The sequence below is a fragment of the Ostrea edulis genome, chromosome 4, assembly GCF_947568905.1.
Source record: "Ostrea edulis chromosome 4, xbOstEdul1.1, whole genome shotgun sequence".
NCBI lineage: Eukaryota > Metazoa > Mollusca > Bivalvia > Ostreida > Ostreidae > Ostrea > Ostrea edulis.
The window spans coordinates 60,796,830-60,941,008 of record NC_079167.1 but is presented as its reverse complement, the minus strand read 5'-3'; the positions used below and the strand labels follow the sequence as shown (position 1 = coordinate 60,941,008).

Here is a 144,179-nt window from a genome sequence, read left to right as displayed (position 1 = left end):
AACTTGAGTAATATTCCGGCTTCGAGATATATCCGAGTTATTTTCCTTTGTAGAACTCTTGTACATAGTAAGGCGCGAAACAACTTGTTTACACGCGGGAGTGGGACAAATATTCATCACTGCATAAGTGAATGTATTCAGTAAGTTTATCATACGCAGTTTCATCACCCGATTTCGATTGATACACAAATGAAGTAAATAAGCATTCGAGGAGTAATTAAATACTTCGAATTATTATTATATCACGTTATTTCGTTGCTCCTACCTATCATCTCTATGCACCCCCTACACAGAAGAGCTCTCATCTCGAAACTGGCGTAATGATAGGTGAGACATCATATTGATTCAGCGATGAAGTAAAATTCTCATGAGAATTCAATGATATAAACAAGATGAGTCCATGTTTGTTGTGAGCACTTAATTCAATACTAACTCGAATTTTAATCTTTTTGATTCAAATGTTTTGATTGTTCTCTCAGTTTCTGTTCACGACATTTGGATTATTTGTTTACTTTTGAAAAACTCCGGTAATAGGAAAACAATAAAGTCAACACAACTCGTAGACCTACATATACTCATGGATACACGTGTACAGTGCACATGTAGACACATTCTTGATATGCTCGTATCAGGGCGATAGCTAGTTAGCTTACGCAAATGCACCGGTAAGTACCACAGTCACCTGAAGTGTGGATAGCGTGTACATAGATCTTGTTTACATACCCCACCCCCCTTCAACCCAATGAAAAAACAAAATATAAAACAAATAATTTATCCAAAATATGTTATTCTCCCCATTAATCATTCTGTATAGTCAGTTTCTAGTTTATAAACTTTTGAGATGACTACTTGCGAGATAATATTATAAATGCATGTACATATACATTCTATTCTATATATTAGCATCTCACATTTGTCAATTTAATTGATAAATTGTCATCTCAAAAGTTTATAGAAAGTAAAAACTGACTAAATCGATGTATGAAGATGATAACATATTTTGGATAAATTATTGGTTCTATATGCAAATATTTTTATTGGGTAATGGGGGTGTGTACAGTGCACATACATCCAAGATCTATATAGATGATATCCACACTTAAGACGCCTGTGATTAAAAAAAAACCATGATAGTTTGTATTGATCAATAGGCTCAAAGCAATACTAGCTGTCATTTTGCTATCGAAATGAAACAAAAATATAAGGTTTATAAACTTTTGTTTTTAATATTTGTCAACTAATCTAGAGGCTCTGAATGAAGCAAAGTTTCAATATTTCATTCCAGTACAAAAATCATTTCTATATAAACTTATATTCAATAGGACCGAAATTTTTATTTTGAAAAAATCTTTAAATTTTATCAATGACTATCATATTAAAGTTACACAATCTGATTAAAACCAGATCCTGAGATCCGCTCACTTAGATCGCTACACTATTGTAGCGATTGTGAGCGTATTCTAGGATCTGATTTTAATCAGATTGAAAGTTACACACACACACCTATCATAATAGCACATTTTTACAACGAAATGAAATTTTCAGATTTAGAGCTAATATTATTTCAAATTATCCGGTACGGTAGAGAAAGGGTTAAGTAGTCAACTTTTGACTTATAAATACTCGTATTTTTCGGAGTTGGTATCCTCTACAACCTGTGTGGCCATCCCAGGTTTCAGCAGTGAAGCAAAATGCAGATTGCTTATTATGCCCAAAATTACAAGGTGATTTTCAAAATAAATATACTTAATAATCTTGATTAACATTTGCAATTATTTTCGGAAGCTAAATCTAGCTAATCCTAGCGACATTGTACTATGCTTTCCCCATTTTAAAGTCTGGTTATGGACTAAATACATATTAAATTTTGTTCATCCTCAAGGAGCAAGTGACAGGTTATTTCATATACAGACTTTCTGGGGACAATGCTATCTCCAATGACATTAAGGCTCTCGCCAAAGGAAAGAAGATGATGGAAACAAGAATATTTGCTTGTAGTTCCCTTCAGAATAAAGACTATATTTTTCACTGGAATTCTTGGGGCTGCAATGAAAAACAAGGTATGAAGATCTGATTCACAATTTGTTGAAATGTTTTCAAAAGAAACGAATTTTTCGGAATTCTTATCTCTGGTGTCTTTTTTTAAAAAGACTTTTAATGTTACACCTTACACGATGCTATGTTTATAGTATAGATATTGTTTTTTTGTTGTTTTTTTTTAAAGACCAAATGTTCAATGTGGATTACACATATGAAAAACAAGTTAAATAACAGAGATTAGATGTAGTGCAACAACAATATCCCTATAACACCTTATATATACTGATGTACATGTACATTGTGAAATGCGGGTGCTGTAGTACATTTGGATAGCTTTATTTTAATTTGACTATATATATATAAATCATCCAAAAACTTACTTTGTTAAACACCACTCTGATTCGTAGTCTTTGGTGATCAGGTCTTCCAACAGTCTGTTGAAATTCCCATGGACACGAATTGTGTTCCATTGTTAGCTGACCTGTATTTATATTCATATGAAACAGAATTTATTCAAAAACTTCTACGTGAGAAGAAAAAATTTCTTGTTGTGGCCTTCAATCTGAGATTTAGATATATCAACGACGTATTATCTATTAACAATAACAATTTTCATTCATATGTTGATTCGATATATGAAATAAAGAACATCACAGAGTCGTCCATTTCTTCTTCATACTTAGATATTTTATTGGAAATAGATTTTAACGGCAAACTAATAACTCCACTTTAAGACAAATGGATTGATTTCAGCTCCTCCATTGTCAACTTCCCATATTTAAGAAACAATATTCCATTATCACCTGCATATGGTGTTTGTCTCTCCACAGATTCGATACACAAGAGCTTGTTCTCTGTATTGTCAGTGTTTAAATCTAGGCAGGCTACTGACAAACAAGTTGATGGTGCAGGGGTTTCAACAGTCTCATTTAAAGTCATTTTGCAAATTATATGGTCGTTATATCGATCTAGTTTGCCAATACAACCTATCATTCGCTCAAATGCTGTCTGACTTGTTTCATACCGATTGTTAGGACGGTCTTGGCAAACTGATTTTGACTACGGATAACTCCATTTACCTGATCAAGACATACATGTAGGGCTCATGGCAGGTGTGACCGGTCGACAGGGGATGCTTACTCCTCCTAGGCACCTAATCCCACCTCTGGTGTATCTAGGGCTCCGTGTTTGCCAAACTTTCTATTTTGTATTGCTTATAGGAGCTATGAGATTGATCACTGTTCCTTATCTTCACCTTTCATCAAATTAATATATTGTAATCAAAAATTTATATAACTTGTGGATTTCATCTAATCAAACAAGGACTTCAGATAGTACTGTATAAATCAACAGACACACAATTCTAATCATAATGATACATCTACTTTTATTGTGAAGAATAGAAAAGCTTTATTTTTATGTACATATGAATCTCACAATTGATACCAACATCCTAAACTTATCAACTGAGACAGAGAGAACATGTTTTGCATCCAGCAGGAAGACAAGAATGCACAAGTATAAACAAGAAATTCTGTTTAATCTGAAACTTGTCACAGTTACACAAAAAACTGGTATATATTCACATCCATGCTGAAAAACTAAATGTACAAATACACAATACAAATAAGTCTGAGAAATTGGATTCTATGAAATTATCAAAGGCCAAAATTTGGCTGCAAATAAGTCAATTGGAATGAAACTTACATTTGATCTGTAACTCACCAATATACAGGAGAATGAGGTCTAGTAAACAAATAGGACAAAGTGACAGACAGAGGAATGTGCCAGGGAACTCAGTATGCCCATGTCATTTCATGGTAACACAAATGTATTGCACAATTCGAAATATCCAATCTATACATGAAGCACCGAATTATCAAAACATTCCATTACAATGGCCCAGTCTGGTATGCCAGTCTGCTACATAACAAAGTGACCAGGTGAACAGAGGAATGAAGGTCAAGGTGACAGTTATCAGCAGGAGAGCATTCATCATCTGCTTGTTACTTGCATGAACTGGTCTAAAATTAGAAAATTGGACAAACTTTGAAGGTAAAAATTAATAAAAGTCTTCTAAACTTAAAAAAGAAAAATAATAATTGTGATCGTTTGTTTGATTGATTGTTTGTTTTACGGGACGTCAACAATTTCTCACTCATATTGAAACGTTACCACAAATTTAGACCCTTACTTAGTATTCAGGACCGTAGCAGTGAGGGTTCTTTATTGTACCAACACTTGCCATGACATGGGACCTTCGTAAATAAGGTAAAATCTTTAAGACCTGTGATTCTCACTTGTAAATGCTGAGCGTTTGGTGAAGGAGCAATCACTACCTACAAGTATGTTTATGTCTTAGGTGTGACGCACCAATGGTACAAGCAAGGTTTGAACTCACAACCTCACGGTTATAAAGCGAACACTCTACCAGTGAGCTTCATGTACCACGACCGGTATAATAATTGTGATAACAAGAGAATTGAGCACACTGCAAAATGTGGCAATCCAATTATTTTCAGTAATGCAGAAGTAATCAAAGAAAGGAAACCATTCTTTGGTCATACAATGGCTTTGATGTTGTTCTCTCTATGCTTTCTCTTGATAACACGTTTAGTTCTAAGAAATATCTATATGGACATGTAACATGTACACAAAGCTTGATGATCCTGGCCCATGGAAGTATAACCGTTGACCTTGAGAAATATCATGCATCTTCCTCTCACATACAGGTTTGATTACCCTAGCCATATCAATACTCTTTGTCCTTCCCACAGTGTTATGATGGATAAACAGGCAGACAACGGACTCACAAAACTACTGCATCACACTAATATACATCTTTTCTATTGTGACAGTTTTGATTTTTATTGCATTCTTTTAAACTCAATATAATTCATAGCCCTTAAATATTAAATTACTTTTACCTTCATTCCATTAAAGTCTACTGCATTTCTCTATAATGATAAGTCTTAATTCACCCTATTTGGTAAACACATGCTTTACACATGTGTGTTGTTTTGAAATCACCCATTTTAGCCATGTTTCCTAAAGTATGTTTGTTTTTGTAATTTCTATTGGTTAAAGTTATTTTTGTTAGCAAACCACAATCTGTTTTATAAATTTACATGGTCACTTTCACTGGTCATAGGTACTATAAAAGCCCATTCAGTGGTAAATTCAGATCACTTTGGCAAGGGACAAAGAACCTAAAGGTTCGCTCTCTCTCTTTCTCTGATCTCTCTCTTTTTCTGAATAAGGCTTCAATAATCTGAGCACTTTTCACTAACTAATCACTGTTTTGGATCCCTTTACTCTTTATTTTTTGAGACTCATTTACACTTGTATTTCATAGTAAGTTTCAAACTATTTATCTAAGTCACATTTTTGATATTTACATTTACAGCTTCAAATTCATTTATTTAGTTCTTTTTAATATTTATTTGTTGTCTGTTATCATTTACATTCTTGGCCAAAATACAGCAATGAATTCTTTAAATCAATAAATTTATAAAACTTAACCTTTGTCTTTATTGAGGTGTTGAACATAATCAAGGAATCATAATATCAAACCTGGGATAACTGGACCAGATGCATTTAATCTGGTTCCCGTTACACTAGCATGGTTAAATATGTGACACGTTTTTGTTATCTAGCCTTATTAGTACTATCTATATCTTGTTTTATGCTTGTAAAATTATCAATGTAAGTTTGACCCTGACCTTTGACCTGGAAAAATAAATAGGCTTCTTCTGTTCCAAGTCTGATGATTCTTGCCTAATATGTTCTATTTTTATCTGACACAAGACAGACACACCAAGTCCTACCATAATAAAACCTGACTATGATAATAATTAGGACAATGATGATATTAATTGAAGAATAATGTAATAAACTCACTAAATAGAAAATGGTACTGGAAATAATAAAACACATCTACTGGCAAAGATAAAATTCATTTAATTCCTTAATTTCACACCAGATAACATAAAAATTTAAATGAAATCTCTTAGATACAAATTTAGTAAATGCAATCAGTCAATTACTATGTGAAAGGTGGTTATAGAAAGGGCTTTTGAAAGGTGGGGTTTTTTTCAGTGCGTACCTTCCAATAGTTGTGAATCTGGCAACTGATGTCCAAGCAATAATGATCAACAATCCTCCCATTTCTCTGTCAAAAAAAACAACAACAAAATATCAAAATTCAAAACTTTCTCCCTTTTCTACTTGTTTAGAATAATAAAAATATATCTCATTACAAGTGTCTTTTAGTTGCCAAAACCACCTGCAGAGCTGTAAAACCTGGTCTAAAATATACATAGATAATGCATGGATAACTAAACATGCCAAACTAGTGAGATGGGAGACATGAAACATCTACTACTAGAGACCTAGAGAAAATTGGCAACAGAGCAGTTAAGGCAGGTGCTGGAAAAGGCATTAACAACTACACTGGGTAGAAGACCAAATCAAAATGGCTTAGGCCCCAGCACTTGACCAAAACAGATGTCATAAACACCAACAGTTCCCAGAATTACATGGATAAAAGATTCAGTGCAGGGCTTTACCTGCTTCAGCTGCCATTACTAGGGGAATCCTAGTTAGTTTTTTTTATACCATCGTCGGAAAGCCATGGTTGATTACGCTTCGTTCCTCTCTCCATCATCTGTGGGTCCATTCATTCCTACTCGCTCGTTCTCGTGAATAAACATTTAAAAATATTGTCAAATCAAAGTAATGGAACTCATCTGTTTTTAAAGGTAGCATTAACTTCATTTGCTATCACAACAGTTGTATACCGAAATTGGGCTGAAAGAATCTTGTTGATAGGACAAATTCACTCAGGGTATACCGATGAGCGCCTAATCAAATTGCCTAATTAATTACTCATGAGAATGAGCGAGTAGGAATGAATGGACCCACGGGTGATGGAGAGATGAACGAAGCGTAATCAACCATGGGTTTCCGACGATGCTTTTAAACCTGCCCTTAGAAACTTGTCTATACTTCTATATTGGCAATAGATGGATCTCACTCCAATTACATTTGTATGTCATAAAAATGCAATGGGTGCCTGTGTTTGACTTCTGCGGCTTTACCCTGCCCCTTCCCACCTAACTAACACATAACTGCCTTCCAGGGCTGAAGTACATGAAAAGCCAAACTATTTTATCAAAACATTTAAGGGACTACATGTATATACTTTCACCCTTAACTTAATTACATTATATATTACATATGTACATTCCATACAGTCTGCTACATGGGGACTAAAACTGAACAACTATGTTAATTGGATGTACACTTTTGTTGTGGAATTTCGTAATCTGAATACTTTCTTCTTTACCTGCCTTCTTCTTTCTCCAGTGGGTTCTGCATTTCCCCTTTAATGGCCTCAAACAACAGCACAACTTGATAAACAGCATAGGTCAGGCACAATGTGAAGAGAATGGTGACAACTGTGTTCCATATTTTACTAACTGTAAGTAGAGAGTGTATACTTATAAAACATACAGTGACATGACTATATGCATCATCATATTTTTACCACATAGATACTGTATTAAATAGAAAACCTGAAAATTCTTGGAGGGGGAGTAATCAATCAATCATTTTTATCATACAGTAAACAAACAAGAGGCCCATGGGCAACAATGCTCACCTGAGTCACCTTAGGTGGCCCTGCTGTTGTTCAAGGTCACAAGGTCAAACACCAATGTATAACAATGTCTTTCAATAAAGAACCTATATACAAAATATGAAAACCCTACCTTGAATAGTTCAGGAGATATCAAAATAGGTCAGGGTTTTTTTTTAAGTAGGACAAACTCCAAGGTCAAAAGATCAAACATCCTTGTGTCACCAGATCTTGCCATAAAGAATCTATATACAAAATATGAAAGCCCAACCTAAAATAGTACCGGATATACTTAATACCAAAAATAATGTAGGTTATGTTTTCTTAAAAGTAGGTCATACCCCCAAGTTCAAGGTCAAAGTACATGATATGAAATGAAAGGTCTTGCCATAAGATATTTATATGAAAGATATAGTTCTTGACAAGTTGAATAGGTCAGATTTTTATTAAAAGTAGACCAAACTAACAAGTCAAGTTCACTAGATCACACATCGTTGGATCACATGAAAGGTCTTGCTATAAAGAATGTATATACAAAATATGAAAGCTATGGTTCAAAGATATTTTTTCTATATATACATGCATACATGTATCAGCATATAAAACTTTGATCCCCCCGTTGTGGCCCCACCCTACCCCTTGGGACCATGATTTGTACAAACTTGAATCTACTGACTACTCTATATCAGGAAGCTCTCATATAAATTTCCACTTCTCTAGTCATTTTGGAGAAGAAGATTTTAAATATTTTTCCCTAAATATTCGCATGCAAAACTTTGATCCCCTATTGTGGCCCCACCCCACAGATAAGGGAAATTTCATCCTCAAAAGGCTTTGTTTCTGACATCTAATGAGATTCCCCTAATCCAACCTAAAAACTCTTGATGAGTGGATTCTTATAATCTCAAAATAGTAAAAGGTTATTCAGAAAAAAAATTCAGTTATAACCATATTACAAAATGTCATAAAATACAGCCCCCACTGAAAATAAACAATAATTATTCTTTACCAGCTCAAAACCATAATAATGTACTTAATTATTCTCAGAAATGTTGCAAAAGACTAAACTTTATCTGAAAGAATATCTAATAGACATTAAAATCATAAAGTTTAAGAGCTTTAAATGTTTTAAGACATCACAATCCCTCCATCCCCCTCCCTATCTTTCTCTAAGTTATATATACATACCAGACCACTGGGGTTTCAACACTAATGGCAGACACAACAGAGCAGACACTCCATAAACTGGCTGAAAGATAAAAATAGTGAATGTCTGCAAGTCCTTGAATCCTCATTCAACTGTTCATATACTCCACACAAAGTAAGTTGAATACTTCAGCAGTGGTGAAAAAAAAATTGATAAATGAATACCAAAAATTTTGGAAGAGGTGGGGGTGGTAAATACTAATAAAATAGTGTGTGCATTCTTTTCTACCTACATATCAGTAATATCAGATATCATAAAACCTTTGCTTTAATTGCTGTTGTAACCTTTATTTGTTAAAAGATTACCTACAATTTTCTTACATATAATTTGTACTTATTCAAAGATCAAAATCATTCTTGATAAAACTATTTCAATTTTGTTTCACAGTATTTTGATATAGAAAGTACTGAGTATGAAGAAATCAACAAATCTCTAAAATCAAGGGGGAATCTCTGTTTGTTGCCATATCTATCCTTTACAGCATATGAATAAAATGAAAATGGATACTTACCACCCAAAGATACCAATCACCATCATTTAACTAAGAAAGGAAAAAAAATAAAAGTCATTGGACAATTAAAATTATTAGTTTTTATAATTTTGAACAAATAGCAAATTCTGATATTTTTAGATTTCTATTTCTTAGTTAAAACTAATGCATACTGTAAAATCACTACACAAGGGGCATCTTTATTTTCACAGAACTTTTCATAGCATTGATGCATCGACCAATTATAATTCAATCTTCCTTGCAGAGTTTCTGAAATCTGTTTCTTACGTAACAGTCTTTTTCATGATTTCACCAGTCTAAACAAGAAATTTATGACTACTTTTTAACTGGACCAAAAGAATGCATTTGGTGGTGGAAATCTTCAGATTTCAGAAACTCTGCTTCAAATACCATGGAATCAAAACCAATTAAATGAACACCTGGAAAATTTGAGGGACCCAAGAAGTGATTCTGCAGTAAAAGAATTTCAAATCATATATATTTATACATTTTTTCTATGGGTAAAACTTGCATCTTTAAATACTGGTTTCTAAACTTTGAATACATAATTTTATGTTGGCAGTACCATTTTTAATCTTTAACATAGTATACTGTAAACCAACTTTTATTCGAGATGACTTTATTTATTTCGCAATTTACCAATAATGAACTGGTTCACGGTGACTAATTTTTGCGACCAATAAAAGAGTCATTAAACGACTGGTTTGGGGTGAGAAAGGTTAATGATGGTGAGGTTCTCGCAAACCTCAGGAAAATTTCTCGCACATGAAAGAAAGTTGATTTACAGAATGCAATCTCTCTCATGCTTTCTCTTAAGAATTTAATCTTACATTGACAAGACCAGCTAAGGTGAAGAATACTCCCAGAACCAGGTTGATAATCCGCCATACTTTCCAGCCTCCTCCTGATTTCAATACTGATTCCTGGGGTTCCATTTCTGATTTCAAATCAAAATAAGAAATTATAGGCAAAACAAAATTTCTAATGCAAATACATGTATCAAGTAATTCTGGGATTAATCTGAGTCTATAGGAAGAATTTATGACATGTACATTCACGTGTATAACTTGATGGGTTGTTTTTCTTGAATAATTGGAGGGGGAATGTTAGTTTAACATGCAACATGTGTCTGCTTTAAAATCCATGTATAATGTTAATATTCAGAAGGTGGGAAAAAATGCCTGTTTATGATTTTTATCAAGGATTTTCTTCGTTTCAATAAATATGTATTTTCACATGAAAGATTCATGTGAATGTACATGTAACTCAAAATGTGAAAACAATCCAAAGTAGCATATAAATGAGGAAATTCATTAATGATATAATGAACAGGTACAATGTCTAATCATAAAATTGTAACAGGAAGGGAGAAAATGCAACAGACTTTACAGTCCAGACCGGGATTCAAACACGGGCCGAATCTCTAGTCAGTTGCTCTACCAACTGAGCTATCTAGCCACCAGCAATCAAACCCAGCTGACCGCTACACTCCTCCCTCCTTAAATGTCTTCACATCTTGAAGACAATAACCCAGGATCTTAATCCCCTGGCAGACATTTTCACCTGTCAGTTCCAGGGACTGATCTATGGCACCAAATGTAACACAAGAGGCCCATGGGCCTAGAATCGCTCTTCTGATACATTGTAGAACAGGCAAAAATTCTCACTAACCAAGATTCATCAATCAACAAAGTTTGATGATGTTAAGTCAAATAGTACCTGAAAATTTAAATGTAACTGTCCAAAAATAGGTCACAATGACCTACTTTTGGTCGACACACTGAAGACTCAAGATGCATCAACTGACAAGTCAAATAGTATTCAAATATAGCCGTCAAATTCCAAAAGAAGGCCCAATGACCTACTTTTTGGTCGACACACTCCAAAGACTCAAGATGCATCAACTGACAAAGTTTGATAATTGAAGTCAAATAGAATCCGAAATATTCAGATATAAACGACAAATTCCAAAAGTAGGTCACAGTGACCTACTTATTGGTTGACACACTCTGAAGACTCAAGACCCATCAACTGACAAAGTTCGATGATTGTAAGTCAAATATTATCTGAAATATTAAAATATAGCAGTCAAATTCCAAAAGTATGTCATGGTGACCTACTTTTTGGTCAACAAACTATGAAGACTCAAGATGCATCCACTGACAAAGTTTGATGATCCTAGCTTTCACAATGTCCAAAATATGCATCTAAAATTGAAAATGTGAAATTTGAATGTCTGCAAAATTCAAAAAGTAGGTCACTGTGACCTACTTTTTTTTATAAAGATGTTTCGAGGCCTCTGGATGCATTAACTTACAAGGTTTGATGATTCTAAACCTCTCGGTATCTGAAATAACAACCTAAAATGTATTCAGAAATGATTAGCCATAAAATTCAAAAAGTAGGTCATGGTGACATACTTTTCACATGACGCAGTTTAAGGTCCCATGATCCATCAACTGACAACTTTTGATGATCATCGGCTCAAAAGTGTCCAAGATATGCATCAAAATCCATTTAATAATAATTACCTGCGAAATTAAAAAAAGTAGGTCACCATGACCTACTTTTGAGACAACATGATATTAGGCCTTAAGATGCATCAACTGACAAAATTTTATGATCCTAGTCCTTATACTAAGCAAATATCAAAGTTTTAACAAAACAAAATTTAAGGTCAACTTTGAAGTGACCTTGAGACCACACTCTTTGCCCCAGGATGATGCCTTGAACAATTTTTTATCCACAACCTATCCTCATCCTTATGCATGTTTGGTGATAATTTGCCCAGTGGTTCTTGAGAAGAAGATTTTTTAGTAACCACTACTTTTGTTTGCATTTTCCTGAACTAAAACTAGGGTTGCGACCCTTGTTTTAGTAAAAATGAAAGCCCTTGGGCCAAGGATACCCTGTGACAAATTTGACAAAAATTGACCAAGGGGTTCTTAAAATATCTAAAAAGTTGACGCACACCACACACCAGACATATGGCCATATGATTAGCTCTTTGAGCCTTCGGCTCAGAAGAGCTAATAATGGGAGAAAATGCAATGGACCAGGCCTGGAGGTTATAAAACTTATACCATACTCATACTCAAACTGAGACATGTTTGTTTTGAGTACAACTCAGAGTAAGCTCCGAAGCATACTCGAAAAATCTTGAGAATATACTCCATTTGAATATGAAAATGATTTTATCAAAGTTTTATAACTTCCCTTTTAAATATGAGTACGATTTAGAGCACGGAGTTAAAGTTTGAGTATGAAAACGTGCTCAAGAAAATTTTATAACCTCCAGGCCAGATCACGATTCAAAACCATTCTCCCTGAATCTCTAGTTAGGTGCTCTACCAATTGAGCTAACTAGCCACCGGTGATCAAACCCGACTGACCGCTACATCCCTCTCTCTATAAATGTCTTCACCCTCGAAGATGCACAACCCATATTTACTTTGCCCCTGGCAAGACTTTCACCTGCAAGTCCAGGGGTGGTCAACAGCACCAAATGTAACAAGGAGAAAATGCACCAAACCAGACTGAGATTCAAACCCGGGCCTCCTGAATCTCTAGTCAGGTGCTTTATCAATTGAGCTATCTGGCCACTGGTGATCGAACCCGGCTGACCACTACAAAATCATTTGATTAAAATTCCATACTGCTACATTTTATGACATAAATGTTAGAAATAAAATGTAAAATGTTAACAAAGAAGGGCTATTATGAATATACAAAAGTATGATAACCATTGTTTACAAACAAGAAGTATTACAGACAATGTAAATATGGCTTCTTCCAAGACAACAAGTGTGTGCAAACTTACAACTGTGATCGATATAGAATTCTACACAAGGACTAGAAGAGATCAAACATACTCTCATGAGTTCTCATGATAGTTGCCTCATTTGCATACTGTTCAAACCTCACTCACAGTTGAATCACATTTGATTCAAATGTGACGAGGTTACGAAATTCTGTATGGGCTAGAAAAAAGATACAAATTACATGAGTGAATTTGGAATACACAAGGCTAAAGCAGACCCAGACACATCTGACTGCAGAGAGTAGACCCAGCCACATATCTAATTGTACGAAGTAGATATAGGAAGTGGGCGCTGGGTCTGAGAAGCTGCTAAGAATAGGAAGTGTCTAACTGTAATCTATTGAGCAAAATATTCTTCAACGTGACTACATCTGCTAGTTAGATCGACGGTATATAACGACTAAGTACTTAGGATGACAGGAATTTGAAATACCCCATTAATTTATGTGTACATACACTTAAATATTTTTACCTTAGATCTCAAATCAAACACTTACCTAACTGCATATCGATCGAATTATATTTTCACCAATAAGTATGCGTCATCTAAACACTTCGAATCTAATGACTTATCAGATGTCACATAAAACCTTATCGGAACTGATAATTTTACAACCATTTAGAAACAGCTGTTGTTGGTTTCACTTTGTCGCTAAAAATGAAAGTACAACAGGTACCTACATATGTCACACGGAGAAAACATAATAAAATCTATAGGTGTGAACAGATAAAAGAACATGCTTGTTAGGTTATATTCACCTAATAAAAAGGTATCCTTCTCATACAATTTCTTTACATTCTTTGCAAGAATTTTTTCAATATAACCTATTAGGCCTATATGCAATAAGGTGCGCGCTTCTTACGGATTTAGTAAACCGGTGTAGGCAGGATTCGTCCCCTGCTTGAATATATCCAGGTCTAGTCGCGATTGATATTTCTTCACCTGTGATGATTGACAGTGGCGTAGCCTGAGTTAATTAATGTGTACGCCTATTGTACGGCGAGGGGTCTGGGGGCCGCTCAAGGCCCCCAACGGGTCCAGGGCAGGGCCCTGGTAGGGGGTTCGGGGGAGACTAATGTACCGCAGATACTGCAGACACTTATTTTTCACCTATGTTTGTAGCATTTAATAGGTTTTTTGTTGGGGTTTTTTTTTTGGGGGGGGGGGGGGTTCTATGTGTACGCTCGGGCGTTTTGACGTAAACGTAGCTACGCGCCTGATTGATGCCTTCATATTTCTTAATTAGACATTCAAATATTATCCTATTTATTTGATGCTTCTTTGTACACTGATGCATTTTGATTTGATTTAGTGTCATACCTGTACATACAATATTTTGACATAAGGTAAAGGTTATATCATACTTGTATATCCACGGTAAAGTTTTAAAACAAAATAAGGATGGGGCTTATATAGATTTCATTCTCTTTAAGTTATTTGGAACAATGTAGGACAAAGACATACATAGTCATTTCTAGATAATTTAAACATTTTATATGAAACTATATGATGTTACACGGCGAAGGAACAGCCCCGCTGCGGCTTTCCGACAGTCCATCCAAGACAATAACAAACTCTGGTCAAGCCCCCGAATAGAGCATTCTTGAAGGACGGTAAGTACCTGGTATAGTTCATGTTTAGCAGTATTCATCCCCGACGAAAGCAGAACGTAACACAATTGATGTCATGGAGTCTAATTTATTCACTCGAAGTAATATGACAACATATTCAACTCAGCAACGCTTCCCCATGCAACAAAAATTATGGGCTACGTCCTATGACAGCGTAAGTGTATGGTGATTCATGCAATGTATTGAAATTGTCAATAATTCACAGGTTCGTGTAATGAATTATTTTGGTGTTTTTACACAGCATTTGTGTAATGACAAATATCAGATTTTAACCATCGGGCATTGGTGTGGGGAAAACTTTACAATGTTTTTCATTGGTAAATATTTATGGATTTTAGCAATGTTTTGTCAGTAATAAAGATGAAAAGGTGAAGATAAGGAACAGTGATCAATCTCGTAACTCCTATAAGGAATACAAAATTAAGAGTTGGGCAAATACACGCACCCCTGGACATACCAGAGGTGGGATTAGGAGCCTGGGGGAATAAGTATCTCTTGTTGACCGGTCACACCTACCTCGATCAGGTAAATGGAGTAATGCGCAGTCAACATCAGTGTGTAAAGAACGGCCTAATAATTGGTATGAAACACATCAGACAGCATTTGACCTAATGACAGGTTGTATTGGCAAATTAGACCGTTATAACGACCATAGAATTGGCGAAATGCTGACTTGAAACGAGACTATTGAAACCCCTTTAACGTCAACTTGTTTGTCAGTAGCCTGCCTCGATTTAAAAACTGATCATACGCAGAACAACCCCTTGCGTACCACATCATTTGAGATACATAAACAACACATATGCAGGTTATAATGGAATATTGCTACATAAATATGGGAAGTTGACGATGGAGAAGCTGAAGTCATCCTGTTTGCCATAAAGTTGAGTTGTTAGTTTGCCATTACATCTATGTTTAAAAACTTTTAAGTACGAAGCAGATGTCATTTTTTATTTTTTCATTTGATTGATTGTTTTCCGTCTCGTCGAGAATTTTTCACTCATATTCAGACGTCACCAGCAGTAGGTGAAGTACCACAATTTAGACCTATGCTTAGTGCTCAGGAGTGAGGGTTCTTTAGTGTGCGAACGCCTGTCGCGACACGGGACCTTCATTTTTAGGTCATATCCGAAAGACTGGTAATTCTCACTTCTATAAATGCTGGGCGTTTGGCATGAGAGCAATCACTACCTATTTTAACGTCTTAAGTTTGACACGGTCATGGCACGAGCGGAGCCGAACTCACGACCTCCCGGTTACGAAATGAACGCTCTACCACTGAGTTATACCGCGACCAAACAAAAAATAAAAACACCCATTGTGACATACAAGGGACCTATTAACTTGACAAATGTATATTCCATATATGAAAACGAGTTTTATCACAAAATATATAAATGTATAGAATAAACATCTAGTTTGATTTTATTATTATAATAATAATAAAGCCTTTATTTATCCAAGATTACATATTTAGCGATAACGCTAGTTTTCAATATGGTCCTGCATATAACATACATACAGACAGATATTAGTAAAATAAACACAGATTAAAAGAAGTAGAATACATATAAACTTAAAAAATAATTATGAATGTAAGATAAGAATGGTTCAGAACCAACTGGCATTGTGGGCAAAATGTGAAATATGACATGCAAATTTGAGTATCAAACAACCTTAAAGTCAGGAGTCAGCAAGTTTTCACAAAATTCCATCTTCACTGTTTCTCGGTTAAACCCCTCCACTGTCTGGCAAATTATTCTGAAATATTTTTCTAATATCTGCTAACTCCTCTGTTGTAAGATTGCCCATTTGCTTATAGGCAGAAAGTTAAGGACTAGGATATCAATACCGTCAACAACGGCTGCGCTGTTGACCGTATGCATCGCTTAAAAACCTCATCAGATCGCTAACTGCAATAACGTGCTTGTAAGTTTGAGTGTCAACATATGCTTTGTATACAACACATTGTGAACCCTGGAGAGCCAAAGTTAATGGCTTCATATTGCTCGGAATGTGGTGTACTGCTTTCGAGCGACGATAAAATTGCTGAATATGTTCCAATGATAACTGAGGCCATCTTGTTTCATAAAACTTGGGCAAGAGGTTTGGTGAAAACGATTTTTCTTTGTGTTTATTACTTTCGGCGAACTCACTTTCGGTATTTTGATCTAAAAATTCAATTCCTTTCAAAATTGAAACCCCTTTTTGGACTGCCTCCCATGTTTTCTAACCAGAGAGATGTTTTTGAATGAAGAACAAATAATCGAATTCAGTGCTGGTGCTCGACAAAGGTGGTACGTGGCAAGCAATTTGACCTTTCGTATAAGAGAACAGACACAGAACAGACAAGAGAACAGACACAGCTTTTGATTCCGACAATAAGCTTGCCCTCATTATAACCCTATGCTTTAGGGTACTGTGTACTTTGTATCTAAGTTACAGTTCTCAAACTTCTTTAAAATTGCAGTAGCTATCGTTGTGCAAGTCAAGAAGTACACTGGGACACAATGCATAATGAATCAACATATGAATGAAAATGAATGTTATTTGATAAAAATTAAAATATCTAATTAGTCTGCAATCTATGGTATGTATATATATGTCGAGTTGAAGGCCAAATCCAAGATATCTTCTTATCATGTAGAATGTTTTTATAGATTAAGAATACAAAAAATAGGCCACGTAATAAAGGAACACAACCTGTGCCCATGGATATTCCAACAGAATGTTGGAAGATGCGATCTCCAAAACTACATAGATATTGTCAAGTTATTCTATCAATTATAAATGTCAAAAATAAATTGAAATACAAAAAATATATTTATTTTGTTTATCATTCTGTGAATGGTAAGTAAAATTGAATAATTTGCCATGGAAATAAATTTTACATTGATTTGCAGAAAGATGACAAAATCATGTATATAAGATCTCATGCGTGTTAATAACATAGAAATGGTAGTACCTGGACTGATCATGTGATGCATTAAACCCACTAATGACTACTTAGGTGGGTACTATGCGTTCATGGTGTTGCTTTGGAAAGCGAAATGATATTGCTTTCCAAAGCAACACCGTGAAAACATACTACCGACCTAAACAGTCAGTAATAGGTAATTAGTATAATTTTAAATATTTATATTCACCAATGATTTGTCAATCCATAATCACTGACTAGTTCAATATCTTATACATCCTCGTATTGGAATCCATTCTTACTTCACGAAGAAACTAGGTACTAAACTATGTGTGTTACTATTTTGTATGGTTTATCTGTACATAATTATCTTACGTCACAAAGAGATTATAGTTAAGTGTTACTATTGTGTGTGGTTTATCTGTACATAATGATCTTACGTCACAAAGAGATTATAGTTAAGTGTTACTATTTTGTATGGTTTATCTGTACATAATGATCTTACGTCACGGAGAGACTACCTATGTGAGCTACTTATCTGTACATAAATTATCTTACGTCACGAAGAAACTAGTTATGTGCTTTACTTTTTGTAGGGTTTAAATATCTTTGATATTATTATCTTTTATTTTTATTTATTTATTTTTCTTTTTACAAAATATAACTGTAAAAGAACAAATGTCTACGTTGTCTGTGTCATGGTGGATACGTATCCATAACTTACATATTCCCCATAATATAATAACATCCTAAAATTCATTCCTTTTATAAACACACACACAGATGGTTAATAATATAATAAAATATATTTGTATAGCGTTTTATCTAAAAAGTACTCTAACGCGCTTTAAATACAGTGTACTAAAATACAAACATCAAACCCTCCAAATAATAAATATAAATAAAAATACTTAATTTCTAAAACAGCGTCACAAAAAAAGCTAAAACACTATTGGCATTAATGTTCTAGGGGGAAAATAATGAATACGCCTAAAAAAGAAGATCCTTGATCCCACAATGAAAGTCTGACGAAAGAGGTGGGTCTCCAAAAATATTTTAAAACAGTCAAGCTTCTGTTATCTAGAGGCTATGTAGCGTGGTTGCTACGAGGCTATCATGGAGAATATTACTATAACGAAAGATATAGCGACTCTGTGGACCCTTTTTCTGCTTTCATTGCATATTTGCATAAAGGGAGTGCCCAAAATACACGTATATAGAATTAAAACTTCCGATCAGCCGAGTACAATCTGTGAAAGTGCATGAAATGGTTATATCGAGTAAGTAATCTTGTTAAAACGACGATCAGACTGAATTTCCTACTATCGAAAACAACAAAGTAGATATGTTGTTTATGGTTGTTTATTCAACATACATTTCATATATAACGGTAAAATAGGTTTTGCCGTTATTCAATACAAGTACGCCAATTGGGTAGGTGGGTGTGAAACAGTTAACTTGTTTGTTCAGTGGATCTCATGCGTATGTCATGAATCTAAAACAAAGACAACGAATCATTATTGCATTAAATTATCAATATTGAAAAAAATTTGAAAATGAAACAATATTTGTTTATTCAAAACTACTATATCGTAACTGTGACCAGTCCAACTATGGCAAATTTGACCCTTCACCTTGACCAAGGACCTGTTATCTGTCGTGTATAGCTCTAGCCTTGAACTTTTAGTTCATCAAAAATACAGTATTTACTGTATAAACTGATATTTCAAACTTATCATCAAGGTGGAAAACGTACACCACATTTCATTGACATCAGATCCATTAAAAAAGTCAATCCTATTCTAAAGAATGATAATTGTTCTATTTCAGAACAACTACATCTTTACCAGTGAATTGAGTTGTTTTTCATATTACTGAAATTTCAAAACAGTTATATCAAATTATATCACCTGAAGAGAACTATCATTATAAGTGGTATTCAAATACCTGTACATGTGGTGGTGCACTCAGTGCATAGACAACTGCGTCAGCCAAGTCCTCTGCTTCTAAACACTGCATGCAGAAAACCAGTTTTTATTTAGGATGACAAATATTTAAAAGGCATAATTAATGTAGCAAAGACGTCTTCCATCGAAGGTTTTGTATAGACAAAAACGGAGTCAAAAGCCATGAATTACATTTTGAATATGCAAGTTCTAAACCCAGTTAAGACTGAAACACGGGGTAGCAACATCATAGTAAAACAATGAAGAACAATAAAATATCTCTCTAGATCGTTCGAGATTTTGAATATGATCTAATCATGATATGAAAGGTGAAGATAAGGAACAGTGATCAATCTCATAACTCCTATAAGCAATACAAAATAGATAGTTGGACAAACATGGAGCCCTGGACACACCAGAGGTGGAATCAGGTGCTAAGGAGGAGTATGTATCCCCTGTCGACCGGTCACACCCGCCGTGAGCCCTATATCTTGATCAGATAAACGAAGTTATCCGTAGTCAAAATCAGTGTGTCAAGACGGCCTAACAATCGGTATGAAACATGTCAGACAGCATTTGACCTAATGATAGGTTGTATTGGCAAACTAGATCATTATAACGACCATAGCATTTTGCGAAATGCTGACTTTAAACGAGACTGTTGAAACCCCTGCACCATCAACTTGTTTGTCAGTAGCCTGCCTCGATTTAAAAACTGATCATACGCAAAACAATCTTTTGCGTAACGAATCAGTTGGGAAACATAAACATCATATGCAGGTGATAATGGAATATTGCTACATAAATATGGTAGGTTGACAATGGAGAAGCTTAAATCATCCCGTTTGTCATAAAATTGAGTTGTTAGATTGCAGTTAATATCTACTTTCAATGAAATATCTAAGTATGAAGCACAAATGGACGACTCTGTGGTGTCTTTTATTTCGAGTTCACAGGGATATATCGAATCGACATATGAATGAAAATTATTGTCAATAGATAAAACGTCGTCGATATATCTAAATGTCGAATTGAAGGCCACAGCAAGAAATATTTTCTTCTCACATAGAAGTTTTTGAATAAATTCTGCTTCATATAAATATAAAAACAGATCAGCTAACAAAGGAGCACAATTTGTGCCTATGGGAATTCCAACAGACTGTTGGAATACCTGCACACCAAAGACCACGAAGATATTGTCAATGAGGAGCTCCAGTATATCTTTTATTTCAACTTCGGAGTCATTGTGCGTGGAATCAGAGTGGTATTTAACAAGGTAGTTTTTTTGGATGACTGATCAGTAGATATACATATTTCCGTTTTCCATTTTTGTTGAAGAAACAACCGTCTATGGTGTCAAAAGCCTAGTTTTTAATTCATCGTGAGGAATGGGCGTGTAAAATATTGAAAAGTCACGTTTTGATATTGTTGATTTTAGAGAAATTTTGCGATTTCAAGTTTACTAAAAGTTCTTTAGAATTTTTTAGAATCCACGTTTGGTTTACACCACTTCTGGCATATGTAGTCGCGCAATACGTTTGAAGTTTTTCCTTCACAGCTGTTAACATTTTCATGAGGTGCAAATATAGGGGCTTGGTAGAACACTTATTGGATCCAGCAATGCATCTGTGTTTGTAAGGGTTTTTATGAAGTTTAGGAATCCAGTATAGATACGGTAACTCATATTCATCCGACCCATTGACTGAGATATAGAATGTATATATAAATATATAATCAAAGACGAATATTTGATGACATCAATAATTTGTATTAAGATATATCATACAGACGCTGTTCGACAATAAGAAGGTGAGATTTATTACCAGTTCTTTGCTTTTGTACAACGGGACATTGAATTCATTTCAGATGAATCTTGGATCCATTTCAAGCATCTAGGTGCATCCGAAATATAACGATTATACTGACCTTAAAGACGCTATAGATAGCTTTTGCCTTTTCTTCACTGTTATACATTCTTTTGGGGAATTCTGTGTATACTAAACCAGGGCTTACAGACTGTTAAAAAAAAGAAAACATCAAGAATTATGTACTTTGCATCCTAGATAAATTTTCTCCCCTTCTTCACTTTTTGGGGATCTTGTATCAAACGGCTAACCGCCAGCATATGTATTAACCATGCATAAATACCGGTAATTATTTTGTCACATAGTTCCTACCGTGTTAGACTTGCTAACATTCCAATTTTATGCGTATCTTGTTTGAGTAAAATCATACACTAATATCTAGAATATCCAATGTTTTGTCCGTAATCCATTGCATGTCAAACTTTGCAGTATTAATTGTATAGTTTCAATTGTCTTGTATAATTTTTCATTTGTACTGTATAATATTCCATTTGTATTGTATCTGGGGGATTGTTTATTTTAGTTTGTTATGAAGGATTTCATTGGTCAATTTTAGCCTGTGTCGTATATTGGCACGAGCGAGATGTTCTGGTGATCAACCATAACGTAAGCTGGTCCCCATTTCCATACAGGGTTAGATAAACAAAAGGGAAAGCTCAGTAAAATCTACTTAAGAATTCTGAAAATACACAAGGACATGGACTGCGACGCTTCATGCCGGTGCGAATTGTTGCATCTCATGTATATTTTCGAAAATGAAATTCACTTCTTCTTTCATGTTCGTCCAAATCCCCTGCCGTTAAAATAGACGTACTATATATTTAACCAGATTCATACGCACAGTGTTCAGATCTGCAGCACATTCGTGAGGACATGGCAATCATTACAATTTGAAAAGATATCGGAGGTTAAAAACACCGGAAATGTCAATATTTTAGGTAAACAATACTCATGAAAAAGATATATGACATACAGATTGATATTCCAATCGTGGTTGAAACCATTATTTAAAACAAACCAAAACAAACAATTCCTCAGATACAATGCAATTAAAAAATTATACAATACAAATGGAAATGTCATGTCATAGAAATATAACTTTGCTGTTTCATTGCATTTTATTACTTTTTTCTTAAGTCGACATAAAAAAAAACTTTTATCGTCTTTATCAAACATGATCTATCAAGGGTGTGTTGGATCACAAAGCTTCTGGAATTGATATTCTCCATGCTTCCATTGTTTAAGAAACAAACAACCGTAACATGTTTTGTTTGATAATTTGTATATTGATGGTAAATGACTTCACCGTAACACGGATGTGGGATTTCATCTCTCGTAGCTCGTTCCTGATTCCCTCCAATAACCCAGACACTGCGTGTTTTGTCGCCGAGTAAAAGTGCCCTTCCGGAATAGAGACCACACGATGTCCAGACATGCTGGAGAACAAATGGATTGATTGATTGTATATTGTTTAACGTCCCTCTCGAGAATCTTTTACTCATATGGAGACGTCACCATTGGCGGTAAAGGGCTGCAAAATTTAGGCCATTAACATGGTGGGGATCTTTATTGTGCCCAAAAATCAGTATGAAACACGTAAGACAACATTCGACCTAATGATAGGTTGTATTTGTAAATTAGATCGTTATAACGTGAATGTTACGAAATTGTAACTTTAAACGACACTGTTGAAACCCCTGTGACATCAATGTATTGGACAGTAGGCTGCATCCATTCAAAAACTTATCTTACGTGGAGCATGCTCTTACGTATCGAATCATTTGAGAGACATATACATCATATGCAGGTGATAATGGAATATTGCTACATAGATATAGGAAGTTGACGATGGGGTTTTAGACTAACTGATTAATGATAATCAATTGTTTATAGCTCAGCATTACTGGGGGTTTTACATCTGTCTATGCAATTAAGATTTAAAGACATTTCACGAAAATTTAGTTGAAAACTTTCGACTTGATTTAGTTGTACCCTATTACATGTATTTAAATATCTTCACTTTACAAGTAGTTGATATTCTTACCTATTAATAAGAAAAATATGGCCATCCTCTACTCCATTTCTCTGCATTTGTTGGAAAGCTTCTCTGGTACAAATACACAGGCCTAAAACATTCACCTGTTCGAAATGTGATTACAATGTATTTGCTCTAGAACTGAAATTTATTATCCATCCTATTCCTTAAATATCACAATGACTATATATATAATGTAATGTAGTAATCAATGTGACAAATCGATTTGACTAGCTTACTTTTAAGTTAAATTTTGTGAAAGATTCAGTCATTTTTCAAAAATTGTGAATTCGTAGATACCAAATTTACTCCTGTCTAACAATGAGGTCACACATCATCTTAAGGCGTCATTTTTATTTTCAAATGTAACGTTCAAGGATATGTGATTTGTTTTACTTTTGTTGCAAAATGTACACAACAGCATCGATCATTATTGTAAATTTTATAAATTATCTAATCCCTATAATTATATGACATTGTGTTTTAAATCCTGATCACATTGTTAGAAATATTTTAAATAGTTCTTATTGTTATGGGTCAGGACAAACCCTTAATAGCGCAGCAGAATTACCAACAAAGTCAAACAATTAATATTGATTGATTGAATATTGTTTTACGTCCCTCTCGAGAATATTTCACTCATATAGAGACGTCACCACTATTTACAATTGATAATTGAAAGAAAATTGTAACAATAGCAAAATACTAACTTACAGTAGTTGAACAATAAATATGAAAAATCCGTGCCGAACTTAATTTACACACACAAAATAGTTAATTCCAAAATCCTAGTTCCCAGTTATAAAAATCCAAAAATGTTCAGAGCTTTTCTACCGTAACCAGAGTTTTTTAAGCATCAAAATTCACAGTGTATTCATAATAAGAATGAATTTTCTTGTACAATCTTAAAAGACAATGAAGCAACCATTGCGTCATCTTTCTACTAAAGAAGTAAACATCGAGCTCTAGAACAATCTAGTTCACAGGTGTTAATTGAGTGCAAATAGTACACAACATTATGTACTTTCAGATATTTTTTCTCATCAACTTACCTGGATTAGAATGTTTTCTACTTTACTAAAGTATTGTATATAGTATTACACTGAAGCATTATAAAGCGTAAAAATCCCACTTACCTCTAACATATGTCTCCAGTCAGCAGTGTTACCAGATAATAGAGGTGCGCAATGCGCTAGTCCAGCGTTATTAATGAAGATATCTACGCCTCCTAATTCCGTTTGGATCCGCTCAAACATCGCCAAAATTTCGTCCTCTTTTGTGACATCACATTTCATTGGAATATATTGGCCTTTTTCGGATTTCAATTCATTTTGAATTTCCTGAAATAAAATGAATTTTCATTTCATCCATCTCTGAATAAATGAAATATTTATTGTACTCTCTCTCTCTCTCTCTCTCTCTCTCTCTGCGCAGTCTCGCGCCAGACTAGGCTATTTATCTTCATGTCCGTCAGAAATTTGAATTACTGGATCTCATTTTACATCAACACCGAATATTCTATATTTTACAAAGAGTAAGATCAACAATAGCCAAAAATAATCATTACTGCACTTCCATATAAGTCAAAGCATGGCGGAGCGTGATAACGGTACATATATAATGCAAGATGTATTTTACCTCGATTTGTTTGACGTTTTCTGCACAGCCTACAACTTTCATTCCGTGCTTAACAAGAGCTCGTGTAATTCCAGCCCCAATTCCGACCGAGGACCCTGTCACAAGCGCTACCCGACCAACCCAACGCTCCATATTGAACAACTACCTAGGAGGTTCACGTGTTATCTAGGTCTATGCTGTTGCAGTTTTATGATTGTGTTGTTTTATAGGTCATATTTCATAAAGAGCATACCATAAAACATATCCATACAACTGATACTAAAGTTCAAAACCAGTTGTAACGGATTACATGCATCACAAATCCGAATGGGAGATACCATCTATTCAGTTTGAATTGGTGATACCACCTACTCGAATAAGTGACATTAACAATTCACCGATTCGAAAAACTGATATCACCAATCCAAACTTAATACCAGATACTTGTAGGTGAATTGCATGTACCTATTCGTTTCGAATAGATTATATCACTTATTCGAATTGGTGATACCGCCTACTCAAGATATACTTGAAATAACTACTGTCCCCATGACTCTATGATGTACCCAGGGTTGTTGGCCATTGATTCCGACTATCAAGGTGCTTTGAACCTGTGATTGTTGGAGACAGTCCAGAGAGTCTTTAATCAGATTCAGCGATCGCACTTCATTTCTTAAATTTTGTAAAATGGTTACGAAACCAACATTGTTTAAGCAACTCTGAGAAGATAGAATTTTTCTTTGGTTAGTGGTTAACATTCCATCCTTTGACTTGGTAGCCGCCATATTTGTTTTTCAGCAACATTGTCTTGAAAGACGGACCATTTTTCTTTCCGTCTATCAAAAACCGGCTAAGAAATTCTATTACATGTATATACAATCATACTTGAGTAAAATTGCATTTCTGGATTAATACTGAGGGACGATATCCAGTGGTTGGATGGCAAGTTTGAAGCTGTCTAAAGGTAATGATGTCCTTGCTTTGGGTGGTATCTTGATGGTTGAAGGGAAGAAAAAGTACTTGCACGTCAGGTGTTGATCTACCCGATGTTGTTGGCACTGAAACTACGCGTGCGTTCTGCCGTTTGTAAAGTGGAGTATGTTTTGGGCAGGGATCTCATCTAACGAATGTGTGATTGTGTAGAGCATGATGACTCTGTCCGCAGTTCTCTTCTGCAAGGTGGTTCCCATCCCAAATGGCGGAGCATGTTGTTCACACAACGGGTTTCTCTGAAGCGGAAGTCGTAGATGGCAAATACGGTAGCTTGGCTTTGACGTGTTCGATCTCGTACTGGTGTCAAGGGTCCCAAACGGTAGAGCATACTCGAGTACTGGGCGGACGAGAATTGAACAGGTCTTTCACGTCTTGTGGGCATGTCCTTAGCTTCCGTCTAAGAAATCTAAAAGAACAATGTGCCTTATCTGCAATTTAGTTTTTCACGCCACGATAGGTCCTTACTGATATACACCCCAAGGTATTTTCCACTTAAAACACTCACTAGGGTGTAACCATGATGTTGGTACGTTGCATAAACAGCCGTACTCTTGTTGGCTATGTGCACTGTCGTGCACTTTTCAGGGTGGAATGTCATTTGCCATTCTTGATCTCATTTCTGTAGAGCTGATAGGTCTGTTTATAATAGGATGGATTCTCTGTGTATGATGACAGTTATGTAAATGAAGTAGTCATCTGCAAAACGTTCTATTGAGCAGTTGATAACTTTAGGGAGTCAATGATGAAAGCTAAAAATAGCAATGGACCTAGTAAGGTCCCCTGAGGTACGCCAAAATAACGATATGGATTACTCTGTGAGAACGCAGTTTTCGTCCACTTAGAAAGCTCCTGATCTAGTTAAGTGTTTATCCTTTAATGCCCCATTGTAGCTGAGTTTTAGCTCACCTGAACCGAAGGCTCAAGTGAGCTTTTCTGATCAAAATCTGTCCGTTGTCTGTCGTCGGCATAAACTTTTCACATTTTCTTCTTTTCTCCAGAACAGCTGAGTCAATTTCAACCAAACTTGGCACAAAGCATTCCTTTGTGAAGGGCTTTCAAGCTTTTTTCAAATGAAAAGCTATGTTCCCTTCAAAGGGGAGATAATCACATAAATGCAAAAATAGGGTGGGTCATTTAAAAATCTTCTCAAGAACTACTGGGCCAGAGGAGCTGAAATTTACATGAAAGCTACCTAAGATAGTGCAGATTCGTGTTTGTTCAAATCATGGCCCCCGGGGGTAAGTTGGGGCCACGATAGGGGATCAAAGTTTTACATACAAATATATAGGGAAAATCTTTAAAAATCTTCTTCCCAAGAACCACTGAGCCAGCAAAGTAGAAATTTATAAGAAAGCGTCCTGGCATTGTGCAGATTCAAGATTGTTCAAATAATGGTCTCCGGGGGTAGGTTGGGGTCACAATTGAGGATCAAAGTTTAACATGGGAATAAATAGGGAAAATCTTTAAATATCTTTTCAAAAACCACTGGGCCAGAAGAGCTGAGATTTACATAAAAGCGTCCTGACATAAAGCAGATTCAAGTTTGTTGAAATCATGGCCCACGGGGGTAGGTTGGGGCCATAATATGGGATCAAAGTTTTACATGCAAATATATATGAAAAATCTTTAAAAATCTTCTCAAGAACCACTGGGCCATGAGAGTAGAAATTTACATGAAAGCGTCCTGACATATTCAAAAGACATATTTCCTAAAAAGACAAGATGTGTTTGTGAAACACAAATGCCCCCGATAATGGCCAATTCCGAAGATGGCCAAGGTCACAAGGGCAAATATCTTGGCATCAGTAGAAAGATCTTGTCAAAAGAAATGCTCATGTACAATATGAAACCTCTAATATTTACCATTTAGAAGTTATGACCAATGTATAAAAAAAATTAAAAGTAAGTTAAATGTCAAGGTCAAAAGGTTTAATACCAACGGAAAGGTCTTGTTACAAGGAACACTCATGTGAAATATCAAAGCTCTATCTCTTACTGTTCAAAAGTTATTAGCAAGGTTAAAGTTTTCAAAAAGTAGGTCAAACTCCAAGGTCAAGGGGTCAAAAATGTTGGTACCCACGGAAAGGTCTTGTCACAAGAAATACTCATGTGAAATATCAAAGCTCTATCACTTACTGTTCAAAAGTTATTAGCAAGGTTAAAGTTTCAGACAGAATTACAAAATGACAGAATGACAGACAGGACAAAAACAACATGCCCCCCGATCTTCGATCTCGGGGGAATACAAATGTCTTATCCCACTGATTCATGCTATATGGGATCGATTGTTAATATTGACGCCATGAAATTATCTGTCGTTTACTGTCCTTCGATTTTTTATCGGTCTTTATTATGGAATAGAGGAACTAAATCTACACATCGATTTAATGATCAGGTCTAATGTCCATGTCATTTAAAGTATCTTATCCCGAACTTGCCCTAAATCAATTGCAAACAAATTCAATTACTTTTCCTCTAGTATTGGACACAAATTTGCAAGTAAATTTGACAACTCTTTATCCACAATAAATCAACAAATGCCTTTGATCAGCGAATTTTTCGTCACTCATGAAATCTTATCTATATGTCTAACTCGAAATCCTAAACTGACACATATCGTGAATTGCTCGTTTTAAGTCTATTGATTAATGAAAACATTACACTTGTTATTCCAAATGATTAAAACTGATGAGAATTTTTTGTCAAAAAATACCGTCCAGTTTATGGCTTTGGGTATACTTAGCAAAATTATTGAAATTATTTTCTCAATTCTTTTTATGAATACCCCAGGCCTTACAATTTCATTAATGAAAACAAATTCTTTTTTAAACCCAAGCATTCATACAAAACCGCAACTCATAGTATAATTGCAAAATGGTTACGAAACATTGACAGTGGAAAAGTCACTGGAATATTTTTTTTTAATAATTAAAACTCTTGATAAGGTAAATAACCGTGTATTACTCCACAAACTACATCTTTATTTTTGGAATATGTAAAGACTCATAAAACTGGTTTAAATCTTACTTGACAAATATATCACAATCTGTTATGTGGAATGAAATTAGGTCAGACACGTTTGGTATTATTAAAGGCCTACCTCAAGGTTCACCACTTCGGCCCTATTTCTATTCTTTGTTAATAACTACCTAGAATGTTTACAACACTCACCAGCTCACATGTATGCGGATGATACAACTCAGGATGTCTCATATAAAATTATACATATTATTGAAAACAAGGATTGGATGGATAAAAACAAGCGTAAAATATTTTTTTTTTAAAAACTCGTAATTGGTACAGAACAAAGGGAATAAATTGTAGAAATCTTTCTAAACAAAACGGTAGTATTTGTTACTGAAAATGTATCGTGTACAAAAATACTGGTGTTTAGATTGACTGGTGTCTAACGTCGTCTGAACATGTTGAAAATACTTGCAAGCAAAATAAATGTATCGTATTACATTCAATCATCATTTCCACTACTGCTATACTGTACAAACTGTGCAATGTGAAATAAAGGAAACTCACATGATATAAGTTCATGAATAAATTTTCAACTCAATAGCTGCAGAGATAACCAAAAAAATTTCGAAAAATCTGTCAAATCCCTGAAAGTTCAAGATCAATAAATCTTCCAAAAATAAGTCAACAAAGCTAAAACTTCATCTGTGAACCATGAATAATAGATATTTTATTCAGTAACTGCAGAAATAGCCAAAACAATTCCGGAAAACGTCAAAACACGGACGCACGCACTATAGGGGACCCGCCTATAGACCAGTCCTAATCATTCCATCCTTTCCATTGCAGATATTTGCATGAAATGATTTTCCAAAATATATGAATACGTTTCAAAGGTTTATTCAGGCAGCTGAAACTTCCTATCTGTTGAGGACAACCACTGGCAGTGCATAGAATTGCCACATTATGTCAAGCGAGAAGTTTACTTACAGAGACAACTAAATTTACTATACTAACGAAAACAACAAGACAAGATGTATATGTCTGTTTATTAAGTATACATTTTTGTATATAGCAGTAAGATAAACTTACATCCATACACTAAATTGCCATTGGTGTATATGAAGCAGTTAGCTTGTTTGTTCAGTGGGCCTCAGTAATATATCATGAATCTGAAACAAAGACAACGTATCGTTAATCACTTTATGACTGTCAACATTGAAAAGATGCAGAAAATGAAACAATACTAGTTTGTGAAACATTATGCCCTCACTGAGGCCAGTCCAACTATGGCAAATCTGGCCCTTTACCTTAACTAAGGACCTGTAATCCGTCATGTATAGCTTTAACCCTGTACTTTCTGTTCATCAAGATTAAAGTGTTTATTATGTAAACCGCTACTTATGATCAAGGTTGAAGTTGCATATAGCCAAACGGTTAGGAAGACTAAATACAATACGCCTTAAAATTTACTCCAACTGTGAGCCTAATATATTGTTCTGTCTGAAAACTCTTGGTTAAATCTATTCTTAAAAAACAAAACAAATTATTCCAGTAGATTGAGTCCTGTGTGGATCCGGGTTACAATAGGTCTTCAGTACCCCCTTGCTTGTCGTAAGAGTCAACTTAATGGGGCGGTCCTTCGGATGAGACCGTAAAAACCGAGGTCCCATGTCACAGCAGGTGTGGCACGATGAAGATCACACCCTGCTCAAAGGCCGTAAGCACCGAGCATAGGCCTAACTTTTGCAGCCCTTCACTGGCAACACCACCATATATTTACAAAATTGGAAGTTTAGTTCTTACATTGTACATTCTACTTTCATTTCTAATGGAATTTCCAACCGTTAAAATAGACGTACTATATTTATCTATATTCATAAACGCATTCTTTACAACTATAACACATTCATGAGGAAATGGCTATCATGAAGAAATCAAATTAAAGCAAAATCATTGAAAATGTTAATATATCAAATTATATCACATGAAGACGACTCTCATTATAAGTGGTATTCAAATACCTGTACATGTGGTGGTGCACTCAGTGCATAGACAACTGCGTCAGCCAAGTCCTCTGCTTCTAAACACTGCATGCAGAAAACCAGTTTTAGGATTTTATGTTTTCAGAATTTATCAATTTATAACTGTTTATGTCTCACGTATAATAACTTTGAACTAGTGAATTGAGTGCTGGAACACCATTTATCATTATATATTTGACAACACATACAATCCTTGATGCACTAGTATGGGGGGCAGTTCAAAATTTCATTTCTCATTACAAATTATCATTTTGAAAATAAATAAAGTTAATGATTTGAAAGCGAACAGCTATAATTGTTTCCCAGTGTGTCCTTTGGCGTATAATCAAATATACTATTGATGTTTAAATTACAATTATTGATTTAAACAGCGGTGTGAACTGTCGGGACATTATAAAAAATTACATGGTGAGAAATAATCGAAATATATTACTTATTCTATGTAAACTAGATCAGATATGCTTTCGAACTACTACTTAAAAAACATGATCACCACTTCATACAAAATACAAGGTGATATTTTTCAGCGCTTCTATGCGTACACTCTCCGTAACAAGTGAAAGATACATATTTCAATAAATTTACTAAAGATGTCAATGAATCGCTATTAATATTCAATGAATCTTGGGTTCATTTTAAGGATATATATGCATCCAAGATAAAACAAATAAACTGAATTCTACTGACCTTAAAGAAGCTGCAAATAGCCTTCCCCTTTTCTTCACTGTTATGCATTCTTTGTTGAAATTCTGTGGCCACTAAACCAGGGCTTACAGACTGTTAAGGTAAAGAAAACATCAAGATTTATGTACCTTGTATTCTGAATAAATTCTCTCCCCTTCTTCTCTACTTTTAGTGCGCCTTATTTCAAACTCCGTTCTCACCATTCCTGGGCTAACCGCCTGCACATGAATATTGTAATTCTATAATATAGCCATGCATACATAGTTATGCTGTCTCCGTAATCCTTTTATATCTCATTACAACATTACAACTGCTTAAATCTTCTTTTTAACATCTCCATTGTCAGGGGCGTAGCTAGCTAGGACTGTTTCAATGTGTAGGCACGTGTGATGAAACTGAAGGTTTCACCGATGCGCGAAGCGCTGAGGGGGTAGGTACAGGAGGGGGTGGCCCCCTCTCGCTGGGGGTGGGGGTCGCGGGTTACCCCCGATTGATTAAATATTGTTTAACATCCCTCTCGAGAATATTTCACTCATATGGAGAAGTCATCACTGCCGGTGAAGGGCTGCAAAATCTTGGCCTATGCTCGGCGCTTATGGCCATTGAGCAGGGAGGGATCTTTATCGTGCCACACCTACTGTGACACGGTACCTATAGTTTTTGCAGTCTCATCCTAAGGACCACCCCATTAGTCGCCTCTTACGACAAGCAAGGGGTATTGAGGACCTATTCTAAACCGGATCCTCACGGGATACCCCAAGAAAAAGTTAGAAATATTAGGACTCGTTTGCACTACTCTGAGCATCAAAATGATTGCAATAGACATTAAATATTGCACAACATTTGGAAAATTTAAACTGTTAAGTGCAAGAGCGAGTCATTGTGATCACCAAAGTTTAGAAAAAATATATATAAACATTATGTAGAATACATTATAAAAAGAAAAGGTCCGGCAGAATAATTTTATATCCGATTTCAAATACTAGAAATATATATGTTTACTTTGCAAACATTTATGGACAAAAATGTGTTTTGAAAATAAAGGGAAAAAATGTGTAGGCACGTGCCTACTTGAGCATAACGAAGCTACGCCCCTGATTGTCACAACAAAAACAGCGAATTAAAATGTTAATATATATATATATATATATATATATATATATATATATATATATACAGTCAATCAATTGATAAAAATTATCAAGGAATAGGTGTTTAAGGTTGTTTGCATTATGGTGGTTAGGTATAAAACAATGGAAACAGGTTTTATTTCGTATTCAGAAATCACTATGCCTTCGTTGTTTTTATACCCTCATAATCAACTAACGGAGACACTTATAATTATGTTTGTAAAATATGTTTCTTTCTTTAATACTTGTATATAGGTTTGTATGTTAAGTTGACAAGTAAGTGAGATTACTTTCATCAAGTAGAAGTGTAGGTATAATGTTGACAAACCATTGGGTAATGTTTATATATATATATATATATATATATATATATATATATATATATATAATACTTATTACTTACTCTCCAAATTGTTTGAGGAATATCGTACATAAAAACACTAATAAGTAGAGACGTTTTCTATAGTCATCTGGCCCAGAAAATAGATGATTTCAGTAGGAGTCCAAAAATCTGGCATTCAAATAAGGAATATATAAGCAAATCCAAACTACATTTAATTTGATCCAAAATTGCTTTGTGTTGTATGACAGGAGCGTGAAGTTGGCATAAAATTGCCAAAAAATGCAAAATTCGATGAAAATTTTCATAAATTCAGGGGGGTTTCCTTTCAGAAAACATACAGCCCATGCATCGAGCAAATTTATATTCAAACACATTTTTCATCTTCTCTTAATACACAATATATATTAATTTCATTTTGCTCGACGGATGGGCACACCTTTTCCTAAGCAATAATCTGTTATCAAGCTCTTTTTGAAAAAAGGCGGGAAGAACTCTTATTCGTGACGTAATAATGCTATAAAATAAGAAATAACTTTGATTTAAGTTGAGATAGTATACTTGGCATGTATTTAACTTATTCAAAACACAGATCAAGCTTGATTCAAGACACATTTAAATCGGAGAATTTTTTGGGGCCTTTTTATGTACACAATTGTACGTTATAGAATTAATGTGAAATTCAGGTGAATTTTATGTGAAATTCACATAAATTTTACGTGAAACTTATGTGAATTTCACGTGAAATTTTTTCGTGTGAATTTCCATTTGATGCTCCTTTCGCGTGAATTTCATGTTAGCATTTTCACGTAAAATTTCTATGAATTATATGAATTTCACGTGAGGCATATTTGCCTGTATACATGTATATGCTTAGTTCAAAAAGACTCTCGGCTATCTCCGTACATGTCCGTCAAGCTTGATTTACGGAGATAGCCGAGCGTCTGGTTGCTTGCAGCCTTTGAGTAGGGAGGGATATTTGCGGTCTCATCCGAAGGACCGCCTCATTTAAGTTGTCTCTTACGACAACCAAGGGGTATCAGGGACCTATTCTAACCCGGATCCCCACGGGAATTGATAATTTGTATATTGATCACTGTTGATGGTAAATGACTTCACCGTAACACGGATGTGGGATTTCATCTCTCGTAGCTCGTTCCTGATTCCCTCCAATAACCCAGACACTGCATATTTTGTCGCCGAGTAAAAGTGTCCATTGGTGTTAGGAATCACACGATGTCCAGACATGCTACAGAACAAGGATGTAAAGTGTCATAAGTAATAAGAATAGCCCTGTTTGCTTATTTCAAAACTTGTAAGAAGAGTGTATATGAGCCGATATTGAGTACAGTCACATAATTTTGTATACGAGTATATCATGGCTAGAGGAAGACCCCCATACTGAGGTCAATTAGTTTAATGTCAAGGTCATCATATCACATAAAAAAGCACCAGTTTCGAGTTGTCGTTTAATTTAGCAAAGAAATTGTACTAACTGGCTGATAGCCCCCCTCCCCCTTTGTGATGTGTAAGTATGAATAAATAAAAATATAAAATGACAGAATTAAAACAATTTTTCATTGTAGAATAGAACTAACAACCCCCCCAACCGCACTTTCCGTTTGAAAAATAAATTACTATACCACATATGAAATAGCTTTCGGGCGCCAAATGTAACAGAGACAAGTATATTTATTATATGATGAATAATTCCTAGCTCTCTAATTGGCTGAGATCCAACAATGTAGAAATCATACTAAGTTATGATTACCTGCACGTGACCTTCCAGGTGAACATAAGGAATTATTTTTTCCACATAGGACCAAAAATAGACCTTCCAGGTGAACATAAGGAATTATTTTTTTCCACATAGGACCAAAAAATAGGTCATTGAAACTTACAATCAAAGCAAAGAACAATCTTGAAGGGTTTTTAATCATTTAATCATATATTAAAACAATTATTGCTGTTTTTGAGGTCAATACGATGATTTAGCCACCTTCGAAGTACGATATTCACCTCGCCCTTCGGGCTCGGTGAATATTGTACTCCTCAGGTGTCTAAATCATCGTATTGACCTCAAAAACAGCAATAATTGTATAATGTCTCCGCTGGCGATAGTACTCGGTACCTCTAGCTCAACAGTCCGGACTGTAGGTGGCGTGCCCTAGCGATCGAACTAAAGGATTAACCACCAACCAGGTCAGGTATCTAACACTTCCACGTATAAAACAAACCAAAAATATGTACATAGTGATTACGCTGCAAATCAAGACAAACTTTGTGATGAATTACACAAAGTATGTACAATTGTTTGCTAGGATGGAATTTGAAGGACCTTGGTGCGGAAAGAGTATGACCTTAGAAAACCTTGACACAAAAACAACAACCATGACACCCATTTTCTGTGTGTAAGGAATCCATAGATCCATTAGCTGTTGTAAAGAAAATGTCACATCTAAACGGAACCAACGAAAAAGATAAAAAGCTGTCCTTAAGCTGGCAAAAGGCAGGGGAAAATTTTAAGGTGGAAATTTTTAAAGATATAACCTTTTTTTAAGGATTTCTGGCGAGTTTTCGTCTGTCTGCACTATGCAAAACTTACATACATGACAATGTATGACCTGATATAGATCCACATATACCTTATTGAATGTGCATGTATTTAAATATCTACACTTTACAAGTATACTATATACAACTATAATTGATATTCTTACCTATTAATAAGAAAAATATGACCATCGTCTACTCCATTTTTCTTCATTTGTTGGAAAGCTTCTCTGGTACAAATACACAGGCCTAAAACATTCACCTGTTCAAAGTATGATGACATTGTATTTGTTGTAAAACTCACAGTCTGGTTATATTTTGGTGACCATATTGATGCTCTTTTCTCAAGTATCAAAATAAAGTATGTGACGTAGTAATTGTTGACAAATGAACTTTATTACTTTAATTTAATGGTTAAATTTTGCTAATCAAGGTTACAAATCTGAATTTGGCAGATTCGCAATTTGCTTTAGTTTACATATTAAGGAGGATGGAGTTGGCGCCATTTTGATTTTTAAAAGTTTCTGGATATGACTATCTTAATCTTAAAATACCGAGCAAGTTTCTAGAAATATCTTCGATAATGCTTATAAATATGTTTTCAAGATTATGAAAATGAAGATATTTTTTGTCAGCTGTCCGAAGTTCCACTATTTAACAGTGTTTAAAGCTTTTACTTGATCATTTCCAGGTCATTTAGCATCAAACAAACCACTTACCTCTAACATATTTCTCCAGTCAGCAGTGTTACCAGACAATAGAGGAGCGCAATGCGCTAGTCCAGCATTGTTAATGCAGACATCTACGCCTCCTAATTCCGTTTGGATCCGCCTGAACATCGCCAAAATTTCGTCCTCTTTCGTAAGATCACATTTCATTGGAATCAACTGGCCTTTTTCGGATTTCAACTCATTTTGAATTTCCTAAAATAGCATTCAGGATTTTTTAAAATTCTAATTTTTTATACTACATGGCTAACAACACTCACAGGTGCTTTAATTAAGTGCATTTGAGTTTAAATTGATAATTCTTCGTTCTTCTCTCTGTAGGAGTTATGTCGCTTTGCACAGCTATGTCATATGATGTTATTTATAGCCATGTCAGATGACCATGAAAAGCTAAAATTGCTGAATTTCTACTAACACCGACTACTTCATATTTTACAAGGAGAGGAATCACGCATTTACCCAAGATATTAGCCTAGTGGCCTATATGGCATGCTTTATCTAGGTCAAAGCATGGCGGCATGGAACATTGCACAATGTAAATATGCATTTTAAATTTACCTCGATTTGTTTAACGTTTCTTGCACAGCCGACAACCTTCATTCCATGCTTAACAAGAGCTCGTGTAATTCCAGCCCCAATTCCAACCGAGGACCCTGTCACAAGCGCTACCCGACCAACCCAACGCTCCATATTCAACAACTAGTCCTACCTACGTTCACTCGTGTTATCAAGGCCTACCCCGTCGTGGTCTCAGAGGTCAAGTGAGCACCTTCCTTAGTCCTATGAGCTAGACTTCATACAGTATAACCATTAAAAAAAACATATGCATAGATCTACAAGTAATATTAAAGTTCAACGCCAGTTGTAACATCCATTAAAAGTGAGAAACTCGGAAGATGTGTGTCTAAATTTAAGGTGGCTCATCACACCAACATTTTATTAATGGCTCGTGATTTTAAGTATTTAGTATAAAGTGTAATTTCATGAAAGATAGTTTGATATAATCTCTCACTTATCTTATATGATTTTTTTTATGAGAAAAAAAATGTTTGCAAATATGATATTTCCGACTCCAAATTTTGCTGTTATTTGATGCATGATATGAATATATCTTAAACAAATCATTCCTAAAAGAATCAGATAGACGTTTTAATTTTATTTTAAATAAAAAAGATGTATATGTGAAAATTGATAACAATATTTGTCAATGAAAAGGTGAAGATAATGAACAGTGGTCAATCTTATAACTTTAATAAACCCACGGTTAAAATGCTCAAGATCGGGATCGGTACTTTTTTCTCATTATAAAAATTTGTCATTTATGTTCTCTTTAAAATATATTTGTCTAAGATTTTTTTTTCAAACGACACTGTTCTTGAAGATTTTCGCCGTAGATTAAAACCTATTAACAAATAACAATTAAACAATAAAATGCTTTCTTTGTTGTTTCATCGGGTGATGAAAGCAGCTAGCATTGTAGAAAAATTACGTGGGTTATGTAATTTTCGCCTGCAATGATTGCTACCTCCATCACCGATGAAACAACAAAGAAGGACATTTTATTATTTATATTCATGCATTGTTGTGAAATATAAACTAGATTTAAATGCTAAAATATCATATGGTTGACCTATTTAATACGTTAAGCGGAACAGCCAATGCACCCTTTGACCTTGATGACGCTCTATATTTGGTAATGATTACACAGACAGGTGGTACTAAAAAGCCGGATCGAACTGGTTTGCAAGATATATTTTTTTCTTATGTAGAAGCTTCTGAATAAATTTAGCCTGCTACGAAGATAGAAATAGGTCAGTTAATAAAGGAGCACAATGCGTGCCCATGGGAATTCCCACACTGTTGGGCGACCTTATCACCAAAGACAGTTGAATTGATACGCGCATTCATTCAATTGTTTTCTGCAATATTTTTTTAAAACTTCATAGTTATTTCGGATTTCAAAGATTTCGGTTGAGCATCACTGAAGATACATTATTTGTCGAAATGAGCATCTGGTGCATCAAAATTGGTACCGTATAAGTTTTACATTTGATGCATGCATCAGTTCAATTGTTTTGCCCAATAATCGATGATATTTTCAAATAATTAAAAATAAAATTAAATATTAAAAATGTTCCCAATTATATGACTGTATATTAATTGTGCGCTCTGCAAGTAAGTGGGGGGAATGCAATGGACCAGACCGGGATTCTGCGATCTCAGGGCTGTCATTTAAGCCTAGTATTGAATTTCCTTAAGGAGGAACGCACCAGAGAAATCTGATATGGATGGAAAGTGAATTATATGTACAATAATATATTGAAAATTTCAAACTTGCCTTATTAAGTTAAAAATGCAGTTTAGTAGAAAGTAATCTGATTAAAAAAAAAAAAAAAAAGCAAGACTCGAACACATAAACTACAGATCAGTAGTCGACACTGAGCCACCAAGCTAGAAAATCATATCTAAACGTAATATACAAGTATTGTTGGGCATGGAGAGGCATGGGTTCCGCCATGCGTCACTTGCCCTTGATACTCCACATGAAGATAACAAGCAGCGCAGTTTACTTCAACAACAGCAATGGGGCCTGGTTCGGTACCACAGTAGGAGTGAGGCAAGGATGCATACTTTCCTCTACCTTATTCGACATCTTTTTTGGAGAGGATCATGTTTGACGCACTAGAATACCACAATGGAACAGTCAGCATTGACGGCAGAACAATCACTAACTTGCCTTTCTCCGATGACATAGACGGCCTTGCAGGTGGAGAAGAAGAACTTGCAATAATTATAGAACTCTTGGATAAAACACCTACAGTGTACGGGATGCAGATCAGTACAGAAAACACCAAACTGATGACAAACAACACCAAAGGCTTCACCACTGACATGAAAATGAGTTGTGAGGAGCTGGCCACTGTCAACAGCTTCAAATATCCCGGAACCATTGTCAGCGACAAAGGGTCCAAACCTGGGATACCCACCAGAGTTTCCCAAACAACCACAGCGCTGATTAAACTCAAGACCATTTGGAAGGACATGAATATTACGCTCAGCTCAAAGGTCAGATTGATGCGCTCCTTGGTTATATCTTGTACGCCTGTGAATCATGAACCCGAACAGCAGACACTGAAAGAAGGATACAGGCCTTTGTGATGAGATGCTTTCGCAGACTTCCCTGCATCTCCTACAAAGATCACATCACAAATGAAGAAGTCAGGAATATGATCAGACAAGCTAATGGGCTCTATGAAGACCCTGACCACAGTTTAAAAAAAAACCGCAAACTGAAGTGGTACGGGAACTTCTTACGATCATCAGGACTTGCCAAGACGATCCTGCAAGGCATAGTACAGGGGGAAGCGAGGAAGAGATGGGAGGACAACATCCCTCAGTGGACAGGCCTAAAACTGAGCAACACCCTCAGAATAGCAGACAACAGACGGGAGTGGAGAGAGCTGGTTAGGAAGTCTTCGGTTACACCTCCTCCCCCCCCCTCCCCCCGGTCATCCAGACTATACGGGAGAGATGAAAATGAAGTTGGTACAAGTATTGCTGATATCAACATTTTCATTCAGGTTTCAAAAAGGAAGTCAGCCATAACAACGATAATGCTCTCGACGCATGGAGTGTATTCCTATCCACTGTAGTAAACAGCTATCCCCAACGATACGTTTTCTTCGCAATAATTATAATTTTTTAAGAATGATTTCTCTTGACCAGAGCTTTATGGAGCGCCAAATTAACATAAACTTAAATAATTGAAGATATCTTCAATTATTTGAAGATATCATCAATTCATTTGATGCGCGCAACAATTGAATTAAAGATCTCTTCAAATAATTAATGATATCTTCAATTCTGAATTATTGCGCACATTAATTGAATTGATGAGAGCATTAATTCTTCAGCTGATTTGATGCGCGCTTTAATTGAATTAATGATCTCTTCAAATGAATTAATGATATCAACAATTGAATTGACGCGCGCTACAATTCAATTGAAGAGAGCAATAATTGATATAATGCGCACATTAAATCAATTGATGAGAGCAATAATTGAATTGATGCATGCATTAATTCATTTGATGAGAGCAATAATTGATTTAATGCGCGCATTAATTCAATTATTGCTCTCTTCAATTGAATTAATGATATCTTTAATTCATTTGAAGAGAGCAATAATTCTTTTAGAGAGAGCAACTATATAATTAAAGATATCTTCAATTCAACATGTCCACAATTGAATTAATGATATCTTTAATTGAATTGTTGCTCTCTTTAAAAGAATTGATGCGCGCATTAATTCCTTATACAAAAGCATTGTAAATAATTAAAGATATCTTCAATTGAATTAAAGAGATCATCAAATTATTTATACCGAGCTCTAAATTAATTATTGCGAGCAATATTTCTACTAAATTGATACTCTCATCAAATGAATTGAAGAGAGCAATAATTGAATTAATGCGTGCATCAAATCTATTATTGCTCTCATTAATTGAATTAATGTGCGCATCAATTGAATTGAAGAGAGCAATAATTGAATTAATGCGCGCATTAAATCAATTATTGCTCTCATTAATTCAATTGATGCGCGCATTAATTCATTTGATGAGAGCAATAATTGAATTGAAGCGCGCATTAATTCATTTGATGAGAGCAATAATTGATTTAATGCGCGCATTAATTCAATTAAAGAGAGCAATAATTGAATTGATGATATCTTCAAATAATTGAAGATATCTTCAATTATTTGAGTTTATGTTAATTTGGCGCTCCATAGAGCTTGAGGTAGTACACTAATGAGTGTCGTGAGTTAGAACCCCGCCCGTGCCATGTCTGCATTGTACCTAAGACATAGATATGATTAGGTAGTGATTGTTGCTTTGCCAAACGCTCGGCATTTAGAAGTCTTTCTGATGTAGCGGTCGTATGGAACGCCATAACTGCCTCGTGGAAATGTTTCATGATGGGGTGGTGCTTTTTTATTATATTCTGTGGGGTTTTTTTAAGGATAAGATGGTGTTTTATAATTTTATGACGTGATACTTCCATGATAAGGTGGTGCTTTTCAATCATATACTGTGGTTCTTTCATATGAAGGTGGTGCTTTTTCGTTAAATGCTGTGGGTTTGCTGTTGTTGTTTTTTCATGATACGGTGGTGCTTTTTAAATCTGTGTTTTCATTATATATGCTTTCATGCTGGTGGGTTGTTGTTTTTTCACCAGATGGAGCGTTTTCAATAAACGCTGGTGCTATTTCTGTATGATATGGTAGTTTTATAATGAATGGAGATTTTTCATATTGTGCTGTGATATTTCATTATGATGAGGTGTTAATTCGGAATCCGTCGTATGTCGAAGTAATATGGCGGACTCAAGCAAGAAATGCATGTTAGATATTTCAGAAAATTTAACCGTGCACCATTTAATCCCCGAAACTAAAGCAGAAGAAAAATATGAAGTAATTTGTAAAATCGCTGACCGTACTTCTTCGTATTCTATTTTTACAAACAACCTAGTCTAGGCAATAATTCCTTATATGATTAATGCATGTCAAGATATGTATGCATATGTGATATTCCTGTGTTATGTAAACATAGGAAAGCATTTCACTGGACTTGGAGGGGGGGGGCAAAGTTCTGGGGGGTTCCAAGCAATTAATCAAATATATCGATTAATCCTGAAAATCATACTGAAAGGGTTCCACAATATGTTAGACAGGAAAGGTAACTCAATAAATTACAATTACAATTTAATCCACAGCAATGCGGTTAGCTACTGAGCTCATACAAACATATTACCCCCCACCCCCCACCCCTTGAATCCTGTTTATTGTTCCCATCAGAGACCATAACTCTCCGCAATGGTTCCCTATGTTTCAAAAGTAGATTAGTCTCTCTTTGGTCGTGTTTGAGTATATTAAACCAAATAAAAAGAAGAATGATCACGTTTCTCCAAAAAATTTATCACTTGGCGATTATTTTGACTCTTAGATTTTACCACTGACATATAGATAAAGTGTCTGATTTTTTTGTACTTGTTTATCGATACTTTAATTACTGAATGAGGACAGAACCAAGTCACAAAACCATCCTGAAATAATTAAAGGTTCTCAAAGGAATTCCCTGGGGCAATGTCTTTGATATCCTTCTTTCATTTACAAAATTATTGGTGACAGATGCACAAATTTTATTCATGCTCGATGCTTAATCATGGGTTGGTATTTAACGTATTAATATTTACACCTTTCACTATTCTGCCAACAACAAACTCTGGACAATGTGACCCTTTGACTACCGGTATTGTATACTGTATTGTCTTCAAGTCATTGACTTTGGTGTATATATATATACATGTGTGTGTGTATATATATATATATATATATATATATATATATATATATATATATATATATAGGCCTACATTAAACTTGTTTGTGTAAATTATTCATAATACAAGCTGACATTCAACTTGCATATGTATTTATTTCTTGGAATTGCAACTTTTGGTACGAGGTGGTACAATTAGTACTATTATAGTATTATATTAAGGTACCGCGCCCCCTCTAAATCCGCCACTGTAATAGTCTTGGGAATCAACATATGGTCAGACGTTCTTGCTTTTTTTTTTGGTAAAACCTATCTGACATTCATTAATCATACGATGTTTAGAAGAAATTTGGCTGAGCGAATATAATATTTTATTAAACAATTTCCCAACCGCATTTCTAAGCGTTATTCCTCTTTAGTTACTAGGATCGTAAATATCATTACTTTTATGGATATGAGTAATGTAACCTGAATTTCATGGTTTAGGATAATGGCCAAAAGTTAGACAACTGTTAAAGATGTTGTAAAAGCACAGCAATAGAAGGGTGTGACCATATCTAATCATGTAGTTTGAAATTTTGTCTAAGCCTGGAGTTTCCCCTACTTTTATTTTTGAAATAGCATTTGATATTTCTGATATGGATATATGTTTGTCCAAGTCATTAAAGTATTTCTTTTTCCAACTCATAAAGAATATTGTCTATATGTGTCAGACGGTGATTCTCTATATAATTTGTAGTAGGCCTGGTGGTTTTTAATAATTGGATCTTTAGGAAATTTGAAGTATATTTTACCATAATTAAACAGATTTCTCAGCATGGATTTTAAGTATACATCAAACCACTTACAAGTGCATTTCATTATTTGTCTTGTGTTTATTTATTTTTTAAAATTTTCGTAGAGATTTGTCTGCTGCTTTAAATAATAAGTATAATTGATAATTCTGTAGAGGTGTTGTCAATCAGTTCATGAGAATCAAGATTCTTACAACTTGAAAGATTTTGTAATCTCCCTTCAATGTTTGTAGAATTGAGAGCTGCCTAAAAAGAACACTTTGATTCATCTGACCATATGTAGTTTGGTGATATTGGATGAAAGAGCGGATCTAGGAATTTTGAAAGGGGAGGGGTTCTACCATTAATTTTGGTTTTTAAAAAAAGGGGGGGGGTCCATCCTCAAAATGCGTTATTCTTCCCTTTTTAAAGCAACATTTTCAGACGAAGGGGGAGGTTCCGATCCCCGGAACCCCCTTTGGATACTATGTATTGCACATGCAAACCATCAACACAAATGCATTTGACATGAATTTACTCCGCTGCAATTTCACTGACAATTAAACTTATGTACTTGTGGTTCAGCAGAGGTTTATCAAATCAAAAAAAAGATTGAGACAGAGAGAAGGAAGTAGGAAGAAAATGGGAAAGATGGATAGATAGGTTACTAGGTAGACACCCTCAGTATCAACTAATAAAGACCAAATGACACCTTCAACTTGTTTTTATTTATTCATTTTTATTTATTAATTCTTTTTAATTTCATTGAAATTCATTTATTTCTCTCTTTGTTTATTTTGGAAAAATTCGCCTAAAATGCCCTCTAAAATTATCTAAAAGCGACACCAGACAATCGTCTCCATTTCGTTTGTTCGTAACAGGGTTTAAAAGTATTTTGTCGCTTCTTGTTGTCAAGAACAGCCAATTCACGATATAGTGGAAAATATTGCGCGTAAATAATAGTGCAATTGCAAACATCGAACAGACCATTAAACAAATCTGATTTGTTCGATGACAAATTACATATGATAATATAAATTTTATTAATTAACAACTTATATAGAATCCTTAGTTTCTTTATTTGTAAAAGTACTTTTAGAGAGAGAACCGGAAGTACCGGCGCATGAATATTTGTGAATGTTATTGAATGAGAACTCAACATGATCATGGTCGTGGAGTGCGCAGAGTTGAATATATTTTTGTGTTAATCCTTTATTTTCGTGAATGTCAGTCGGAAATCTAAAATTCGCAAAGATGCCGACTCAAGTGAAGCTATCACAAATGGTTGACCTGGCCCTAGGGACTCCAGAAGTTGGTGCTGTTAATTTTAATGTTCTGCACAGTTTGTTGCATGCAATGCTGAAAAGGTTAAATATTTTGGATGTTCAAGCCGACATAAATGAATTTGATCGCGATTTCCTTTCATCCTCAAAACAGAGGCAAATATCAAGCTTGAGTGATATAGATAGTGGTAGAGGTGAAGATTCTGAGGATGCCTTGAGTGAAAAATCAACCTCTATTAAAAGTCGCAAAACACCGTATCATCATTTAGAAGTTAAAGTTGCAAAAATGTCAGAACAGTTAGAAAAATTTGGAGATGAATTGCCAACTTACAAGGAGTTATTTGAAAGAGGAAATATGGATCCAACTTCAAATACCCCAGTGGCTGATGTCTGGAAATACATAAAGATTCAAAAGAAAGTAGATGCTAATTCTGACGGATTGGACGAGGTAAGGGTGTGCACCTAAACCATTGGCTTTGGGTTAAGTTATCTCAATTTTCCAAACAAAAAAATAATAACAATATTCAAGATTGCAATGAAATTAGGAATAAGAAAGTGGACGTTTAAAACAACATATGCTTAAAAATTGTTCTATATATGTAGAAAAGTAGTTGAATTATATTTTTCAATTGTAGAGTTTAATACAATATAGTATCCTAGTTTCATTTTAGATTTGTTACATGTATATATATAAAAGCATATTTTTGCTTTGCTAATAACGTTTGAAAATTATCAGTGTCATATACAGTTAAAATTAATATATATTTTTTAATTTTCAGTTGCACAACCTTGTTGATGGATTAATGAAAAGTATAAAGAAACTAGAACAGGAAAATAAAAGATTAAATGACAAGATTAGTGGGGTATGTATATTTCAGTAATTGTGTTAACAAATATGCTTATTGCTTACACACCCACAATACACTTAGATTCTCTCTTTGTATAACGCTTCGAACGAGATTCAACGAATTTCTGATTGCTGGTTGTTTTATTCATGCAGATCTAGTAATACTGGTACGAAGTCATATTTCATGAAACATAACAGCACTATTGCTGAAAAGTAGTAGATGATACAATTACAGTGGTTATCCAGAAATTTCTGAGGGGGGGGGGGGCAGGATTGACAGGAAACAGCTAGGTATCTGGGGACTGTCTTGAGGCTCCCAGTGGGACAGGGAGGTCGCATAGGGTTTTGCCCCCTGAGGCTACTAACTTTTAAAAAGATAAGATGCATGTATTTTAGTGCGGTGGGTGTTTTTTTTTTTTAAATAATATATTTCTTTAAAAATTTGATTGTATTTGTGAAGGAGGGAGATGCACCTGGTGTGCCAGTGCTTAAATTTACCACTGAACTGACCAACAAATTAACATAGTTCATTTAAGGATTTATGTTATTGATTTTTGATATAAATATTATGGTGATCTTCACAAAAGAGTTTGAAAATTCAATATGTAACAAAATACCACAAAACTAAAAATCAATGCATTACCAAACATTGTAAATATAGATATTGACCATTTCCACAGATTTATAGAATTACACAATGCTATATCCTCTCGGATTTTATTATATTTTATTGCATGATATGTATATGTGTAATGAGAGTTGCACAAGTTCTAGTAAACTTTATACACCCTTAAATGTTGAACAAAACTATACATATAATCATGATAATCATTATTTTGTAAGGTTTACAGTTGTGATGTACTGTGAAATGTATGGTGTGTTAAAATCATTATCTTATTAAAAGTTCACTAATAATCAGTCTTTTGATTGGTGGGCAAATGTAAAGCATATGTAGATGTAGAACATTTTAAAAACATTTTGACAAGTTTCCTAGCGTAGTTGTAATTCTTGATAAGAATTCTATTTCTAAAACTGCACTTTATTTTGCTTGATTCATGAGTTCTTCAAAAATGTGTTACATCCCTATGTGAGTGTTACAGTCAGAGAACTACAACAATAAGTTACTCATCATCCTTTTCTATTAATTGATTGTGTATACTTTGATTTTGCAATACATCTTAAAAGTGAACCCTAATATTGTTGAATATTATGTAGCTTTGATAGTCAGATGTACGAAATGTATTTCGTTCATTGCATGTATGGACTATTCAAGTCTTAGGTAAATACATATATTGACCCTTTATACTGATCAAAGTCTCGAACAGATTTTTAAATCCCCCTTTTTTAAAAGTGCTGGCACAAATTAAACTGGATATAATGTTACAATTGAAAGTCAAGGTCAATACCAATCGTAGATGAGTTGTATATACACAGTCTTCTTCTATATTACTATACAATTGGACCTATAACCTTCAAATATTCAATATATCAGGGGCAAAAATATATCATACAATCATGAAAATACAGAAATTGTTAGATTTTATAGAAGTCCTCGGGCCAATCACCAATGTGGGCATCAACATTTCTATAAGACAAGCTGTCTGGGTTGTGAATTGTTCTACTTTAATTTAAATTTAGGTACATGTATTATAAATGTAACTATTAAAATTTTAATTTAGTAAAAAGGAATAATTTTGAGGTTATTAAAAGACTTATATATAATATTATAAAATGAAATGAGATTTTCCAGTTACACCCTCTTTTCTGCACCATCAAATTCCTATCAATTACAATAATGGTATAGAGAAAAACTAATACTCAATTAACCTTCTTTTTATTGTTTCAGCTGAATATTGATGACCTCATGAAAAGAATGGCTGAGTTAGAAAAGAAAACAGTAAGTTAAACTGGGGGGGGGGGGGGGGGGGGAGAGATAATTTGAAAAGTACGGGATGATTCCTGAAAGAAATCAATATGATCTCAAAAAAATTTCCGAGATCTATACAAAAAATATGTTATTTAATTGTTGAAGAGCAAATTATTGAAATTACTTAAAACCACTTATATTTTGTGAGACCTTTATTTCTGTAATCCTGTCTGCATGGTCAGACTTATCAACAAGGCATAATTTTTGTGAACATCCTACTTGTTCTGCAACACTTTGCACAAACGGACTTTTAATGTAGCCGAGACATCTAGACAGTTTTTCTGGAGAACCAAATTTTTGCATCATATTTATTTCTTTGATAGAAGTGATTTAATATATAATTGTACTCAAGGCCAAAGTGTGAGGATTAACAATGCTCAACAATATAAAAATTCTTGAGAATTTACTGTAAATGTATTATATTTCGTGTGTACAATATTTAGTGGAAAAAGTTTTTGCTTATCTTGCTTGGATTTGTACACCACAAAAACACCAATATGTTTACAATATTTTCACTTGGAGGTAACTGAGAAACTGAAAATTAAGTTTTCTGTTACAGTAAACTTTATTTTCCCTTACTTTTACTATCATTGACTGATATTTTATTCTGGCATGGTCTTTTTTCATCAATGATCTTTTAAAATCTGGCATTTGTTTCATTTCTCTATCTGTTGGTAATTATAATTTGACAGGATGAAATGAACGAGAAGTTTTCCCTTCTTCCTACCCCCGAGGAGCTGGCCCAGTTTGTGACCTGGCCTGTCCTTGAGGATGCTCTACTGGGTATCAAAAGAGACTGGGAGAACATACAACCCCAGGAACGGGTCGTCGTGGAGATATCCAGTCAGACAGATCCAGTAAGTACCACTTTCTCATTTCATTCTGCTTCAAAAAGACATAAATTTTCTGTTATTGCTTCATTTACTTTATAATGAGAAAATTTTGCCACGAGTAAGTTACCTTAACCCCTGATGCAAAGAAGTACAATCCTAATTCGTCCTTTGTCATTTTGCCATAGAAAAGTTTGATACCCAGTTCTGATTATGCCCATTTTGGACAAAAATAAGATGAGGATGAAAATATCTCGGGATACACATATAAATATCTGCTTTGTTGTACAAGGCAGTCTTGCATACGAAAGCCTCAGTCATCCTCACCCTCTATGGAACCTCTGGATCAGCCCTGTTGATTTTTCAAATTGACTATGTGCAGTAGATAGAAACCGCTGGGCCAATTCAATAAGTGAACATTAAAAAATTCACTAAATCAAGTGCCATGTCAATTACATTATTTTAGTAACTTTTAGGCTAACTGAAAATGAAAACTAAATGTAGAAAAGGTGTATTTGGTTAATAAATCTTGATAATTTTACAATATTAAAGAAATTGTTCTTGAGGAGAAAATGGAATCTACATAAAACATTGCTTTATCGTTTTCCTTATGATATGAATCTGCTTATCATATGCTATGACAACATATTAAATACATCAGTTTTTTTCTGTGAAAGCCTAACATGTAAATAGCACAATAATTGTGATTAGTTTGTAAGGTTGTTGATTGGTTGATTTTCACTGGATCTGGCAAGGGTAAATGTAGACTGCAGACTGAGATTTTGGGAATGTGTACATGTATTATATATTTAAGATACTTTGGAATTTTTATTCTTCTCATATCATCAGCAATGAATGTTAACTACAGTACATGCCAGAAGGGTTTTGGAAACTAGAATTTGTGATTAATAATTTCACAGATGATTAATTAATAATTCCGGTTAATTCACTGTTCAATTTCATGAATGAATGAAGTTCCATTCTCAGTGCCTTTTCATGTCAGAGTGTTAAATGCTGATAGATTCAGAATGAAATTATAGACAATGGGAGTCTAGGTGTATCTTGTTCTGGTCATTTAACTATTCATTGTCTATTACGACTGAACAGGAAGGTTCGCAAGATAAAGGTATCTTATTACACGTCTAATGAATGTAGATCAATGCTCCAATCAATATATATCTGACTTTGTCAAGTCGGAGTATGCTGATAAGATTAGCAGTGTTAAATATTTGCCCAGTGTCTATATTTGAAAATCTCAAGTATCAGAGGAGTTTCCTGACTGGCTACCCCAGTCTTCTCTACTGATTAGTGAATCGCTGTGATAGAGATCCCTATACCCTCATTAAGTATTCTCCATTGTTTTTCAATGGAGTGTTTTAGATAATAGTAAGTGCTTTTAAGTACTTTTTGTACTAAGTCCTCATGCAATCTGTTTTATTCACCACATTGACAAACATGTCGGTATATGCTTATAGATGCATGTTATTTTTAGATAAATTTTATTTATTATGGTTTTTTTCTTGGAAACATTGATATGTACATTAAGTCCATGTGCAGCTTTATTAAAAGGGTATTTCTAAAGTTTTTAAAGTAGAATTATCAAGAATCCACCATGCACAAATTGGAAAAACATTATAGATATTTTTCTTTTGTTTAATTTGTTTTTTGTTGATATATATTTTATGTTTTTATATTTTTGACTGAGTTTATATTTGTATATGTATATTGGCAGTGGACTCTATTGGTGGTTGAGGGCAATTAATTTAACAATATTTATAGGTTATAGACATTGTATGGGAAAATGGGACGACCAAGTTTTTTTGGCGCGTAGATGGACTGAGCTTTTTATTATATACTTTCAATTTCATTTAGAAACTAACAATAATTTTATTTTTAACAATTTCTTTATTGGTTTAACTGAGTAAAAGATGAAATTTTTTAGAATTAATGGTGTAGTTCCGGCTTGTGTATTGATTGTGACGTAATGTTTGCGGGCAGGAATGTTTCCGGGCATATATCATGCGATATATGCCCACAAACATTAAAGAAAAAAGAAGAGTTGGAATTGAAAGTATATGATAAAGGCCCCTACTGTGGTTTCATCAATTTTGTTAACAAAAAAAGAAAGAAAAAAAGAAAAATAGTTTCATCGTTATATTATTTTGGGGAAAGATGTTCAGTAATTTTCCCTCTGAGCAAAAATTGTATTTCAGTGATTGCTTGATTTCATGGCCTGATACAACCTTTAAGGAGAGGAATATGGAAATAGCGTGAATGAATGAAATATTGGTTATATCAAAGGAAAACAGCAAAAATCGGTTTTCTGTGGAAAATGATCAAAGCACAGTATAAAGATTTAGTGTGATGATTTTGTTTTTATTTTAAGTTTATAGTTCTTACAAGTTTCTGTTATTTTCTTTATTCTTTTTTTAAAGAATAGATTAAAGGTTTGTATAACGTCTTCTGTAAATTGTGTACATGTAAAATGTGGAGTGCTCCATGCAGTGCATTGTGGATCTCTGAAGCATATGTGTGTGTGATGTAGGCAAGTTATGTTTTCGAAGGAACATGAAAATCATACCCATAGTAAAATCAATTTACATGTAATTGGTACTGCTTTGGAGAAGTAGATGTTTTGAACAGTTATAAAATACAATTGGAATGCAAGAAAAATTATCATCAAATCTGCATTTTTAGAACATAGACAGGAAAAAAACTTTTTAAGATATGATTAATACAGCCATAGTTAACTGCTAGCATGATATTTATTATTATATGTGTATCTTGTAATTAATGCTTGATCATTCATAGAGTTTACCTATCTAGAAAGTTTGTGTTGTCTGTAATATTTGCATAAATGTGTGTAAAGAGTTGTTTAATGTGCAAATTAAGCTATATTGTTTGCTTGCATTCTGTTTTGTGACTGGGTGTTGGGGCCTTTATAAATTCTCAGACAAAGAAACATTAGATGTTTGTAAGCATGGTACAAAAGTTGCTGATAACCTGAGGGTGTACCCGCATGGACCTGACACAAGGTCATTTGGATATATGATTAAACTTACAGAAAGGAAATCTTTTAAAATTCTTGTAGAGCTGTTATTGATGAAACATTTTATATTGACATAATGATTCATAAAAGATATTGATAATATTCTTATAACGTCCCCCAAAAAATCTTCCAAAATTTAAGATACAACAATAATAATCCATTAGTGTTACTATAGTAAAGTATACGTACTTTTTAAAAATTTGTTGTTTTTCCACTCAAAAACTTATTAAATACGGTATCAGCAAAAACTGTACAAGAAACAGTTCATCTGAACAAGTTCAACAATAACTAAAGATGTAAAAAAAAAAAAAAAAAAAAAAAAAAAAAAAAAAAAATGAAAGAGAAAATTTAAAAAGATGGTTAATGTTTGAAGGTATGTTTTACACAAGTGAAGTGAGAAAATATGTTTGGAATTTTTCTATATTAAAATTTCAATGTGGCAGTGTAAGAATACCACAATTAATATAAAACCTCAATTGTGTCCAGAAAAAGTTGCACTGTAAATATACAGGTGGATGTGTAGCTCACCAAGTCCATCCCAATTTTCTCCCGGAGAGCTCTGTATATATACAGTTCTACAGCTACATGTAGGTTGTATGGTGGTCTTTTACGATCATAATTTGATACAAAAGGTTATTTGTGATTTATGCATGTGTCAAGACAATAATTTCAAGGTCACTTGGAGAAAATGTAAAATTCTTGTCATATCTTTGTACCCTGGAAACATTATACATTCCTACTTGACCGAATTCTGACTTTTTAAAAAAATATTTGTTTTAATCCTCCATTATATAAAATGCTAAAGTCACAGGAAAGAAGAAAGAGAATGATTCATGTGGCCTTCAAATTTACAGTGTGGATGAGCCAGGTGTAAGGGGTAGGAATCCCTTTAGGGATCTTTTGTTTATCATAGTCTGTATTTATCCTGGGTATACATGCTGTTTTGTACTTTTACTCTTTCAAGTTCGCAGATTCTTTCTTGAAGCCCGATTCTCTACCGCAGTCTCTCCCTGTAAGTACATTTATGAGGTCTGGCACAGATATTAAGAAATAAATCTTTAGTTATTCTTTCCATTCAAAGTTGTTGAAACTAAAATGTCCAGATTTTCTCTAACTACAAATAACAACAAATGGCCCAAACCTCGACCTCGATTAATTTTTCTTGTTCCAGGGTTTTCCCAGGTGTGGGATGATTTAAAACTATTTCTTCACAGGCTAATTTTATAATGTTTATGAATGTTGTACCCAGTATTTATGTGTCTTATGTACATGTATCTTGGCAGTCTCACTTTGTCCATAATTGTGCTAGTGTTTAATATCTACTTATCTTTTGGTTTGCGACTAAAATTAATAATGTAAGTGAATGTTGCCATGGTTAACTTCAACTGGCAACGATTTAAAACTATAATATCACATATTTGTGTTAATATCTATATATGTTTGATAACGTTTGTGTTTTCCAATCATTTTATAGCCCAAAATCAGGGTTTAATTGTATTGTGATTTCAACCATATTTTGCATGGTAAAGGAAAATGTATTTTATAAACAATGATTACCTACGCCCATTATCCAGTTCACCAAAACGAAAGGCACGTACACTACAGTGCATGTTTCTTTCAGTGTGTATCAATACATCTCTTCCATTATACAGAGAGTTATGTTAATACCCCTCCTTTTGTTTGTGTAAATGCTTTGAAAATGTCCTAATAAAATTGGCAGTGTATTGATCACTTTTGTATAATTCTTGTTGCAAGTCGGAATATTGCTGTTATCATATGATGCATGACTTTAATATTACAACTCTTTGAATCACCTTTCTCAATATTAGGGCATAATATATTACTCTACACATAAAGGCATGCAGCTGTTCGTTTAATTAAAAAAATAATATCAGCCTTATGAAATAAATATCACTAATCCTTACAGGTGTATAAATATACTCCTTTAGAATTCTTGTGTTACATGCAAAAGGTACAAATATTTGATCAAACTTTATTAATAATTTTTAGCAGAATTGAAAGTCTTAAATTTATTAATTACATTGCAAAATCTTATGAGTCAGACATAGATTTTCAAGAATTGTCATACCCTTAAAATCTGTACTGAAAATAATGTTTCCTTGGTGTGTTTCATTTTTGTATTAAATGATTCATTTTCATTCAGTTTCATTGTGTTAATGAAGGGCAGAGCTTTTCATTTCACTGGAATTTCCCCATAGGCTCATTGCGTATATACATGTGTCTCTATGTGTAAAAATGCATTGTTCTTGTAGCCCTCTAGGCCTGTTTCTTCCCGTCCTCTGTCTCGTGTTAGTACAGCCAGCTCTGGTCCCTCTGCTGAGGTTCTGGATGTCTTGGAGAAACTTGGCAAACTGAGTGAAAGTCATGATGCTCTGACCAAAAGGGTGGAGGTTCTGGAGGTGAGTGGTTATACAAATATCCATGGAAGCTTGTGAATTTGAAATGTGAACATTTTCGAGAAATAGTATACTAAATGGTCATTTCATCTATGGCATGTTCTTTCTGTTTTTAGGCAGAGATCAAGAACAAATTGGACAAAGATGCTTTGGAAAATCTCAGTAAGATTATTTAAAATTGTGTGTACATCTACAATAATGTAAAAGCACAGCATTTGGATAAAAAAAAAACCCTCATCAAATTCAAATCTATTAGTTTTAGCTTAAAATACTATGATACATGTATATGAAAATACTTTTACAATTGCTCGGTGTTCATTTGAAACTGTATTCTAGATTTGTCTGGAGACCTGATGGAGCGTCTGTCCAAACTTAAGGAAGATCTAGATGCCCTCGCCCAGGCCAGAGAGAAGGTATTGTAACAATGTATTAAACTGTAATTATTGATCTATTGTGCCGTGTGATCAGTGTGTAATCCTCTTTACTACATATGTAGTGATATTAATCCAATAACAATTTGCTTGTGATAGTGCTGAAACTTTCAATAATACGCTTAAATGCTAGACCTTCCACCTGCTATAATTAACTGGGTGGCTATTTCCGTGGCTGTGCATATTTTGTCCAGCAGACGTCTCATAAATTTATAGCTTATAACCTCTGGTTACCTTGCAAGGTTTTAAATCTTACACGGATCTTGACCAGCAGAAGTGTTTTATTTTAGTAGAGTCATACTATTATGGCTGATTTTAGACTAATTTTACCAGCATCTATTAAATGTCTTGTAGGAGATGTTTCACTGCTAATGCTATATAGCACGCATTGTCAATGTATTTGCATAAACTAATTGTTGTGTCTTTTTATACTTTTCTCTCTTCTCTTTTAATCTGTCTTTACATTCTGTCTTTCCTCTTTGTGAACCTCATCCTCTGTCTCCTCTGGATGAAGAAATCCCTTCTTGATCTTCAAAAAAGGAAGTCCAGTGGCTCCTTCACAAAACTCGATGCACATGAACTACAGAACATTGCCATTGATTCCATATCTCATAGAGTGTCAAGTCTTGAGGACAAGCTCAACATGTTCCAGCATATGGTAATGGATAACAGTTCCTATCCGAGCAATGCCTCTGATTTCACTGAACGGGTGGAGCAGCCAAAAAATCTCCCACATTCTTTGGCTGATTTGTATGACATGTCAGACAGTTTCCAGAAAGTGGATAGTGAAGGGAGCAGTGCAGATGATGAAGAAGGCAATGCTGGTGACATAGCCAGACAGGCTGACAGTAGTGATAAAGGAAAACACATGGGCAGTTCTGAGAAAGATAAATCCTGGAAAGATTCTGGAAAAGAGCAGAATTCTAAATCTCCTAAGAAGGAAAGGGCTGGAGACAGCAAGGCAAGATCTCCAAAGAAGGAAAGGCCTGAAAGCAGCAAGGAAAGGTCTCCAAAGAAGGAAAGGCCTGAGGACAGCAAGGAAAGGTCTCCAAAGAAAGAAAGGCATGGGGAAAGCAAGGAAAGGTCTCCTAAGAAAGAAAGGTCTGAGGACAGCAAGGAAAGGTCTCCTAAGAAAGAAAGGTCTGAGGACAGCAAGGAAAGGTCTCCAAAGAAAGAAAGGTCTGAGGACAGCAAGGAAAGGTCTCCTAAGAAAGAAAGGCCTGAGGACAGCAAGGCAAGATCTCCTAAAAAGGAAAGGCCTGAGGACAGCAAGGAAAGAAACTTGGAGTTTGAACAAGACGTAATGGCCGTCTTTGAAGGGGAGCATACTGAGAATGTGTCAATGGATGGACTTCCAGAGGAGCAAGCTCTAACAAATGTAGATCTGCAAATTGCCAATAGCATGCTGAAAAATTTAGCCATGGTTCTGAATAATCAGCTGGGTCAAGTCAGAAGCAAAATTTTCTCCTTGGATAATGAATTAAAAAGAACGGCTAAAGGTGTTGAATTTGCTATGTTGAAAGCCAAAGTGACAGGTGTGAATGAATTGGTTAGTACCTTTTCCTTTCTTAAGATAATTTTTTAAATTGTGAATTAATGTAAATTTGCATCATTGTTTTAAGGGCAGAACAAAGAGACATTTGGATGAGAAAGAGAGCATAGTACATAATATTCCCATGTCAGTCCTCAAGTCAAATTCTGACATAAATGCTTCTAAAACCCCTCCTGTTGCCATAAAGTCAAAATCAGCCATACAATCAGAGTCTACAGACACTCAAGTCTCGCAGAATACAGCTAGTGTCAGCTTGCCTGAGTGCATTGGCAGCGTAAGGTTTTAAATTCAACTTAGCAGTTTTCTTTGTTTTCACAACAGTATATATTGCATGCCCGTTTCCCAACCAATGTAGGTTTCAGATCAGATTGAGCATGAATATTGCATGAGATCATGAATATACATTGACACAAATGTTGCTCATCTCTCACTCACAGTATTTTGTTCCAATCAATATTTCTATACATTTAATTGGTTTACTATTCATTTGAATGATTACAATTTAAAATTCACTTTCCTTTGAAGTTAGGGAACATCGATTTTACAAACTTTAAATGTTCATTTGTATTCTTGTTTTGTTTTCCTGTATCATTCTACCATTTATGTTGCTAAGAGAGGTACATTAGACACAGGAATTTGATTGCATTAAACATGTATGGAAATTGTGTTGCTTTCAGAACAAATCCATGAAACGCATGATAAAAAGCCAGTTTTTGTAGGCGTTGTTTACTAAGCATATACAAAACCTCCAGTGGGACCAACCCTGTATAAATATGTGCCTCTTTGTTTACTTTTAATAACGTACATATTCTTTGGTCTAAGTGATTGCTTAAACCTGTTCGTCTTTACTTTTTTATCGCTTTGAATGTGGCTATGCACCAAGTGTTAGACACAGTGTATCAATTTGTTTTTCACCAAGTATTACTAACATGAATTAACAATTTAGATTTCACCTATAAGCATTCTTTCATCACCGAAGTATTTCACCCGTTCACATAAATCAATCTTTGTATGCACTGTTGCCCAGCAAATCAAAATAACGTTCAAATAGAAAATTAATAATTGAAGTAAAGTTTACTAAGTACGTATGATGTTTTTTTCTTCTTTACTCTTAATCCTTTTAATTATTAACTTACTAAATTTATTTCATACTTTTTAAAAAACATTTCAATGTTATGAGAAAGTATATTATACGTGCTCATTATCTTTCTTTATGTGTAAATAATGAATTAAGCTCTTAATTAATGTGATAATGTATGTAAAAGTGCAAGAATCTTTTTTGAGAAAAGTTAAAGAAAAGAATATGAAGAACTTAAATTGTGGTGCATCAGTCAGATGGAACACCATTGGCAAGTTTTGCTATGATTTTGTTAATACAGTGATGTTTGTGCCCATAGGACAGTGATGCCCTCAGCAGAGCCCAACAGGCTATTCTGCAGCTTCAGGCAGAGGTGGAGAAACTACATGGCACCACTAAGGACATTATTGAGGAGAACAACAACCAGGCCCAACAGATCCAGGTATGGGGGGTCAGGGGTTTATTACAACATTAAAAGTCTATGTAATAGTAGGTGAAAGTATAAATTATAGGGGAAAAGCTAGCCAGCTTACAAATTGTCCATGCCGTAACACATTCCTAGATTGCTGTTCTCCACCAGATTTCCCAAATTTAGATTGGAATACAAAAATCCAATCCCTGTGCAATGCTACCTGAATCGATCACAGATTGTTCAGCATTCCTGTATGTGTATCCAGAAGCATCTCAAATGTCTGATCGATTCTCTCTTGATCTCAATTAAAATCTAACTTTCCTGGACTAAATGGTACCTTTCCATAAAATTTTACTGATCTTTGCCAAACTTTGAGATTTCACAAATGGTTGTGTATACATAACCACCTGGCAGAAGTACTTAACAGTGGTACAGTGAGACTAGCTTACTACAAAAGCAGTAAGGGCAAATTGTTGGTTACAGCGAAGTCATGTCCAAAGAATTCTAAAGTTGATGTATACAGTAGGTTGTTTTTGAGATCGATACCAAGATATTTTCTGCATTCCAAGTTTACAGTTTCACTGTCAGAATACTGTCAATACTGCAAGAAAAAAAGGTGTTGTTTTGGTTTTTTTTGAGTAAAATGTGCATATTTGTTTTTCTTCTCATATATAAGCCAGAGCCGTTTTACCTTGCAAATAATATTCATTGCAGAATACTGTGTTAAATATGTATCAAATATTTTTTGCTTGCTGAATCATGAAAAAAATTGTAATTAAGATGTCAAAATATTAAAGTTTATGAAGTGTTTTATGAAAAGCAATGTTTAAAAATTCATCACAGTCAATTCTTATTCTTTATCCAATATGTTATGGATATTTTATATCGTTTGTTGAAATGAACAATTTTTTAAGAATTGACTGGGTTGAATGGATGCCATTCAAGAGAGCTGAACTGTAACCCATCATGATAAAAATTCACAATATCTTTTAATGCTTCCTCCATTTCTGCATGAAAAGCAGTATCAATAGAGCAATAACTCTTGACAGCTATTGAACGGTCACTCGTCTCGTGGGGTTAGGTAAAATTCACAGGTGTTTTCCTTAATCATTGTTAAGAAGACCTGATTATCTTCTGCTTTCATAAAAAGGTCTAAGCTGATATTAGTGTCTTGAAAAAAAAAGTCCACAGTTGTAGTTCAGAAGTAAAAGAATTGATCACAATATATCTTGAAGAGGTGTGAGGAATGGCAGAGAATTCTTGGCAAATGGAGTGACTGCCATGATTATGGTTTGACAGAATGTGGCCAGGTAATGCCACTTCACCAGAGTTTAACTGATGTTGTTCACATTTCAAGACATATGAATTTCATTCCCAGATTTCAATAACAATTTTGAACCAGATCCTAAAAATAACTGTGAACAATTTTTTGAAAAGTTACAAGATAAGCAGTAAGCCATTAAAATTCTTCAATGGAGTAATTTGGATTTTCAATTAAACGTAATTGTTAGTTTGGCTTTTGGTGTACATGATTAATGGAAGTAAACGTGAAATATTTCTGCCCACACATTTAAATGGCGCAGACATTGACTGCTATTGACACAATGGATATTTGGCCAGACTGGGGTATATATAAGTGGAGAGATTTAGGACTGTATATGTATCTCAACCACTTCAATCCTTTCTGTATAATTGTTTTCATAAAATCGGACAGGTACTCATTTACATAGAAAAAAATTCCACTTCATTGAGTTCATGCAATAGTTACACCTAGATATTCAATAACAAGAAGAAGAAAAAGCATTACTGCATGGTTAACTTCAGCAATTGATGTAGGGACAACATTAGATCCTCTCTGTTGTAAATACAGTGTATGTATTACTAAATATTTAATCATCATAATCCTTTAACAGCCTGAAGACCTCTTTACACTACAATGATTTCAATCTGTTATGAATTGACTGCCACACAACAACATCTTTATTTTCATATAATGGCATATTCACAAAATTTTCAAAAGTGTTGTGACCCAAATTTGTACCTTTTCTGCCCAAGAAAGGGAAAGGGGGTGAAGACCCGAAAAGACTAAAAATGTCAAAAATGACCTTTAATTGCAGCCCCTATAACATCTCCTCCCTCCTTTAGATGTGCCATTGTTTCATAGGATGTATTTTAAGACCTGTATGAAGCCCCATCTCATAGACTAAGTTCCTAATATTGTATATCACACAATGAGATATCACACAATTAATGTATACAAAATTTTGTGGACAAAATTTACTGTATCAAATCTCATTGTCAATGCAATATTCATATGTGAATTTCAATGAAACAGAGTATGATCATTCAACATATATATTTCGTGTAAGGGCACAAGTTCACTAAGCATTATTTCCCCTGTATTTTGCTTTCAGGGTCTAGTCCAGCACTGTGACAAACTGCAGGAAACTAAGGCAGACAAAGAATATGTACAAATGGAGGTTGATGTTGTAAGTATATTCTTTGGGTCAAAGGTCAATGAAACACAGCTGTAGGGATCAAAGGTCATATTAAAGGTGAAATTATTGGAGTATATGTGCACCAAGAGTGTAGATGTTTCCTTTTGGTGTAGTGTTAGTTGTAAATGACTGGGATTTGTCTTCCATTAGTGGGATAATTTAGAAATGATTTTAAAATGGACAGTAATATACAGCTTGAAATAAAGCCATTTTATTTATATTAAAGATATTAATCATATTTGGGAGATGTACTATTGTCCCAAGTTTTGCTGAATATTGGATAATTTTGATGAACCATTAACTGTGATAAAGGCTCTTGCTGAAGGCTCTATAAACAACTCATGTACTAATGGTTGTTGGAATTGATTCTGTAAATCATATCTAACGAACTGTTAATGTATAAATTTATTGAGAAATCTAGATAATGGCCAGGTAACTTGGGTTCAACTGAAAAATTATACTGCTTTTTTTTTATTGCTCTATAGAAAGCTGACAAGAAGTCATTGGACAACAAAGTCAACCATAGTCTGTTTGATTCCACGACCAATGAAATCAACAAGCTGATTAAAGATATCCTTGACAAGTTGGCAGGTCATGTAAGTACACGATTACCATGTACTTACGTATATACAACAATTTGCACCATTGATATTGGGAAAATCACATCATTCGATATGGTTACTTGAGCATGGGTTTATGATAACTTGGTCTCTAATTGTAAAAGTGTCATTGATTATATCTAAATGCAACACACCTAGAAATTTAATGAAATAATATGATTTAAAAGTCTTGGATGTGTGATTTATGCAGAGATAAATATTGGATAAATTAAAGTACACACAATCCATCTTGAGAACCAGTGGTATAGCATTTTAAAAAAAAAAAAAATTAAATCATGGAAATTGCTATTGAAAAGAATTTATTGACTGGATTATGTGTATATAAAGATAACTCTTGATCTGTGTTGACATGGTTAAACCAGATTGTAATGGACCATAGAATGATCGGTGTATGAATATTTGAAATGTAGGTTGAACAATAAATGTCAAAGTAAACTCTTCACAGGACATAAGAATTTTCACTACATAAAATGGCAAAATGCCACTGATAGAAATTTAACAAAGAAAGATATCACCTATCAATTTTCAAAACAGCAATTTTTTAAAATCAAAAGTGGCTAAATTTTGTTTTCAGGAAGAATCATGGAACAGTGCCATTAAGAAGTTTGCAGATGACCTTGATGGCAAGCTCGATAGACTGGAGTTGGATCCCCTAAAGGAATGGCTAGAGAGCAGACTAAAAGCATTGAATGACAAACTGCGTCGACAGCAGACTCAGGTGGAATGGACGGAGGATGATGCTGCAGGCATTAGGAAGTATGCAATCACAACAATTTATGCAATAATGATTTGATGTACCTGATAATATTTATTGAGTGCAAAATACGTAAATGCATGATGGGGTCATTCCCATTTTGTAAACAAGTCATGCCGTGTGTCTTTTGACTTATATAAAACATTTGTTTTATGGTCTCTTTTTACACACATGTTGATTGTTTCAGTAAAAATCAGAAAGAAGTTATGTTTTAATGAATATATACAGAAATTGCATCATGATATATCATAAACATATTCTTGACTCAGGCTTGAGTCCTAAAGATAGATATTAGATAGGCAACTAAGAAACACAAGTTTAACTTTAAACAAGAAAAGTGTACATTGTAGTAGAATGACGAGACCAACAGGGAGTAGTGATCTATTTCTAGTTTGCCTTAGCCAAATAATATCTACATGTAACATACATGTATCCAACCCAAGTTTGTCCAAGTTTTTTCTTTTCACATTTTCAACTTCTCCTGAACTACTATGCCACTTCAACCAAGCAATGCTCTGTGCAATCTTTGGTAAAGGGAAATTTATGTTGTTCAAAGATGGGTCATTTGCCCTCCCAAGGGGAGATAATGAAAATGAGGGTAAAAGTGGTAATCAGGTTCTTTTGACCAGGAATTTCAATATTTTCTAATGTAGTATGTCTTCAAGGTTATCTAAATCATGATTCCTTGGCCAGGATAGGGCAACGATAGGGGTACAAAGTTTTAAGGTGGATTGTATTTGGGAAAATCTTTTTAAAGTCTTCTTCAATAACAATAAGGTTACACTTTGTCAAAACAGTTTTCAAACATCTTCATGGAATATTTAGAGATTTTTCAAACATATGCCCTGGATCATGGAATGTTTAGTGATTCAAATTTTTTCAAATCTATGCCTTGGACCTACGATTGTTCCGTAATAAAAATACAATTTAATACAGTGTCACCGGTCAGATAGTCATGTGTTGGAGAAATCTCTAAATATCTATCAGGTAGTCATGTGTTGGAGAAATCTCTAAATATCTATCAGGTAGTCATGTATTGGAGAAATCTCTAAATATCTATCAGGTAGTCATGTATTGGAGAAATCTCTAAATATCTATCAGGTAGTCATGTATCTCTAAATATCTATCAGGTAGTCATGTATTGGAGAAATCTCTAAATATATATCAGGTAGTCGTGTATCTCTAAATATCTATCAAGTAGTTATGTATCTCTAAATATTTATCAGGTAGTCATGTATTGGAGAAATCTCTAAATATCTATCAGGTAGTCATGTATTGAAGAAATATCTATGAAAAAGTTAAGGATAAGGAAGTCACAGTTTCTCACAAATTGATGGAGCACATTGTGTAGGGTAAATTCCTTTAGTTCTGTTCTTTCTCTCCTTACAATTTAAAAACTTAGAGATTGAAGCAGTTCTAATTGTCTCTTAAACCTTGTGATGAAAATTGAATGATTCGAATGAAATGATGCTTGAAAAGAAACCATACATCTTGACTTGTGGTACAATGTAATTACCTTATGTACTTTTTTGATTAATTCATTGTCACCTATGGAAATTTAAATGCTCAGAAACTTTAAATGGTTTTGCTTGTCATTTTAGGCAACTGATTCAGCGATTCCATTGCATTAGCTGTGATCGTCCAGTAGATCTGGTGCCAACAGGGTAGGTATAAAGTAACTGATGTATCAGTTTGAACTTAACAAAGCATGTGAAACACCTGTTATACTCAATTTTATTTAGTTAAAATTATTATGCACATACACGACGATGGTTGTCGCCATTGTTTGAGGCTATAAAATTCGTGTTGTCTGTTAGCTCCAAACTTTTAAGTTCTATTCTGCTTTGATGTATTTTTAATTTTTATTGATGGTGATCGATATCCTTTAAGTTAGGCCAATTTACCTGATGAAACTAATGATCTCAAGAAGAATTCTTTTTGATTTTCAAGTTTATTGATTCTGTGAATTTTTTAGTAGAGGCGTTGATAATTTTACTCAAGTCTATGCAAAAGCCTTATTAGGAGCAACTACCTCATTTGAAATTTCTGAGGTTTACTTTTTGACAGTTTATTATATCAAAAAGTCAATTAAAATGTATAAGGTTCTCTACTATTTAATTCCCACTGGATTGGTTAAGATAATGTCAGGTAGAGTTAAGGAGTACACTGATATTGTGCCTAGGCTTTAGTTGAATTCATGTTTTGGGCACACTCTGACAAACTATACAAGTATTGTGTTTGGAGTAGAATGAAACTGAATATACTGGTTGCCAACCTTTAACCTTAGATGATCTCAAGGGTATGATTAATTTGTTAAAAGTGAGGGGGGGGGGGGGGGGGGGGACTGACAAAACTGGCTGAAATGTTGGTCATTAATGAGATGAGTTTGCAATTATGCATTACCTGGTAACTGTATATTTTAAACTTTTCAATATATTTTCCAAACTTTAATGATTTGTTGTATCATCTTGCCAAAATGATATAATAATGTTTTCATCCTCGAATCAGTCTAAATTTATCTTTATATAGCAAAATAATATTAATCAGTTACATTCTATGTCAAAATATAAGATATTGTACAACAAAAAGATTCTAAATGTTTCCTGCTGTAGGCCAATTAAGAGAATCAAAGCCCTGTGCTATCCAATTAAGCAATCTTCCAATTCATGTGTTATGATTGAAAATGAGATGAAGATCAAAGAAATGATGTTGCAATTAAAAAGTTACCAATGTTATACACAAGGCTCTAGATCCAATAAGGGACTTCTGGTTTACATTATAGTCACAAATATTTAATTGAAGGCTGGTTCAAGTTAATTATTCGGCACCACATTTGCACTGCAATTCTCAATACATCTTAAAGTGGGTTTATTTAACCCAATACAGCTCAAATTAGGTTAACTTTGCCCAATACAGCTTGAAATAGTTCAACTTCATCCAATATGACTCAAAGTACAAAAATGTTGGTAAATACATTTTAGAAAAGGTTACCTTTTAAAAATTGAAACAATTAAAATTGGGTTAAGTTAACCCAATACAGCTCAAAGTGGGTCAACTTAATCTGATACTGCTCAAAGTGGGTCAACTTAATTCAATGCAACTGAAAAATTGTAAATATTGATTCTGTTTATTTTGATGTTAAGTGACAATGCACTTGTGCATAATTTAAGAACTTTGTCACATCTGAATAAGTTTGGTGAAAATTCAGCTGTGATGTGCGTTATAAATGTGGTGTTTTACCCACTTCGTGTTCACACTAATCTTATATAGGTTAAGTTCGCCAACATCACGTCTTAAGTGTGTGAATGGGTTGTCAGTTAACCCACTATTGCCCAACTTCATCCAGATTATCTTTATATTATGAACCAGCCCTCAACTCTCTCGTCATTTTACGATTGCACATTAATGTGTTAATAAGAATAAAACATTTAAAATTTGTGCACATGTAATGGTGTTACCATTCTTGGTTGCCATGATCTGCATTACTGACTTTCTAGAATCAATTTTAAGAAAACAAATTACGATACTGTATATCGGTAAATTTTGGCACACTGGGTAAGTTGTTGACTTTTTTGGCGGATAAAAAAAAAATTGACAAAAATAAAGTGCCAAAATTTCTCTCCATATTATAATATGAGTACACTTGTTAAAGGAAACTACGCCAAGAATTAAAGCTCTAAAACTTCAAAGTACTTTTTTAAAAGAAAAACTCACCAAATATTTCCCATGACAAAATTACCTGATAAACAGTTTATCTGCCTGTAGATAATCTATATACTTACGTAATAGTAATGAAGGACCAAGGAGTAAGAAATGTTTGGGAAATCTCAACATATTGTTTTTGCATCAATTTCTATACATTGATAAAATGATAAGCCAGGAAATAACCATTATTTTGTAGTTTTATGTTGCACTCGTGTATATTATAGATGACCTGCAGTATGTACAATATTAACTCAATTTTAGAGATATCGAGGAAGGAAACATAATATTTCCTTTTGTAAGACTGTCGGAGGCCAGGTAACAATGTATATATAGGCAAGGAGTGGGTTGTCATACGTTAGATTTTTATGTATTACGACTAGTTGCAGTTGCTATTCCTAGAATGATATATATGCATTAAAAGGGAGAGGATATTAAATTGATTTCGATTATAAGCAAATGTTTGTAGATGTTGTAGTTTCTTTTATTCTTAAGATGACATAAGATATGTAAGTAACAAATGATTGGTAGGGAGAAATGTAGAAATTGTATATGGCATGGTATTGACTGATTTATTTTATCAGGAAGTCATTTTTGTCTACCTCTGTGACACGTATCTGGTGTTTTAGTTCTAAAAAGTAGAAATGAAGATAACAGAATTTGAATATCTGTGTATTACGTAACTGGTATGTATTTGAAAATTTTCATGGGACACAAAAGGGTTTGAAAATTTGACAAAGATTAGTTCTTTTATAAAAACTCTGTTAGAAAGTTGAATCAGTAATTTGAAAATCCTCTGTTTTTTCCAGCCCAGTGCCTTCCCTCCCCACCAACAATGGTTTGCCACCCACAAGGTCACCACGCCCTTACACCACTTTCGAGCTGGACCAAATCAGACAACATGCAAAGAGGTACATAGTGTTTACCCTGTAGTATTGGATGTTAGGTTGTGGAACGATTAAGCAGTCCTGTGGACAAATTAACCAACAGCTTTGCTTTATGTTTTAAAAGAATGTCTTCTGCAATCTGTAGAATTAATTCTTGTGGTAGTTCGTTGTAAAAAATATCAATATAGAGAGATTTTTCAAATTTACTTTAAAAATTTCTTAAGTTAGAAATAGTAGTTCATAGGCAGCTTTTAATTGTGATTTCGAGAAAGAACAAAAAAAGAGCTCACATGCACTTTTCACCATTACATTTTTATCTGGCTTAAAGAAATAGCTATATATAGATTAACGTCATAATTTATTTTTGTGCCTAGAAAGTTAACAACAATTTCTGTAAAATTAAATACACTTTACAAATGATATAAGATAGATTGAAGTGTTTAACAAAAGTGTAATATTTGAAAACAGAATGTATGTGGGAATAGACAAGCCTGGTGTTCGGTAATTACGATTTCATTTTAGACCAGTCTGCAACTAACGTCACTATACGTTTGTTGTGTCCCCGATCTACTTTTGCCTCCAGTGTAATATTTCCTGTCTTTTTACCCCCTTTTGCATTTCCTTTACCCTGCTTGCTAAATGAAATAATATTAGTTTGTTATATTTTCAATATTTACTTTTTCATGGAGTAGGGAACACGGGAATGAAATAGTTTTCATTATCAGCAAGTTGTTAAAAAGTTTTCTAAAGCCAATAAGTTCAATGTTCTATTGTATGATTCCTTTACTGTGGTCAATAAATTTTAATTATATCACATGGAGATTCTTAATAGTCCCATTCAATGCCAATTCATTTTGTTGACTTAGTACCATGTGAACATGGAGGGAAATGAAGAATAACTATGTGTATTAACTATTTGAAATAATAAAAGGAAAATTTTTCAAAGCATGCAAGCACTGTAGCGATGGAGTAAATGAAACCACCCATGGAATGGACCCATATCAAGAACCTTTTCTCTGGCTGAAATAAATTCAGTGATAAAACATGGTACTTTGATTTTAGTAAATAACTGATTATCATAATTGAAACTATAATAAAAGTACACTTAATTTTGCTTTGGTGACAATGCACAAATGCTGAAAAATAACCTTAAGAGAATATTTTCTGGACTAATAGCTATTAAAACAATACAGACATTGAACTTGGATAGCGAAATTTGTGAAATCAGCAGAGCATATGTTGCTCACATTTCAGAGGAGAAAAGGTTCATTTTCATTGTTTGACTGTTTAGATATCATGCACTTGTCATCAGGGCCCTGCATGGAAGATTTTGGTGCCCTATAGTAATCACTTTGTTCATATATCCATCTTTTGTTTTTGGTGATACAGTATCTCAAGCAGTTTTCAGTCTGGATTGCTGAACCTTAAGCAGTTTTCAATCTGAATTACTGTACCTCAAGCAGTTTTCAATCTGAATTGCTGTACCTCAAGCAGTTTTCAATCTGAATTGCTGTACCTCAAGCAGTTTTCAATCTGAAAACTTCGTGTTCAGTTTGTAACTGGACGATAGGTCAGACGATAACACCTACTGTGAATTCCTTATTTTACGCAAGTACTTGATATCGTGAAATGACTCGTAGACATCACACAAGAATGTGAATTTGCAAATGAAATGTTATTCAAGAGGTTTTACATGTATTTCAGCAATATAAAGATAATTCCAAATAATTTTATTTTGCGAGTGGTGTTTCTTGCTTAAATTACATGATTATGAATTCCTTCCTTAAATATATATATAGGAATCTACAGTATATAGTTATTAAGTCAAAGTTGAAAATCACACTGATTGATAACTATACTGGTAGTGTCGTGTGATATGATGGTTTGAATTCCTTTTCACTGCATACTTTATTTGGATGGTAATCAGACAAAGACACCAGTAGATTTAGAGGTCACATGGTCAAAGGTGAAGGTCACATTGTGATGAGGACTAGGATTGTGTAATATGACTTGGGGGAATTTTTTACATTGCAAACTGTATTTTAATCAACAAAAGACACAAGTAGATTTAGAGGTCATATGGTCAAAAGTTAAGATCATAACAAAACCAACATAATTCTAAAATCCTACTGCGGGGCCCTGCTTGACTGTTTCATTTGTAGTTTCTTCATATTTCTCACTCTTCTAACCTTTTCCTTCATCACTCACAAAGGGGATCCAGAAACACCATCAATTTTGAGCGAGCGTTAGCTGAAAAGCAGTTGGCTCGTATGCGCAAGTCCGATTTGAAAGCGCTTCTTGTTCACTTTGGCCAAGACATTGAAGCTTATCGAGAGCAACGAGAGGAAGCAGCTCATGCTGCGTAAGTCAATCATCAGTTCCGAACCTTTCTATTACATAGTTTTGGATGCGTGTTGTTGTTTTTCTTTCTATTACATATTAGTATTTGTCTCCTGTTTATGATATATACCGGTGTACATGTATATCTTATGTGTGAGCAAATGAATCCTATGGAAGGCCATATGATATTTTTCCAGACCAGTGAAGTGGGGAAATTTGGGTTCTACTGACTAACAGTATATATCAGAGTTATCTCATTTTACTTATAATTTACCCGTATCTCAATCATTTTCTGTCTATTTTCAATTGTCTATAATTAAAGTTTTCCTCAGTTCAAAATTCTAAGCTGAGATAATCCTCAATCACTGTCAGTCGCAGATTGTCACAAGCTGGACAGAGAACTAAATAGAATGTCAGTCAGATTTAATCATGTAATACTCGATATTTGCTCAACACAACCTAAACACAATACAGTCTTGGGTAATATTTAAATCATTGATAAATTTCTGTCAATGTTGAAATGAATTGCTGTTTGATTAATCTGGGGTATTGTAGAGATCTTCGTTCACTCATTCATTCATTGATTTGTATTTTTAATCTGCACAGAAGTGTTTTATGCATGTTCACCAATTCGTTTGAAAAGATTTTTGACACATTTGGGCATGATTTCACAGCCTTATATATGTATGTATATAAAACTGTAGTCAGATTCTGCATGATTTGCACAGAGCCATAAAGAAACCATATAATGCTGATTTTTGAATATTCATAAACTAGATCTGAGTGAACAAGTACCATATTAAGTATCATATATTGGTAATTAGTTTATAGAAATTAGTTCGAGACATCACATAAATATTTTAACTGCAATTTGGATTCATTTGGTATTGCTTTTGAAAAATTATATATTCATATACCAGTACATGTACTTGCACTCAATTAATGCATGATCACTTAATATTATTTTTAAACATCATTAAAAACAATTTTCAATTTTAGTTCATAACATTTTATTTGTTTAAAGGCCCACAGATCTAGAGGTATTATTTGATAATTTACAGACAACTGAGAAAGTTATGAAAAGTATATATATGGATATTTATTTGATTTTTTAATATTTATAGAAATTATTGAGTTTTTTCGATGTATGACCATTAATCTGTGATATTTTTTGCTATTTCTGGACAGTTTCGCCAACGGTGGCGAGGTGACTGACTATTATGCCACATCCAGATCATGTGGAGGAAGCCACACCACGACCTATCCAAACAAGAGGGTCACCCGCCTCTCTCATCTCAGGTACGTATAAAATATCTAGGTATGAGTATAGAATCTCACTACATCATGTTACTTTAGTCTTTATGTGTGTATGTTAGCAGTTAGTAGTAGATGTATGAGATCATCTCTTGTAACATGTATTGCAGTATCATGGTAATTATAATGGAACCAGAAGAAATCTTTTGATGAGATTACACCTAGCTTGAATGCAGAGTATTTTTATAGTAGAATTCAAAGTTTGATGCTGAAATATGCATATGGTTTACATAAATTTGGAATTCACAACATCCAGATTAGACAAGATTTAGTGTATATTATTGGTTTCCAATAATATACACTAAATCCAATACATGTAATGAATAGCCCATTTCTCAGGAAATTTTCCTGTATTATGCATGTGCTTTTACCAATATTCTAACATAATTTGTCATACATTGCACATGAAATCTTCATTGGTTAAATTAAGAAAAATAGATAAATTGGTTATAGAGCAGCCACATACACTTTATGAATAACCCTCCTACCCCCACCCTACACACACCTACAATGCGTAGTAAATCAGTGAAAATTGTCTGATACTGAAAGACAGATGATACATGTAAGTGTATGTTATCATTGTCATTTCAGCCACCTGTTTAGGGAAGAGGATGGCAATGTCTTCCCCATCTACAAGTAAGTACTGTTGATTCTAAGGAGAGAAAGCTATTCAGTAGAACATCTTGCTGTGCCATTTGTATGGCAGATTGTAAAGATGAGAAATTTGTTTCAAAAACAATTTCTTTTTCAAATTTCAGGGAGGAAGTAGATGTGCAGGGAGCTGACGGTCACATCTACAAAGGGAGAATGGGGGCCAAGATAGAGGCCAGACTGCCCACTGTCATGCAGACTCAGGTAAACGAGGGGAGGCCATTCTATGCCTTACACTTTTTGAAGAATTATCTTCTCTTTAGTCCTTGATTGTATGTCTGTATTGAACTTGAATTCAGGAAGGCTATGGGTTTCAATCCTTGATTGTGTGTGTGTCTTGAAGTCAGTAAGGATTATGGGTCTTCAATACTTGACTGTATGTATGTCTGTTAATTGAAGTCAGTAAGGGCTATGGATAATTACTTTGATTAGAAAATGTCAATCTTCACAATTAACTATTTCAAAGAATTATGAAATGCAAATACATCTACATAGAATACAAATTAAAAAGCTAGAATGTAAGGTTTATTTAGCAGAGAGCAAATATAACCAGAGTGTATGTTATCTGAAGGTTGCAGATTGATTGCATGATTTCGATTATTGTAAAATGGAAAAATATTTTGCTTGCATTCAGACTCGTCAAGTTACATGGGGATACAAGATTGAATACGGAGAGGTACAGAATCCTACTGGGATATGGTCACCCCTTGTACACATGTTACCAAAATATAATTCACTTAACAAGTCATCATAAAAGTGCATAACTAGTTAGCATTAGGGTAGGCAGTACATTACACCTGAATTGTGTTTTAAGATTACGGTGAAATTACTTCAAATTGAAACTTTTTATAGATAGTTTTAGTAGAAGTTGCATGCAGGAACTGCTTATTCACAAAATGTACAATATATTTGTACACTCAAATGAGATCCATTAATTGTTTAGAATACATTATATGTTATGACTCAGACCTTTATTAACTGATGGAGGGGGTGGGGTGGGGGTCCTTTTCTTCTGCATGTTCATGATCAGAATAACATTTATGGTGGATACTAAAATACATCATCACAACATCTCACATAGCAGTAGTTATATGTTAATCATTTTGCGAATGTTGGGAGGAAACAGAGTTGCATGAATTCCATAGCATGTATTTATGTGTTGGTTGTTTTGTTCCCTAGGACTATAAGGACATGCCCCAGGCCTATATTTTGGTAGGTGGTACACAGTAACCTGTACCCAGTATACAAAGCTAGTGTGTGCACTGTGTGAACTTGTACTGTCTTCTGTGTACTCACTCGAGTTACTCCAACTCATCATCTATATGCCCCTTAATCTCGCTAAGAAGATGCGTGCTATTATTATGGTAGATTATTATGTAATTGTATGTAAATTGTGATGGTATTAAATCATACTTGCATGAAATTAGAACAGTTGTGTACATTTAGTTATATGTACAGTATTGTATACATGCTTTTATGGTAAATGCAGAAGAGCAGATAATCTGTGCTTAATTGCATGTAATAATTAAATGAAATGATTTTGGAGAGGAGCAGTTAACTGCTAATAGGAAAGCTTGCATAAATCAAAATTCATTTTCTAGACGAGATAGTATTCTGTAGAACTTTTTAAATCCATTTAGTACAATTCCTCTTGAATCATTAAACAGTGTTCCTAAAAGTTGAAGTCCCCAAGATCATATTAATTCACATTTTCCTGAACTTCTGTGATGAGTTTCCACAATGATTTTAATCTCACATATCCCATTTCTGAATGTGTTTTTCTGGTCATGTGAATTTCAGAAATTCCCAAATCATTTAATTTCAAGTATTTACCATAATATATGTACTCAAAAACAACTTTTCCTTTGATTGTGTCCGTCTCTGAATAATGTTCCCTTATTTTCAGGAACGCTCCCGATCTCCAGTCCCTGTATCTGTATCTCACAGAAAAACAACTATATCCCCACCCCCAGGGCACAGGGTGGTGCACCCGCATAGACCCACCTCTGCACGTGCCTCTCCCAGAAGATCAGGCAGTCGCAGTGACTCCCGCCCCCAGTCGGCTCACCCACAGAACTCGAGGGTAGACAATGTTGAAGAATCCTCCCACACTACACCCGTGCCTGATGAGTCGGCAGAGCAGCAACCAATCGAGGTCCCGATCCAGGGAGATGCTTAAAATTCCACTGTGGATCTAGATAGTAGTATTTCAATAGGGAAATATTTTTATAAAAAAGTGCTTTTATCTCTTGAATTCTTGAAGTACTTCTCCAATGTGAATATGTATTTAGGGTGACAAAAAGTTATGGTGTATTTCTTGATGAAAATGAGAAATGGAAAGCAGCTACAGCAATTAAAACCCTGTTCAACAACCAAAGTCACATCAATAGAACACAATTAATTAATGGCACATGTAAGGCACAAAACGGGAGTGGGGAAAAATACTGAGGGATTGTTAGGGAATATTTCATTATTTCTGTAGGCACCAGTTTCATTAAGTGCAATGTGTAAATATTCTAGCCATTATAATTTATATTGTAACAGCATTTCAAAGTCATAGTGTCTAAGCCTAAAAATACAAATAGACATTGTTAAACATAGATTGTACTATGCAGGGTTGACAACTGCAATAGAATTACTTTTGTGTATCGTATATTTGATGTTCACGGTAAAAACTAATTATTGCACAATGTAGATATGTACCGAAACTTTCCAGTTGATTTTGTTTTTGCATGATGAATTCTGTTTGATTTTCTTGTTGTTGATGCAATACATTCCGTCAAATATTGACCCAGTCATTATTTATTTCGAAGTCCACAAATTTGTTTTAAACCAGAAGTGGAGATGAAGGACTGTGATATTGTTATGATTTTTTATATATACCCAGTTAGATATTTTGGAGATTATCCTATCGTTTTCATTTGATCTATTATTTTAGTTTCTCTTTGGGGGGAATATGTAATCTTTTCTCGCTCAATATTTCATTGGTGCTGTGGATGAAAAGATAATGTCAGGACATATGCGAGGACAGCTGTCTTTAGCTGTATTGACATGCTTAAGATTTTCTTTGTATTAAAAGTGTGCCAATTTTCCAATATTGTATACATGTGCAAGAAAATTTTATTTCCAAATCAGAACTAGATTTTTATGCTGGGCATTTTGAAAATGTATTTATATTCTAACATTGATAGAATAAAATTGTGTCTATGAAATATTCTGTAATACTAATTTTGTTTCTGAATCTTGTATTTTAATCATTTGAAATCAAAATTAGAATTCTATTGTATACGAATCAAATGTACTTAATATATGCACCTAGATGTGTGACTCTTGGCAGTGATATATGTTTAATATTCCGTCCGACACGTAGACTCAACATGTGCACAAGCAGTATTGAACAGTATTTTTACATCTCCAGTCTTTGTTGATCTATATTCTGCTAATAAAAATCATTTCTAAATTTGGGATGTTGTCAATTCACCACATTAGAGAATATTTGGTCTTACAAATAGCCCATATTAGAGGAGATTTGGTCATATAAATAGCCCATTTTAGAGGAGTTTTGGTCATACAAATAGCCCATTTTAGAGGAGATTTGGTCATACAAATAGCCCATTTTAGAGGAGATTTGGTCATACAAATAGCCCATTTTAGAGGAGTTTTGGTCATACAAATAGCCCATTGTAGAGGAGATTTGGTCATACAAATAGCCCATTTTAGAGATTTGGTCATACAAATAGCCCATTTTAGAGATTTGGTCATACAAATAGCCCATTTTAGAGGAGTTTTGGTCATACAAATAGCCCATTTTAGAGATTTGGTCATACAAATAGCCCATTTTAGAGGAGTTTTGGTCATACAAATGGCCCATTTTAGAGATTTGGTCATACAAATAGCCCATTTTAGAGGAGATTTGGTCATACAAATGGCCCATTTTAGAGATTTGGTCATACAAATAGCCCATTTTAGAGGAGATTTGGTCATACAAATACCCCATATTAGCAGGGTCATACAAATGACCCATGTTAGAGAAGAATAGCCCATGTTAAAGGAGATTTGGTCATACAAATGCTCTTACAATTTGTCCCATGTTAGAAGAGATTTTGTCATACAAATGACCCATATTAGAGGAGATTTGTCTTACAAATATATGTTTTAGATTAAATTAAGGATAGGCAGGACGCCGATCACATGATTGAAATACATTGTCGGAGACTCCACCTCATAATAGTGGACATCTTCACTACCTATGATATAGCCTACTATACGATGTTACGTTTCATAGGCAGTGATGTTATAGCTATTGCATTGGGTGTGTTGTAATGTAACAGTAACGGGGCTCTCGAACCCAACTGAATTTAAAAATATCAGGGACATGAGTTTTGGAATTTTTTTTTATATTTCTTGGAATTTCTACATCAATTATCCCTCAACTTTAATAAAATGCCCAGAATAAATTTGATTTGTATACTTCTTGAAATTTCAAACTATTTAAGGTACCATTCCAATATATATGATGATAAATGGTAGTGAGCATGCAGAAAGTTTAATGTAATTAAGGTCAGCTTGAGTACTTCATATTCCAATGAGGTATTCAGTACATAAAAATATTTTGCTTTTACAGGTGTTGTGAAAAACAAATCAGTGACAAGTTTTTGCATATCAAGATTAGAAAAATGTGTCAAAAACAAGAATGAAAATGGAGCTCCGCAGAGTCATTTTTCATGTATTATTGACTAAATTTGTGTCTATATCACGATCTAAAAAGGTATCTATAGTGTGTAAATTCTAGATGGTAGTGGAAATTTATGGGGAAATTTAACAGCATGATTATGTAATGTTGATTCAGTTTTTCACTGAATTTCAGGGGAGGTCACTCGTCTATGCCTTTAACTCCCTGCAATGACAAGAACCAAAATATTATTTGGACATATTTCAGTATTAAAGGTCTGTATACTAGTAAGATTTCATCAAAATTGAAAAAAAATTCTAAGACCAATTATTTCCTCATGCCATTGTCCTGCCAATTCTTAGATGTACCAAATTCTACCACAGACCATTGGTATTAGATTTTCCATAATTAAACCCTTAGATGTTGGAAAACCGTTGCACTATTAGAGGGATTTATTGTGCAGTAGTTAAGATTGCTGATGGTGTAATCATAATCAAAATTGACATTAGAAATTACATTTAATATTCATTCAGATGAATAAGGTATGAACTGAAAAAGTGGAAAGAAAACTGCATGATGCATTAACTATCTGTCCCATTTGACTGGTTGATATCCCAATCATCCAAAACTAATGTTATTTAGAGTAATTTTTCTTAATTTCATTCCCCTTTAAATTTATTTTTATAACCATTATAGAAACAACAGCATAACATCTTGGTACATTTTTGGTTGATGCTGTATCCACAAAATTTTTCAACTAATTGGAATTGCTGTAATTTTGATCATCAATCTAACAAAATTTAAATGAGGCCTGTTCTAATTGGACTAATACCTTCCATAGGACTTGTTTATATTGGGGCATATTCAAAATATTTGTATATAGGTAAAGACCAGAAAATGACGAGTTTCAACATTATTCATGTTTTAACTGAAGCACTAAATTCCTTTTTTATCAATATTCTGATAATTTTCATTTCAAAGGCAAAATAGAATAATTAGTATATGCATTATAGATTATTCAATATGTTCAAGTCTGCAACACTTTTCATGTGCAAGATATATAATATATCGCTACATGAGCGGATCAAAGGATCTAATTTTATTTAGATTGCATATTGAATATCTTAAAACCTTCAGATTTATTTTAAACTAGGTATGTCATAGTACTGAATTTTATTGAAACACTTGAAGTATGTGTTATAACAGCTAGGAATTCTCACGCCATATGCTGGTCACGTGATCATCGTACGTATGGTACAAATAAGGACCATATTTTATACATATTTAACATTATCATAGTAAAATGAAAATGATAACCTTGTCAGAATGGTTGGAAAATATCTCCCTCTCCCTATTAATCTCAAGATATTGGTGGAAAATCAAAACATCGTCCTACATTATGTACATGTTTTGATAATTTTTTAGTAAAATCACTCCAACTCGGGGATTTTTCCCATTAGATACCTCCTAACCAATCATAATGTATTATTCCTCTTAAACATGAAGATTTTGTTGATTTGTTGCAGTGAATATGCTATGCATCTCAGAGTTATTTCCCCTTTAATTGCATTACTCATTGTAGAGATGAGCTCAAATTATTTCAACAATTTTGTCTTTTAAATCTAGCTTTGACAACATGCAGGAAAATAACAGCAAGGTCTCCCACTGCAGCTAGAGATATCACTATTGCAGCATTACATTGTGGGAGATAACATCTTTATTGAGACACTTGCTTATTAAAGATAATTTTACAACTCTCTTTAAAATGTTTTCAGCTTATCAAAATGATGCAAAAACTGTTTCTCCTACATATGTAACAGACATTAAAACAGCATTTTATACAAGTTTCTCAACATGGTTGATATCATGTTTGCAGTCTATGTAACCTGTAGGTAATGTAAACTTTCTTTCTTTTTTTGAAATTTCCTTCTTTATAAACTGTCTTGCTGTTATGCCCTCTGGGCCCAAAATTGGAATAAGACTTATCTTATAAAATATAACAAAATGGGTGTTCAGCGGTTATTTTGGCACTCTGTTGTGCTTGCCCCAAAATGAATACTGCCTTTTTAAGGAGGGGAAAACATCACTAGTTTATGAATCCTGAATAGGGTTGCATTCAGGGTCCAGCACCTTCACGATATAATCCTACTTAGACCTAGCCCCAGGAGCCACTTTTTCTCATTACAACTTGTATAGGAAATTTATTTTACTGACCCGAGATTTAAACATTGATTCAACTCATAAGAACAAGAGCAACACAAATGGTACATGATATGCCAATGAAAATGCTCAACAACCTGTAATTTTGTCAAATATTGAAGAAAATCAAAATCCTTGCCGCATGAACATCTTCCATACCCATACAAATACTCTGTAAAATGAGAAGGTCCTCACTTGAAAACTGTAGAAGGAAAATAAGACAAATCATGTACTCTCTAGGTAATAATTCCTCAAAATTGACTAAGTTCAACAACCTGTAATTTTCTTAAATATTGTAGGAAGTCAAAATCCTTGCAACATGATCTAGAGTGATCCACAAAGAAGCTACTAGCAAGTTTCAGCTTGATATGTAACACGAGAAATGAAATTAGAAACAGAAAACCTCGAATGGACGGACAGATGTGCAGACATCGCTGTACCATAATTCGTCCCGTCTTAAAGACGGGCATATGAAAATAGAACTCAACTCATTTGCATGTGATATGTGGTCTTCTTAGTAGTCACTCCCTGTCATGAATCATCTTCACTGACCTACTTTCTTTGTACTAATGCTTGACATTTTAGTTTCTGAAGATTCCTCTATAACCAGTGGAACAGCCCGTTTTGTGACCCATTTTTCTTACCCTCCTCCCTTTCTAAAATTCATCACCCCATTTTCTTTCTAATGTTCATACTGTGAATTTTTAGATTTTACAGAAGTTTGGAATTAACTCTCAATTTTCAACACCCAGAAACAAATTCTCAGGCGATACCCTAGTGCATAGAGCCATTCAGAAACAAGACACAACTGTGAAACACTGAATGTCCCCATACAGCAGCAAAGTAGTTCTAGTACCCAAAGAGACACATGTAAATATAAAAGCCATATCATTGACCATTCCAAAGCTATGGTCAAGTTTAAAGTTTTTCAAAAGTGGGTCAAACTTCAAGGTGAAGGTCATGAAGTCAAAAAGAAAGGTCTTGTCACAAGGAATATACATGTGAAATTTTAAAGCCCCATCACTATAAACCATTCAAAAGTGATGGCCAAGATGGAAGTTTTGGCTGACAAACAGACCTATGCCCCTGGATCTCTGATTACAGGGGCCTGAATAATTTCAAGGGGGAGCACCTAAATCAAATTAACTTGTTTTGCCCTATCATGGAACATTTTCCAATCAAAAGAGAGATACCCCACCCCCGAATTATACCTGAACAAACTCCACATTTTTTTTTAGAAAAAGTTCGGCATTTTCTCAACTTCAGTAAGATTCAAATTTCGTGACACACTTTATTAAGCTCAACTCAGCAATTTGAGAAAAAATTTCAGATTGGAGCCAGCAGAAACAGCCCTGAAGTTTGATTCGAGATGTTCATGGCCCTAGGGGCAAGATATTTCATCACCAAAAGGCAATAATTGTATAATTATCCATTGTAAATGCATCTTCTGAGCAATACCATAACATCTGAAGTACTACCTACAGTAGAGATACCTAGGAAATTAATTCAGTCGAGGTGAACAGAAAACAAGCAAGCAAGCAAGCCGATTTTACAAACTTTTAATTTTCTTCCAAAATCCAGGATAAATATATATATATATATACTGCAATACTTGTAACAAAATCTTGTAACAAAAATTAAAATTGTGGAAGAAAATAAAACTAGTACAAAATCTGATTTAAAAATAAGTTTGTAAAGCTGAAATTACATAGAACTACATGAAAGACAGTGGGCGTATCAATATGTTTTAAGTTTTGGTCATATCACAGTGCTAGTTCAATCACATCAGGCATCAGTAGTATAATACATGTATGTACACAAAAATGTGAGTATGTGCTCTGATAATAAACAATAGTGTAACTGTTTGAGATCTATCACAGCCACAAAGAATATAGACTGAGTGAAATCAATATTCATTTTAGAAATATTCCTTTTTGTACAAATAATTGGACAAATATGATTCATCATCTGGCAGTGACTAGCACAAAATTAACCAACACACCAATAACAGTCACACAGAAGCCATGTAAACATTTGCATCATGCACTCAATATTTACTGGCTGATGTGAAAATATCATCCCCGTTGGCTGATGCATTCATTTATTTCAAGTTTGTGGCAACAAGTATACGCATAATTTTCACTGAAGCATGTGTATGACGAGGATATGGATTTGTCCCCGAGCACTCTTCACATGACTGTGTTAGTCTTTTTCAGTGGAGCAAGTCTCACAGGTTTACGGTGACCAGCAGCTGTCTGGGACTTGATTGGTATTTTGTCCTTGCTTCTCTCCCCTGTCTGTTCACCTGTAGGGGGCGTGTCAGGGCTGCCGTAAGAGAGGTCCATGCTCTTTAAGGTGTCTGTATTCATGTTTTCTGGGTTGTATCCCTTGTTTAACATTCTCTGGCTCATTGGTAGAATGGTGGGAATTTTGATTTCTTCAACATCCTGAGGAGAAAATTTTTACAGCAATTATTACATCATATAACTCAAATTTACCATAACAACTGCAATTTCAACAAAATCAATCCATGAATACCAGTGCAAATTATTTTTTACAGATATTTTTGGCATATCAATGAATTCTGATTTTCTACACGCTTGACTGTTATGTGAAGATTTCAGGCAGCGTCAGAACTTGAACAAACCTCTGCATTTTATGCTCGGTATGGAGAACAAACCTTTGTATTTAATGCTCGGTATGGAGAACAAATCTTTCCAAACTTGTGGATATCTTTGAAGTTGACATCCTTGCTGAGTCTGTTTCTGCGATCAATCCTGGATTCCTTTATGGTTTGAAGTTGTTGAGCAACCCTGGTGCCAAGGAATGTCTATGAAGATATTCAGATCTTGTCACACACTTTCTCTAACAGCATATGTTTACGTAATAGAAGCTTAATACTCACTTCAGTGTGGCTGCTGTGTACATTTCAAATTAAAATGAATGCACATCAAACTTTTAGCTGCACATCAAATTTAAGCCTATCTTCCCTTCACACACTTAACAAAACAGACTATTTTATTTCTTGTGGTATCCATAGACTTTTCAAAGATACAGTATGTGTCAACCATAGGTAATTATATCGCTTGGGGTCAAATTTATCATCATTAATAGTAAATTCTACCCCAAGCGATACAATTGCCTATGGAGTCAACAACTTACAAAATACTGCTTCTAATTTGACAAAAATAATGTATAATATCTCTGATGAGACATGAACTTTACATTTCATTTTCAAAGAATTCATATCTACATGTACAATGTATGTTTTCCCTATGCCACAATGTCATATCATCATCTTGTATGTATAATATTAACAAGATTACTGGGTCGTCAGAACGGGGTCCCTTGTAATTGGGAATATCATTTTTTTTTTTTTTTGAGAAATAGGGAAAATTGAGTTTACTGTCTTTTTCATCAAAACATAAAAATAACAAAACAACCATATTTTCATCCAAATTTATTCAGTTCTTGACCTTATTTATGAATTTTTTCCCACCAGTTTACATTCCACAATATAATTGAAATTGATAAATGTATTTGGGAAATTTTGCTGAATAAAATTGGAAAATGGGCAACTTTTTGTCATTGGGAATGGGTCTGATATTCAGTTTAACTTTTAGGGAAGCGACGATCCTGGAAAACAAGTAATTCCTGGAAGAGAGTGATTACGTTGCTAAGGACTTATTTACAATTAACACGACTGCCAAATAGAATTGTTTTGCTTCTACTCTGTATACCTGTGATCTCTCCATCTTGGGAGGGCCCGCAGCAAACGCTTGAGACCGAATACCTAGGCTGAAATCGGAGTCTACAGTATCCTCCCTTTCACCATCTACCTCCCCATCCTGCAACAACCATCACACAATGCCACCACCGTAACAAATTATTTACCATAAAAAAAAGATAATATTCTCTATGTTCTGTCATGCTGGCAACACAAAAAATCATATGTGCATGCTCTTTATTTTAATCAATATCATGAAGTGCATTTGCATAAAGATATATACAAATATAAACCCTATACTGCATGTGTACATGTATCTATCTTTGCTGCAGTTTGCTGGATTCATGTACAAGCTCCTTTGGCACTCAAACAAAAGCACTAATTTATGGTTATTCCGAAATAATAAATTTTTTATTTATCCATTATCATATTACAGAAGTGCTAATTAATGCTTACGTCAAATAGTGAAGCCGCTAAACATGCTAAAATAAGTACACATGCAGTTCATACACATATATTCAATCACCATTTCTAGAGACAATGAAAATATAGTGCTGTTATATCAACAACCACACCATGGAACAACATCCAGCACCAACATGTCTGTCCATCCCTCTTACCTGTAGTCTCCTTGCCCTCTCCCTGCTAGGTCGCTCCATCTCTCCCTGTTCCGTATTTTCCCTGGAGATTCCATTACTGACCGGAGCTGCCTGGTCCTCCTTCTCCACTTCACTGTTAGTCAGAGTCTTCACACTGGAGATGGAGTCTGTCTTACTGTGCTTTCTGTTCTTTTTGCTATCTGTTTAATGTTACCCATTTAAAAATAATCACTGATGAATATTGTTCACTCTTGTTATCATATTGACCTCAATATCCAGTAAGAGATGGCAATGTCATAATATTTCATATGTTATGACTTCTGACATCTTACAACCACTATCAATGTTTGACATAGCCTACAATGTATTTTCAGTTCCAATTTATTTCATGATTTTAGAGGCATTTAGTTGCAGTGTTGCTTTACCTAAAGGCTACTCGTAATGGAAGTGAAATATATGGCAAAACGAAAGTACAGATTATCTAATGTTTTGTGTTTGAACTGCGATGCATTACTTTTATCAACAATTTAAAGGATATTTCTCTTCATATCAAATAAATTTCAGCTTATCAGTGTGCAACAACATGAAAGCATTGAAGTTTTAAATTTTGACATCAAAATTTTCTGCTATATTGAGGTGCAACAGGAAAAGAGAAAATGCAATAGACCAGACAGGGATTTGAATCTGGGGCCCCAGAATCTCTGGTCAGGTGCTCTACCAACTGAGATATCTGGCTACCAGCGTTCGAACTCATCCGAGTGCCACATTCCTCCCTCCTTAAATGTCTTTACACCTTGAAGACATCAAACCAGGATCTTTATTTCCTGTCAGGCATTTTCACCTGTCAGTTCCAAAGGCTGGTCTATGGCACCAAATGTAACAGGAAGGGAGAAAATGCAACGGACCAGACCAGGATTCAAAACTCGGGCCCCCGTATTTCTTGTCAGGTGCTCTAGCTTTTGAGCTAATTCTCAGCCACCAGTGATTTTCTCCAAATGTATAACAGGAAGGAAGAGTAGTATGCCGACGTGAAGCGTCACAGTTCATACACTCATGTATTTTTAAAAAATGTTTATTTCTTGAATATACATCGACTCTTTCTAAAAACATACGTACATAAAAAAAAATGTGATAAGACAAACACAAATATAAATGGCAGATGAAAGTATGAACTGAACACAGGGGCTTCATATCCATTATGTTCTCAATCTATATATAAATAAATATGTTAGAAATTTATATATATAGATTGAGAACATAATGGATAAGTAGCCCCTGTGAACTGAATGTGCAAATAATTGACTATTTAACTGCTCAACATGGGGAGTCAAATTTTCCTGTTATAAATTTTCTCATTTTTGTAAAAAAAAAATTGAATAAGATTAATTAAATCAATCAAAATGTAAGGGATTGCGAAGGTATCTCTCCACATTGAAGAAATACATATTTATGAAAATTCCCATATAAAACCACTAAGCTTATAAATACAGCTGTCACTGGAATTGCCTCTGTAGCAGCAAATATCATAACACAGTAGGCAATTTCTTAAAAATATTTACCAAGCTGTGCAAAAGCACTGTAAAAGGAAATCAGCACCTTTGTTCCTATTATCAGTAAAAATCCAATTTACCTCCCAGAGTTGATAAAATACATTTCCAAATTCTTTATTGCTCTTTATGGCATGTGCAATAAATTTTCCCACTATCACTTTAATTGTAATTACACGTGCCAATCAATATTTTCAATATATGGGCAACAAAGCAAACACCAAGCGCAGCAAATTATGCAACTCAAGTAGTCCTGAAGGGGAAATATTCCAATGTTTACTTTCCAACTAAGGACAATGGATAAGACTTAAAGACAGCTATATTCTGATTGAGTTTTTCCCCTTTTATCATGTTTATTAAATGGCACATAAATTTGTTACGAGATTTATAGCCCACCTGAAGAACTAACAGATTTTGTAGACCAAGGAGTCTTTGGATGAATCCAGGTTGATTTATTTTTCAGGTTCCATGATTTTTTCTGCAAAACAAATTCAAACACTGTCACTCCTTATGCTTGTACAAGAAATTATCAATTTCCTCTGGAATTACAGTAACATCAGAACAAATTAAATTTTGAATACACACGATGAAAATGACCACTGAGTACAAATGTGAATTTCCTTTACATAACCAAGACAAACTTCTAATTATATTTATTTATCAATAACTACTGTAAAAATAAATTAAAAAAAAAAGAAGTAGAATCAATGCTGAAGTAAATTGCAAAACACCCACCTGACCAAATGTCCCCACATAATGACCCTCCGTTGACCAGAGTCTGGCAGTGTGATCTGTGGAGGCACTCACTATGTAGTTTCCATCTTCATGTTCTATATACTCCAGACTCACAATACTCGAGTCGTGCGCCCTCCAACTTCCAATTAATTCAGGACTGGTCTTTATTCTCTGCAACAAAAACCTCCATAGATGTAGCATCCCCTTGCAACAGGGTATATAGTAAGATAGCATTGCTGTAAATACTACTGAAATCAGAACAGAAGAAATTTTGATTCAGTGACCTTGACATTTTATGACTAATCTTAAAAATCCGGATCCTTCTGCAAATGCATTCAAAATCAAATGCAAAAATACACAAGAAAATTACCAAAAAAATTAAGACTATTCCTTCAAGTAGCCTTGACCTTAATATAGCTTCAGCTGGAAGTTGAACTGTCAGTCAATGAAAAATTAAGCTTAAATCTTGTACACAAGAAATTTCAGAATTTCCCTTCCAATGACCTTGATATTTCCCTTTATATAATGGGAACCAAGGACTTCATACCAAAGGATCATTCCTGCAAGTTTAATGAAAAGTGGGCAAGCTTTGTCCCCAAACCAAAATATTCCAGCCCTAATGTGAAATTTCCCTAATCCCTGATGAATACTTATTCTTGATCACCTAGTATAATAAAATCCAATATTATACCGGTGGTAGATGCAAAACTGGTGCATGCTGCTTTAGGAAATTTGAGGAACAGTTTTTGTCAAAAATTTCCAGACCAGTGAATAAATTTCTGCAGATCTAGCAGTTGAGATTGGTAGGAAATGCATACAGTGATAAGTTAACATGTATGGATCACATGCAATACACAATCTATTCAATACATAGGGACTCTCTCTAGAGTAGTTTTATCATAAGGGCCACACCTTATCCTCTGCATGTCTGCAGTAACCACTAATATTCCAGACTTTGATGGCACCAGTCGTGTCCCCTGTATACAGAGCATCATTGGATGGATCAGCACACAGCCCTAGCACAGACTCATCTGGTGTGTCCGGGGCATAAAAATATCCTGCAATGTAGAGAATCACGACCATGAGAGAATAGAGAAGCAGAAGTTATTGGTTATCTAGATCATAAAGGAAGATTTCACTCTGTAACAGAGATTTACGCAGTTCAACATCTTACTTTTTTGTGTGGGTAGAATCTGTTTCTGCAGACTGAGTTTCAATTGCAGTTAAAATTTGAAGTTTTTTTCACTTCTTAAACAGTTTGCAATACCTCTAAATGACACCATAATCAGATACATTGTACCTGTATTTATACAACAGTGAATCTTCCAAACTTGCCGTATAACTGGTATTTTCTCCAGTGCGGTTGCCCATTTTTGACGGACTTTTGCGGATAGCAAAAATCCGCAAAAATTACAATCACAAAATATATATACATGCATATAGGTATACAGTGGAGCCTCGGTAATCCGGACGCCATTAATCCGGACACTTCACCTTCCGGACGATTTTTCTAGAGAACAGAATTTTTATACATTATTTTGCATCATTAATCCGGAAATTCGCATTCCGGATCCGGACGGTCACTTATTACTACAAAACGTTATAATGCATTGAAAATTGTACCGTTAATCCGGACGGTAATTTTGTTTAGGGAAGGTTTGTGTCGGACAATTTGAGCAAGGCGTAAATTATAAAGAAAACAAGCCAAACTGTCTAATTGAAGCGATTACCTGTACCCTGTCAACACCTCCCTCCAATTAGGTGGTGTGTGATGATAAGTCCGTTAGATAGCACGTGCCGATCGAGACATTGTATTGCCAATTTTCGCACATAAGATCTTTATTGCGTGTAGTGTTGAATTTTGTAAATAAATCTGTAGCATATTATTTTATAGTCTTGATCAATACCCTAATAGTATTAATAAATTAAACATCATGCCGTAATGATATTTTTTTTAACTGTTACACATACCAGTTGTACTGATTCGTAAATTGATATCGGCTTATTCAAATCTAAAGAGTGTAGATTATACTTCTAGATTCTGGATTTTATACTGTTGATTGGCGTGAAATATACATGTATGTTCATGCACATGTATATGTAGTAAGTTTTTAATGTTTAGAATGTCACACATGTAGAATGTACCTGTGTACGATTGATTCTTCTTACGATGTTGTAGAGCTTTATTGCTTTCGAATTTTTAAACTCTGGGTAGAAGTGAGAAAATTACCATTTTAAGGAAAATGACAATTAAATTCTGTATGTACCTGTAATGTTAGTTTCATCCGAGTTTTGTTCCGTTATTATCGCATCATGAAAATAATATGAAAATAATAGGTGCACGTGATTAGATCAAAGCAGTAGTAGGTCTTGATATTACGAGCTTAAATGATTTTGTTCTCCCGATATTGTCTTGGATAATTATAGAATAAGAAATATAAACTCTGGCAGATTGAATTTTGGTTAAAGAATGTTGTCAACTGACATGATAATCACGAAATTTTGGACGATGAAGATTGTTTTAACAGACCGCTGAACCCGTGAATCGTGACAGATGGAAATTACCGGCCTCTTTAAGAAGTAAAAGTGTGATGAAATGTTTGAAGTGTAAATGATTATGTTAGTTACTAATGATTTATTTACTTATAGTTACAGAAAGTGCTTCATTATTTGTTTTAGTGCATATGGTACACAGTTTTGTATATTTATTTGTAGGGATCATATGTATGTACAATGTAAGCACAGGCAAATACACTGAACACGTACATTAAATTTTAGTGCTTTGAAATACATGTAAATGTTAACATTATCATAATTTATTTACTAATGCAAATGGTTAAATCCAATGATAGAATCTGTTTAATTCACTATGCATCAATAACGTAGGCACATATTGGTTACTTATGCAAAGCTAGAAAATATGCGATTCAATTATTCGGACGCTTCATTTATCCGGACGATTTTGCTGGGAACCAAAGTGTCCGGATTAACGAGGCTCCACTGTATATAGGCATAATGCAACTGTAGAAATTGGCAGCACAGAATTTGCTACCATTTACAGATTAAATTGCAAAAATTTCCAAATGCAGAAAATAACTGTTATACGGTATTCCTCCAACTGGTAGCTGATGGAAGGAGGTTTCTATTGAGAGACTTACCAACTTCATGTTTAGCACCAAACAATGCCCACCAATGAAGGTAGCCTGCCTCACTAGAAATCAGCATGGCGGCATCAGAGGTTTTAGAGGTAATGCGCGAGGGTAAGAACAACAGCTTATCAACTGGAGAAGGCTGTCTGAAATATAAACAAGTCCTTGGATTATAAAAGTTTCAAGAAATAAAAAAATTCACTGAAAATTTAAAAGATGCATATTATTCGTAAAATAGTGATTTGACTGAGGATGTTGAAGAAAAATAGATTGTGGGTAAATGAAATGAATAAACTGTACAATTCAATGGGTTGTCAGTTCCTGCTGCCATGTACAATTATCCTATATAACTGTGGTGTATCAATTCATGAAAATGAAATAAAAATCCAAGTAAATACGATGGCTTTACAACAACAATCTCGACATTTTACTTAAATTTTTTTTTTTATAGTTTTTGGCCTGTCCATCTGACTGTCTGTGGCAAAAATTTTAAACTTGGTCATATCTTTTACGCCGTAAGAAGTAGAGCTTTCATATTTGGTATGTGTATTCCTTGTGGCAAGACCTTTTCATTGACACCCATATTTATGACCTTAACCTTTGACCTGGTCCCACTTGTAATCTGAGGGCATCAGTGTTTCACACACACATCTTGTTTTTCTTTATCATATGTATGTATAACAATTTTCACAAAGTAATGATTTACTGAATATAAATAAAAAGTATCACTAATTAATGAAATCAATAAGGTAGTGGTATTGGTTGCCTATATGGAAATCTATCAGATGTGATTCAGCTAAACAGACATTTCACTTATCTGGTTGATTCTGCCTGAAATCAGAGTGTCCATTAGGTCCTTACCCCCTGGGAACTCTGTGAGACTTTCTGTGCCTGGAGTTTGGGCGGGGTATCTTAGTGGGGGACAGCGGGTGATCATCTGCACTCATCTGTGATTCAGTGGCTGTGGCTATGCTGTTTTTACTCAAAATACTCATCTCCTTCATGGCCTCAATCTTCTTCAGTCTACAACAAAACACAAAGGCTTACAAAAAATGTATCTAACCCTGGAAATATCCCAACTGTTCAGTGCAAGAGAATATCTAGAAACCTTGTTGTTTTCTGATTTTTGAAAAGAGAGTTACAAAAAGAATGATTTTAAATGATCAAAGAAAGGAAATCCCTGGTAGAGATTTGATTTAAAGATTTGATTTCATGCAATGTAAACATGACCAGTACACTGTGTACAGTTTTTCAGTGACTTGATGGCTCTCACATGTCAGCCTGCTGTCCTTTGCGTAGCCTTATGAACATTTTTTCTGTTTCGGTATCCCATACAGCAATCTCCCCATCATATCCCCCCGTGGCAAGGTAGTTAGGAGGAGAGAAATCCATGGACAGAATGTCGTCTTGATGAATCTGTCCACCTTTCCACCGCAAATTAGCAGGAATATACATGTTCTGTGTGTATAAAACAACACTGCATTATTATAGGAATTAAATATCTCGGTGTTTCATCGAATTTATCTACAGCAGAGAGACTTACATCAGGGTCAGAGTCGTCATACTGGGCAATCTTCCTGCTCCATCCAACAGCAATGATGATCTTCCTGTCAACAGAGGGGAAGATTCCAGTGACTTCAGCCTCAGACACAGACTCTAGTTTATGAAGATTGTGGCCGTTCTGGAAATTCCACACCTGCAGGAAACAAACGATTAATTTCACTGTAATAAGCCAAATTGAATGTATGTGTACTAATTTTAGTGTGATTTTTATGATAGTGATTTTGGCTATTTGGCAACAGTGCAAATTTATACCTTGACCAAAATTATGAAATTCTCTATCTGTTATCAGGAAACATGGCAGCCCTATTCTATGATTATGCCAACAGTGCATTAGGTCCAGTTGCACTAGATTTTAGATACAATGAGTACACATACAGTATCTTAAAGAGAGATGTAATCTTGCATTACTAATTTTTGCACTTAGTGTAAGCATCTTGTGGTTGAGTTTTCAACAAAATTTACCACATATTAGATATCTCAGACTCTAACAAGTCATATAAATCTCTTCAGTACCTTAATGGTTCCATTTCTGGCCCCAGTGAGAAGTCTACGGTAACTGTCATCAAAAGCCATGCATGTGATTTCTTCATCCCCATGAGCGTTGGAGAAGACAATGGCTTTATTTCCACTCTCCAGCTCCCAAACTGCTATATTGGAGGAGTCACACCCGGTCACAACCTGAAATCCAAAGCAAACTAAGAATTCATGGTTTGATATTCATTGATTAATTTGAAATGCACAAAGTGGTCAATTGGTAGTCAGGCTGCTGTAGATTACAGCTTGCTAACAAATAACAAGATGTGTTTGTGAAACACAATGCCCCCGGATTACAACAAAGTGGAACCAGGTCAAAGGTAAAGTTCAAGGTCACAAGGTCAAAGATTTTGGTGTCAGTGAAAAGATCTTGCCACAAGAAATATACATATTACCAAATATGAAAGCTCTACCTCTTGTGGGGTAAAGGATACGACCAAGGTTAAAGTTTTCGGTCAAAGATGTTTGCCACAGACAGACGGATGGGCAAAAAAGAAATCCTGACTATGGAACAGTAAAAATGTAACTTTGGTAGTAATTGTTTTTTCAATATTCTTAAAAAACAAAGCTACCATTATAAGATGTATTACTGAATTACAATTATATGACACTGCACATATACTAACCTGTTTGAAAGTTTTGTTGTAGATGGCTCCACAAAGCTGAGAATCATGGGTGACAGCATCCAGGTTCTTTGGCTGTGAGGTGTGCCCTAACTTAAGCATCCCCAGGTAGTCATTACAGGTAACCAGAACAGCATTATGGGGGGCAGGCTGCATGTGTATTGGGAATGTTCCATGTTCTGGCATTCTTCCATGAATACTGCTTGGAAATTTCAGCACCACTGTTTGTAGGCAAGAGTGTTCCTTGATATCCCAAACTTTGATAACCTGTTAAAATACAAGCATATTTGTACTTCAATTTTAATTTGATATCAATATCTCTGGTACTGATCCAGTCCACTAGAGATTCTACAGCAATATTATAATTCTATTTCAGTATGTACATCTATTTTCATATTTCTATTTTTGTCACATTTTCATTTAAAATTTTCTCTGATTTCATTTCATTTTTATAAACTCTGACTTTAAATTTACATTTGCATTACATCAAAATATGACATTTTTTTTTTTTTACAATTAACTTACAGCATCTTTGGAATAGCTGAAAACTTGAACCAATCCCTCATGAATTTTGACCCCAATGACCCCTGTGGCATGACCTTGGAGCACTGCCATTGGTTTAGCTGTAACATACGGATTCCATATCCGTACCACGTGATCAAGACTGCCTGTCACTAAGATGTTTAAATTCTTGTTGTGATCAAAAGACTCTATCCCCTGAAAAATACAAAACATTTCAAAACAAAATTTTATTAACAAAGGATGTATTTTCATATTTATACTTATTACTTAACTGCAAGTATTTGTAGTTTCATGTTAAAACCAAAGCAGCCTATAGTTACTGTAAACACAATTCATTCTCATCTGAATACGTGTGATTGCACATTACTACAAGTCATATTTCACAAGACTTAATTTCCATCATCTTGCCATGCTGGATTTCCGTTAATTTATCAAAGTCTATATTTAGGCATTGTTTGGATTTTCATTACCTTGTCAATATTGAAGACATAGGACCTCTTGAAGTCCTTTCGATCAGCAGGGGAGATAACTAAGGACTGCAGTGCACTGCTAGTGGAGGAGATGATGTAATCATTATCTGGTAGATACATGACTTGCTTTACGATATCGGGCAGGACCTGTAGAGAAGGATCTCCGTGGGAAATTTTCTCGTGAGCCACAAACTGTGACTGTTGCCCCTTCTCTATTTCCTGTAATAAAGACAACTTGAATTGATCTTTCAGTATGAAAACAAATTCTGGTATATACTGTAGATTCCTTATTTTACATGTTGTAGGAGTTTCTCTGATAGGGGCCACCCGTGGCCATCAGTTTGTCATTTAATATGGTGAAATGACTCGTACATACACTATGTATGTCAAATTGCGTGTACATGAATTCACATGGGGACTCTATCAATAAAGAGTTTTTACATGTACATTAACAACAGAAAAATAAAAGCGAATAATTTTATTTTGTGAGTGATGCCGCTCGCTAAATTACGCGATAATAAATGTATTATTTTTATCCTGAATCCGCCCATCATGGTTTATGTATTATTTTTATTCTGAATCTGCCCATCGTTGCATACAATTTGACATGCCTGCTAAATTTAGCACTTAGAATAGACAACTTACACTCCAGAAAATTTTCTGGACCCCTTCATCATTCTTGAAAGGTGTCTCAAACAGCTGAGAGACTGGCTTCTTAAATGTGATGGTGTGAATGTAGCCAGTGTCAACTCCAAATATCAGCTTGGAGGGATTACCTGGGTTCTGTGAAATAAAAAGGTGACCATGTGTTAAGTGATTCTCATAATCTTGTAAAGATAACCGATCAAAAAATCTTAATGTATATTCAATTTTTCAAAATTCATTCAATCTGCCAGCTGCACAATACAAGTAGCAAAAAAATCTGGCATTTCATGATGTAATTTCAGTTCTTGAAAGCAAAGAGATTTCTATTGAATTTTTAGTGCTTTTCAACTTTGTTGGGGATTTAAATGGTCATCAATATTTAATTCCATGTCAAATAAAGGACACCTCATGTAAATCAAATTTTGGATGCAGCCCAGTGTGTACAACTAAAGACCATCAATATCAAATGAAAGGAAGTTTGTATACGATATCACTGTTTATTATTCCACATTAGGTACAAAATGTTTTGTTGGGTTTACAATATAACTCTCAGTGATTTAAACAAAATTGCATCTACATAATTAGAAAGAGATTGAATTTCAACTACTCCTGTCCAAAATCTGTGTCAGTTTCATTCTGTAAAAGATCAAAGACACACTATCAAAGTTCAGATTTATGAAAGTTGTATATTTTACCTTCACATCATACCAGTAGTCGAAACAGTAAGGAACATCTGACATGGCTGAAAGGTAACAAGTGTTTGATGTACACCTCTGATGTGATGTATGATGAATTTAACTCACAATCACAACCTCATTCAGTAAATATACCTAAAACCTATATAAATAACTAACACATACTTAGCTAAAATATTACAAATGTAGCACTTCAAATACACTTGAAATTTCACAAATAGTTTATAAATCAATCAATGAGTTACTGTCCAGCAGAATTAGGTAGCTCTTTTGAGGAGAAACATGAATGAAAAATCTCACCAAAGAGTTGGAACTCCTCAAAATGTTGATTTGTGGAGCAGTCATAGAATCTAATATCACGACTCGTGGAGCCAATCACCAGTTTATTACAGTTTGGCAAGAATATGGCATCTGTAACCCAGGTCTTAAACCTCCTCTTTTGACCGGAGGTGTCACTCTCATCATTTGTTATGGAATAATATTTCTCCACATAGTTAAGACTAGGCTGCCATACATTCACTATTCCTTCCTGAAATGAAGCAAAGAATCTATATTTAGAACAACTTTCAAAACCAGAATGAATCCCTAATGTGACATTTCAATAGCTATGAATACAGATAAATAAAATATGTCTATTTTAATGGCTGGGAATTCTGACAGACATGAAAGCGGAATGTAAATATAAGAAATAAACTTCATTTTTGAAAATATGGAGGGTATGAACCTCAACGCTTTATGCCAGCATACTTTTCATAAAGCACTTGTACTAATGCGTTTCATGAAATATGCCAGGTTGAGGCATTACATACATACCCTCATGTATTTTCAAATGTGAAATAAATTCTTTTGAAAGTACTGACTTTGCTGATTGTGATGTATCGAACTGTCCCTGTAGAGGCCACTATCTTTGTGGTTTGCTCTTGCTGGAATATGAAGACAACATGCTTAATATTTTCACAAAAACATTTACTTTGAACAATAAACATGTGAAAACGCAAACTGCTGAAAGCTATTTTAAAATATTCTTTTACAATTTGAATTAAGATACAATGCCTGATTACATGTGATCTGATAAATGCCTTATTATTCATGGCAAATCTTGAACCCCATATATCAGAGATCAAACTATAGATATCATTATGAGTACTAGTGATAAACAAAGAATTAAGGTATACCCTTCCAGATCAAACTATAGATATCATTATGAGTACTAGTGATAAACAAAGAATTAAGGTATACCCTTCAAACTATAAGATATCATTATGAGTACTAGTGATAAACAAAGAATTAAGGTATACCCTTCAAACTATAAGATATCATTATGAGTACTAGTGATAAGAATTAAGGTATACCCTTCAAACTATAGATATCATTATGAGTACTAGTGATAAGAATTAAGGTATACCCTTCAAACTACAGATATCATTATGAGTACTAGAGATAAGAATTAAGGTATACCCTTCCTAAGAGCCCTACCCTGTTGTGTACTATGTGCCGGAGTTTGGGTTCCACAAGAAAGGGGATTTCCCTCTTGGTTCTCATGTAGTCATTTTCTCTGTACAACAGAAGCATGTAAGTGCAGAACTCATTCCAGTCCACATACCCATCTAGGGAGGTGTCGAGCTACAACAAATGACCCCAAAAGTCATACGTTTTAAGTTGTCTACATACACTTAAAATTACAAAAGATTAAATGGATATAAAGAAATGGTAAAAAACACATTAATGTTTGATCAAGAATGCTAGTGCTACTTCACCATGAGAATTAATTCTTTTTGAATGAACATAATGCTTCTTTCATTGCTTAACAAAGATCAATAATGTAATTTTCTGCAAAATTTATCAAATACTTTAACAGGTAACCATTTATCTCCAAAAGATTAGGACAGTAATCCCCATAGGTGCTGTAGTCCTATAACCAGGAAATGTTAGGTGATACTCGGGTGCACCTGTGCACATAAATATCTGAACTGCTACAGAGTTTATAGAACAAGGTAGTATTTTGTTTGAAAAGAGATCTTTCAAAGTTTATTTCAATTTTCAAGCTGCATCCATTCTCCAGCAACCCCTCTTTGATACAAGATGTAACTGCATGCCATTGTAGAATTCATAATACCTCAAAGGTTTTTCTGTTAACGTATCTTTCTGAAGTTAATGTTAGAATAAGTCTTTACATTTAAACAAACACTATTTTAAAGATAGTCCACTATGGTGTCTCAGACACTCATGTAGACTGGATACTTTGTAACTCAGATGGTAAACTTTACAACTTGTGGTAAATCAGATGGTTAACTTTTACACTTTGTGGTAGCTCAGATGGTTAACTTTATAATTTGTGGTAACTCAGATGGTTAACTTTAAAATGTGTGGTAACTCTGATGGTTAACTTTATAATTTGTGGAAACTCAGATGGTTAACTTTATAATTTGTGGTAGCTCAGATGGTTAACTTTACACTTTGTGGTGACTCAAATGGTTGACTTTTACACTTTGCAGTATAGCTCAAATTGTTCACTTTACAATTTGTGGCTCTGATGGTTTGTGGCTCTGATGGTTCACTTTACAATTTGTGGCTCTGATGGTTCACTTTACAATTTGTGGTAACTCAGATGGTTGACTTTATACTTTTTGGTAACTCAGATGGTTGACTTTACACTTTATGGTAACTCAGATGGTTAACTTTATAATTTGTGGAAACTCAGATGGTTAACTTTATAATTTGTGGTAGCTCAGATGGTTAACTTTACACTTTGTGGTGACTCAAATGGTTGACTTTTACACTTTGCAGTAGCTCAGATGGTTCACTTTACAATTTGTGGCTCTGATGGTTCACTTTACAATTTGTGGTAACTCAGATGGTTGACTTTACACTTTGTGGTAACTCAGATGGTTGACTTTACACTTTGTGGTAACTCAGATGGTTGACTTTTACACTTTGCAGTAGCTTAGATGGTTATAACTACACTTTGTGACTCTGATGGTTCACTTTACAATTTGTGGTAACTCACATGGTTGACTTTATACTTTGTGGTAACTCAGATGGTTGATTTTACGATTTATGAGTGACAAGTCAGTTCTGAGTCCAACCTCCATTAACACCTTTCACCTTTCACCTTGTAATAACTAGTGATTGTATGATCAAAAATCAAAAAGTGCAACTCCTTCAGTAGGAACTTTGAATAACTAGAACTGTCTTAATGAGCTTGGTTCAGGATTAAGATGCACTGTCTGGTCACAAATAACCTTTGTGCACAGCATTTGTGCCAAGTATAAGCATCCATTGTCTCCCCATAACAAAGTGGTATAGAAGGGTAGATAGAGAGATGGATAACGCAGAATATAGTCACGAGTGGGGAACACAATACAGGCCTCATTCTCCACTAACAGGGGGGTATGCAGTACGCTGTTTGAAGATACATTTACATCCAAGAATACAAGTAAACAGTGGAAGCCAAGGGCAAGGTTTCTTTTCGTGTACAAACAATTAACCTACCTTTGTAAAGAGTTTTTCCAAATACTCTTCATATTCCTGAGTTCTCAGCACCTGAGCCACAGTGGCCTTGAATTCCTCCAAGTTCATTGCTCCTGGGGTCCTCTTCTCAACCTTGGCAGGGAAGTAGGCTGATCCAGCTTGTTTGACAATATCCTCTGGTCTGTGTTCTTGGAAGGCTTTCATTAACAGGTGAAGGTGGTGGAGTTTGATTTGCTCTTCCAGCCTCTGGGTTTTGTCCTTGTCACTAAAACTATACAAAGACATATCTAATTGATCATTATTCCATTAAGCATCATGGCACTTGCTGGAATTGATGAGTCAATACCTAGATGATGTTAAATTCTTTTTTCAATCTCATATTGCACATGCAAACTTTGAGAATATATGTATCTGCTATGATTAAAACTTTAATGTGCATAACAACCTATATCTTACAAACCAAATAGTCACAGAGAATTTTGTAATCCAACTTCAAGTTCCTGAAATTAACCTTAGCAAGGATAGCCTCAACTTGTAGGCTTTTTAAAATTAGTGTGAACAGAGCTCATGAACCAATTCACATTCCACATCAACAGTATATTCAGAAGTGAATATATCTGAATATCTGTGAAACTTGGTCTTCATGTTTTAGTGGTACTCCCAGAAATTATTTATCTTAATTGCTATAGTTTGTGATTTTCTTGCATAATAAAGGAGGTGTAATTAACAGAATTTTATAACTTTTGATATGTTGAGACATAAATTCAGTTTCATTGTAAACTAAATTTCCGGTCCCTTATAACAGCCAACCATGTCACTTTAAACTGCATAGTTTAAAAATTGTTTAATAAAGTTAAACTTGGCTTGATTTCTTCCATCGTGTTCTACCCCAATGCCCAACCCACTGTGAACTATCAGTATCATGTAATACCCACCCCACTGTGTCCTATCAGTATCATGTAATATGAAAATTATTGTTAAATTCATCTCAACTCTGAAACTTAACTCAAAACTGCAGTGCAGCTTATATGTTATTAATAAATAAATTGGACAAAAGTAAGAAGAAGAAAAACGTAACTGCATGCATGTAAATTGATTTACACAATTAAGAAACCAGAAGCAAATTTAAAGTTGTACTGTTTTGTCAACTGTGTAAAAATTATATCAATTAAGTGTATATTAAAACTATCGCAACTTCTTAGGGAAATCATAGATTTCCAAAATATATGCAAGTTAGTTATCAGTTTTTCTCCATATTCAGTTCGTTGTTTTTCTAAATTCACAAATTACAAGAGACTTGCTGTCTCTTTCACAAACTTAAAAAAAACAAGAGATGTTTATAAAACACATATGCCCCCCATGGTGCAAAATTGAAAAGGGTTATACATACACATCATTTAATTGATAGTAGTATCATCAATTCAAAATATTGAGCAGGCAATATCTTCCTATGTCAAGAGTGAATTGACCATGTGACCTAAAAATCAATAGAGGTCATCTACTCCTTATGCTGTACCAGCTAGTGTACCAAGTTTGGTGTCAATCAAGCAAATAATTCTTAAAATATAGAAGACAGCATATTACTATGTCCATGCAGTTCAACAATTGACTTTTGACCTCAAAATCAATATGGGTCATCTTCTCCTGAAGATGTACCAGTGTACTAAGTTTGATGTCTGTCAAGCAAAAGGGTTATCAAGATATTGAGTGGACAGTATATTACTATGTTCAGTTTGACCTTTGACCATGTGACCTCAAAATCAATAGGAGTCATCTCCTCCTGAATATACACCACTGTACTAAGTTTGATGTCTGTCAAGCAAAGGGTTCTCAAGACATTGAGCGGACAGTATATTACTATGTTCAGTTTGACCTTTGACCATGTGACCTCAAAATCAATAGGAGTCATCTCCTCCTGAATATATACCACTGTACTAAGTTTGATGTCTGTCAAGCAAAGGGTTCTCAAGATATTGAGCGGACAGTATATTCCAATGTCCAGGTTGGCCCTTGACCTTTGACTATGTGACTTCAAAATCAACAGGGGTCATCTTCTCCTGAATACGTACCAGTGTACCAAGTTTGATGTCTGTCAAGCAAAGGGTTCTCAAGATATTGAGCAGACAGTATATTCCAATGTCCAGTTTGACTCTTGACCTTTGATCATGTGACCTAAAAATCAATAGGAGTCATCTTCTCCTGAAGATATACCAGTGTTCTAAGTTTGGTGTCTCTCAAGCAAAGGGTTCTCAAGATATTGAGCGGACAGTATATTCCAATGTCCAGGTTGGCCCTTGACCTTTGACCATGTGACTTCAAAATCAATAGGGGTCATCTTCTCCTGAATACGTACCAGTGTATGAAGTTTGATGTCTGTTAAGCAAAGGGTTCTCAAGATATTGAGCGGACAGTATATTCTAATGTCCTGTTTGATTCTTGACCTTTGACCATGTGACCTCAAAATCAATAGGAGTCATCTTCTCCTGAAGTTGTACCAGTGTACCAAGTTTGATGTCTGTCAAGCAAAGGGTTCTCAAGATATTGAATGGTCAGTATATTCCTATGCCCAGTTTGACCCTTGACCTTTGACCATATGACCTCAAAATCAATAGGGGCCATCTACTCCTTAGGATGTACCAGTGTGCTAAGTTTGATGTTTTTCAAGCAAAGGGTTCTCAAGATATTGAGCGGACATTATATTCCTATGTCCAGAGTAGATTGACCCTTGACCTTTTGACCTGAAAAACACTAGGGGTCCTCTTCTACTCATAACCAACCCACATATGAAATATCATTATCATCAAGTGAATGGTTCTCAAGATATTGAGCGGACAACACATGGTCTACAGACCGACAGTTGCAAAACAATATGCCCCCTCTTTTTCAAAGGGGGGCATAAAAATAACAAACCTAAGTTGGAGAAACTGTTGTGAAACCTGTCTCTTAGTAACATATTTTACACATTTTTTTTTCTTGCTGCTGTACATTTCTATAGTTTGTTTTAGGGAATTAGACAGTCATTGATTTCCTTATGTAATCTCTCTATGCAGTTTGTACGATGTCTGATCTCTTTATATTTGAGATATATGCTCTTTCACATCATTTATTATAAATGACAATTTCATCTCAGAAAGTGTACAGATATCTATTATCATCCAATTGATCAAAAACTAGCATCAGCAAGCTTGTGCAGCATTTTGAGACGTACTTACATAAATCACATTCCGTTTATTTCAGAAGACATTGAGTGCAGGGTCTGATTTCAAAGTTACAGAATTTGTACATGTCTTTTATAAACTTTCTATAGATATCATTTACTTTCCCCACAAAGAGTGCTTGTGAAGCTTACATGAAGGCTCATGCAGTGATTTTAGATACAGACTACCTATTGAGACTTTGGCAGTTGGATTAAAATTCCATTCTACACCACATGATTGGCATTGTGGAAGAAAATTTTGCATTGTCCTTGTTGAGATTGCTATAAATGATATCCACAATATGGCCTCAGGTGTTCCATCAAATATTGGACGTTCACTAATTAATATTATCAAAAAGCACAGACTGAAAGCATCATCTCTATTACACAGTAATCCTAAGAATTAAATTCTAGTGGCAATTAGGCTGCAAAAACTTATGATAATCCTAATATAGACATCTCTTGAATCCCTCTAACACTATACATACTTGATATGAAATTAGTTATAATTTGATTGATTGATTTTATATTGTTTAACGTCTCTCTCGGGAATTTTTCACTCATGGAGATGGGCTGAAGGGCTGCAAATTAAATAGGCCTATGCTCGGCACTTACGGCCTTTGAGCAGGGAGGGATCTTTATCATGCCACACCTGCTGTGACACTGGACTTCGGTTTTCGCGGTCTCATCCAAAGATTGACTGCTTCATTTAGTTGCCTCTTACAACAAGCAAGGGGTACTGAGGACCTATTGTAACCCGGATCCCCACGGGGTAGTTATGATTTGATGTTCAATATAATATAAAATAGCTTACTGTACAATCACTTATTTTTGTGGCCTTACAGGTAACTAAAATTTAATACAGAACTTCGAATTTACCCCAAGGTGCAGTACACATACGAATATTTAATACACAACTACTTATTAAGTACAATTGGCTTCATGCAGTTGGCACATAATTAATAGGTCAAAAGTATTCTACTTTATCAATTTCTATTAGATTCTGTCTTTTGAAACCCACTTCAAACTTAGATGACTCTGTAAACTTGCAACTGACCGTTTATAATCACTTGGTCATACACAAGTGCATTAGTGAGGGTACAAAATCCTCCATTTACACACGATTAGCTTTACTTCACTCAGACTGTTTGTGAAGTCAATGGTGACCAAAGGGCCAGATAAATTGTTTGAAGCACTGAGTATGTATCAATGTTTTATATGTTTCAATTATAATAGATCTATATTCAAACAGACCAGATAGTTAGTTTATAATAAGGTTTTACGCAGAAAGTCCATTAGGCCTCTTGCAGCTTGAGTCCATGAATGATGTTATGAACAGAATATCTCCATTATGCTGAGTAACATCTGACAAGTTGGTTTCACAATGCATATCAATTTAATTAAGTTCAACACACTTAAATGTTGACATAGGACATTCTGTGAAGATTATATGCAGTACATTTTTGCTTTGTTTATTTAGAACTGTAAGCAGAGGTGGACATATTTCAGTCATATTAAGATAAGTTTATTCCAATTTTGGGCCCATAAGGCATACTCTGAACTGCAAAGACATTTTATAAAGAAAGAAATTGCAGAAAAAGATTACAACATTAACTACAAAATACATGTAAATGCAGCATATAGGGAAATAAGTACATATGATTCGCAAATCGGGTGTATTTAAGAAATGAACAGCACTTTTGAGTTGTTCATGGTCAGTATGAACGGATTTGGATTTAATGAGGCAAATTCTGTGAATCGCGTTAGCGATTCACAGAGAATTAATTTGCCTCAAATCCAAATCTGTTCATATTGACCATGAACAGTTCTAAAGTGCTGTTCATTTCTTATATTTATATTCATTTACTAAATCACCGTTTGTTTACATTGCTTCTATTTTGTTGCATTAAAAACTCCTAGCCTCTGTCACAGTTGTATTGTGACATACGTCAACACATAGACATGACGTCACACTTCATCTCGCCCTGCCTTTTATCGACATTGCACAGTGCACTGTATTTTGGAGGTAGGAGACCGCAATATTGGGATGATAATCCAAGTAAATTCACAATCTTAATCCGAAGTGTGACTTGCGGGATCTTTGTAACACATGTTGTATTTTTTCGAATCATTACGCTCTCTCAGTCCCGTGCTTTAACCGTTCATAGTCAATATATCTATATTACAAATCGCATTTTCCTCTATGAACCAACCAATTTCAGCGCGTGACACAATCCATTCACATTGACTATGAACGGATTATGAACTAACTTTTAAGCACGCGACTGAGAGAGCGTAATGATTTGAAAAAAATAGAACATCTGTTACAAAGATCTCGCAAGTCACACCTTTGGATTAAGATTGTAAACTTACGTGGATCATCATCCCAATCTTGTGGTCTCCTACCTCCAAAATACAGTGCACCTTGCAATGTTGATAAAAGGCAGGGTGTGACGAAATGTGACGTCATGTCTATGTGTTGACGTACGTCACAATACCTACTGTGACAGAGGCTAGGAGTTCGTTTTATGCAACAAAATAGAAACAATGTAAACAACAGTGTTTTAGTAAATGAATATAAATATAAGAAATGAACAGCTCAAAAGTGATGTTCATTTCTTAAATGAACGGATTGTGTCGCATGCTGAAATTGGTTGGTTCATAGAGGAAAATGCGATTTGTAATATAAATATACAAAAGTGAATGATATCTAACAATTAACATATGAATAATAAACTTCGAAGTATTTTTGCAGTTTTATAGCATCACCTCTTTCTCTGAAAGTTTTAACTAAATATTAAAACTCAATTTGACAATTACTGGTTTGTCTTCATTCATCATCAACCAAAATCATAAAATAATCAATAGATAAAATTTTTGCTGAGCTTGTGGGTAATATCATGAAAAACATATTTCTTTCTTCAACATAGAATGGGCAATCAGCACAATTTTCAATTTGAAGCACAATGTCATATTGCTTCAGACAATACAGATCCAACACTTGCCCGCCTCTCAAACCTCTGCATATCACAACCATATCAACTGCAACTTTGAGGGGGAAAAGGTACATATAAGGCAAACATTGTGCCCCATGTTTTCCAAAGCAAAACGAATGTAAAATTTTAAGAAGAAAAAATGCAATTTTCTTCTAAAACCCTAAATTGCTCAAATCTGTGAAAATCTTGTAGCTTCTGAATTTAGACATTTATATTAATGATTGTGATTATGTAGTTTTCTTTTAGGCATCACCAGTTTCATGATTTTAAGTCTATTTTGAAATTTAAAGTTACCATAGAAAATGGGGGCTACATGGGGTCCTTTTCCTATCTTGTCCTTTAATATTACATGTGGTGAAACTAATAGGCCATGTTTAATAATCATATAGAAAAAGTGAACATGCTAGCTTTGGACTGAGTGAAGTCAAGCAGAGAGGGCGAGATCTATCATAAAATGATGGGGCTTCAATAGGCTGGGGTTTGTGATTAAGATACCTTATTTCATTCTAAGTTTGCACAAACATCTTTTCCATCAAACATTTTTTCCATATGTGTACAACATCTTACCAGTTGTAAAGGAATTAAGAAACTTTGGTAAATTTATTAAGAATTCCTTTGAAATTAGAAATACCAATGTATAAGCACAATTTCTATTCTTTCTTGACCTTTATATGATTTTAGATTTATTACATTGTATACTATGTCTATAAGCTGTATTTGCTTTTGACTAATAAACAACTATCTTACATTACAAGGTAAATGTTCAGGATCGTATAAGTGTACTTTAATTTCACTAATATTAATTGTCCACTGGAAGATTTACCAAACATTAATGAAAAGTGGGGCATTTATTCTTATCAAACTGAAAATCATAAGAGAGCTAGCATTGCAGAGACTGAAATTATTTCCCAAACAAAAGATGGGGTATTGTTTGTGTACTTTCTTATGTATTTAGAGTGATGTGCCCTTGAAAAGTATGATTTTTAAAAGTTTGTTATCAACTTATTTGCTAATATATACAGATGGCCTTTTATCAAAATGTAATATGAAATAAGTAAATAAAGTTTACTGTTTTCATATAAAATTCTTTTGGTTCATGGAGACATTACAAAATTTTCCAACTTATAGTAATAGGGTACATTTGTATATTCTAAAGGAATTTTAAGTCAGTACCCTATGATGAAAATGCCATATGGATGATTTATGGATATGTCATTCTCCTTGTATAAAAAGTTCTTGTAATTACAATACTGTATAAGATTTTAAAAGATGTTACTACATACAATATCCCCTGAATAATAATTTGTTACCTGCAAGATTTTAGTTGAAATAAAAATGAGCTCCGCAATACGGGGCATATCCCCTCGCAATGAATGCGTACTAGCTTTTTCTATGAAGTCCCATAGTGATCTTAACCTTTTCAAAATCAAAAGGGTTCTTCCTCTATTGATAACAAAGCTACATGTGAATTATCAAATCAATCAAGCAAAGACATAGCCTGTTTAGAGTGTCTACAAGCTCAGGCAGTATTACACACATACACGAATGGTCTCATATTACTATATCCCATCTCACAATGAATTGAGAGAGGATTATGAATGATCCATTAAACTGTACCATATTTATATAAGCAGAAAAAAAAACATTCTTCCACCCAGTGCTGTATTGAATTTGCCTGTTTCATTTTATTCCTGCCAGAACTCGGTCATTGGTGTATAATTTATACCAATCTAATTAGAATTAGATGTTAGATTTGCTCGCATTAATACTCAATTACATAATAAGCGAGTAATGTGAGCAGATCTAACATATAATTTTAATTAGATTGAATTTATACCAAATTCCCACCAGGCATATGACGTACTTACATAACTCTTTATATCTATCTAAAACTGGTCATCGTTCAAACTGAATGGATTCTACATGTAGTTGGAAATCTCAAGAAATAATTACGTTTAGATTTTGCCTCATTTACGGATGGAGAATTTACAGCCAACAAACTACAGCGCTGAATAAAGAATTTGGGTTAGAATAAAATTGTTGTCTAAGTACACTGAGCATGGTAATCCTGCTATTTTTGTCACAGTGCAAGCTAGAGCATAACCAAGATTTTGTCTACAATCAATGCTGCAACTTGAAACCTCGAACATGTGACGGCATATTTGCCCAACTATACACTTAAGACTGAAAGGTTAATTCATTCATGGAAGTCTATGATAAAATCATATAGATAATGAATAAATCAAGTAGCTCTAATATATCTGCTGCATCCACACTTAAAAATACAACTTGCCTGCAATCCATTTTTGGTATCTTGGTACTCATTATCACTGTTTATTTGATCCAAATAAATCTCCTGATGAATCACATTTTGGGACTATATAAATCCACACATCTATGATTTAAACCAACAACTACCAATTTCTACAATCAGACTCTATAAATTTTTACGGCGCTGAACATGAATATCAGACCTGTAATTTCAGAGCCCATTAAATTCCCATGAATTTATTATTTGATCCCAAAGTTTTTAAAACACTTGAACTCAAAGAGAAAGCAAAAAGCCTTTCTCTCTTTTTCAACAAATTCCATCAAGTAGAACCTTGATAGGACCATATAACACAATAACATTAAGCTTTAACGAAAAGCAGTCAATATGCTGTTGTGAATATATCCCATTAATATCTTTACTCACAAATATGTACATACAGTAATTGATCTTAATGAATGAATGCACTGAAAATCCACAAAGAATTAATTAATTGAAGATTCAATCATGATACTTTAAATTTTACACCAACAAAATACAACTTTTCATTATACAGACGATGATCTCTTATTGAGTAATGAAAACTGGAAGCTAGATTGCTATTATAACTGTTTCTGAATGGGTACTATGGTCCAAATTAATATTTTTTTCAATGTCAAGGTCTGCTCATCTTTCTAAGGCTGACTGACGAGTAAATATCCTCTGCATTGAAATGTCAACACAGGGACAATATGGTCCCACCTAATTATTTTATCCATACACCCAGCAAATTATACTCAGGGGTTCTGCTAAAATAAACTCTTTTGTGTCACACCACCAGTATGGAGTATTCCAATCATCTTTGCAAACAGTAAACTTGACAGTGCAAATCACTTCTTTTTAAATTCAAATCATAATTATGAACAGTCATTATTTTTTGACAGCTATACCATTATATCCTTCGTAGTTGTAACTTTTGAGCAAGCTGTACACATCCTCCCAAAATGACACTGAGCTAGTATAGCAAACAAAAAGTACATCAAGTATCTTAAACAAGAGGCCCATGGGCCACATTGCTCACCTGAGTCACCTTGGCTCATATTTAAAGATTTTTCCTATATATTCGCATGTAAAACTTTGATCCCTATTGTGGCCCCATCCAACTCCCCAGGGCCATGATTTTAACAAACTTTAATCTGCACTATGTCGGGAAGCTTTCATTTAAAATTTCAACTTTCCTGGCTTAGTAGTTTTTGAGAAGATTTTTAAAGATTTTCCCTATATATTTCTATGTAAAACTTTGATCCCCTATTGTGACCCCATCCTATCCTCGGGGCCATGATTTTAACAAACTTCAATATGCACTATGTTAGGAATTAGCTTTCGTGTAAATTTCTACTTTCTTGGTTCTGCACTATGTTAAGAAGCTTTCATGTAAATTTTTGGCCCAGTAGTTTAATTTTGAGAAGAAGATTTTTAAAGATTTTCCCTTTATATTTGTATGTAAAACTTTGATCCCCCCCTTTGTGGCCCCACCCTACCCCTTGGGGCCATGATTTTAACAAATTTGAATCTGCACTATGTCAGGAAGCTTTCATGTAAATCTCAGCTCTTCTGGCCCAGTGGTTCTTGAGAATTAAGAAGATTTTTAAATGACCCCACCCTATTTTTGTGATTATCTCCCCTTTGAAGGGGACATGACCCTTCATTTGAACAAACTTGAAAGCCCTTCACCCAAGAATGCTTTTGGCCAAGTTTGGTTGAAATTGGTCCAATGGTTCTGGAGAAGAAGTCGAAAATGTAAAAAGTTTAAAGACAGATGGACAGACGACGGACAACAGGCGATCAGAAAAGCTCACTTGAGCTTTCAGCTCAGGTGAGCTAAAAACTAAATAGACCTATCTTAATTTTGTCGAATTTAAGATTTACTGAAACCCAACTTATACAAGATGTCTCAGGAAAAATAATTATGCCCAAGACCTATAGCTATGGATATATTTTCTCATGGTAATTAAAAGTTACATACAGGGTAAAATAGACAACCTAAGAATTGGTTTTGATCTTCCACTTAATCTTTTGTAAAATGATAGCCTGCCATGTAGAGACATAATACACCCATTCTGACAATGATTCAATCACAACATAATTACCTCTACTCTATATATATATATTTAATTCTATGACAATCATGGCATTACAAAAGCAATATGTTGGCAAATGCTTAAAAAACTTCTAAATTTGATTTTTAATTTAATGATAGAATCTTCAGAATTGTTCAGTTTGAATATACTGATATATAAAATACACGTACAATGACGTAAAAATATTAAAAGTTCAGTGTTCAATCAGCAAGGTTGTGATCTTCATAATTCTTTGTACACAGGCAGTGCTAGTAAATTGAGAAATTTAACACGGCGACACGATATATGAAATACGATAATCAGTGATCATGCTCTTTTTACACCAGAGATTGATATCTCTGGGTACTTTAAATAGTGAAATATCCATTTCTCATGATATACATATAATTATATTTATACATTTCCAATCTTTTTGCCTTCGATATCTTTCCCAACTGTTATGACAGCCATTTCCTCATGAATGCGATGCAGATGTGAACAATATGTGCAACAAGCACAGCAGATGCAAGCAGACAAGGATTGGTATGAGGAGAAATTTTGTGTGTATTGGCAAGAATTACAATATGGGCTAGGTAATGGAGTTACCCCGAGTTTTTGAGCTTTACAAATATATATACAGGAGTATTTTTCTGTGATAACCCAACTTACTTCATATAAAGAGCAAGAAATGCCATCACAATTAAGTAACAGTCTGAAGTAGAAAAAGATTAAACCCCATCCAAACCAATACGCCGGTTTCGAGATACGTCAGAGTTATTTCCCTTTGGAGAACTCTCGTACATAGTAAGGCGCGAAAGAATTTGTTTACTCGCGGGAGTGGGACAGATATTCATCACAGCGTAAGTGAATGTACTCAGTAAGTTTCTCATACGCTGTTTGATAACCCGAATTCGACTGATACACAAACTAAGTAAGTGATAAGTATTTAGGGAGTAATTAAATACATAGAATTCTTATCCTATCACGTTATTTCGCTGGTCATAAGTACCATATCCAAGATATTTCTTGCAAATATGACATTGTTTGTATGTTTCCTCTTCGGTAAAACATTTCTTTCGATAGTATTTAGTATCTCCCACATTTACATATTTAAAGAGAAGCCGCTTTTAATACATTTCATCGTCTTCCTCGTTGGCTGCATATCCACTCTGTCCCACTTAGGCATTCAAAGTTCCACTAAATGCACCTCCTATACAGAAGAGTTCGTATCTCGAAACTGGCGTATTGCTTATTACTCTTGAAAAAGAGACATATTTGGCAAAACATTTACTACCCATGTTACTAAAATGACCTCTAAATCAAATTACATTCATGCATTACATTGACTGGAATCGGTCATATTTGAGAGGGACTCTTTGGGTGAGCCTGAAGATTGGGATGCGATTTCACGAATTATGGATTGTATACATTGAAATATGATATAAAGACTAGCTTCACTTTATGTGTAAAATGGTCCTTGTAAAAATCCATGTTAATGCGTAATTTTAATAATAAAAGGGAAATTTCCTACTTTTATTTAATATCGATAAAACATTTCTTCAACAGAGTTTATGGACGAATTTGTAATTCATGGGAAAGTACATGTCACATTTTGATATCTAATGTAAACAGTTTGAATATGAGCCACACCCACCAATCCAAAACCTAAATAATGTGTATCAAGTATTGACAATGTTAATTCTTATACACACATTATATGAATATTAGATCGCAGGTGCAATTGCTGACTATATATACACAATTTTGAAATATATCTCCTATTTTGGGCTATATTGAAATAAAACTTTCATAAAAAGGCTATAATGGAATTCTCTGTGATATAATGTACAAACCACTAAATATTACATCATAAAATTTTAATTACAATACACATTCTAAATATTTTTTATGCCAAATACTCAAAATCAACAACCTTATTGGATTATTTGGTAGGGTGGGTGGGGTGTCACAAAGCCAAAAACATATGAAAGTTATCTTTTTAGTATTTTGTTGAGGTTTCTTTTTAGTATTTTGTTGAGGTTTTTAACCTGTATACTGGGCATGGCTTCCTATACCCCCCACCCCAATTTTTTTTTTTTATCAAATATATAATGATTTCAAAGTAATTCTCTGACCATCAATGATTAATGAAAATAAAACAATAGTCAAATAATCAGATTTGTTTTTGATATCATTTTCTATTTTTGTATTATTAAGCACACAAGTTAGTTTATATATACAATGTTTTGCTTTTGATATCATTTTCTCATTTTTTACACTATTAAAGCTTGAGATAAAAGCACACAGATATGTTTATACATTGTTTTGTGACCAAACATTTAATTATTTGTCTTTTTGTAACTTTAACCGTAATTCTATTGTTAAACTATATATTTCATATTTAGGACTGATGAAAGCGCTATACATGTAGCTAAGACAATTTAGGTCAAAGATTTCGTGTACAATAACAATTATACACCTCTTCAAATAACTATTCAATAATTAAGCAAAAGGCAATCAAAACAAAGGCAGTCTAAACAAAAATAACATTAAAAAAATCAATAAAGCAATACTTGTTTTCTATATGTACATGTAAGAAATTCATAATTAAAATGCAATTAATATGTGTATTTCATCGCGAAAAACACAAGTCAATTCATTGGGAATGCATCATTGATCAAGTTCCATCAGAGAAGTCTGGACAGAGATATTCGCATGTCAACATCCAATACAAATACTGGTAAATATTTAAACAAGAGCTTGTGCCATTAAGATTAATAGGAAAATCAAAAATGTCACAATGTTACTGCTTAACATTACAAAAGGTTGAATTCATTTAATGATTCTGGTAAACACTAAAATTCTTCTAGCCATTCTACCCTGGTAATAAATGGAAAATTCTCCCTTTTTTATTTAAATGTTTGGTCTTTATTGAATTTACCATGTTGAGAGCATTTCAATATGACATTATTCATACAAACCTCAGCTGTTACAATTTCAGTAATCAATACATGTAAATTGTGTGGTTATATAGACAATACATCTTTTACCATATACCACATTTATCCTAATAATTCTGATGTCACATTTGAATATTATAGGACCAAACTAGGCAAACACTTATAACACTAGCTGATATACTGTACCACATAAAATTTTGATAACCTTTGGTAACCTTTATTGTGCTGTAATATACCAATCAAAAAAGTAGCGATTATTGATACTCAACTGTCATCTGAGTAAAATTAGCAGAGCACATTATCAGGGCCTCAAAAAACACTGGAAATCTCACAATACAGCATTCTTTTTTTAATTTAAAAATTGATGGTAAATGATTTTTATTTCAAAATTTTACTATCTTATTGTGTACTTCAAACAGAACCATTACTTTTAAAGAATAGAAGCCTTCATTGTTTGAATCATGGGGGTGTCAAAACTAGTTAGCACGTAAAATCTGCATAAGTCACCAGCAAATCCCCTATAATTAAATTTAAAAAACTAAATATTTATATTTTATACCTATATTTAGTCATTCAATTTGTTAATTGCATTTTGAATTGAGGGGGGGGGGGGGGGGGGGGTTGTTGTTCTCTTTTTATAATAAAAATTAGGTTTTACTTTAAGCTAAAATGTCAGTAACGGCTTCTATTTCATCATAGCTAGGTTTATTACAGACAACATACTGATATAAGTAACTTATAAGAAAAATGCTTTATTTTGTGTTCATTCTTTTATTAGTCCAGCTTCACAACTAATGGGTACATAAAAATAACATTAAATTGATTCAGAAGTATACTTCTCAATTACTTGAACCTTTTTAAATGGGTATGTATGTTCTGAGTATACAATTTTCCACTGGCCGGAACACTATATAACTATGGAACAATATAACTACAATTATTATTGTACCCATATTAATGAGAGTGAAAAACTTACACACTGCTGTCAAAAGACACAGATTTTGGTCCTAGTTCCATTGGAGCAGCCATTTCCTTTCTTTTAATCCAATAAAACCCCGAAATTTAACAATTTTCACAAAATTCTAAATTTTCAAAGTCACAAAACACTTCACATCCTGTATATTATTTGAAGAATGAAACTTCAAATGTTTAAGGAGTTGAAGAATATGTCACAAAAACAAACATGGCCATTGATATCGAGGGGGGGCAAGCATTGATTAAAATAACAATTAAACAGTTAAAGAGTGTTGGCCACAGTCAATCAGTTCCAGTTAATGGATTTTAAAGGGCTCATTTTCCACCTACAGTCAGCACGGAGTGAAACCTATTCACGGACTTTTGACATTAGTATCAGCTTACACTTTCAACCATATGCACAGTAAAGAGAGACTAAGTCCATACAATTCAATGAAATTAAAATCCTTATCTGTGGAAATAAGACGGACAATTGCAATACAATTTTAACAAAAATTAAAACATAATTGAATTATTCAAACTCATACAGCATGATATTAAAATGCCATACAAAGAACAACATCAAGCTTGTTCAAAGGGTCAATACACAAATTTAATTTAGAATACTTGTTTTTGAATACCTGCATTGAAAGTATTGTAGGGGGTGTTGATTTAAATGTGAAACTGTAAAAATACTGCTAGCAATAATCAACAAGAGAGACTTTATTCCTACGTCGTCATGACAAAAAAACAAAGGAGGACTAATGTCATAAGAGACTTATTAAAACTTTCACATTAATTTCTTGAATGGCAGTCGATTTTTGACACAATGAGAATACTTTCCCATCGCAGGAATTAATGAATATTAACTAAAGCAAATCTAACATGATGAACTGCCCATTCTGTCGTGTTTATCTTTATTCCAATTTGCTTGTTGAAATTGAGTGTAATAATTTTTCTCCCTCCCCCTTTTTTTAAATTTCACTAAAATCTAACTGACAGTTGGAGCCCTATATATTGATCATTGATCATTGATAATTGCCTTATGCCTTCTTGTTTGTTCTCTTTCTATAAGCAGTAAGTTTAGGAAAGATACATGAACATATCAATTTACTATATATTTACCTATATTTTGATTGGTATATTTGTTACAGTAAATTACAGGTAGCTACAAAGATGCATTAAACAATATAACGATATTCAGGCTATGACATACAAATGGTACTTTGATGAACTAAAAATGAATTTAAGCTATGGCTAAAAAATATAATTATATAAATGTACATGTTATCAATGATTCGATCCTATAGCGTTAGTAAAAAGAAATCTTGGGACAAACAGACTGACAACCTAAATCCACAGACAGGGAAGTAACATATTTCACCTGAATCAACACTACTTATATGTCGTTCAGAGTTATTTTAAGGAACAAAAGATAATATATCATCTGAATGGCTCTTCAAACCTCAGGGGCCTCTTGGTGTACTTATCATTACGGTACTTATATAGAACTGGTATATCAGTCTTCTCAGTAAGTACAGTACTTGTCTTACAGGGACTATCACTATAGGCTAAACATTATACATCTGAATGTCATCCTCCATATATACTCAGATAAGATATGCTAAGAATATTTGCTCAAGATTCGTTAGTGATAATCCTATGCAATTTCAATGTATCTGAGGTAACTGTATTTTTGATACCCTGGTTGTGAATAAGTTTTAAATTTCTGCATTTGTTATTAATAAAATGACAATTTTCAGTCACTAATATGTATTCTATTGTTATCACTTTCAATAAAATAACAAAGCTATGGGACTGAGAAAAGCGATTTCCTAAAATAGTATATTTTATAAAGATTGAGAGCATTTAAATTGTATTTCTTGATAAAAACACCCACTTTTTGATTTGACTCAAACAATCATATTGGAAAAATGAGAGTCAACTCATATAATGCACTCAGTTTCACTGATGAAAAATACTTCATAAAATGTTTCACATAAAATATCAAAATTACACCAAACTCTTTGCACAGTGTATGACTACTATTATATATAAGATACATCAGTATTTATTGTGCAGTATATAGATCTTTACTTGCTAAACCTTGATTAGTCTAAGTACTCATGGGTTGTTCATCGAAAGGATCTCCCATATCAATAGTTTTAAAAATAAACTTTATTTCAAACAACGACATGCAAATATACATACCCCTAATCTTTTTTCAAAACATTTCCAATAATAGGTTAAGAACATGTCAAACAAATGTTAGCCTACTTATTTTTTTTTTTAAAGATTGCCATCACTTTAGCAAAAATACAACTTGGAAAAAAAGTTTTTCAAAATCAAGCAAACCAATAGATGCAGATTACACTATATGACATCATGGTGTCATTGTATAAGGATATTATTACAATCAACTGTGATGTTTTACCTGTCGTCCGCCATGCTACATTCCAACAGTGTTTTAACATAATCTGTTTGCAGACCAATTATCCCTATGATACCTGCCCCGCAATCAATGTACTACATGAAAACCTCTGTGTGCTCTAGTCCTACAATATCTTCCTCTCTCAAATCAATTACTCGTTCTCACATGAAGAGCCCTCCATCTCATCTCAGCAAAATACAGACACTGTAAAAGCAGGCTTCCCAAGCAAAAGTTGAAAAGCATGCAAAACATTTTTTCCCCACATTTGCCAAAGTTAGGTTTAAATTTAACTGGTCAATTAACTATGAATAGTTTGAATAACATGACACTTTGCACATGATGCTTCTTAGTTTATCCAGTTTTCTATGAGGTAAGCAATCATTTTTTAGAAGCATATATTCAATTAACTCTTTAAAACTCTGGAATGGCCACAGCTAGCCTCAAGCTTGCAATATTTTGTGAAATTTCTGAATGGACTGCCTGTTTTTGAAGTCAAATAAAGAGCATGGCATTATTCAATGAGTTTGAATAAATGTATGCATATAATGAGTATAAATGTTTAATTTTCACCATACTCTTGCAATTCATTGATTTTAAAACTGTTTTCACAGTGCCTATAAAACCCAAAACTTCCTTTAAAGTATAGCTTTTATTGCCAATTTCATCAATTTATCCCACAAACCCTTCAGTGATGTATAACATTTCTATATTGATGTGTGAAAAGGCACAGCCCATCAGAAGTCTAATGGTTCAATCTGGTAAAATATATTCAACATTTCTCCAAGAGAAGTAAAGGTGTTTTCATAATAACTGTTGAGAAGATTTCAAAAATACTTTCAAAGGTTAAACATTCATTACTAAACAAATAAATTTTTATTGATTAAAGTTTAAGTAGTGTAAGTACACAAATCCATTCAGAATCTACTCATTAAGTTTTACTGAAGGCCCAAACACACAGCTGTGATATTGTAAAATTTTGCATTTTCATTCAACACCTGCATTTTTCAAAACTCTAAAATTAAATTCACTGTAAAAATTATCTTTCTCTAACTGAAAGGGATTTCATGAGAGTAGAATGGAATAAGGGAGATTACTCCTACATACAGAAAAACTTGCATACCTGGTGGTTTCATCATCCGAGTCTGAATTATGTTTCTTTTCCTTTTCCTTCAATATTTTTGCATACAATTGCGATGGAATCATATCATTGATTTCCTCCATCCAATCTTCCTCGTCTGAATCCTCCCAGAGATCAGAATATTCCTCCTCTGAACCACCTAGCAACTGAGGCACATCACCATTCAAACCAGGAGCAGAGTGCAGCTCGCGCACTTTACTAAATGACACAAACTCCTGAGGTGGTGGGAGGGATAAAGGGGAGGTAATCTCCCTCTCACTGGAGTGGTCCATAGGCCAGTTGATGTAAACTGGCTGAGAGGTAGTATGAGCAGGTGTTTGTTTTGGAAATTTTTCCATAATTGTTACGTAATTCCTAAATCCTAAAACAACTATGTAAGACTTTGCCTCAAAGGGGAAAACTTTGCAGATCAAAACCGATACCCAGTCCTTTTTACATTCTCTAGCACATGTAGTTCAATAAACAGTGATATTGAGATAATCTGGTTTCACACGACTGAAATCTTTTTGTTTGTCCCTCGTACCTTTTAGCAAGTTAGATAAAAATTACCAAGTCCTTTATGGTCAAAATCTGATAAAAGTTTAACTCACAGACAGAATATACACACTTGTTTATATAAGAAGTTTCTTCAAGAATCTTTACACAAACTTTCAATTTACGTCAATTCAGGTACCAATCAATGATTGATTTATTTGTTCTTCTCCAGAGTACCCAGCTTCCACTTTTTAAAACTTGCACAAGCTGAAGAATAAAATTTAAAATAAGGCAAATTCAAATAAAATGTTTAATACTTCCAAAGGTATTGATCTCTGTTTCAGTAGTTTAAAATCAATTCAGTCCCCTTCTTTTGTGAAATGATTACAAAATCACACTTACTCACTCCGTATCTTCCAAATCTTCAGAATTTTAATCATGAAAATTCGATGAATGAACGAAATGAAATTCCACTTATTGATACCCAAATGGTTTCAAACAAAAGCATAATTTAATCCTAAATCTGATTGTGTCACAGAGTGCAGTGTTTCAATCAGGCCTTGAAAATCAAATGTGCACCGCTGAATGCAGTCATCAAATTTCAGGAAGAAGAAAATCCAAACATGATAGAAATCCACCCATCGATTTATTGCCAGAAAGTGAAAAAATCACAGGCATTCCACAACCCCATGAAATTTATATCTCTGTTTCCTCTCACAAAAAGTCCCAAAAGTCAGACACAGGGCAGATCCGGAATAGATAAGTTAGAGCTCCAATGAAACCTGGGTGTTTGCCTGTAAATCCCTTTTTATCTGACACCGACTTATGGAGACAGTAATTATTCTTCAGTTGTCAATATATCCCAAATTTTTAAACATATTGTCATTGTTACCTTGATAATGTCAAGTATGGTGAGAAAACTATGAAAGCTGATCAAGGAGACCCATGTGAAAGAGTCATGAATTCTGTGGGTATTATCATTTCAATCATGCGTTTTGTTACACAAGTGCATTAAGGAGGTACTCTTTTCAAATTTGATTTTCTGAACTGGCAGTCCCAATCTGAATTGTTCTGTCTTCTATCAGAGTTTAGCTAATGTCAAATCTTATTACATTTGAATTCAATGTGACATTGGTAAATATGGGGGTAAAGTGCTCTAATATTTTCTTTGGAGTTCATTAAAAAGTTATAGCCTTTGTGGAGCATTTCAATAAGGAACTTGTACACATCATTGTCCTGTGTAGTAATTTAATTTGGTAATTCTTTTTCCAAACATTCAGCTCGAAGGTCATCAAGTTAGAACATTGCAAGAAGACAGTTTCAATTTAATTGACAACAATTATCCAATACCTTTAAAAATATCAAGTTTAAGTTACTTTAAGTTGCTAAAGATTTCAACTCGCAACATTAAAATTGTTTGTCCTCAACCAGAATTCACCTTTTTAGAGGTAGATATTCATCAAAAACAAAATTCAAGTGATCAACAGACTACCATTTTTCCTCATAAAATAAAAACATGATATTCAAACATGAAATCCTGATGATGTTTTTTATGTTTGTCTTAGGCACTTCAAAAGATCATGCTACATTGGAAGTTTGGTGCATCAGTCATACATTCCTCAGCAATGGTTGATAAAATTTTTTTGGGAATTACTTGTTCTTGTTCAATTCTGTAGTGTATACCTTTGATGTTCAGTAGTTGATTGTCAGGTACAGTGATGAAATAATACATGTTGTTATTACACATGATATTTATGATTATACTATTAAAACCCACCTTCGACTTCACGTGGATCATTTGTTGAACAGCCATACAACCAAAAACTATATCATTCAGCAATGACCTCATGAAAAATACAATCAGCAATAAAATATTTTGAACAAGGGTACCAGATTTCCGTCACAACTTATGTAAAGGCATTTTTATTTTTAAAAGATGTTTGTTTTTTATAACATTGATTAACAAATATGACAAAAAATGTCATGAGTTGTAGAACTTTACTTAAGGTAGTATTCACCATCATCAAGCTGTGACATATTCTTTCTTTTGTAAAGTTGCAGGGATTGAAATTAACTTTCTTAACTACTAGCACATTTTAGTCAGTGGATTTTTTTCTACTAGCAAAACTGAATTTTCACTATCATTTTTCAAGTTATTATTCTCAGTGCTTTTTTAGGAAGTAATTTTAAAAATAAAAATGCTTCTATGTCTACACAAAATTAAAGTACGATAATAAGATTGAAATTTAAAGTTCTTTCTTTAATTGAAACAAGCCAAGTACAGGAATTGTATGAATGTGTATATTCATTTACGAAAATGCAACACTTTGCGCTGGCATACTTCACAAAGCACATTAGCACTTCATGAAAAGTATGACGGCATCAAGTTGTTGTTTGTTTAATGTCCCACTGGAGAATTTTCCACTCATATAGAGATGTCTCCATTGCTGGTAAAGGGCTGCAAAATGTAGGCCTTAAAGCTCAGCACTTACAGCTGCTGTGACATGCGGCCTCGGTTTTTGTGGTCTCATCCGAAGGACCGCCCCATTTAGTTGCCACTTACCACAAGCAAAGGGTACTGCCGACCTATTCTAACCTGGATCCCAACATGAAGTGTCACAGTTCATACCCTCAATAAAGTCATGTATTTTCAAAAGTAAAATTCATTTACATTCTACTTTCATTTCTGCTGGAATTTTCAACCATTAAAATAGATGTACTATATTTATCAACATTCAGACATGCTTTGTTCCCAACTGCATGCAGTGCATTCATGAGGATATGGCCATCATTACAAGTAAAGATATCAATGGCAAAAACATCGGAAATGTAAAGATGACTATTAGTTTCACCCAGAAAGAGTCGTCATTGGTGAGGCCCATAGGAGACATTGAAGTCTGTCCAAAGATCCACCACCTGTTCACAACACCTTGTGGTTTGAAGTAATTCAATGTGTATCAAGATCTTGATGCCTAGCATCATATAATAATAATACCATATTTATATAGCACCCTTTTCATACACTATGTACGCTCAAAGGTGCTTTACAATGCATCATATCAGACTTTCCCAGTCATTGTGATAAGATATTTCTCCCAATTACTTCATTATTAAATGGTTCATTATTGAAATCACCACATTATTGATTCTGATTTGTGTTTACTTCTAAAATAGGTTTATATTCATTCAGTAAAGTGTTTCAATGCACAAGACAAAGTCGATCATCATAAACTTCAAATATTACAAATCAGTCTCTTGTAAATAGATACTGGTGTGAATCTGAAAAAACTCGATTACAAATTGTATATGCCCTAAATTATACAGATCTCATACAACAGAAAAAAGATGTGTTTTTATGAAATACTGATACCCATTTATGACAGCAGAGTAATTCAAAGAAAGGTCTTGTCACAAAGAATACACATGTGAAATATGAAAGCCCTATCACTATTGAACCATTCAAAAGCTAATGGCCTTAGCTTAAAGTTTTCAAAAGTAGGTCAAATTAAAAAGTCAAGGTCATGAGTAAAACAATTGCGACCTAAAGAAAGGTCTTGTCAAAAGAAATGAAAACCTTATCCCCAACATTTCAAAAGTTATGGCCAAAGTTTTTCAATCCCATGAAGATCCAGGTTAGAATAGGTCCTCAGAACCCCTTGCTTGTCGTAAGAGGCGATTAAATGGGGGGGGGGGGGGGGGGGGTGGGGTGGGGTCCTTTGGACGAGATCTCAAAAACCGAGGTCCCGTGTCGTACAGCAGGTGTGGAACGATGAAGATCCCTCCCTGCTCAATGGCCATAAGCGTCGAGCATAGGCCTAAACTTTGCAGCCCTTCACCATCATTGAGTGAAATATTCTTGAGAGGGATGTTAAACAATATTCAATCAATCAATAAAGTTTTTCAAAAGTAGGTCAAACTCCAAAGTCACCATGTCTTGATAAAAGAAAAGTCTTGTCAAAAAGGCAATCAGAACTCCTCGAATGTCTCGCACACTCGACATAGATCTCGGATGTAATACGATGGCATCCATGAGTGAATTTGATGCATTGCTAGCTATGACATACGTAACGTCGTGCAGTAGGCTGTGACGTGATAGTTTACAATGCATCAAATTCACTCATGGATGCCATCCTATTACATCCGAGATCTATGTCGAGTGCACGAGACATTTGAGGAATTCCAATTGGTCAAAAAGGAATAGAGTCATGTGAAATATGAAATCTCTATCACTAACTTTGACAATCTAATTAGAATTAGATGTTAGATCCGCTCACATACTTGCTACACAAACGTTTGTGTAACGAGTATGTTAGCGGATCTAGGATCTAATTTTAATTAGATTGTAACTTTGTAAAAGTTATGGCAAAGGTAAAATCTTTCCAAATGTAGGTCAGTCTTCAAGGTCAAGGTCATGAGGTAAAAGAATTTGTTACCTAAAGAAAGGTCTTGTCAATAAGATACACTTATGAAATATGAAAGTGATATCATTTACCAATCAAAAGTTATTGCCAAGGTTTTCTAAAGTAGGTCAAACTCTAAGGCGAAGTTCACAAGGTCAAACAGTTTGGTACCAAAAAATGGGTATTTCCACAAGGAATACACATGTGGAAATATGAAAGGCCTATCACCATCCATTCAAAAGTTATGGGCAAAGTTAAAGTTTTCATGGAAAAACAGACACCAAAATCAATATGCGCCTGAATCTCCAATTACAGAGGCTTAAACACTTGTGACAGACAGCAGAAGAATGAATGAAAGATAGATGTACAGATATCGCTATATCATAATATGTCACATCTGAAGACGGGCATAAAAAAAACCGGGGGTTAAATAAAATTCTGATATGGCAAATTGCATCACAAATGTTACACAATGAAATGATAGCAGCATCAAAATTCATTAATAGAGGACAATGACATGATTTTCAGAGCGAGCTATATCATTAGCAATTGGATTTCTCCTACATCGTCAAGGATACATTATTTTTAATACACTTGGCAATGCTTTTGTCAATATGCAATACATAAGAGAGAGAAAATTAATGTTCAACTTGCTGATGTTAAAGATTTTTCTGATGCCTTGGAAAGATTTCAAGTATTTCAGCATCTACTCTAACTAAAATAAAACACACAAAAAACATTCCAGATTGATAGCAAATTTCATGAGGCCAAAACCTATAGACATCAATCATTTACAACAGCAAATGCAAGGCTTCACACAAAATCATCAATATTCATCTCTGCCAGAAATGTTTTACCAAGACCAAAAATTGCCAATTTGCACAAGGCAACACCAAATCAAGCAACAATGTGCACCACTGGGTAAGTCAGTTACATGATTGACAACTCAACCATGTATGGAATACATTGCATAACCATTTGACACTTGAGGACAGTGCCCCCTTGTGACTAACGGTTTTACATCGCATCCATGGTCTTGTGTCCTCATTTAACTTATAACATTCCATGAATTCTGGCTTCTACATTTTTATATTTCTACTGGTTTTGATATCATGACATATCATTACACAGTGGTTTAAAGCAACTGCATAGTTACTCTCATCCATTCAATAAGAAGATTCATGTCTCACAAGCACATATCTTTTCTGATTTTCAACAACTTTAATTTTTTTTTAAGCTGACATATCTCTGGATACTAATACATGTATAGCCAGTCAATCTTATCAAATACATGGAGTGAAAATAAGCTTTGATAACAATCATGTTAAATTTCACCTTTTTTCAGGACCTGAATGATGTTTTGAAGACAAACCTTTCTGTTACTATATCCATGTGAAAGAGCTAAAAAAAAAAATCCAAAAACAGTGCAAGAGAGACAACTCTAACAAGTATCACTTACTTTTCAATATTCTCTGGGTTGTTGAAGCTTTTTCTCCTTTTTCTTTCACTTGCTTGTTTTAGCTGAAAAGACAAGAAATACTATAATATCATAAAATATACAGATCAGGAGAAATGTGAAAATAAGTACACTGGCTTTTTGCAGAGAAAGTTGTTCAAATTAATTTTCTTGTTAATTGGTATATGAATCATGTATTGAATTAGTCCAATGGCAATACAAATCAGCATGATGTGCAGGAAGAACTATAGTGCTGCCCATAGCTAATAAAAATCTGTTTGGGCTAGTGAAACTTATAGACCTAATAAAGTTTATAATTCAGTTATTTTCCAATGGACCACAATATGGTCCTTATATAGACATAGGACTTTGGCTTTTGAATTTTTTTTATTAGCAATGACTTGAAGTGGGAGGGATTTTTTTTAAAGATATAATTTCCTTTACCACAGTTTGCATCCCTTGAAGTTCCATAGTGACCTAGACTTTTAACCTTCTGATCCCAAAATCATGAGGGTTCTTTCTCGCTTGATAAGAAAGCTAATTGAGAAGTATGAAATCAATCGAGTTAAAAATGTAGCCTGTAGCTTTCCTATGAAGTCACATATATTTACCTTGACCTTTGGACCCCAAGTGGCTTTCCTCTCTTGATGACAAAGACTCATATGAAGTATCAAATCAATCAAGCCAAAAATGTGGCCTGCATGTAGAGTGTCTACAAAGTCAGTGTTATACAAACACACACACATTCTCATCCATACCTAAAACGGTAATGTTACTATACTCCCTCTCATAATGAATTGCAATGGGGATAGAATTGTATAATTTTCAAAAAAAAATTCCTACCCAGTAGTTTCAGGTGTGGGTCGGCAACTCCAAACCAAAAATTATTTAATTGTGGCCTATACTCATCTTATTTTCAATATCAATTCAAAATCTCAGAGTCTCCACTAAGATGGGTGTGTGAATCTCAGTACCAAATTTGGCTCAAATTAGCCCTGTATAGGTCAAGAAGTTGTAGATATTTTAAAACAGTTTACAGACAGACACACAGACAACAGCATGACGGACAAGTGTCAACTACAGATACCGATAAAACTGAACATTTGAACTTTGGCTCAGAATGTAAAAAGCCTTCAAAGATACTTCAAGCTTAAGTTCTTTATCAGAATAATTTAATGAACGGACAGAACTGAGAACCAGACTAATTGATCTGGTGCTGGGCAATTGTGGCCGCCCCAGATATTCAATCTTTGAGACTTAATGGTTAAAGGTTGACACTACGTGTCAACGCAAGCATGTATTATCTCATTGATTTTAGTCTTAATATATATTGGGGCTATATACATGTGACTTTATGATGATCATGCAGTGAGGATTCAGCTTAAGGCAAGAAAACCAAAGGGAGGAGAGGGGAGAGAAAATACAGATTGGTCAATGGACCTGAATGTGATGATCAAAAGCTTAATTTGAACATCTCTACTAGAAAAGAGACCCATGGGCCACAACACTCACCTGAGTCACCTTCAGAAGATTTTTTAAAAGATCTTTACAGCTCTCATCAATTTGATGACAAACTTTGACCCCACATTATCTTTATTTCTTAATTATCCCCCCTTTCAAAAATTTGAACAATTTTGAATCCCCTTTACCCAATGAGTTTGGTTGAAATTGGCAAGTGGTTCAGAAGGAGCAAAAGATGTGTAAAGTTCATGTAAAGATGGATGCCTGACAACAGGTGATGTTTAGAAAACCTAGCTCTCTTGAGCTAAATAGCTCAGGTGAAAAACTATTTTGCCAAACAGAAATTAGGTAGTTCATACATTGTTCTGCACTGATTGCCCTGCTTATCCCTAAACATGTCCATTCTCAGTCCACATACATGTAGCTATGTATGGGATACAACATATTGCACTGATTGCCCTGCTTATCCCTAAACATCTCCATTCTCAGTCCACATACATGTAGCTATGTATGGGATACAACATATTGCACTGATTGGTCTGCTTATCCCTAAACATCTCCATTCTCAGTCCACATACATGTAGCTATGTATGGGATACAACATATTGCACTGATTGCCCTGCTTATCCCTAAACATGTCCATTCTCAGTCCACATACATGTAGCTATGTATGGGATACAACATATTGCACTGATTGCCCTGCTTATCCCTAAACATCTCCATTCTCAGTCCACATACATGTAGCTATGTATGGGATACAACATATTGCACTGATTGGTCTGCTTATCCCTAAACATCTCCATTCTCAGTCCACATACATGTAGCTATGTATGGGATACAACATATTGCACTGATTGGTCTGCTTATCCCTAAACATCTCCATTCTCAGTCCACATACATGTAGCTATGTATGGGATACAACATATTGCACTGATTGGTCTGCTTATCCCTAAACATCTCCATTCTCAGTCCACATACATGTAGCTATGTATGGGATACAACATATTGCACTGATTGGTCTGCTTATCCCTAAACATCTCCATTCTCAGTCCACATACATGTAGCTATGTATGGGATACAACATATTGCACTGATTGGTCTGCTTATCCCTAAACATCTCCATTCTCAGTCCACATACATGTAGCTATGTATGGGATACAACATATTGCACTGATTGCCCTGCTTATCCCTAAACATCTCCATTCTCAGTCCACATACATGTAGCTATGTATGGGATACAACATATTGCACTGATTGGTCTGCTTATCCCTAAACATCTCCATTCTCAGTCCACATACATGTAGCTATGTATGGGATACAACATATTGCACTGATTGGTCTGCTTATCCCTAAACATCTCCATTCTCAGTCCACATACATGTAGCTATGTATGGGATACAACATATTGCACTGATTGGTCTGCTTATCCCTAAACATCTCCATTCTCAGTCCACATACATGTAGCTATGTATGGGATACAACATATTGCACTGATTGGTCTGCTTATCCCTAAACATCTCCATTCTCAGTCCACATACATGTAGCTATGTATGGGATACAACATATTGCACTGATTGGTCTGCTTATCCCTAAACATCTCCATTCTCAGTCCACATACATGTAGCTATGTATGGAATACAACATATTGCACTGATTGGTCTGCTTATCCCTAAACATCTCCATTCTCAGTCCACATACATGTAGCTATGTATGGGATACAACATATTGCACTGATTGGTCTGCTTATCCCTAAACATCTCCATTCTCAGTCCACATACATGTAGCTATGTATGGGATACAACATATTGCACTGATTGGTCTGCTTATCCCTAAACATCTCCATTCTCAGTCCACATACATGTAGCTATGTATGGGATACAACATATTGCACTGATTGGTCTGCTTATCCCTAAACATCTCCATTCTCAGTCCACATACATGTAGCTATGTATGGGATACAACATATTGCACTGATTGGTCTGCTTATCCCTAAACATCTCCATTCTCAGTCCACATACATGTAGCTATGTATGGGATACAACATATTGCACTGATTGGTCTGCTTATCCCTAAACATCTCCATTCTCAGTCCACATACATGTAGCTATGTATGGGATACAACATATTGCACTGATTGGTCTGCTTATCCCTAAACATCTCCATTCTCAGTCCACATACATGTAGCTATGTATGGGATACAACATATTGCACTGATTGCCCTGCTTATCCCTAAACATCTCCATTCTCAGTCCACATACATGTAGCTATGTATGGGATACAGCTTCCATTGAGGACCAACCTACCATGGAGTCATGCTCCATCTATGAAGATCATGGCTCCAATCAACGTACATCTAGCCAAACAAAAAAGGGTAAAAAAGTACTGGCTTTCAGACTCATCTGATTGAGCATGGATTGATCTTTAAATCATTGTTTACCAAAGCAGATGGGGCCAATTATGTTCAATAATTACACCCCCCTTGCAATTTACAATACATGAAAGCAACTTCAAATTGCAATTTTTATCTGTGTAAAAAGTAAACTTGGTTTTGGTAAGCACCTTTCAACATGCTTGTTTAAAAGCAAAGTAAATATTCAAATTTGTTATTTATATGACACCTTGTCTCTTTAAACAAATAGACGAGCCAATTCTACGAGCAATTCAGATCGCATTTGACACCTTTAAAACACATAAACCATAGACTGAAGGACTTCAGGTGATGCTAGTTCAATGTTTATATGTTGATCATACATCCCCTTGCATTGACAACGTCATGGAACTTATTTGTTCAAGCCTTTCTTGAAACAAAGATGACAATCATACTGTCAATTCACATTTGTTTTCACTAATCTTTTGCCAAAATAGTCCTGAAGTCTCAAGAAGGCATTACCCAAGGTACTGTCCTCATCTATTTAATGTACAAAGCTACGAGTAAGAATAATTTGCAATTTTTTGCAGTCAGGATGGATAGGTGATCAGCTTGGAAGCTTAGTTGGTAGATCCCCACATGGTTGCAGCAGGTTCAGGGGTCAATCCCTTGTCTAACTAATAATTCTCTTTCTGTTACGCTTGTAGCACTATGATGATATAAGGCATGGAGAGAAATTTCCAACATTTCAACAGTACAGATAATGTCTTTTAAGGCAGAAATACCCCTATCCATAACATGCACAGCAATTTTAGATACATACATAATGTAAGATGTATTAACTATGTAAATTTCATTGTAGAATTTAAAATTCTGGAATTGTTTTGGGGAAAAAAAATTTAGTGCTGCTCTACTGAAAGCCATACATCATTTGTATCTATACAAATCTATAAACAAGAAGTTGAACATTCCCCTCAAAACACCCATCCATAAAATATAAGTCATCTGCAGAATCAGAAGCTTTATTAAATGTATCTTTATATGCATCATGCATGCAAACATTACCACTGAAAATTACATGTGTAGTATAAATTTAGGAATTAAAATTTAGCTTCATCATTCACTAAAGAAATTTTAATATAAGACATTTGCAGCATCTTGAGTAAATCTAATGTAATGCATCCTTACAGGTACTATATATACCATACAGATGGGTTTTTTCCATACAAATAACATTGGAGGAATATATTTTTAAAATAGACACAGAGATCCGAAAAAACAAAATGATCTGCTGCAGTATAGTCACTGTTACTTGTTTATTTGTAAAACTGTTTACTGTCATTAGAAACAACCAATATAGAATTAGTTCCTCAGCATTTATCTATTAAGCTAATGATTGAGTGCTACATATACCTACATGTATGACATAAAAACAACTTCTATGCAGAGTATTTTTCTTATGAAAATATGTTTTATGATTGCAGACACATTTGGGCGCATTTAGCTATAAAATATTTGGAGGCTTTACCAAACCACTAAAATAAGCCAAATTATTTTATTTTAATCCAGGGGACAGAAAAGGGCCGTGCAAAATAAGGGAACTCCAATAAGCATTTATATCTGGAATCATAATATGGCCCTTTTCTGTCCCCTGGATTTAAATCAAACTCCTAAACATCCACAAAATATGCCCAATATGTAAAATGAATTTTTTATGCACCCCTCCTGAAATGACTGGGGCACATAGTGTTACCATTTTCCATTCTTCAGACATTTGACATTCCGTCATAAATCAGTTCTCTGCTACTGTAACAGATGCACATATTCAACTAAAATGTGGTGTATATACATGTAGATACTTCATGAGAATATCTAGGGCAAGTTTTTTGGTTCTGGTTGATTAATTTTTGTCAGAGTTACGTCCCTTAGGCTTAGAATCATAGTTTGTGTTCATTATTTCAGTCACACATGGACATTTTGCATTGAAATTCAATATATCGATATGCCACAAGAAAGCACAGATCAAGTTTGCCTATGAGTTATGCCAAAAAAATATTTTGCAGTCCAGTTATACCTAGAGGTAATGGCAATATATCAATCGTATTGATAACAAGTCTGTGTGATATGCTAAGACCCTGAAACGTACTACTACACCAGTGGAACAGTGAACGAATGCTGAGCAGTTTGGGAACGAACGGTTTTGTTTGGGGAATAAACGCTGAATGGTTTGAATGGAACCTCAGCAAGAACAGAACGCTTCTTATCGGCAACAAAGCACTTTGAGACTGGGAACGAATGGTTCTCATCGACAATAGAACACTTTGGTCCAACATGGGAACGAACGGTTTGGCCTCAATTTCAAATTCTGCATTTCGGACACTTTCAGTGCTTTTTATTCATACATAGACATTGTGGAAGAGAAAGATATTACTTGTGAAAACAAGAGGTACTGTGAGCAATGCCCACTATAAGAATACCCCCCCCCCCCCATCTCCCAAAGGTGTTGTTAATAGGTATAGATGACCTCTTTCCTGAATGTAAAAAAGAAAGGGCTTGACAAAACCTTGGGTAGTCTCTTCTCTAGGAGTGTGCTTGACCTTTGACCTTTTGACCCCAAAATCGATAGGGAACATCTTCATCCCATATGTATGAAATGGTGACTGTAGGTGGAAAGGATAACGCTTTAGAGCCCTGAAACCATTGCGTCTACAGACGGATGGACATGCAGACAGACAACTTGATTCCAGTATACTCCCCCCCACCCCACCCCCACCCCCCACTTTGTTGCCGGGGGCGGGGATAATAAAAGTTTGATTTGATTAATATTATGAAAGTTTTAAAATGGAAGGAAGGGGGATGATCCTTGTATAGGAGCATCTGTGTCACTCCAACATATCTAGTTTGCAGATCTGTAGAATCTTGGAAATTATTAAATACCATTGTACACCACAACAAAATGAATAAGTGATCACAAGGTAATAAAATAATGAAAACTATTGTGATAGTATCATAATGATGTGATGTGTATTGTATCCTGAGGTAACCCATGATCCACAGATCTTAGAGTTACAAAATGTCAAACAATTCAGTTTACTCTCATCATCTATCATACAAGGGACATTTTGAATATAGACATATCATGAGAATACTCAGGTGAAGTTACTATTCAGTTTCTGGCCTCGAGGTTATAAATCTTTTACCACACTCATACTCAAACTGAGACATGTTTGTTTTGAATACAACTCTGAGTATAAGCTCCGAAGCATACTCAAAAAATCTTGAGAATGTACTCCATTTGAAAATGAGAATGTTTTATAAAAGTTTTATAACCTTCACTTTTAAGTATGAGTATGATATAGAGCACGGAGTTTGAGTTTGAGTATGAAAACGTGCTCAAGAAAGTTTTATAACCTCCAGGATTGCATGGTCAAATAATTTTTGGCAGAGTTATGCCCCTTTGACTTAATTTTTTTTAAACAATTCAGTTTATGCTCATCATCTCAGTCATACATGGACATTGAGTGATAATTAGAATTTAGATATGTCCTAAAAATATACAGGTAAAGTTCATATTTGGTTCTGGTCACATAATTTTTGGGAGAGCTGTCAGCCACTTACAGATTTTGAAAACTTTCAAATAATTCAGTTTCCACTCAATATCTTAACCATACATGGACATTTAGAATTGAATACAGAGATATCATGAGAATATGCAGATTATTAGTAAGTACCTATATGGATTTAATGGTTGGTTAACTTTTGGTAGAGATATGGCCCTTGCACAGGAGCATTTGGGTCACTCCGACACATTTAGTTTGCAACAAATTAAATGCTGGATTCGAGCTCCACTGTCAGACAAGAAAGTGTGACAGACAACTGGGCAGCTGTGGACTGACATGGACAACAACAATTTACATAACCTCTCTTAAGAATGTATCTAAACAATCAAAGTGATCTTCGAGGTATTTTGTGAAGACCCAGTTACAGATTTCCTCCAAGTTACAAACCATTCATTATAAGGTCATCCTTAAAAAATTGTTGATTTGCTGAAATGTATCAGACACATCCAAATCTTGTCATAATTGATTTTTATATTTTTTTTATTTTTGCTTTGTTGATTTTATCTGATTACCATATTGATATAAAGAAACAAAACATATGGCAGTGGAAGCTGCAGTGGTCCATTGTCAATTACCATCAATTCATTGAATTCATTCAAAGCATAGAACATTGTACATGTATAATTGTTTCCAGGCAGAAAATGAAAAATAGTCTTTATGCTTGATTTTGAGGTGGACAATTTTTTTTTTACAACCTACTTACTGCTATCTACTATACTAAGGACTCACATTACAGACAATCTTTAATTTTCTAAGGATGGCCACATATTACATACAGATCAACAACTGATATTGCTCAAATAAAATATAATCATTAATTGCCTTGTGAAAATCAGTTTGACCTAACCACTGCCACTCGATGGTTATTAGACTACAAATATTTGGGTGGTAGTTGTGTAGTATTGCTTTCCTGTATCCATTTGAAGATAGATAAACAAAGCCACTCCGTGATGCCAACTTGACAACAGACAAGTATCTGTACAAGGAATGGCAAGTCATTGTCTCTCTTCCGTTGCTAAGGCTAACAATTCTAATACAGACTGCACTTCAAAAATTTATTATCCTGTCAAATGGGTACTAATGATCTCCCACAATGAATTATTCCCTTTGGGTCCCGTTGATAGAATTCACAAATCTGGTTTCTAAGGACAGCAACTTCAAAAGTGCAGCTCTACTAGTCTGTAAATCTTCAAAGTCTCCATCATAAGACAGAGCTAGGGCCTTTCAATTCTAGCAACCAATAAAACCAAAACAATTTGTTACCATTTACCAATGCAACCACCTGAACTGGATCCATGTTGAAATGCAGCACTGCATTCTTATTGCAATTTTTCAATATTGTGCTTGAATTTAGTATCAATATTTTGTAATAATGCAACTTTATATTGAATTACTAGTACAAATCACTTTCTAATAGATTAATCAATTATATAAAACATCACTTTAATTAACACTGATTAATTTCATATTATAGTAAATAAACACTTGTACGATTATGTGAATATATCCTATTAAACACTTTGAATATTTATCCAAACAGCACATACCAGTAAGAACAAGGTACGATATCACCCATTTACGGCCGAGAAATTGACAATTTTTCATTTATATTTTTTATAAATGCATGAACAAACATATTTGTTATATCATAAATCTATCTTGTTACTATAAATTATTGATTATTGTTTGCTAGATGGAGGGTGTACCAAAACAACTGCATATCTTTTAAACTATAATTACTTCAGCTACTGAAAAGAATTGCAATATCTAAATCTAACACATAATTATTTTGGTTTCTGAAAATCTAGGGAACCGTAATATATACAGAAATGCCAACACCTCATCCTCAGGTAATATTCATAACTGATATTCATGTCAGCAGATCTGAACCAAGAGACCTTATTCGTAACATTTATAACTATATACTGGTAATTTCCTTAAGCGACATAAGGCAGGAACTATATCTCTTAATTAAATTGTTTCCAGATCAAGTTACATTTATCATTCTATTGCTTTTTTACATTGTGCATCATACTCTTGAAAAGCATGATCTTATTTAAATATTTAATCTATTTGTTATAATCTTTGGATGCATTTAAGGAATTTGACAAGAACCCACTAATTAGACAACAGTACACAGACAGGATACATGAAACCCGAGCACAGAGAAGGGAACTTCACCCCCTCAAGTAATGTGCTAACAAAAAATAAAAGTAAAAAGCACTTTAAAATCTTTAATCAAATACTCCCTTGTTTGGCGATGGGATATCTAACAATGTAAATTCCATTATAAGTCACGGCAGAATCTTCAAGATATTGTTAAATTCTAATCTTGTATGGACCTTTATTTATCCTTAATCAATCATTTGAAAGATGTCAAAAACCAGGTTTTCACATTTAAACACCACTTATCTCAAGTAGATAGTACTTTTTGGTTAGTATTTGTTGTTCTTTCAAAATTTCGAAAATTAGAACTTAATTTAAAACATTATGACATAGAACAAAATGGCACAACTAAAAAACAATGTAGAATATCACTTATTTTTGTAGGATCAGATTTTTATGACTTTAAAATACTTATTTCTCCAAAACCTCTAAAAAAAAATCAACAAAATTAAAGAATCAGGTCAACTACATATAGGCCTATATTGTAATTATTTCTTTCCAACAAATTTTGTTAGATTGTGCTATGGGACACTTATTACAAACACAGACAGACAGACAGACAGACAAAGTGATTCTTCATTGTCACTTTGTTTCACAGGTGACACAATAAATGCATGCACTGGTCACTGTGAACATAAACCCATGCAATTACACAATGTTTCTTCCAGTTCTAAAAACTTGGAAAAAATTCAATCAATGCATGCCTAAATCAATAAAAGAGTTGATTAATGTGATGGTAATGTGCACTACAAACTAAACTGGCATTCTGTTTGGTAAGAAATGGATATCTCTGCCTCAGAGACCTTTTACATGTCCTCATGCTTGCATTCGAATTGTCGCCATTTTGACCAAAATTTTTAAGTTTCATATGTATGGTTAATTTTTCATTAGTTTTCTATATTTTCCTTTTTAAATATGTATATACTTGTTACCTATAGGGAGAGCTCAAAATGTCTGGTACATATTTTTGCTTCCTTAGAAAATGCTTATAAAATTATACGTAGCTGACATTTAGGATTCTTTCTGTTCAACTTTTTTTTACTGACAAACCTTCATTAATGTGTGGACTGTATTTCTTATTAAAAAGTTCATAGCTACAGATAATGTATTTCATTAAATCGAATGACTCCCCGATATATTATTCTCTTCATGCCCATGTCAAGTGCATTATCCTTCTGCACTCTGATTTAGATAAATTTTTGGATATTTTCATGACATATACATGTATAAGTGAAAAATTCTCAAATAGGATGAAAACAACAATCAAAACTGAATTCACTTTCTGGTAATAAACTTTTTTGTTAAGGACAAGCAGGACAGTTGCATGGAAAAAATATTTCTAAATAAATTTTCCTTATAGTAGAATCATAGTAAAGGGGATCCTAAAGCTAAGGGCCATATAACTGTGAAATTACAATGTACCCAACTGCTATAATGACACAACATAACGTAGTTTAGTAGGCTCAAATGTCATGGCTGGCAATACAATGACAACTACTAAGTTTCACCCACATTTCCATCATTTACATGATCAATGTCCTGCACTATATCCTGATTACATGTACACATTACTTGCTTATCTACTTACAAATGTCACATACTGCAATAATTTTTCTCTTTTTGTAAACCAAAAGTAATATTCTTATCGTCATAGTTACCCTTTGTTTAGCATGTAGTATGGTACCAGTGCCAAGATGAGTCTGAGAGCGCTTATTTCTCCATCCATGGAAATTAGCATCCTCAATCGGGTCATCATCCCCAGCAGAAGAAATCCCATTAACAGTTATTGGCCGTACTATGCTCATCTTCAAAATTTCCCAAATGTTTTTCTTTTTAAAACAACGTTCGTTTTTGCTATTTAAATCCTTTAAATGTCTTAAAGAGAAAATAATCTTCCTTGTGCATCCATAAAAACTTCAAGAGTCAATTTAAAGGGGGTGTGTTTAAAGTTTATAAATACATCGCTTTCACGTGCATCACACAAAAGTCCCATTAAAGGCTGATGATAAATAGAAGCAAAAACATAAAAGGATATTGTATCTTTTAAGGAATTCTGGAACAAAGTCATGCTACCACAATTAAAATCATAGATCCTATGAGCTTATACCCTAATACATATAGGGATTCTATTCAAAGTGCAAATCCAATCTCTCAATAGCTACTCTGCAAGACTCTTAGATAAGAAATGTCACCTTTACAGCATGTAATGTGATAAAATGGCAAAAAATACACAAGCATTTAAAACAGGAAAATCTAATAAATTAATATGAAGTCGAGGGGCTTGCTTAAGGACTAAGATTAGCTCCAGTGCTTTTTTTTAATTAAAATGGTAAGGGTACCACAGGTAAGGCAATCTACCACTGATGTCAGGGCTGGACCTTGCCGAGCGACTGGGGATTTATTCACAGTCAGCTGTCAATAAGCTGATTGTGCTTGTTCAATAATATATAACATGCTGTGACGAAAACAAAACTTTCTAGTGGAAGTGCACTATCACAACTTTTTTTTGGGTAGGAAATTATGAAGTGTGGAAACTACAGAATGAAAATCTCAATAACAAAAGAATTACGGAATTTAAAAAGAAAAAGAAAAAAGAAGTCAGTAGTTCAGCTTTCCCACTGATGTATATGATACCCACTTTGAAGAGAGTGAGAGTTTCTCAGATTTAGATCTCAGAATTGTTGATAGTGAAACTCAATCCCCGTTCCTAGGAACAAGGTATTTGCTTATGTTAACTGGTACCCTCACCCGAAACCCCAATTTTTGATGACCCATCAAGGCATCACTTGAATGGGTTGTATATATTTATTCTGAATGATAAATGGAACATAAAAAGGTGCTAAATTGGTAAATTTGTGAGTGTTTGATATTGACCAAGACCACTGCATTATGCTTGTAAATCAAACACACTTCTGGAAATGCTTTCAAGCAAAACTTAGGATCACTAGAAAAATAATAAATCATGAAGGCCCAACCTTATTACCCAACGCATGAAATGTGAAATTACTCTGATGGAATAGGCTAAATAAAATATTGATTTTTAATTGTGATGGCACCTGGTCTTACCTCTAAACATTTACTCAAATGATGCAATATAAAATCAGGGAACTGGACACAATATTGCAGCTAGCAATACATGCATACATGTGATTCAAAAAGTGGATATATATGTGCATGTGACTTGATCTTTGGTTCAAGATCAAATGACACATATTTCAGCTGTGGACAACATATTACTAAAGGCTGATATTATTGAAAGCACAAATACTAAAGTCACAGAGTTTGAAATCATTTCAAACTTAATGCAAAAAGAACATTGTTCTGTGACCTTCATCTTAGTGACATGACCTTGAATCATGACACACTGTATAGGTTACAATACAAGCAACCTACATAAAGCATTTCAAGTATGGGTGACACTGCTTGAACACAATTTGTGTCAGATGGATGAATGGACAACTGTGCCACACCCACTGTCTCTATCCAGTATGTGCAACACATGTACATGGTATAATTAAAATTATACCAGGCCACCATTTTACATGAAATATGTTAATTTATTTGAATTAAAGTTTGAATCACACATCACTAATGAAATAATCTGATTATATAAAATGCTCAAAAAATTAGAATCAACACTGGTATTTACAATTCAAGGACATAAATATGTGACATTTCTCAATAATGTATGATTTTTCATGACATCTAAGGTTCACTTGCACTCTATCGACGTGTTTCTACAAAACAACTTGGGGTAATTACCAGGTTTGTTTTAGAGTTCACATATTTTGGTAGCTCTTGGTTGTGGTAAGAAAACTGTAAAGTGAGCTCTTATGTACAGTATTGTAAAGTGAGCTCTTATGTACAGTATTACAAAAGGTAGTAAATATGGACATTACTAATTGTTGCAAAGAAGGAGAAAAAAAATCTTTGGATGATCCATTCAGGGATTGAACTTGATACCCTTCCATTACTATTAGGTGATCTACCCACTGAACTATAACCATGCAGGCCAACATATGAAGTTTGGTAATTTTATACTACACCATAAAATTGCAAACCTATTTCAGAAACGATAATAAATACAAGAACTATAATTCATATAGACTGATAGAGAAGACAAAAATAATTGATTGCTATAGACTTCTATTGTAATTATCGGAATATCATAAAACACAAGAGAAAATGTTTTGAAAATGGAACAAAGACATTCTAAGCGTTGTGATGCTTGTTTGTTGTCCAATGGCTTAAAAGCAAACAACTTTATATTACATGTATATACATGTAATACAACTAAATGCATGAATAACAGTGAAATTTTAATTCAAACAATAGGATTATATTTCATCTCTTACTCAATTTTTATTCTAAGAAAAATTAATGAAAAATGTCATATACCATTATATTCTTCATATGAAAATTACTGAAAGAAAAAATAGGCCATACCAAATTACCCCCTCTCTCTCTCTCTCTTTCAAAATATATATACACTCTACGAAAAATGAAAAATGTCATACCCAATTTGCAGTCAATGTTGCATAGCTATCCTTATACATTGTACCAGAACATTTCACTCTCATTATCAAAACTTCATATCTTTGATTTGTCATCCAATATATCCATTGGAAATTTTAGAATTGAAATCAATATATTTTGTTAGTCCACAAAATTCACCAAAACTAAATTAATGGTTGAATAGTAAGATAATAGAAGGGAAAAAAATTTCAGACAACCCAAAATGTGCCATATCTGGGAAATAAGAACATTGCCATTGTGTTTGTAATACACAATTTATCTTGTGAAAAGAAAAAAAAACCAATTCTTAATACCCAGTATTTATTACCAGTGTCTGTTCATGGGCATTTTTCCGTTACAGAACATAAGATAAGACATGATAAATTGGTGAAATATTTACCATCATCTCATTGTCAAAGAAACAACATTTTAAAATACGCAAGCTTACAGAAAATATATCTTTTTAAATTAACAATTAGATTCTGCTATCAATATTCAATATATATTGGTGAGGTAAGGCACTGCATGTTGTAGTGAAATTCACTGCAGTACTTTATAAACATTTAAAAGGTATTTAAAGTGGAGGATTGAGTCAAGAGAAATCTGAAAATGTTTATAATTAGGCTCATTATTTGCATCTTTTTTTCTCTCTTTGTTGTAAATCATGAATGTGTGTATTGCCCTCAATTATCAGGAACTATAAACAAATACACTGACATCAATAAACTAATGCTCATGTGGTTAATGAAGAGAGAACAATAGTTGATATTAAAAAAAGACCTTAATTTAGCAATTAAATCTATATAATCCATTCAAAAGGCAAAATATTGACCCTCCCAAGGTATTTGAAGGAGAAGCCATTTATTCTTATCAGAAGCATACATGTACCCGGGCAAATGTGTTGTTTTGCTGATTGGGCTACAATAAATAGCTGAATCCTCTGAGAATTTTTAATTTAATTACCATTAAAGTCATTTCCTGCAATTATATAAAATCAATTATCATTAAACTATTCTCCAACACAAACTAGAAATTAAAACAGGTCATTAGCAATGAAATCATTTCAACATCATTGGTGACTTTGATTGATAAATCTGTGAAAAAATGACATCAAAGAATACCACAGTAACTTTTCTTAAAAACTGTGGTGAAAGAGCCATTTTTTGTGGAACGCCAAAAATTTTACAGTTTCATTGGAATGAAGTTTATCATAGATACAGCTTCCATTTATTGAAAAATCATATAAAGTGTATATATTTCAGTATTTAATTGTGGTTTGAAATTTTTTGGATAGGGTTATCCATCAAATCTACAAAGACTGAGCCCCCTAAGAAATCTGATGATTCCATGTATAATATTCCAGGAATTTGGAAGTACTGACAGTAACCTTGGTATTATCAGCTGAATTGTTTCTTGACCAGTAAACTACAGATTTACAACAACCTTGATTGAGTTATTTTATTGTATCATTTATACCAAGATGTTGTAACATGATAATAGTTATTACTTTTTTTTGGATATGAAAATTAAATCTACATCACCCACAAACTATAATATCAAAGCATGAAATGCCCATGGTTCTTTGTTAATAAATGTTGATAGATAGACAAATAATCAGGTCAATTACCTCGAAATACCATCCTTAGTCAATTGAGTCATCAAACAAGATGTGTTTGTGAAACACTGATGCCCCCAGATTACAATTGTTTTAGTGAATTATTCAGAGATTAATGTCAAGGTCACAAGGTCAACAAATTTGGTACCGATGGAAAGGTCTTCTCACAAGAAATGCACATGCTGAATATGAAAGCAGTGCCATTTGGTTTAAAAGATATGGCTTATATTAAAATTCTCTAAAAGTAGGTAAAAGTGAAGGTCACCGGTCAGCTTAAAGATTTTAAAACCAATGGAAAGGTCTTGCCACAAGGAATACACATTATCCAACCACGAAAGATCTATCTCTTATAGTGTAAAAGATTTGATATGATGACCAAGGTTAAAGTTTTTTGCCACAGACAGACGGAGAGGCCAAAAACTAGATGCCCCTGAATCTTTGATTCTGCTAGGGGGTATAAAAATTGGATAAAATGAATTTAAAATTTAGAGATATACTCACAGCTCCGATGGTATGGGCCACTGGGATAATAAGCTGGGCAGCTCTTCTCCATGATTGAATAGCTTTATTTTTACGAGCCTTCTTTCCAAACATTCTCCTTGGAACATTCTTCTTTCTAACCTCAGATGCTGCAAGACTTGTAGACATATTTGAACTGGACACTTCATCTTTATCCTGTGTGTTATCATTATCATCGGAAGCTGCCTCATACCTGTAAGGATTAAAAAATCAATCTTACCGTCTTTTTGTCACAAATTGTATCAATATATGCGGTTACATTCTACAATGGTATCAATACCTTAAATAAAAATAGCACGTCTAATTCCAACTTTATTGGCCAAATCACAGTAATAAAGAAAGGGCTTTGAAGATTACACAATCGAAATACTTACTTTGACATAGTTTTTCAATTTAACCATATATGCAAAAAGATCCAATTAAATCAAATACGAATCCGAATGAAGGTGCACAACACAGGTGCAAGAGCGCACCATGATGAAATCATTTCCAATCACTCAACCAGATGTATTAATAATTCAGTGACTAATGGCAGCAGTATACATTCATCCAATAAAATCTTAAAAGCTCCAATGTTCTCTCTAAAGAAGTTCCTGAAAAGCCACCAAGGTCGTTATTCAGCTTCTTACACAAAAATATCTTATTCTACAACCATGTCAAATAAATTGTCACATTGTTTAATTGGCCGTTACTGATGTCTGCTGAAAATTTCACATTCAATATAAAACATTTAAAAGACTTTCACAAACAGGACACACTTGGCACAATTAGGCAGGACTCTGAAAGATACTGATAGCCAATTACCAATAAAAAGAGTTTTAATTTAGGTGACAAATACCAAAAGTTTTAGACTGTTTGCCCATTTCATTCTGCATTAGTTTTCCTTTGAAGGATAAAAGCAAACAGCTTCTGTTGAAAATATCAAGATAAACAAACCTAGTATTGATATATATATTTGTTTTTCAGTTTACATGTGAATGTTTTAATTGTTCCCTTATCCAACTTGTGAACTTAAAATATTAGCTTCAACTTCATTTATCTGACAAGGGATATTGACCATTCTGATAATTACATACCTTAGTCAAATGTGCAAGTGGCCCTTGAATCAATTTCTATGTCAATAAAAAAGTTAAAACTTTCTAAGTCAGTATTTTCAGTTTCACAAATCTTTTAAGATATTTTGTACAGTGGTACACAATTAGTCTTAGTTTACAACATAGGACCCATGTATCATATATGTCATGCATGAACTTATCTTTTACCCCATGCAATATTACACATCAAGGACATTTTAGTTTTTGATCCGTCTCTCTATCTTTTTGTATCTTTTGTCTGCCTGAAACTTTTACTTTGTTCATAACTTTTGAACTATATACAAGATAGAGACTTCCTAAATAGCGAACTGGAAATTCAAAGTCTAAGATATGTGAATGATAAAGGTTTGTTAGATATATATATCAATTTGCTATTTGTAAGTAAGATTCTGTAAAAATAATGGAGAAATCACATTGTCACAAATTTTTAAAAGAGGTATGCTGCAAATGCAAAAATAAATTGACTGATATACCTGGTATACTTAGATAATTCTTCAAATGTCTTCTTAACACAGTACATTAGCTAAAGGCATTTAAGTATGGAGTGCCAAATTAACATAAACTCAAATAATTGAAGATATCTCAGGTGAGCTAAAAATATGAAACAAAAACACGAAACTCATCAAACACACTTATGATCACTGTAAAAAAAATAATCGTACCTTCAGTAAAATCTTGCCCCTGTATATTTGTCATCTGAGAGTGTGTTTTTCACCTGATCAGCATTTCCAGCACCTAGTCACAGGTTTAATTCAACCATCAACTAGATTGGGGGCAAAGCAGAAGTTTCATACTGGTTTTTATGGTAACACTTATGACTCCTCTAATCCTCATTTTGAGTCTTAATTTTTGCCATAATTTTATTTCTGTTTTGTTGGAACTTGCGTGATCGAAGAAAGTGTGTTGGTCAACAACAAAAATTTCTCTCATCTCATCATAACCAAGAGGAGTTTGACTTGGGCAACTTGTAAACCAAAGGTTAGTACATTACAGAGGTATCCTTTGTATCCAGGAATTTGGTCTCTACGTCCTTGTGCAAGTTGTACACTTCAAACAGGAACTAAAACTAGTGACAAGACAACACCTCTTCTCAATATCCAGGTCCACGTTTCAGGACAGCCTGGTCTATCCTGTTGGTATGAGTTCAGCACCTCACTAACATTACTGCAGTCTTCCTACAGTGTAGCGGTCTGTTCAAGTCCTAATTTGTTTGCCCTGAGAAGAATCTAAGAAGTATTAATTTTTCTCTATTCACTGAATCTTTTGTCTTATATTTCTTTTGAAATTGACATTTTCATCATAGACTAATGAAGACATGTTTTTTGCAAACTAGTTTTTTACTACCATCTGTCCGAAATATGGAGTGTCGTCACGGTTCAAGGTTGAAGTAATGAAATGATATTTCTTTGTTGTTTTATCAGGTGATGAAGGTAGCTAGCATTGCAGAAAATTTTTCTAACACAGAATTGCTAGTTTACCTTCATCACCTGATAAAACAACAAAGCATTACAAGATTGACATAAGATTTTAGAGTTTCTCCCCTTAGAAAAGCTGAATAATGTCATTCATTTTAATTGCTTACTTTTAACTTCATAAATCCTGTTTTTATGTATCTACAGGTCTGCATGTCTGGGAGCCCATATTTTCATATTCTGTGACATAATAGATAACAACCTGTTCTTATATCAAAATTCTCTTTAAAATTTTACTTATGGTCATTAACTTACTCAAAATATAAAATACACTCTGTACCTGTCCAATTTAATCCAGCACTTATTGCACATTGGTTTTTCACCTTTCACAGCCTTGAGATGGTCACATGTAGCCTAGCCACAGGTGCATTTCCTTTCTCCCAGAAGCTAAGGCAGCTATAGGGTTCCTTAAAATTACCATCCAATCCATTTCCTGACCAGTCTTTTGTATGGAGGGGATACATTTTTTTTTAAGACTCGAGTCTGGTCTCCCTCATTAAAAGGCATACATTCAGGTTTAAAGCCATGATTATGTTCTTACCTGAATTTTGACATGTTAGTAATTTTTCTTTTCAAAGTTTAAAATCAATAATTAAAATTACAAATCAAAAATGAGCACTGGCACTGATTTTATGGAATTCCTGACAACCAGCTATTGTTGATTATTGTCAGCAATACAACCTGTCAAATGTGTGATTGCTAAATATGTGTATGCACATATTCAAATCAATCAACGACACCCAGTAAAGATGATTTTGGGTGGATGGAAGTTATAATACATGTAGCAAAGTTCAACTGCTATAACAAAGGTTAGTTAACTTTAACTGAATGCTAACTTGACATTAACTTGAACATTTATATAGCGTTAACTATAAGACGTTAACTGTCAGTTAAACTTAACTAACCTTCGTGCAACAACAAATACAAATTAAACTAGAGATTGTTTTTATGAAAAACAAATGTCTCCCCAGCTCCCCAAATTGGAAGTGCACCAAATGAAACCTCCTCCCCTTAATGCACTGCATGGTACTGGAGGAGAAAGCATGCAGAGGAACATAGACATTATGAACTCCGATAAGCCAAAGAGAAGTGTTCACAAACACCTTTATACCCCCCACCCCTCAGATCCACTTTAAGGCAACAATTGGATCCTCTTGTCCCCACAATATGCACATCTGCAAATGGCATAGAAGTATTGTACAAAGTCCCAAGTCTGTCGGATCAGAGATTTAGGAGAAGTGTTCATGAGCTATTTAACATCCTCCTCCACTCTTTGATCCACAATAACTTTTAGGAAAATAGTTGGATCCTCCCATTCCAACAATATGCACATCTACAAAAGCATTTTACAAAGTTTCAAGTCTACCTGATAAGCCATATAGGAGAGTGTTCACAAGAAAGCAATGTCTTAGATCCCCTATAACCTTTAGGAAAATAATTGGATCCTCCTGTCCCGACAATATGCACATCTACAAATGGCAATCAAGCATTGTACAAAGTTTCAAATCTATCAGATAAGCCATTTAGGAGAAGTGTTCACAAGATATTTTACATCCTTTACCCCTCATAAATCCACTTTAACTTTTAGGAAAATAATTGAATCCTCCTTTCCGGACAATATGCACATCTACAAATGGCAATGAAGCATTGTACAAAGTTTCAAGTCAATGCAATAAACCATATAGGAGGAGAAGCCTTCACAAGATTTTGTGACAGACAGACAGAAAGTACAAAAACAATGTCTCCCCCTGGAAAAGGGGAGACATAATTTACTGAAAAAATCGCTGTAACACATCAAAGATGCGTATGGCTGAGTTGCAGTTTGTAAAATTATGCACGCTTGCATTCACGAAGTAAAAACATGCACGTATTTAATATAGTTTATAAGTATGAAGCTTTGAATGGCCATAATAGGTATTTATTGTTATAATGACCTTGACCTTTGGATTTCAAAAGCAACATGAATCTTGAATGTCATCAGGATTTGAAGTCTGATAAACATGCACCAGCAAGTACATGTATAAAAGTTAGAGGCAAGCTCAAATCTACAGTATTATGAAAAAGAGACCTTGACCTTTGGACCTCAAAATAAATAGGAACCTTCCTCTTTTGGATGTGATCATGTTATGTAAGTTTCACAAAGATGCCCCTAGGAATATGAAAGTGAGATCGGACAAGCTCAAATCTATGGCATTTAGTGACAAAGTGACCTTTGACCTTTTGACCTCAAAATAGGAACCTTCCTCTTTTGGATGTGATCATGTTATGCAAGTTTCACAAAGATGCCCCTAGTAGTATGAAAGTTAGAGACCGGACAAGCTCAAATCTATGGCATTTAGTAATAAAGTGACCTTGACCTTTGGACCTCAAAATAAATAGGAACCTTCCTCTTATGGATGTGATCATGTTATGTAAGTTTCACAAAGATGCACCAAAAAGTATGAAAGTTAGAGACCGGACAAGCTAATTGTGGATGCCGCCCGCCCATCCTTCGCCAATTTAAAAGCCGAGATTTGCTATGCAACTCGGCTAATAACGACTATGACTGTCAACATCGCTGGAAACATCAAGAATCAACTTTAGTTTCTGTTTCTGAACTAGAACTGTCCTAATGGGACTAATACCCCCCACGGGGCATGTAAGATGATGGGAAATATTTAATGCAAGCACATTGGATATTTTCACATTATCTACAGGGCAATCAATGTGAATGCAGAAGTGTATATTCTACAGTACAGCAGTACATGAAATATTAAAAATATGCTTAATATAAACAATGAATACTATTTGGCACATTTTAGGCTGTATGATTGCAAATCCCTGGTAAACTCTTCTAGTCTTTAGTTTATATTCACTTTGTTAAAGATCATTATGTTATGCCAACTTTACTTTATCATTGATTTTGTCAGTAAATAAATGACATTAGCTCAAGTATTGGTATTATTGTAATCTTTTCCACTGGTATAACAACTCTAAGTAGCTGCAATAAAGGCAATTTACTATGAATCCCATTGCCAGGGATAGTTGAGATTATAAATACTATCTGACAAATAAGTATTCAACACACAGTTGAACTTCATTGTTGAACTTCTTTCCACTTCTTCAATTCCTGATTGACTTATGAGTGTAAAACGGTATTAGAAATAAACTCTGGACAAATTGTGTCTATTACTACAAGTACAACCAAACTAGAAAATGTCCGTAACTTCCATAACAGTTAAAATATTTCAATGAAAATAGAAGATGCACAACTACATTATATATATAAGATGAGAATAAAGTTTGAATCAAATCTGTTCAACGGTATTAGAATTAAACTCTGGACAAAGTGCGCAACCCCCAAAATGAAAAGAAAATGTGCGTAACTTCTATAACTGTTAAAATATTTCAATGAAAATAGGAGATGCACAACTACATAATATATAGAAGATGTGCATAAAGTTTGAATGAAATATGTCCAGCGGCATTAGAAATAAACTTCGGACAATTGCGTCTACGGACAAACAGACGGACAAAGTGATTCCAGTATACCCCCGCCCCCCCAAACTTCGTTTGCGGGGGGTATTATTACATTTATTAACTAAAGTTTATAATTTTTTTTTAAAAATCTGAGAACTTGATAACACGAGTGGTTTGCTATATTTAGAAGTTGAAGAAACCTTATTTTTGTCTGCTTGTCAGCTGTTTGAATAAAACAAGGTATTGTTGAGGACCATTTCCATAAACCTGAGTGACTAATCTTGGTCTACACTCAGATGAGGCTAAACAAAGATCAAGGCCCTGATATATGAGAAAGTGTTGAGATGGGTGAAGAAACAATTCTCCTTTATCAGACCCGCCACTTTAACATATGCAAATATAGTTGTACTACGACGTAACAAGAGTATCAGAGACAGTACATAATATGCCTGTTACAAACTTACTTCTTCTAAAAGCCACAGGTTGTAGAATTTTACTGAAGGTTAGTATCAGCTATCAAGCTGTGACATACTTCAACTTCCATCATATAAAAGGTTCTAGCTTAAAAACTGGTATAGGATGTAAATAGACTTTTTCAAACACTAGAGAAAATTAGGAAATTAATGAGAATAAATCAAATATTTGCAATTCACACATCTCCAAATTGTTTTCAAAGGCCTTGGTTTGAGAAGAAATGAACAAACCTTGTACTCACTTTGTAATATGCAATGTATTTCCTCAAAACTGACTAAGTTCAACAACCTTTAATTTTCTCAAAAATTTAAGAAAATCAGAGTCCTTGTCATGTGCACATCTTCAATACCCATACAAACATTCTGTAAAATAAGGTCCTCACTTAAAAATGGGGGAGGTGTTAGATGGGCAAATTATGTATTCTTTATGTAATATTTCCTCAAAACTGATGAAGTTCAACATGTAAATTTCTCAAAAATTGAAGAAAATCAAAATCATTGCCACATGCACACCTTCAATCATTTAAACGAACGCTTGTGAATTAAGATGGTCCTCGCTTTAAAACTGGGGGAGGAGTTAGACAAATCATGTACCCTCCAAATTTAACATTAAATTTCAAATAAAGCAACTCCTACAAGATAGGTTGAAATGGATCCAAATTGCAACATGTACATTTGCTTTCAGAAAATAGATCCCTCTAAACACCAAAACTCTCCATCAAAGTTTACAAGATGCTGTTAAAGTCACATAAATAACAATATTTACCTTCCAAGACTCCCTGCAGCAGGTTATGTCCAGTATTAAACACCACTACATGTTCGATTCTAACCAAAACTGCCAATCTTCCTGTTGGTCTCATTATAAAGGCCACATCACTCACATGTACACCAAGAGGTTTGGAGTGGCAAATGTCAGTCTTGACTTCATGTTAGAGGTTGCTTGCATATCAATTTAACAATGATTTATCATTTGAACTTGTATAAACATACATTATATTGAAAAGATTTCAAGTCAAACTACATGACCAATGTTAAAATTTTAACCCATTGCAATTCTGCCCTAGCTCATAGGATTATGGCTTGAACAAATCTGAAACTACACATGAAGATGCTTACATATATCTATTTGACAATCTGCACTTTGTGGCTTTTGAGAAAAAAATTTCCTACATATATCCTATGCTGAAGTTTGAATCCCAACTGTAGCCCTGCCCTGGCTTTCGATAGGGGGGGGGGGATTAACTTGGAATCCTCAGTGTTTGAGTAATGTAATTCTTAGTAATTTTAACGATGATTCTTGGTCATATAATATATTTTTAAACACTTCACCCAATTTTGACTATTTCTTTAATCATCTCCCCTTGAAAAAGGACATGGCCTTTCATTTCAGCAAACTTGAATCCCCGTAATCCAAGCATAGTTTGTGGCAAGTTTGGCTGAAACTGATCCTGTTTTTCTTAAGGAAGCAACATTAAAACAAACCATCAACAAGAGGCCCATGGGCCACATCGCTCACCTGAGTCACC

General features: G+C 34.3%; 5 protein-coding genes across 18 annotated transcripts; 1 reads left to right on the top strand and 4 right to left on the bottom strand.

The window, feature by feature from the left end:
• Positions 1-3,399: 3,399 nt before the first annotated feature.
• LOC125671382 (transmembrane protein 220-like) lies at positions 3,400-14,112 on the bottom strand. 2 transcript variants are annotated; one of them, XM_048907089.2, is made up of 7 exons: positions 13,976-14,112; positions 10,227-10,333; positions 9,397-9,426; positions 8,867-8,927; positions 7,388-7,520; positions 6,146-6,211; positions 3,400-4,064 (listed from the first exon to the last, which is right to left on the bottom strand). In XM_048907089.2, the coding sequence occupies exons 2-7, from the start codon at positions 10,329-10,331 to the stop codon at positions 3,920-3,922; spliced, it is 540 nt and encodes a 179-aa protein (XP_048763046.1). In that variant the 5' UTR covers positions 10,332-10,333; positions 13,976-14,112; the 3' UTR covers positions 3,400-3,919. The 2 variants fall into 2 exon arrangements, with proteins under 2 accessions (XP_048763046.1, XP_048763045.1); XM_048907088.2 differs by having other exon boundaries at positions 13,714-14,109.
• A 4,997-nt stretch (positions 14,113-19,109) lies between these two features.
• On the bottom strand, positions 19,110-25,425 carry LOC130046254 (dehydrogenase/reductase SDR family member 11-like). Its single transcript, XM_048906588.2, has 7 exons — positions 25,250-25,425; positions 24,748-24,951; positions 23,621-23,715; positions 22,883-23,012; positions 21,638-21,727; positions 19,713-19,778; positions 19,110-19,260 (listed from the first exon to the last, which is right to left on the bottom strand). Exons 1-7 carry the CDS (start codon positions 25,379-25,381, stop codon positions 19,219-19,221), a joined length of 759 nt encoding a protein of 252 aa, XP_048762545.2. The 5' UTR covers positions 25,382-25,425; the 3' UTR covers positions 19,110-19,218.
• Positions 25,426-30,216: 4,791 nt separating this feature from the next.
• LOC125671117 (dehydrogenase/reductase SDR family member 11-like) lies at positions 30,217-37,562 on the bottom strand. 3 transcript variants are annotated; one of them, XM_048906589.2, is made up of 8 exons: positions 37,224-37,429; positions 36,657-36,860; positions 36,105-36,199; positions 34,504-34,633; positions 32,043-32,132; positions 31,918-32,007; positions 31,210-31,275; positions 30,217-30,357 (listed from the first exon to the last, which is right to left on the bottom strand). In XM_048906589.2, exons 1-8 carry the CDS (start codon positions 37,353-37,355, stop codon positions 30,316-30,318), a joined length of 849 nt encoding a protein of 282 aa, XP_048762546.2. In that variant the 5' UTR covers positions 37,356-37,429; the 3' UTR covers positions 30,217-30,315. The 3 variants fall into 3 exon arrangements, with proteins under 3 accessions (XP_048762546.2, XP_048762540.2, XP_048762541.2); XM_048906583.2 differs by lacking the exon at positions 32,043-32,132 and having other exon boundaries at positions 37,224-37,562; XM_048906584.2 differs by lacking the exon at positions 31,918-32,007 and having other exon boundaries at positions 37,224-37,430.
• Positions 37,563-44,902: 7,340 nt separating this feature from the next.
• LOC125669761 (glutamine-rich protein 2-like) lies at positions 44,903-73,827 on the top strand. 2 transcript variants are annotated; one of them, XM_048904504.2, is made up of 20 exons: positions 44,903-45,506; positions 45,838-45,921; positions 47,752-47,802; positions 48,525-48,689; positions 53,985-54,131; positions 54,245-54,290; positions 54,465-54,541; positions 55,074-56,108; positions 57,509-57,631; positions 60,016-60,090; positions 60,585-60,695; positions 61,294-61,475; positions 63,075-63,137; positions 65,985-66,086; positions 68,275-68,424; positions 69,591-69,701; positions 70,308-70,352; positions 70,475-70,571; positions 71,547-71,579; positions 72,274-73,827. In XM_048904504.2, the coding sequence occupies exons 1-20, from the start codon at positions 45,000-45,002 to the stop codon at positions 72,544-72,546; spliced, it is 3,477 nt and encodes a 1,158-aa protein (XP_048760461.2). In that variant the 5' UTR covers positions 44,903-44,999; the 3' UTR covers positions 72,547-73,827. The 2 variants fall into 2 exon arrangements, with proteins under 2 accessions (XP_048760461.2, XP_048760460.1); XM_048904503.2 differs by lacking the exon at positions 55,074-56,108.
• A 4,954-nt stretch (positions 73,828-78,781) lies between these two features.
• LOC125671149 (WD repeat-containing protein on Y chromosome-like) lies at positions 78,782-138,759 on the bottom strand. Of its 10 annotated transcripts, XM_048906637.2 has the most exons (24): positions 137,912-138,759; positions 136,138-136,348; positions 119,895-119,956; positions 95,540-95,789; positions 93,524-93,670; positions 92,908-92,970; positions 92,348-92,576; positions 92,048-92,094; positions 91,353-91,490; positions 90,708-90,926; positions 90,241-90,432; positions 89,719-89,982; positions 89,072-89,236; positions 88,539-88,691; positions 88,269-88,453; positions 87,857-88,018; positions 87,005-87,141; positions 84,759-84,904; positions 83,847-84,017; positions 83,508-83,589; positions 81,586-81,764; positions 80,979-81,086; positions 79,919-80,068; positions 78,782-79,685 (listed from the first exon to the last, which is right to left on the bottom strand). In XM_048906637.2, exons 2-24 carry the CDS (start codon positions 136,282-136,284, stop codon positions 79,428-79,430), a joined length of 3,654 nt encoding a protein of 1,217 aa, XP_048762594.2. In that variant the 5' UTR covers positions 136,285-136,348; positions 137,912-138,759; the 3' UTR covers positions 78,782-79,427. The 10 variants fall into 10 exon arrangements, with proteins under 10 accessions (XP_048762594.2, XP_056019230.1, XP_048762595.2 ...); XM_056163255.1 differs by having other exon boundaries at positions 136,138-138,759; XM_048906638.2 differs by lacking the exons at positions 136,138-136,348; positions 137,912-138,759 and adding an exon at positions 131,165-131,676.
• Positions 138,760-144,179: the final 5,420 nt, after the last annotated feature.

Excerpts from the sequence above, each read along its gene's own strand:
- LOC125671382 (XM_048907088.2), bottom strand. Across the intron at positions 9,427-10,226 it reads CCTTAGCTGGTCTTGTCAAT|TTAAATGATGGTGATTGGTA; the intron begins GTAAGATTAAAT and ends TTCCTTTCTTAG. Across the intron at positions 4,065-6,145 it reads AGATTCACAACTATTGGAAG|ACCAGTTCATGCAAGTAACA; the intron begins GTACGCACTGAA and ends TTCTAATTTTAG.
- LOC130046254 (XM_048906588.2), bottom strand. The coding sequence starts at position 25,381 with ATGGAGCGTTGGGTTGGTCGGGTAGCGCTTGTGACAGGGTCCTCGGTC. Across the intron at positions 24,952-25,249 it reads AAAACGTCAAACAAATCGAG|GAAATTCAAAATGAATTGAA; the intron begins GTAAAATACATC and ends ATTTTATTTCAG. Across the intron at positions 19,261-19,712 it reads GTGCACCACCACATGTACAG|ATTCATGACATACGCATGAG; the intron begins GTATTTGAATAC and ends TCTTTGTTTTAG.
- LOC125671117 (XM_048906589.2), bottom strand. The coding sequence starts at position 37,355 with ATGGAGCGTTGGGTTGGTCGGGTAGCGCTTGTGACAGGGTCCTCGGTT. Across the intron at positions 34,634-36,104 it reads CATATTTTTCTTATTAATAG|CATGTCTGGACATCGTGTGA; the intron begins GTAAGAATATCA and ends CTTGTTCTGTAG. Across the intron at positions 32,008-32,042 it reads GAATTTATTCAGAATACAAG|TCTGTAAGCCCTGGTTTAGT; the intron begins GTACATAAATCT and ends TTACCTTAACAG.
- LOC125669761 (XM_048904504.2), top strand. The coding sequence starts at position 45,000 with ATGTCAGTCGGAAATCTAAAATTCGCAAAGATGCCGACTCAAGTGAAG. Across the intron at positions 54,132-54,244 it reads AAAGGGTGGAGGTTCTGGAG|GCAGAGATCAAGAACAAATT; the intron begins GTGAGTGGTTAT and ends TTCTGTTTTTAG. Across the intron at positions 61,476-63,074 it reads GATGCTGCAGGCATTAGGAA|GCAACTGATTCAGCGATTCC; the intron begins GTATGCAATCAC and ends TTGTCATTTTAG.
- LOC125671149 (XM_048906635.2), bottom strand. The coding sequence starts at position 113,899 with ATGGAAAAATTTCCAAAACAAACACCTGCTCATACTACCTCTCAGCCA. Across the intron at positions 84,905-87,004 it reads TGGTGCTAAACATGAAGTTG|GATATTTTTATGCCCCGGAC; the intron begins GTAAGTCTCTCA and ends TCTACATTGCAG. Across the intron at positions 80,069-80,978 it reads CCAAGATGGAGAGATCACAG|ACATTCCTTGGCACCAGGGT; the intron begins GTATACAGAGTA and ends ATATCTTCATAG.